This window comes from Diceros bicornis (genome assembly GCF_020826845.1).
Source record: "Diceros bicornis minor isolate mBicDic1 chromosome 3 unlocalized genomic scaffold, mDicBic1.mat.cur SUPER_3_unloc_1, whole genome shotgun sequence".
Classification (NCBI taxonomy): Eukaryota; Metazoa; Chordata; class Mammalia; order Perissodactyla; family Rhinocerotidae; genus Diceros; species Diceros bicornis.
Window position 1 is genome coordinate 87,078 of NW_026690897.1, and position 144,179 is coordinate 231,256.

The window sequence follows — 144,179 nt, forward strand, 5'->3', positions numbered from 1 at the left end:
ATCAATCAATGTAATATACTACATTAATAAAACAAAGAATAAATATCAGACAATCCTCTCAATAGATGCAGAAAAAGCTTTTGACAAAATTCAGCATCCATTTATGATAAAAACTCTCAATGAAGTTGGGAACATACCTCAACATAATAAAGGCCATATATGACAAACCTACAGCTAACATCCTACTCAAGAGTGAGAAGCTGACAGCATTTCCTCTAAGATCAGGAACAATGCAGGGATGCCCACTCTTGTCACTTTTATTCAACACAGTATTGAAAGTCCTAGTCACAGCAATTAGATAAGAAAAAGAAATAAAAGGCATCCACATTGGAAAGGAAGAAGTAAAACTCTAACTGTTTGTAAATGACGTGATACTATATATAGAAAACCCTACAAGACTCCACCAAAAAACTATTAGAACTAAGAAATGAATTCAGTGAAGTTACAGGATACAAAATTAATATACAGAAACCTGTTGCACAGGATTTCTATATACTAATAACAATCTGTCAGAAAGGGAAATTAAAACAATCCCATTTACAATTGCGTTGAAAAGAATAAAATAGCTAAGAATATTTTTATCCAAGGAGGTGAAAGACTTGTACTCTGAAAACTATGAGACGTTGATGAAAGAAATTGAAGACAACACAAATGAAAACACATACCGCGTTCATGGATTGGAAGAATTAATACTGTTGAAATGTCCATACTACCTAAAGCAATCTGAAGAGTCAATGTAATCCCATCAAAATACCAATGGCATTTTTAAAAGAACCAGAACAAATAACCTAAAGCTTATATGGAACCACAAAAGACCTTGAATAGCCAAAGCAATCTTGAGAAAGAAGAATAAAGCTGGAGGTATCACACTCCCCGATTTCAAACTATACTACAAAACTATGGTATCAAAACAGTACGGTACTGGCCCTGAAACAGACACGTGGATCAATGGAACAGAATAGAGAGCCTAGAAATAAAACCATGCTTATATGGTCAATTAATCTATGACAAAGGAGGCAAGAATACACAATGGGAAAAGACAGTCTCTTCAATAAATGATGTTGGGAAAACTGGACAGCTACATGCAAAAGAATGAAACTGGACCACGTTCTTACACCATATATAAAAATAAACTCAAAATGGATTAAAGACTTAAATGTAAGACCTGATACCATAAAACTCCCAGAAGAAAACATAGGCAGTAAACTCTTTGACATTGGTCTATGTAGGCAGTAAACTCTTTGACATTGGTCTATGTAGGCAGTAAACTCTTTGACATTGGTCTATGTAGGCAGTAAACTCTTTGACATTGGTCTATGTAGGCAGTAAACTCTTTGACATTGGTCTATGTAGGCAGTAAACTCTTTGACATTGGTCTATGTAGGCAGTAAACTCTTTGACATTGGTCTATGTTGGCAGTAAACTCTTTGACATTGGTCTATGTTGGCAGTAAACTCTTTGACATCAGTCTTAGCAGCATATTTTTGGATTTGTCTCCTCAGGCAAGGGCAACAAAAGCAAAAATAAACAAATGGGACTACATCAAACTAAAAAGTTTTTGCACATAGAAGGAAACCATCAACAAAATGAAAAGGCAACCTACTGAGTGGGAGAAGATATTTGCAAATGATATATGCGATAATGGGTTAATATCTAAAATATATAAAGAACTCATAGAACTCAATATCAAAACAAAACAAACAATCCAATTAAAAAATGGACAGAGGACCTGAAAAGACATTTTTCCTAAGACATACAGATGGTCAACAGACGCGTGAAAAGACGCTGAATATCACTAATCATCAGGGTGCCTGCCAACTTTGAATTTCCAAGATACACTAAGCATTCCAAAAAAGGTGATTACAGTGTCTCTTTTAGGAAGAAGGTGGAATACTAATTTTTACTTTCTGTATTAGTCAGTGTATTAATGCTAGTGGCTGTAACAAGCAACTCTCATATGTCAGTGGCATAGCACAACAAAGGATTTTCTTTTCTTGCTCATGTCAGACGTGGACAGGGCAAATCTCTACCAGAAGATGACTCATCTTTGTTGACCCTTAGAGGCTACTGGGAGTCCTCCACTGTATCTCTTTCATCTGCCTGGCTAAGAAGCAAAAAAGAGAAAGCATGCAGGATTGTATAGGTAGTTTTACAGCTAGCTTTTGAAGTGGTGCACATCAATTCTGAGCACATTCCATTGGCTGGAACCCAATCATGTAGCCCTGACTAACTGCAAGGGAGGCAGGGGTATGTAGTCTTACCAAGGCCCAGAAAGAGAAAATAGGGTTGACAAGCATCCTATCTCTGCCATAGTGCCTTTCTGTTTACAAATGTTTTATGTTTAAATGGAATATCTTTGGAGAAATTTAGATCTCTCTATTTAAAATTCACTCTGAATTATGAACAGGTGGTAGCTGATATATTAATTAAAATTTATCGTTGTTGCTTTTTCATGAAAGACTTATTCACTTTTTTTCCTTACAATTTAGAGTATTCTGAACATAACCATTAAGTTCTTATTTTTATATTTATTGCTACCTTAGGATCTCACTTTAATTATCAAGCTCTTTGCTTCTGTTGAAGAGAACTCCATAACTTACCAAGTAATAATCATAACAGGACTTTTTGTAATTCCTTAGAGGCCAGATGAACTTCATTTGAAGTAATTTAAAGTAAATTATTTTGTTCTGAAATATCACTTTTAGTTTAATTATCTGGTAATACAAAAAAAAACTGTTCTTAATGATCTCTTTGCTGTTCCTTACATCTGCAGTGAGTGTCTAGCCGTGTGTGGCCAATTAAAGGTGTTCGCAAATTCTTTGACCCTTCTCCATTGAGAAGAGGAGTCCATGGCCTCTCTCCTTAAATCTGGGTGAGCTCTGTGACTACTTTGACAATAGAGTATGGCAGGGTTAGTGCTGTGCCAGTTTTCAGGCCTAGACCTTAAGAGAACAGCAGCTTCTACTTTTGGTCACTTGGACTAGACACTCTTGGAATAAAGCCACCTTACTCCAAAGCTTAAGCCACTATAGACGCCATGTGTAGGAGCTCTGGATAACAGCTCCAGCCGATCTCCCATCCTGCAGCCAGTATCAGTTGTCAGCCATCTTGGATGTCAGTCCAATAGAGCTTTTAGATCAGTTCTGCTTGCTGAAAACAATCAATGAGAGACTCCAAGCAAAAACTATCTGACTGTTCCAGCCAAGTCAGAAAAGTGAGGGGTCATAATAAATTGTTGTTTTATGTGACAATAAAATCCTGGAATATGCTAGTTTTCTGTATTAAGATTTTACTCCTAAAAAGCTTTCAGCACCATTCAAGTTTTCAATAACCTTTGAATATAGTTGAACAGCCTTTGAATTTGGAGAAATGAACATGAATCACTTTTCTATCTATTATGTATCTGTCTGTCTATTATCTGTCTATCTATAATCTATTATCTGTCTATCATCTATCTATCTGTTTATGTTGGTTGCAATCTAGCTGGCAGCTGGGACAAGTGGGTGGAATAATATTTGAGTCTGAGTGACACTGCCAAGGACTGGGTTCACTAAGTTATATTTCTCAAGGTTGGAAGTAGGCAATGTTCTTACAGTTTTCTGGGTCACTGTCATAAACTAGATTTCTAAGAACATAAGAATTTAGTTTAAAGGAACATCAAGCTCACTAGTTTGTCTCTGGTGACAGTGTCAAAGTGTAGTTGGGGGGGAAAGCTTTGTCCTCAGGGGAAAACTGCACACTTGAAGCTGTACAAGACGAAGGGGATGCAAACATTATCGTGTACATGTGAATGCACAACAATGCATGTGAATGCAAGGAGGTCAGACTGTATGTAGCTTATAATGAGCTGATTCCTTATATTGGATGACTTGGAAGAGCTGGTAAGGATCAGAGTACCTTAAGTACTTCCCTCGTATAGGAGTCTAAATCCTGAAATATAGCCATTATAGTTTAGTCATTTGTTTTCTTTTCCTCCAAAACCACCATTAAAATGTCAATATTCTTTGGAGAATATTACTGGAACAAACTATATTCAGATAATAGGGATTTTCAGATATGATCTTTCTGCTATGGGGAGAAGACTCTTCAAAGAGTTGGTGTTCTCCTTGTTTAAAGAGTCTTTCAACAGCTAGTGGTGTTCTTGGGAAGATGCTGAGTATTGAAATAGAGAAAAAGGAGAGGACATATATTGCATACTTCAAAATTGTATCAGAGCTTATGCTAAACGCACTGTGTACTTAGAATTCTATATATGCTGCATTCTGCTGGTCTCCTTTGAAGTCATATGCTCTTTGAGGAAGGTTCATATATTGTACATATTTTATAAAATAGTAAGTCAATAGCATTTATTAAAACCTACTGTTAACTGATAAGCCTTTTATCAGCCTTATTCCAGGGCATATGTAAATTTTTGGAAAATGGCAATGTGAATTCTGAACAGAATATGACAGTGCTTTCTTCAACAGGCACGTGCTTAGAATGATAATTCTTTTGGCAGTTCCTTAATGCGTTATGTATAAATGGAATAATAACCCGAGAGAACAGTTTCTCCGGGTAGTACAGCTAAAGTAATTTCACTGGCAGACTCCCCTTCCTCCTACCATTCCATTTTCTCTTTCTTTGGGAGCACATAGCCACCTAGCTAGAGACTACATTTCCCAGAATTCTTTTCAAGAGTGCCCACATGACTAAGTGATCACTAGTAGAACGGGACTAGAAGAGATGTGGACAACTTCTGCCTCATTTGCTTAAAAATAAAAAAAATATTCTGGATTTCCTCTCTTTTTTCCCCCTTCTTGTGAGTAGGAACATAATGTGTTTGTGATCCAGTTTGCAGATGAAGATAATATTTCAGGGAAGTGGTAGCGCAAGAAGACGAAAGGGATCTATAATCCTGAAGGACTTTGTGTATCAAAGCCGCCCCAGCACCCTTGAATGCTCTCCTCGGGATTGTTATATGAAAGAGAAGCCAATTATATCTTATAGAAGCCACTGTGGTTTTTTCTTCTTTTTGAGGAAGATCAGCCCTGAGCTGACATCACGCCAATCCTCCTCTTTTTGCTGAGGAGGACGGGCCCTGAGCTAACATCTATTGCCAATCCTCCTCCTTTTTCTCCCCAAAGCCCCAATAGATAGTTGTATGTCATAGTTGCACATCCTTCTAGTTGCTGTATGTGGGATGCCGCCTCAGCATGGCCGGAGAAGCGGGGCATCGGTGCATGCCCGGGATCTGAACCTGGGCTGCCAGTAGTGGAGCACGCGCACTTAACCGCTAAGACACAGGGCTGGCTCACCACTGTGTTTTTTCCCTAATCTCTTTGTTAAAGCACCTTACCCTTTACTGTAACTAAAATATCTCACCTTTTATGGTTAAAATAAATATTCTCTTCTCTGAAAGAGTTCAACATATACCCTATGTGGTTGTTAATTGCCTCAGTAACTCAATGATGTTAAAAAAAGTTCTGAAAATGATGTACTTGGTTGAATGCTTTCATAAATGTAGTCATAAAACAGTATGTAAGTGACCCAATGAGCATATCTAATTCAGGGTGTAGATCCCGTGGGAAGGCATCAAATTTCTTCCTGTCAAAATATTCCTTACTTTTGTTGTTCACTTATTTCTTTAAAACTTAGACTTCTATAGCTGCTTAATAAGTATCTCTTTCCTTCCCTTATTGTGTCCTACTTTGTTTTAAGTACTAGAGAAATCAAAGAAGTATTGGCTCTGATGTGAAGGAGAACATGCCCTTGTATGTTTTGATAAACATCATCTCCCAGAACTCAGAACAGTGCCTACCATGTAGGATACTTGACAGAAAAGCTTAGTAATACAAGGCAGGACTGGAATGACAAGTGGCCTTGAAATAAGAGCCATGGAGTTTAGAATAGTGACAGTCGACCATAGAAGTAGAAGTTCTGAAGGATGCATGAATAATGTTGCAAAAAAAGAGTTCTCAGCAATATATGCTTTACTTTCTAACAAAATTATTTGTAATTTGGTATTTCATGAGTCTGCATATAGCCATGGGAGTGTGCTGCACACTAAGAACAACCTCCATCTACTGCTTTTAACTTTGTGCATACTATCTGTTCCCATCCCCAGGAACCAACATGAACACATATTTTATTACTTGTGCTTTTAACTTAGAAATTGTGGATAATTCCAAGCATATGCAAAATAGTGACAGTAGTAAAAGGAACCCTCATGTACACATCATCTAGCTTTCACATATTTCATCTCATGGCCAGTCTAGTTTAATCTGTAAATTCTGTCTACTGCCCCTCTCCCACCCGATTATTTTGAGACATATAATTTCCACGTGTTAGGCTACTGCAATAAATTAAGAGAATCAGCCATTGATCACTTGAGCATTCTTGCCTTAACCCCTGGAGAACAAATAGGGATGCTCTATTAATCTTGGCTTTTTAGTCTGCATTTTTTCCAGCTTTACTGAGATATAATTGACATAATATATGTGTAAGGTTAAGGTGTACAATGAGTTGATTTGATACACTTATATATTGCGAAATGATTACCACCATAGTGTCAGCTAACAGCTCCTTCACATCACACATTTCTTTTTTGTGATGAGAATATTGAAGATTTACTCTCTTAGCAACTTCCAAGTACACAATACAGTATTGTTGACTATAATCAGGATGCTGTGCTGAGATCCCCAGAACTCATTCATCTTCTAACTGGAAGTTTGTACCCCTTGACCAACATCTCCCCATTTCCCCCACCCCCAGCCCCTGGTCACCACCATTCTACTCTCTGTTTCTGAGTTCAGCTATTTTAGATTCCACATGTAAGTGAGGTCACACATGATTTGTCTTTGTCTGACTTATTTCATTAGTATAATGCCCTCAAGGTTCATCCATGTTGTTGCAAATAGCAAGATTTCCTTCCTTTTCATAGCAGAGTAATATTCCATTGCATATATATATATATATATATATATATATATCACATCATCTTTACCCATTCATCCACTGATGGACACTTAGGTTGTTTCTGCACCTTGGCTATCCTGATTTATTCTGTATTTTTGATGCTTTGACTGTGTGCATGTGTATAAGTTTTGTAAGCCTGAAATATTTTGTAATTTCAAATTTTGAAATTAAAAATGTATTTAGAAATAAAATAATGAAACCCTGTAGTTCCAGCTTTATTGTGAGTTTTCCTTTCATCTCCCAGATGAAACAAAACTACAAGGCTACAAGCTTCTCAAAGTGGAGCAACAACAGCATCAGCCTCACCTGGAAGCTTGTTAGAAATGCAGATTCTCAGGCCCCACCCTGGACCTGCTGAACCAGAATCTTTCGGCAGGACCAGAACTCTGTGTTCTAACAAGCCCTCCTGCAGATTCTCGTACACCTTTAAGCAAGAGGACCCGCTGGTCTGAGACAACTGCCTCACAAGCCAGACTCACTGTCCATCTTTCAGACGATAGGGGGAATGAAGAATTTAAGAATTTTGAAGACCCAGATCTGTAGATCTCCAATTGCCGCACATTAAGTTCCTCTGGGAGCTTTTAAAAATCACTGATGCTTGGTCTCCATCTGCAGAGATTCCCATTCAATCGGTCTGGGGTGCAGCCAGGATCTGGGGATTTGTTTAAGTTCCCCTGGTGATTCTAATTTGCAACCAAGGTTGAGAACTCCCGACCAAGAGAACACAGTAGCTGCAGGGGAAGGAAAAGATGCTGGTGGTCTTGGGCGCCCCCTGCCGGCGGGAAGCTGTACATGTCGTCTCCCAGCACCCTCAGGCAGGCGGATAGAGATGCCGGCCCACGTGGGCTTTGGAGGAGTTGGCTGCACATATCTGAAGTCTGGTTGATGTGTGTGCACGAAATGCCCTTTCAATGGAAATGCCTATTTAAATCCATTTAATCCTGCATAATTCCATTTCAAAGCTGTTACTTGGATGTTTCCAGTTGTCATTTGCTCACACACACGCACATACAGACTACATTACCTGTAATTTACCTAACACTCTCATATAGCACTTACTATGCGCCATCCACGGACCTTAACCCTGCACAAATAACTCATCCCTCCCCATACCTGCCCTTTGACGTCAGTACTATTATTACGTACAATTTGCTAATGGGGAAGATGAGGCACAGAGAGAATAGTAGTTTGTCTCAGCCATGAAGGGGAGGAGCTGGCTCCCCAGCAGCTGGCTCCAGATCTGTGGTCTTAACAATATCACGGCATTGCTGCCTCTAATCATGACGGTCTCTGCCCTGTTTGCTGTGGTATCCCAGGATCTAGCATCTGTTATGTGCCAGACACAATATCCCCTCAGAGAGTCCCAACCTCCACTTCCACCGTTTGGGCTGGATCTGAGACCTCACAATTTCCGGGACTCACAGTCAGTCACTGCAGTATCTCAGAGATCTGGGTTCAAATCCTGCTCCTGCCACGCCCCAGCTGTGTGACTTTGGGCAAGTCACTTCACCTCTCTGAGCCTCTATTTCCTGATCAGAAAAAATGGTCATAGTACCCATTTCTAAGTCATCATGATGCCCCCTTCCAAGCTGTCATCTATCACCCCTTTCACTTGCCATGAGGAATCTTTAAAGGGAAAAAATGTTTATTATTGTCTTAAGTGGCTGTAACCTAAATTCGCCACAATACTCTTTCATGGGGTCAAGGGTCCATCCTGCAGATGTGCTGAACAAGGAGGAGAAATGGGAGACACCTCCTCGTCCACACACAGCTGTATCACTATCGGCACTAAAGGCTGGACCCTCAACAGAGTCTGTTCAATTCTTAATGGAATAATCCATCTGAGCTAAATGTGTCCTTTTAACATGCTGATACTCAAAGCTCTATTACAACCTCACACTCATTAGGATAGCTGTAACTTTTTTAAAAACCAGAAACAAGCATTGACGAGGATGTGGAGTAAGTGAAACCCTCTACATGGCTAGTGGGAATGTAAAATGGTGTTGCAGCTATGGAAAACAGTATGATGGTCTCACAAAAAAATAGAAATAGAACTACCATATGATCCAGCAATCCCACTTTTGGGTGTATACCTAAGAGAATTGAAAGCAAGGTCCCAAAGAGATATTTGTACACCCATGTTCACAGCAGCATCATTCACAATAGCCAAGAGGCAGAGGCAACTCTAATTTACATTGACGGATGAATGGATAAACAAAATGTGGTATATACTTATAATGGAATATTAATCAGCCTTAAAAAGGAAGGGAATTCTGACATGTGCTACAATGTGGACGAACCTTGAGGACATTATGCTCAGTGAAATAAGCCAGTCACAAAAAGACAAACACTGTATAATTCCACTTATAGGAGGTCCCTAGAGGAGTCAAAGTCATAGAGACAGAAAGTAGGATGGTGGGGTCAGGGGCTATGAGAAGCTGTGGTTTAATAGGTTTAGAGTTTTGGTTTTATGAGATGAAATGTTTTGAAGATTGGATGCACAACAATGTGAATGTACTTAACACCACTGGACGGCACACTTAAAAATGACTAAGATGGTAAATTTTATGTTATGTTTATTTTACCACAAATGAAGCTTCCTTAAATTTGTTTTGAAAGTGTGATTTCAATAAACTCTCCAAATGATAAAGACAAAACCATCTGATTACATCACCACTATGGCTCTTTGTATAAGCATGAGGACGAAACACTTCTAGCCAAAATGCTTCCTCTTATTCTTTAAACAAAAATATTTGAAAACAGCAAGGCTGTGCACCAAAGCGTTAATCAGGTCACCTCTGAGCAGGGGCATCAGAAGGTCGGAGGCAGAATCCTGACTTCTTAAGCAGTGAGATTATGGGTGACTTCATTTCCTCCTGTTGTTTTTTTCAGCCTTCTGAGAATTAAAAAGTAAAATTGAAAACTAAATTTGAAAATAATGGAGAAGATGCTGTTGTTTAGTATATTTCTGGTCATTGTGAACAGTCCAAAAAAGTGCCTGCATCCAAAATAAGTAAAGAACTCATACAACTCAATAACAAAAACAAACAAACAATGCAATTGAAAAATGAGCAGAGGATGTGAGTAGGTATTTTTCCAAAGAAGACCTATAGATGGCCAACAGGTTTATGAAAATGTGCTCAGCATCACTAATCATCAGGAAATGCAAATCAAATCCACAATGAGATATCCCCTCACACCTGTTAGAATGGCTGTTATCAAAAAGACAAGAAATAACAAGAGTTAGTGAGGATGTGGAGAAAAGGGAACCCCTGTGCATTGCTGGTGGGAATGTAAACTGGTGCAGCCACTGTGGAAAACAGTATGGGAGTTCTTCAAAAACTTAAAAATAGAGGCACCATATGATCCAACTATCCCACTTCTGGGCATATACCCAAAGGAAATGAAAATAGGGTCCTGAAAAGATATCTGTCCTCCTGTATTCATTGAAGCATTTTTCACAACAGCCGAGATATGGAAACAAACTAAGCATCCATCAATGGATGAATGGATAAAGATGTGGTATATATATACAAAGAAATATTATTCAGCCATGGCAAAGAAGGAAAACTTGCCATTTGCAACAACATGGATGAACACATTATGCTAAGTGAGATGTCAGACAGAGGATAAATACCGTGTGATCTCACTTATATACAGAAAATAAAAAAGGCAGACTCATAGAAACAGAGAGTAGAATGGTGGTTACCAGGGGCTGGGGGGTGGAGGAAATGGGGAGATGTCGGTCAAAGGGTATAAATTTCCATTTGGAAGATGAATAAATTATATATACTTGAATGAAATAATAAAACAAATTATATACTTGAAAGATGCTAAGAAAGCAGATATTAAATGTTCTCGCCACAAAAATGGTAACTATGTAATGTGATGGAGGTGTTAGCTAATGCTACAGTGGTAATCATTTTGCAATACATAAGTGTATCAAATCAACATGTTGTACACCGTAAACTTTCAAAATCTTGTATGTCAATTACATCTCAATAAAGCTGGAGGAAATAAAAGCCCCTGGACCCTCAATAAATGGCTGAGTAAATGAACATTTCAAAATGGCCACACACACAAATAATTAATTGATTGATTAATTAATTTAATAAAAACTCAACCCTGTTCTCTGGCCACGGTAATAAATCTAGACACAACTAGGAAATGAAGTCTCTCTCAGCTCGATATCTCCACGGCACATTTAGCACTAGTCATGATGATTTCTAGCACTCCACACAAACACACACACACAAATTTTTAATTTGTTATTTGTTGTAACAGGTGATACCTACCACCACCAAAAACAGGTTTTGAAGCAACTCTCCTGATCCATTGTCCAGCCTGCTCTCCTTAGTCAAGACTATTACTTCCTCTCACATGCAACCACCTTTTATCTGTACTGAAAGCCCCTTTTGGTAGCCCCATGGATGCCCCCTCCCCACCAAGGGGAAGCAGAGAAAATCCCTAGAGAGAAGGAAGACACCCCACACTGCCACCATGTAGTAGAGAGAGGGAGTGGAAATCAGGGAAGGCTTCTAGGAGGAGGTAGTGTCCCACTGAGATTGGAAGAGGCAAACGTCTGCTTTGCAGGAAGGGGGCACAGAGGCTGTTCCAGGCAGTGGGAAGAGCAGAAGAGTCAAAGAACCTAGTACAGGGGTCTCTGTGCCTCTCCTTGCCTCCTCCTGAAGCTGGTTTCTGTTTCCTCTTGGAAACAAGAAAGCCACACTAGCTGATCACCTTCCGATGACTATTATAAGGATTAATATTTTAATATTCTAAGGAGGCCTGTGGCCAGCTCTCTCATACTACAATGTGAATAACTTCAAGATAAGGCCCCAAGAGACAGATTCCTGGGTCTTACTGGGTTCTGGATCAGGGAGCTGGGTCAGACATCCCTCCTCAGGCACCCTCTATCCTCCTCCTCCGAATTTGGCACTTTGACGGGAATGCAGAATAGATGAGTGTCCTGGGAGCTTTCTGGGACAGGGAGGGGCCCTATCCCCACCCCTTCATTGTGATGTCTTCTAAAGGGGGCAGAGGGCAGGGTGATGTCACAGACCACTGGCCGGCCCCTCTCCCTCTCTGCCTGTGCCTGCCACAGGCCCGGCCTCACCTTTTCCCCCCACACCTCTACACCCTAGAGGAAACGGGTCAGCTTTGCCAAGCAGCCCACTCGGCCACCTGCAGCCATGGATGCAAATCACTCCAACCCCTTGGAGTCTCAGTCCTCCCCAGAGGCCCCCAAGCCTGGCCTGACCCCCTGCTCAACCCCGGGAAACAAGACCCTGCAGCAGGACGCTACCAGCACGGTGGGCGACAGGTTGCCACCAAAGACCGGAGCGGTGGTCATCGACATGGGCACAGGCACCTGTAAGGGGGCTTCGCGGGGCAGGTGCGGCCCACCTACACCGTGGCCACCATCGTGGGCTGCCAGCCCCAGAAGCCGGCCCCCACCGGGCAGCAGGCGCTGGAGACGTTCATCGGCGAGGCCGCGCGCGCGCGCGCGCGCCCCGAGGTGACGCTGGTGCAGCCGGTGCGGAGCGGCATCGTGGTGGACTGGAGCGCGGCCCAGCTCATCTGGCGCCACCTGCTGGAGCACGACCTCCGCGTGGCCAGCCAGGACCACCCGCTGCTCTTCTCAGACCCGCCCTTCAGCCCCACCACCAAGCGCGAGAAGCTGGTGGAGGTGGCCTTCGAGTCGCTGCGCTCCCCCGCCATGTACGTGGCTTCCCAGTCCGTGCTGTCCGTCTACGCGCACGGGCGGGTCAGCGGGCTGGTGGTGGACACGGGCCACGGCGTCACCTCCACGGTGCCGGTCTTCCAGGGCTACAGCCTGCCCCACGCCACGGAGCGCCTGGACCTGGCAGGCACCCACCTGACGGCCTTCCTGGCGGAGATGCTGCTCGGCTCCGGCGTGCAGCTGGGCCAGCAGGACCTGGACACGGTGGAGGACATTAAGCATCGCTACTGCTACGTGGCGGCCGACTTGCTCCAGGAGCAGGCCCGGCCCGAGCAGGAAGACCGGCAGAGGCTGGAGCTGCCGGTCGGACGGTCACGCTGGGCAAGGAGCTGTTCCAGTGCCCGGAGCTGCTCTTCAGCCCGCCCGCGATCCCAGGGCTGTCGCCTGTGAGCCTCCCCACCATGGCCACACGGGGTTTTCTCAAGGTGCCCCTGGAGGTGCGGGCGGACGTGGCCCAGAACGTGCTGCTCTGCGGGGACTCCTCGCTCTTCGCGGGGTTTGAGGGCCGCTTCCGCGCGGAGCTGCCGCGCGGTCTGCCCTGCGAGGCCCGCGCGGTGGTGACGGCCCGGCCCAGCAGGAGCTTCTCGGTGTGGATCGCGGGCTCCGTCCTGGCCTCGCTGCGCGCCTTCCAGTCCTGCTGGGTCCTGCGGGAGGAGTACGAGGAGCAGGGCCCCCACATCGTGTACTGAAAGTGCTACTGACCCGGAGCAGGGGTGGGGAGTGTTGTGGGCAGTAAAGCTTCCACTACCCAGCCGGCTCTGTCCTCCCTTCCCTCAGGTCCCTGCCTCGTCCACTCCTGGACCCACCCAGACTCGCCTTGCTCTGACCCCACACACCCAACCCACCAAGATCTGCCTCCAAAGACATCTTTGGTTCTGCCCTGTCCTAATTCACCTCCCATTGTCCATCCCGGGAGAGACCCCAGTTCTGATTCCCTAAACCCACCTCCCCCAGGATCAAGGCCCAACACACCACCATGTCCTCACCCTGTCAAACCCGTCTCCATGATCTGTGTCCCCCAGGGCACTCTCAGGTTGGGGCCCCACCCAAGCCCACCCCCAAGACATCCCCAGATTCTAACCCCTAATCTCCCCTCCATCACCTATTTCTTTTGATATATAGTGCCCCAAGATTCCTCTGGGCTCTAAGCTCCCCAATTCACCCCCTTGCCATGTCCATCAAGGATCCTCAACCCACCCCCATACCCTGTTCCTCTCCAAGGAACTGCACTGGGCGCTCCAAACCCCCTCTCAGAATCTTTCCATGAGTGTTGCAACCCCTAGGTGCACCCTCATAGTCTGCCCCCAATTTCTAATCCCCCCAAACATACCCCCGAGATCCACTTCCCAAGACATCCCTGGTTCTAAGCACCTCAAATCCACCCCCTCATTGGTTTTCTCTTGGCTGTTTATCCAAAGTTCTCCTATACTCTGATAATATGAGCACCCCCAAAATTCTCCCCACAAGTGCTGAAACCCCACATTCACCACAAAAATCCAAGTTCTGACCATCAGGGGTCTCCCCTTTAATGGCCCACTAAAGGATCCCTCGTCCAAATCCCATGCCCCAAGTTGCCCCTCCCCTAAACTCTGCCCTCCCCTCAGTTTGCTCCCCTAGACTCCTTCCATCCAAGTGCTCCCACAACCCATCCCCCATTCGTACCCCCAAAGAACACCACATTCTGAAACCCCAAACCCTCAGGATGACGCCACTGCTCTCAGCCCAGCCCCTTATTCTGCATCCCTCTGAAAATACCCCTGCATGGTCTGTCTCTCAGTGCACCTCCTGACCCCAGTCCTCAGCCCTGGAATCCTCCCAGGAAGGCTTTGGCCCCCAGGACCATCCCATGATGACCCCACTAATGCCCTAGGTCCCTCCCCTGTGTTCTGACCTCCCAACTCCCTCCCCAAATACACTCTCCCAGGGTCACCTCATGATGAACCCCCAGGACACCCCACCCTGGGGTTTTCAGACGCCCAGGAACCCCCCCCCAGGTCCCATCCCATTGGTTGAGACACCAATGGCCAGTGATGTTCCCAAGGGCCACCCACGCCACCATGACCCAGCTGTCCACCCCCATCTCCCTCCATTCTGCTTGTAATTCATTCCAAGTTCATTCCATCTCCCCAGACCTCGCTCAGCCTCTTCCTGGGACACACACCCCAGGAGCTTTCTTTGGGACCTGCGTTGAGGATGCCCTATGAGGCCTCTCCCATCCCATCCTGTCCCTGCGGGGGCCTGGAGAGGGAGTCCAGCCTCTCAGGATAGGGAAGCTGGGCATCCTCCCAACTGTCTCCTCCCTTTGTCCTCATCCTCAGCCACGCTGGGCCCCTGCTGAAGGCAGGATCCTCTGCCTCACACCATCATCCAGCCCCACAGACGTCAGGACCCCTGGCCAGCAGCCTGGACACGTCTCCCAAGACACATCCTCCCAGTTTACCAACAAAACAAGCACGAGCTGCCAGAGCTTATCCACATAGATGCTGAGTCCTCTCTTCTCTCAGTCCAAGGAACCATTCATTCTTCATTCCTTCAACCACTCCCTGTTCACTAAGCATCTCCCACAGGCTCTCTCTGTCTCTGTCTCTCCCTGAGTCTCTGTCTCTGACTCACTTGCCAGCATCATTCTTATGCAGGAATTTTCCAGAGTGGAAACTCGTTTATCTGTGGAGCGCTGAGCCCACCCCACCCATCTGTCACATCTGCCATCAGACAATGGGGGTGGGTGAATGCTCTGGCTATCCCCACCCACCCTGTCCCATGGTGTCCTGGGGAGTGGGCAGTGTCTCCAGCCCCATCCTGGGCCAGATGGTGGTCCTCAGCTGGGGGGACTGCCCCGCAGACAGGCCAAGATCCCCAGTTCAGAAACATGCGAGTTGGACCCCCTGTGCTGTGTTACCCACTCCCGGCCCACACAGGCGGCCTCAACCTGTAGAATCAGCAAGAACCCCCAAGGTTAATCTCCAAAATATATAAAGAACTCATACAGCTCAACAACAAAAAACACTAACAACCGAATTGAAAAATGGGCAAAAGACCTGAACAGGCATTTCTCCAAAGAAGGTATACAGATGGCCAACAGGCACATGAAAAGATGTTCAACTTCATTAACTATCAGAGAAACGCAAATCAAAACTACAATGAGATATCACTTCACGCCCATCAGAATGACTATAATTAACAAGACAGGAAACAAGTGTTGGAGAGGATGTGGGGAGAAAGGAACTCTCATACACTGCTAGTGGGAGTGCAAACTGGTGCAGCCACTATGGAAAACAGTATGGAGATTCCTCAAAAAATTAAGAATAGAACTACCGTACGACCCAGCTATTCCACTGCTGGGTATTTATCCAAAGAACATGAAAACACCAATGTGTAAAGATACATACACCCTTGTTTTCATTGAAGCATTATTCACAATAGCAAGACTTGGAAGCAACCTAAGTGCCCAGCAAGGGATGAATGGATAAAGAAAATGTGGTGTATATACACAATAGAATACTACTCAGCCATAAGAAACAACGAAATCTAGCCATTTGTGACAACATGGATGGACGTAGAGGGTATTATGCTGAGCAAAATGAGTCAGAGGGAGAAGGTCAAATACCGTATGATCTCACTCATAACTAGAAGATAAAAACAACAATGAACAACCACAGAGAGACAGAGATTGGATTGGTGGTTACCAGAGCAGAAGGGGGAAGTGAGTGGGGCGAAAGGGATTAGGCACATGTGTGTGGTGATGGATTGTAATTAGTATTTGGGTTGTGAACATGATGTAATCTATGCAGAAATAGAAGTATAATGATGTATGCCTGAAATTTATACAATGTTATAAACCAATGTCACTGCAATAAAAAATAAATAAATATATATAAAAAAAGATGTCAAGTGAAATAAGTCAGAGGGAGAAGATCAAATACCGTATGATTTCCTTCATTAAGTAGTAAATAATAACAACAATAAACAAACACATAGGGACAGAGATTGGATTGGCGGTTACCAGAGGGGAAGGGGGGAGGGAGGAGGGTGAAAGGGATAATTCGGTACATGTGTGTGGTGATGGGTTGTAATTAGTATTTTGGTGGTGAACATGATGTAATCTATGCAGAAATAGAAGTATAATGATGTACACCTGAAAGTTTTACAATGGTATAAACCAATGTTACTGCAATAAACAAAAGATTTAAAAAAATGGAAAAACAAAAAACAAAAACAAAACAAAAAGATGTCAAGGGGCCAGCGGGGTGGTGCAAGCAGTTAAGTGTGCACGGTCCACTTCGGAGGCCCGGGGTTCGCAGGTTCGGATGCCGGGCGCACACCGACACATTGCTTGTCAAGCTATGCTGTGGCGGCATCCCATATAAAGTAGACGAAAATGGTCACAGATGTTAGCCCAGGGCAAATCTTCCTCAGCAAAAAGAAGAGGATTGGCAAAGGATGTTAGCTCAGGGCAGATCTTCCTCACAAAAAAAAAAAAAAAAAAGGATGTCAGAAGATATATGAAAAACCCAAAACAAGAACCCCCGAAAGGTTACAAAGTGATGAGGAGGAACTGCTTTTTCTTCTCACCAGGGGGCAGCACCTCCAAGCTCAAGGGGCTGAGGGCTGCACCAAATTTAGAACCATGACGACTGCATCCCAGAGCTCAAAGGAGACCCACCCCGCACCACGGGGTCAGGGCGCTGCCAGCCACATGCACACAGAAGGGATGTGGGACAAGCTGAGTCCCATATGCAACTGGAAGTGAGGAGGATGCACAAATCCCCACCACTCTTGGGCTGCTGACAAACCCAAAGGGCTCTCATTTAGACCAGACTAAGGTTCCCCCAGCCCCAAACCTTCCCTGGGACAGAAATTTCCCCTAGAACTCTCCAGAAATGTGCCCCTCCCATTTGCACACTCTCAGGGGTGGCAAGCTCACTACCTCAAGTCTGTTGTTAGAAATCCCACCTCCTTCCAGGAGTTGTAGGTAAACCTCTGTGCTCTCTGCTTGCCACTCCCCTACCCGGGGCACTGAGAGCACCAGAGAGGTCCCCCCCCCCGTATTCACACACACCCCTGGAGTCTACTCTCTCCCAAGCCCACCGTCCCCAATTTCTTCCACTTCTGGTTTTAAGTCATTCACGCATTCATTCTACAAACATGCATTGACCACCCACTATGTGCCCAGCTCTGGGCTGAAATCTAAGAAAACCACAGTGCATCACTTGGGATGTACCATGGAGGACAGGACATGCGAAAGATGTCTAATGTCACTGTCTTACTCTCAGACGACATTTGAGGGACAGCGATTGTGTCTCCTTTATTCACTGAGTTTACTAAGTGGGGAGCAGGTGTCTGGATAGGAATCGGGAAAATCCAGTCTCAGCCAACAGTTACAGTTAAATCAGTAAATCCAAAAAAGAAAAGTGAATGGGGTGGCTTTCCATCCATCAGCTGTATTACTCCCTATAAAAGGTCTCAAAAGCAATCTCTGTGCTTTTTTCCCCCCTCAGCCAAGAAAAGCATCCATGGAGCTCAAGTTTGAGGTGAAACCAGGCTCAGGGTCCACCTGTCCTCGTTGATCCTCGGATTTCTGTGTGAGCAGGTGAGTAACGTGTGGACCTGGTACCGACAGGCTCCATCAGCCTCCGCTGTGCAGAAGACCTGCCAGTGGGCTTTCCCGGGCTTGGGTTGTCACCACAAGGAGTCAGGAAGACTTTCGGGTTAAAAATGAAATTACTCGACTTTTTATAAAATACTCAAATGTTTAAAATCTAATTAGAATTCTTCTTTGCATTTGGTCCAAAACTAAGGTGATATAAAAAGATATACCTTACAAAGTCTTGCCCTCACCTTGTTTTCTTTCCATCCCATTCTCCTTCCTCTAGCCACCTATAGGTAATTACTTTGATTGGTTTATCATGCATTCTTACCGTTCTGGATTTTCTTTAAGTAAATGCAAGCAAATATATTTTCATTTCCCCTTTTACTTATACAAAACATTGTAGTACTCTATGCATTTTTCTCTGCCTTTTTTCCTTTAACATATACTGGAGATTTTTCTATTATTAGTGCATAGAGTACTTTGCTCTTTTTAGTGGTAAATAGTCTTAAAAACGAAGAGCTGGACACTAGGTATGCTCAGTGCCTCTGGAGTATCATTGCTTCTAAGACCTTTCAGTGGATATAGTAGCGTCAACTTAAAAAGCAAATTTGCCTGTTATTTCATCTGAAATTGAATTTATTTGGGAATAGCCAAAAGAATTGCAATTCAGGATATACATGCTATGGCAAACCACAGGCAAATCCAGAAAAGAAAGGAGGGGAGCTGCTTTTATAGAGAAGAGCAGGAGTAAGGAGGGGCTGTTCTAAAGGAAAATCCATTGGGGGAAGTAAAGGTCAAGGCAGCAAAGGCTTCTCACTGGCTGAGCTGCGGCGTTTCTCCATGGCTGAGCTGCCACGTTTCTGGTTAGCTTAGCTGCAGTGTTTCTCGATGGCTGAGCTGCCGCGTTTCTCGATGGCTGAGCTGCCGCGTTTCTCGATGGCTGAGCTGCCACGTTTCTGGTTGGCTGAGCTGCGGCGTTTCTGGTTGGCTGAGCTGCGGTGTTTCTCGATGGCTGAGCTGCAGCGTTTCTCGATGGTTGAACTGCGACGTTTTTCGTTGGTTAAGCTGTGATGTTTCTCATTGGCTAGGATGTTGTCAGGTGGAAAAAGAAATCTTGCTTCAGTAATAAAGCAGTTTTACTTCATGTCCAAGACACAAGTCTCTGTCACTTCCTGTTTGGTGTAATTGACAATACGTGAGAGGGTGTGAGAGCTCCCACTACAGGCCTTCCTGATTCCAATTTAGTTAAGGTTTCTTTTATCAATTTCTGCAGTAGAGAATACGTAATTTTTAAATCATGAGTTTAACATGATATTTCTAATTCGATTTAACTTTACAGTGGTTTTTTGCTTAATTTTGATTTTATATTAATCTCTTATATGTTATACTAAAACTATTGCCTCTGAATAGCATTAATTTATTTACTTAATGATATTCTCCTTCAGTGTATATAAAAAATTACACCCAGAAGAGTCGCTGTCTTTACGTAGCAATCCCGCTTCTGGAAATATACTCTGAATGTAAACCTCCCAAAATACAAGACCACATCTACACACGATGGTTATTCACAGAAGCATTATTTCCAACAGCAAAAGAAGAGAAACAACTCAAATGTCCTTCAGTAGGAAACCAGCTGATTTAGCAATATACTTAGTTTTAAAGTCCCGTGAAAGCATTCTTTTTCAAACTCTGTTGTAGTCCTGTTTCCAATTTATATGCAAATTCGGTTCATTGAGTTATTTGTTTTCCATTTTGAGGATTGTGGTTGTATTTTTAAAATATGGTTCCGAAGTCAAAACTGTATAATGAGCCATATTTAGGCAATTCTAAATTCAATTCCTGTCTCCTCTTCTCAATTATTGTCCTACCCTTCTTGGTTACCGTTTGTATTCATTTGTTTTATCTTTTCAGCGTTTCTTTTGCAAATATAAGAAAATAGGTGTGTGTATATGTAAAAATATACATATGCAAAATATATGTGTGTATATATGTACATATATTTATATATATATGTATTATATAAAATACATTTGTATTTTACATACAATTACATACAATACATATACATATAAAATGCAAATGTATATACGTTTATATGTATACATATACATATGTATATATCCCCGCCTTTCCCTTCTTTTAAAAAGGAATCATTGCATACACTTTTGTACCTTGATGTTTTTCTCCTTATATTTATTGGGGATAATTATCTCTATAACTACCTAGAGATCTTATCACTTTTTAATGGCTGCATGATTCTTCACTAGGTGAATATCCCATAGTTTATTCAACCAGTTCCCTATTGATGGTCATTTGTGTTGTTTCTACTTCTTTGCTGTTATAAATAATGTCACAGTGAACAGTCTTAGAGGAATATTTTAGTATTTCTGTATCTTTGAGATGGATTCCTAGTAGTGGGAATGATGGAGAAAGGATAAATATTTTTGCAGTTTTGCTTGATTATGGTAAATTTTCTTCTGTAGGAGTTGTACCCCAACAGTGTATGAAAGTGCCTTTCCAGACAGACTTTCCAACAAAGGATTTTTATTGATCTGAAAGATAAGAAATAGTATCAGTATTTACCATCTACATCTCTGTTCTGTGACTAAGATCATTGATGATTCTACCAAGAGTGTTGTCCTTGAAATGGAAGTGGTGGAAACCAGAGTGTCCTGTGTTGGGAACATGAGGAAATGAGACACAGAATGCAAACACTTTGGCAGTGATGAGGGAGAGAGACTGAGAAGTAACTGGAAAAAAAACTATGCTCTTAGGATAGGTTTATTTCCCCGCTACAAATACTGCATAGGGTTGAAATGGTGGGAGGAAGAGTCCAGTAGAGTGGGAGAGCTGGAAGGGGAAGGGTAGATAAGAGATCATCGATAGGCTTCAGATCCTAAAAAGGCAGGCGGGATGGAGCAAAGAACAGAGCTGCAGAGCACGGCCTTACAGAGAAGGGGAGACGGCTCCTGGTTTGTAACAGGAGAGGGAGGAAACCGTGGCGTAGGTTGTGATTTTGGTGACAAGACAGGAAAATGGACTCCTTAGGATGATTGCTTTGAGAAGTAAGAGGCAAGACCATCTGCTGAAAGTCAGAGTGTATTCATCGATACCTATTGCTGCATAGCAAATTATCCCAAACCTTAGTGACTTAAAACAATAACCATGTGTCATCTCACAGTTTTTGTGGTTCTGGAATTCAGGAGCAGCTTAGCTGGAAGGTTCTGTCTCAGGGACTTTCATGAGTTCACATCAAGATATCAGCTGGGGCTGCCGTCATCTGAAGGACTGACTTCCAAGGTGGTTCACTCACATGCTGGCACGGTGGTGCTGGCTGTTGGAGGCCTCAGTTCTTCTCCACGTAGGTCTCCCAACCAGGATGCTTGAGTGTCTTTGCAACATGGCAGTTGGCTTCCCTTAGAGCCAGCAGTCCAAGAGAACAAGGCAGAAGCTACAGTGCTTTCTAAGACCTAGCCTCAGAAGTCACCTCCACAATATTCTGTTGGTCACACAGGTCAGCCCTAATTCGATGTGAGTGTGACAACCAGGAGGCTCGAATCATTGAGGGCTATTTAGGAAGCTGGTTACCATAGGGGAAAAGGTGAGCATGTGAGAAATTTAGAGACATTAGACAAGGTATGATGAATAGGAAGCTTCAGAGACTTGTGGGATTGTCCTACAGTGTCAAGAGCTCTTTGCGTGGTGGAGACCATGTTTTTCTGGAGGTGGCAACGTGACATCTCTTGTGCAGGCTGGCCTGCCCAGATGTTGCCACGGAGCAGGCAGATTATTGGAATCATGCTTGGTTGGAGTTCTGCTGTGCCAGAGTGAAGATAGGGGGTAGGGATAAGGAAATATGTTGAAATGAGAGACAGTGAAATACAAGTTGGGTAAGTATGAAGTGAGGAGAGAAGGTAGTAGATGGACAACAATAAAGTAGGAGAGTGGGTAGACTGGAGCCATGTGTGGTAGAACACATGTCCTGAGAGGAGGAAATGAGTCAGCAGGGTAGATGTTTGGGAATTTGGGTTCAGAGAGAGAAGTTTCTGAACTAGTGTTCTAGATGGTAGAGCAGTGTTAGGTGATGACAAAGCCTGGGGTGGTGCCCATGGAAATGTGTGGCCAAGATGGATGGGGACAAACTCCTAATACTGTGAGACTCATCCTCATGGACGCTGACATCATCCAAGTGAGGTGGGACTGGAGGTTGAAATAACAATGGGAGTCAGGTGCCAAAGTCTCCGTGAACAGGGGTTGTAGCTGGGACTGTGATTGAGACAACCACGCGGATGGGAAGAATGTGCCCTGAGACTCAGGGAAGCCAAGGACTTAAAATGGGGGGAGCAGTAATGTATTGGTCATACCATTGGGGCAGAAGAAGACAAGGTTTGCCATCACATGGCCCTGAGTTCATCACCTGCTAAGCAAAATAAAGGCCCAGTATCAAATATATTATGTCTGAAGGAGGACATGACGGACGGGCTAAGACAGATTCGTCCTCAGTAACCTAGAGAGGGAGAGAGGCTGTGAATACTTTGTATTTTCCCATTTATTCCAGGGCCCTGTCCTGAGTGCTCTGTGGGGATAAGAGGAGGAGCATCCTGGTTCTCCACTGCCCTGTTGTTCACGAACATTTACTGAATCACAGGATGGCGGCCATGGTTCTGTCCCCAACTTGTGCTAAGTTCTTGGGTCCTTACAGCCCTCAGAGTCCAGGCGCTAAAGGCCCCTGCACCACAGGGGAGGGGGCTGAGCAGGGGAGGTGGGAGTGGAGCCCCAGGATCCCTGAGGTCACTGATATCTGATTATGTGGTTCTTGGGATTTGGGACTTCAGTGGTTTGAGTGTCTGTGGAGATGTCACCTGTGTGGTGAGTGTGTGGGATTTTATGAATTTTACCTCTAATTCCTTCTATAAACTTGATGAAGTAACAATGATGTCCCTCCGAACCTCAATTTCTTTATCTGTGAAATGGGAATAATCTGTGAACAGAGGGCATCCCTGGATTCTTGTGACTCCTTCCTTCTTCTCCAGCTCAGTCTCCCCTGTACCCAGCCTCTCCTCGGAGAAGATGCACAGAGGAGGAAGGTCTTGTTCATGGCTTCCTGGCAAGCTAGTTACTGGTAAGTCAGATACTCCTTTCTCCAGATAATTATTCTTTTGACCAGAAATTGGACTTATCTTTTGTGGCCTGGAGCCTCACAGGCAAACCAGGTCCTCAGGCATCCCAGGATCTCCGAGCATCTGATGGAGGGTGAGGGGCTGCCCAGAAAATGTCAGCCTATGTCAACATTTTTTACATTTTCAAAGCTTCCTCCGGGGTCACCGTCTATATTGTGTTCTGCTGAGACTTTTAAAGGAAAGACATGACCGTGTCCTGTACTCAAGTAATTTATGACGGCTACTAGTGAGTATTTCTCTGTTTTCTGCAGTGTCCCAGCCTGTCAACCTTGGAGATTGAGAGAAATAAGATTACAGAGCCCACAGTCTTACTGGAAAAAGACAACCGTGTATGTGGTGGACATGCATCTAACCTTGGGAGTGGGTGGAAGTAAGTAGACAGGAGACGAGCATTGAGGGCTGAGCCTGGAAGCAAAGGAGAGCAGAGCTCAGTACCTGCCCGGACATCGTGTGTTTTGGGTTCCTCTTCCCTAGTTCTGTCATCCTCGGCCCTTTTCCTGTCAACATTGGTGAGGGTGGTCCTTGGCTAAGCCATGATGTTTGTGATGGTTTAAGACTTGGTGACCTTCGAGGATGTGGCTGTGGAGTTCACCCTGGAAGAGTGGGCATTGCTGGATGCTTCTCAGAGAACACTGTACAGGGATGTGATGCTGGAAAACTGCAGGAACCTCGCGTCTCTTGGTAAGCCTGACATCATTCCTGCATTTATTTATTGACTCAGGTAACAAGGCTTTTTTTAATTCATGTAACATTCACAAAACAGAAAGACTGACCATTTTAACTATTTTAAATATACAGTTCAGTGGCTTTTAATAATGTCACAGTCTTGTGCAACCATCACCACTCTATAATTCCGGAACTCTTTTATCATACCCATGATCATTAACTAATTACTCCCCAGTCCTGCCTACCCCCAGCCACTGGCTACCACTAATTTACTTTCTGTCTCTGTGGATTTACCTATTCTGGACATTGTATATAAATGAATCATACAATATATGGCCTTTGGTGTCTGGCTTCTTTTGTTCAGCGTAATGTTTTTAAGATTCATCCATGTTGTAGTGTGTATCAGGCTTCGTTCCTTTTTATGGCTGAATGTATACCATTGTGCATATATACCACTTGTTGTGTATCCACTCATCTGTTGATGGACATTTTAGCTATTGTGAATAGTGCTGCTACGAACATTCATGTACAAATTTTTCCTTGAACAGTTGTTTTCAGTTCTTTCAGGTATAAACTTAGGAATGGAATTACTGGGTCATATAGTCATTCTATGTTTTAACTTTTTGAGGAATCTCTAAACTGTTTGGCAGAGTACCTGTGCAGCATTTACATTCCCTCCCACAATATGTGAGGGGTCCAATTTCTCCTCATTCTTAACCACACTTGTTTATTTTCCTTTTTTTTTTTTTTTATGAAAGCCGTCCTTATAGATGTGAAGTGGTATATATCTCAATGTGGCTTTTATTTGCATTTCCCTAAAGAATAATGAGATAAGAATCATCTTCTCTTATGCTTGTTGGCCATTTCTATATCTTCTTTAGTAAAATGTGTATTCAAGTCTTTTGCCCATTTTAGGGGGAACAGGGTTGTTTGTCTTTTTGTTGTTGAGTTGTAAGAGTTCTTTATATCTTCTGGATGCTAGACATTTATCAAACATATGATTTGCAAATATTTCCTCCCATTCTATGGATTTCCTTTTCACTTTCTTGAAGGAGACTTTTGCTGCATATAGAATTCGTGGGTGACAGTTTGTTTTCTTTCAGAACTTTGTTTATTTTTTTGTGTGTAAGGAAGACCAGCCCTGAGCTAACATCTGCTAATCCTCCTCTTTTTTGCTGAGGAAGACTGGCTCTGGGAAAACATGCGTGCCCATCTTCCTCTACTTTATATGGGACGCCGCCACAGCATGGCTTGACAAGCGGTGTGTCGGTGCGCGCCCGGGATCCGAACTTGCGAACCCTGGGCAACCAAAATGGAGCACGCGCACTTAACTGCTACACCACCGGGCAAGCCCCAATAATTTCTATCTTTTTGATGGTCTCTATTTGGTAAGAGTTCCATTTCCTTTAGTTCTTTGTACATGGTTTCCTTTATCTCTTTGAGCATAATTAAAATAGTTGATTTGAAGTCTTTGTCTGGAAAGTCCCTTCTTTGGGGACAATTTCTGTTAATTTCCTTTTCCTGTAATGGGCCAAGCACTTTTGTTTCTTTGCATGACTCATTTTTTTTGTTGTTGAAAACTGGACGTTTGGCATTATAGTCTGGCAATTCTGTAAATCAGATTTCCCCCCATCCCTAAGTTTTGTTGTTGTTGCTTGTTGTAGTTGGTGTTGTTTGTTTGGTGACATTTCTGAACTAATTTTGCAATGTCTGTATTAGTCATGTGTGGCCACTGAAGTCTCTGTTTTCTTAGCTTAATGGCCAGCTAGTGATTTGTCAGAGATTTCCTTAAATACCTAGAACCCAAAAACGCACAGTCTTTGCAGACGGTCTCTGTGTATATTTTGGAGCGTGCTTTCAAAACTCAATCAGGCGATTGCCAACTCTGTCTTAGCCTTCACTTCCTGCTTGTGCAGAGCAGGAAGGTCAATCAAAGGTGAGGGCTTAGTGCCTTCTCAGGTCTTTTCAGAGCATGCACCCAGCCCTGGGTATGTGCATGGTCTTACGTATACCTAGGAACATGTGGGAGCTTTTCGAAGCCTTTTTTTGTCCAAAACATCTTATTCCCTGCTTTCCTCTTAGACTTTTTGGTTAGTCTTTTGTTTGGTTCAATGGTTTTCCCTTGCCCCAGGCAGCAGTGGCTAATACATTTAAATGTGTTTGGCACATGCCCCAGCCCTCCACCCTTCATAGCCACCTCAGCACTCAGAGAGTTTGGAGTTAGACAAAATAAAAGCAAGCCCTTTGAGCCAGTCATTCAGGGAGCCACCAGACAGGTCAAAACAAGCAACCACAGCTCTTTGAGAATAAAATCCGTTCTGCTCCCTCCAGTAGTAGGAACACAGGCTGCTGTCTTCAAGGTGACTGCCATGGTGGGGAACAGGTGATGGGCCAGGGTCAGTTAAATTGTCACAGAGCTCTCTTACCAAATTCACTTTTGTTTTGATTAAGCATTATTCTGGTTGCTGTAAACTTTTTATAACTCTCCAATGTTCCAATCAAGTTGATTCCGACAGTTTTTACCAGTTTATTTGCTGGTGTTTTGTAGAGTGTTGGACGTTGAGAGTTACCTACTCCACCACTGTCACTGACATCACTTCTCACAAGTCTTTCTTAAGCACCTTTATGTTCCTGGGTCTGTGCTAGGAATTAGGAATATGGTGGTGAATGAGGTCTGTGCTAGGAATTAGGAATTAGGGAATTAGGTCCCTACCATCCTGGAGCTTGTGGTCTAATGCCTTCCCTATCAACTGAAGATCTACTCCTTGCCCTGACTTCATGTTCTCCATGGATAAAAGCTTTGGGGCTTTTAAGTCTGTATTTGAAACTGGGCATGAACTTCTGGGACCAGTTATCCCCCGTCACCCTGGATATTGACTGAGGATGCTTGCATTTTTTTTTTCTTGGTGAAAGATAGTTTTACTATATTTGTTAGAATTTAGGGATAATTGTACCTCTGCTCCTAAAGTCACACCTGCTCATCTATAGAAGTGTGGGCCTCAGTTCCCTGGTGAGGCTTCTTGTCTCGTGCAGAGTCCCCTACATCATATGTCTTTTCTCCCTGTATAGGGAATCAAGTTGATAAACCTAGTCTGCTCTCCGAATTGGAGCAAGAAAATAAAGCGAGGACAGAGGAAAGAGGAATTCTCCCAGGCACCTCTCCAGGTGAGCACTAGGTATATATGAGTCTTTGTCAGGAACCTCTCTGGCCTGTGGCTTGACAGTTTGGAGTATTACATTAGGAAATATCCATCAGAGATATTTGTAAAATGCCCTTTTTTTCCGACAAGAAGGCCAAAAACGTTTAGTATGAGCCTCCTCGTGGACCTCCTTTTCTTTTTCTTTAACTTTCTGTTCATTATCTCATACTTTACTTTGGCCTCAGAGGGGGGAAAAAGATCTCTCTCTTCCTTTTTAAATTTAAGTCTCATATGAGCTCTTTGTCTAGTTCCTTCTCACTTTACATTCCTGACAATTCCTTCTTTCCATCAGCATCAGTCTCAATATTTCTAGAGTCTTCTTTAATACAAACCTAAAATTTTCACACTCGTGTCCCTTTCGTTGTAAACCTCCTGAAAATCTCTAACCCCTTCGGGTCTACCTTCACTAATGTGTGCATTTTACCTTTTCTTTCCTTCATCAACTTAAATTTCTTTTCAATTTGTTTCGGATTTGGAGACTCTACTTAAAGTCCAAGGGTTAACTTCTAAGCAGCATGTTTTTAGAGAAGAACAATCTAAAGGTTTAAAAATGGTAAGATTTCTGATTTTCCACAGTAGGAAAATACCATAAATTAGAAAAGCCACAAAGTTACCAAGAGATTCATTTTCCCAAGAAAAAGTTGTCCCTCTGGAGAGATACCCTGAAACTCTTGTGAATTTGGAGAGAAGTATAAGTTATCCCCCAAAGTTTTTCTTCCCTGAGTGTTCACAAAAGTAAATGTTTCCATAAATGTGACTCAGATATTGAGTGTTTCAAACATAAATTTGTCTTAAACTTATCAGAAGATGTTCTGTGAATCTGATAAGGACTTACGGCAAAGCATCCATCTTTTTTAACTTCTGAGAACTCAAACCAGCAGAAATCATATACAGGCACTCAAAGTGGCAAAAACACCAATTATAATGATGCTATACATAGCAGAATTCCTGGAAGAAAAATTCCTATGATAGCATTGAATATTAAAAATATTATAAATTATAGTCAGCATTCATTTCTTAATCAACAGGAGAGAAGTCATCTTGGAGTGAAACTCAATGAGTGTAATCAGTGTTTTAAAGTCTTCAGCACAAAAGCTAATCTTATTCAGCACAAGAGAATTCATACTGGAGAAAAACCCTATGATTGCAATCAATGTGGCAAATCCTTCAGCAGCAGTTCTTACCTCACTGTTCATAAGAGAATACATAATGGGGAGAAACTCTATGAATGCAGTGACTGTGGGAAAGCTTTCAGTAACCCCTCATCCCTTAGACTGCATGTGAGAACTCACACTGCAGAAAAGCCCTATGAATGTAACCAGTGTTTTCACGTCTTCCGCACTAGATGTATCCTCAAAAGGCACAGGAGAGTTCATACTGGGGAGAATCGTTACGAATGTAATCACTGTGGAAATGCTTCAGCACAAGCTCCTCCCTTACTGTCCACAATAGAATGCATACAGGGGAGAAACCTTATGAATGTCATGATTGTTGTAGACCGTTTAGGAAGAGCTCACATCTGACACAGCATGTGAGAACTCATACTGGAGAAAAACTCTGTGAGTCTAATGAGTGTGGGAAATCCTTCAGCAGCAGTTTTTCTCTTACTGTGCACAAGAGAATACATTACGGAGAGAAAGCCTACGATTGCAGTGACTGTGGGAAAGCTTTAAATAATCTCTCATCTGTTAAGAAACATGTGAGAACTCACACTGGAGAAAAACCCTATGAATGCAATCATTTTGGGAAATCTTTCACCACTAACTCTTACCTTTCTGTGCATAAGAGAATTCATAATAGGTAGATATGAATATAATAACTGTGGGAAAGCATTCATTGATCTGCCATCTCTCGGGCATCTTCGGGACTCACATTGGATGTATAAATTATTTGTTGTGTAATAAATTATCCCTAAAATTTAGTGGTTCAAAACAACAAGCATTTATTATCTCACAATTTCTGTAGGTCAAGAGTTCAGGAATGGATTAGCTATGTAGTTCTAGCTCAGGATCTCTCATGAGAAACAAGATGTCAGCCAGAAATGCAGTCATCTAAAGTCTTTGGGACTGAAGGGTCCACTTCCAAGGTAGCTTACTCACATCCCCGGCAAATTAGTGCCAGTTGTTGGCAGGGGTCCTTCAGTTTCTCCTTATGTAGGTCTCTCCATGGTGCTGAGTATTGTCACAATATGGCAGCAGGTTCCCTCCAAAGGAAGTGATCCAAAAGAGCCCATGCAGAAGCCGTAAGTCTTTTATGACCTAGCCTCAGAAGGTCATATTCTCTCTTCATCTGGATTGTGTTGGTCACCCAGACTGATCCTGCCACACAGTGGGAGGGAACTACACAGGATATGAATACCAGGAGACAGAGATCACTGGGAATCCTCTTGGAGTCTGGCCTTCAGTGAAGAAAAGTCTTCAGCACACCCTCATTCTTCTAATCTGACAATATGGAGTAGCATTCAATAACCCACACGTTAACTCACTCTGGAGAGAAGAAGCCTTCTAAGTGCACTGTATGTGGTAAAACCTTCAACACAAACTCTGACCCTACTGTGTGCCAGAAGATGACCTACTGGGGAGAAACCTAAAGAATGCAATGGCTATAGGAAAGCCTTCAGTGATAGCCTTCGGGAGCCACGTCACAATTTACACTAAGGGAAAACGCTATGAATATCATCAAAATGGAAAACCCTTCAGAGGACCCTCATCCCTTAAGACACACATGAGAAACACACTGCAGAGGAACACCCTGTATATAAGGAATGTGGAACGGCAAACACTGGCACTCTCCCCTCTAGTCTACGCTGCTCTGTGCTTGGGGAGGTTGATGGACTATATCAAAGAGCTCATTTGCCTTAGGCTTCTGTTTGGGTTGGTCAGTGGGGAGCCCAGTTAGGAGATCAGAGGGTTGGAGGAGAGTGACTCCATGCCATGACTATATCCCTGCAGGACAACTGGGGTCCGGATGTTACCCTTGAGCTCTTCTCAGCCCCTGTGGTGCAGCTGTCTCCCCTTTGCCCACTATGAGCCCAGACTCACTCCCTCCCCTCACCTTTTCTTCCTTGCTCTTCCAGTGACTGAATATGCAGTATCCCTCTTTGGTTTCCCTACCCCCTAGTCCTGTTAACAGGAATCATTCTGGCCTAGTGACACATCAGTGCATGGAGAGCATAATGAAAAGTCTGTACCATTTCCTACAGGGGCCCCAAATAATCAGGATTCATCACATCGCTGACCTCACTTTCCACCACTCTCCTATTTGCTCCATCCACTGTAGCCATACTGGTCTTGCTGTAGCTCCCTCACCCCAGCACAGTTCAATGTCAGGGTCTCTGTACTGCCTAGACTGATAACCCCCAATGTAGCCACATGGCTCACTCTCAGTTCACTTAGGTCTCTGCTCAAGTGTCCCCTGAACGGAGAGGCTTTCATTCTCACTCCAGATAAATGAGCAAGTCTCCAATTCCCACATTTCTTATCGTTATTGGGAGATATTCATCTCAATAGCACGTATCACCATCCAATCAACTCTATATATACTTACTTATTTGACTAATATTTATTCCATCCCAACCCCCACTAGGTTGTAAGCACCATGATGGCAACGACTGTGTGTCTGATCCATTACTGTAGATCTTGTGCCACAAACCGTACCTGGTACTGAGGCAGTGCTCTGTAGCATAGAGTTTAAGAGTATGGACTCTGGAGAGAGACCATTTGGGTTCAAGTCTAGACTCTACCACTTAATAACCTGCTCACCTCAGGCAAGTAACATGTTTTGTGCCCCAGTTTCTTCATCTGTAAAATGGGAACATGAGAGTGCCTACTTTGTAGACTTGTATTAAGGATTCAATTGGTTGGTATATGTAAAGCACTTATGAAACTTCCTGGTATATAGGAAACACTGTATATATATTTCATCTTCTATTGTCAATTAATTAAAATTTTTTGTAGGAATATGCCAAGCAAAAGAAGCCAGACAGAAAGGAGTAAATACTATATGATTCTATTTATATAGGTTTCTAGAACAGGCAGAAAATAATCTCTGTTGGGGGAAAAAATCAGAACAGTGGTTGCATCAAAGTGTGAGGTGAGGGAGGTGAGGCAGTAGCTGGGATTGACTGGGAAGGGACAAGAAGGAACTTTATGGGGTGAGAAAAAGGTTCTATATCTTGATAGACGAATAGGTTACACAGGTGTATGCATTTATCAAAATGCATTAAACTGTACACTTAAGATCCGTACGTTAAACTGCATGTAAATTATACCTTAATTTGCATCAAACTCATTTTGCTAAGCGAAAGAGACAGAAAGCCATATGTTGCATGATTCCATTGTATGACATTCTGGAAAAGGCAAAACTGTAGGGAAGGACAACAAATCAGTGGTAGCCAGGGGTAAAAGGTGAGGTATGCAAAGGGGCAGCACAAAGGAATTTGGAAGTGATGGAACTGTTCTATGTCGTGGCTGTGATGGTGGATACACATCTCTATGCATCTTTCAAATCCTGTAGAACGGAACACTCCAAAGAATGAATATTACTACAGCTTAAAAAAAAGACTTAATCCACCAGGTGGCAGAGGGATTACAGACTATAACAAATGAACCTGACTGTATTACAAATGAATGACATAAGCACACTGATGTGCATGGAGAAAAGCCAATTTACTTTGGAAAACTGTACTTTGACCAGATACTATAAGGCTGAAAACAAAAAGAACTGTCTAGAAATCTTGTGCTCTGGTTCATAAATTTGTTTCTCAGAAAGGTATGGGTTAGCAATTCTGAAACCAGTTTATGTATATACTAGGGTTGAACTGAAAAAATATACTGTAGATCATGAGAGCCAGTTTCTTGTTGTCAAAGAAAGACGTTACCAACAAGGAAAGAGAGAAGGCTGGAATGAACACTGGGTGTTGGATTGGAATTGGAGGTATGAGTTTGGACATGTGGTTTTTTGATGATTAGATGATGATGATGATTGATAGATAGATAGATAGATAGATAGACAGACAGACAGGCATAGATGTGTGTGTATGCATGAGATGAGGTAATACATATATTTCCAAGCTAGATAGATAGATAGATAGATAGATAGATAGATAGATAGATAGATAGACAGGCATAGATGTGTGTGTATGCATGAGATGAGGTAATACATATATTTCCAAGCTCTGTCAGCAGAAAAGACCTAGAGGCAGGGACATTCCAGTAGCCATGAGTACACGTGGCTCCCAGATGTTGCTTTCTAAATGCCATTCTCTAAAAAAAAAAAAAAAAAATGTGTCGAGGGTACCAGGGTTCCTTGGTGAAGTGATTGATACCAGGGTTAGGACAGAGAAAATACCAGATTGTCCGGGAATATCTGGTGGTGCTGTAAAGTCAGGAAATGCTCAAAAAGTGGCGGGTCCTGGTTGAAAGAACACAGGTGCCAACCCAAAGGATCTTCTACTGGACAAGAAAGAGCCAGAGAGAAGAAGCACCAAAAATCTGCCTAAAAATTCCCGTCAGGTCTTTGAATACTGGATCTAAGCTGTGCACATGCAGACGCTGAGAGGTTTAGCAGAGAATAGCTACTGAAAGCTGAAGATTGTGCAGAAATTTCAGAGGACACACGCGCTGGGAATTGGAGGTTGGTTTGTGGACTCATCGCAATGGAGTGACCTTGGGAAAAAACCCTGGGTATCAACTAAGACCCTAGAAATGCCACACCCCGATAAGTACCATACCCTAAGAATAAGGGATACACCTAAGGAGTAAGTATAAACCTGAAATAGACCTGGCCTTATAAAATTTAAAACCTAGTCTTCCTGGGCTTAAGATGGTCCATTAGTCCCGTAACTGCCTACCATGACAAGCTGGAGCATCCTCATGGCATGGTGAATGGCTTCCCCTAGAGAGGGAGCAATCTAAGAGATGAAGGAGGAAGCTTCAGTGTGTTTTATGACGTAGCCTCAGATGTGACACACTGTCATTTCTGCAGCATTGTTATTCGTCACGAGTCACTGCTGATTAGTCTTCCAGGGACCTGGTGGGACAGAGAGAGCCCAGCAGACCCGGGAGTTTGGCGGGTAGAGGCGCAAAGAGGCGAACTGTGGCTACGAAAGCGGAGAAAGCAGAGGCCAGGCGGAGAGAGCCGAAGGAAACCGCCTGAGCCGAGGAGCGGTGGGGAGAGGCGGAGAGAGCCGAGACCAGGCGGAGGGAGCTGAAGATGGACTGAAAGAGCCAAAGATGGGAGGGCGGGGAACGGGGAGCCGAGACTGGGTGGAGGGAGGCGACATTGGACGGAAAGAGCCGAGGCCTGACAGGGAGAGCCGAGTGAGCCGAAAAGCGGCGAGAATCGGCGAGAGAGCTGAGCCAAGCCCCTCCTGGGGAGGACTGGGGACCCTGGTGACGGAGAGCGAGTCCTGCTGAGGCGGAAGTGAGGATGGCGGAGAACGAGGGCGACCTTCCAGGCTTCTGAGCTGCCCCGAGCGCCCTGCACGAAGGGCCGTGGACGCCGGGACAGCGGCGTGTCCTCCACCCACGACGAGGACGCGCGTGTCCCCGCGGCTGCATCCTCCAGATGTGATGGCTGCGTGGAGTCTGGCGCCGGGGACTAACCCCGGGGGTGCAGCCTCTGATCCGCGCTGAGCCCGCGGACCCAGCCTGTGGGGAAGCCGCTGGGGGCAGTGACCACGCCAGCTGACCAGGGGTCTGGTAAGAGGCCCCCATCCTAGACGGAGGCTGGAATGCGAACTGTGGGCCCCTCCTGACCATCTCCCCACTTCCAACACCAACGCCAGGCTCTCATTCAGGGCTCTTGATTGTGTGCAACAGAGGATTGTTAGAGTGATCGCTCACGGAGCCTCTGGGAGGATGGGGACAACGGGCTGGAGCCCCGCTGAGGGCGCTTCTATTAGCTGTTGTCCAAATCCATCGTCATCAGAGCGTAGGTCCCCCCTCCTAGGTCAGAGTCTGCGTGGGTGCGTCTGATCCACGGAACTGTGCCCTGGCTGCAGTGGGGAGGCTGCAAATGGCCATATCTGGCATTTTCTGCTTTTAAATCGGGAAGCTGGTGTTATCTCCCCCAGGATCATAAAGTGAGGGAAGCCCTCAAACACAGGATAGGGGTTCAGTGGCTGAGAAACCAAGAAGGATGACAGATGTCTAGTAGGAGGCCCTATACTTGAAGTTTTATAAGAGGAAACACTGGAGACCACATGTGTCAGCAACCTTTGGAATTTCAGCTCTAATTGTTTATGTTATTGTTGATGCACCTGGAAAGCATGTGCTGGACTTGGCAGTCTTCAGCGAGGTGGACACCACCCATCACCACCTGCCTTTTAGGGCCCTTGCTAAGGGCTCCACCACTGTTTACATTGAGAAGACCTGGTGCCTAAGCAGAGCGGAGCTGACTGGATGGCAGTGAATAGGAAGGGTGATGGGAGACATTGATGTTGGGCCACTGAAGCTGAGAGTTGGACCAGCAAATGGTGGTCCAGAGCAACCCAAATATCCATCATCTGATGAATGTATAAACACAGTGTGATCCGTATTTCTGTACGTTGTATGTACTTCAGCCAAAAACATATGAAGGACACGTGCTACACCATGGATGCACCTTTAAGACCTTCTGCTAAGTGAAAGCGTCTAGTCAAAGAAGACCACTTATTATATGATTCCTTTTACATGAAATGTCAAATATGGGCAAATCCGTACAGACAAGAAGTCAATTTGTGGTTATTTAAGGTTGGAGGCGGGAGTAGGAAGTGCAACGGTAATACTAAATTATTTCTATTTGGTTCTTTTTACAATTTTTTTCTCCTTATTGATATTCTCTCTGAATTGAGATCATTCTCTTTATTTTCCTTGGTTCTTTGTCCCTACTTTCCATTAGCCCTTTGAGCATATATTAGAGAGTTATTTTGAAGTCCTTGTCTTATGATTCCAGTGCTTGGGCTTCCTCAGAAAAAATTTCTGTCAATTTCCACTCTATTTCATCTGAACCAGCTATACTTTCCTGTAGCTTCATATCGTTTGTAATTTTGTAGTGGTAACTGGACATTTTGCGTATTACAATGTGGTTGTTGTGAGAGTCAGATTCTCCTAGCTCTCCAGATTTTGCTGTTGTGGCTTTTTATGAGCTGCAGTCATCCTTTTGTTTAGTGACTTTTCAAACGATTTTTGCAAAGACTATGTTTTTTGATGTATGTGGTCACTGAAATCTGTTTTCAGTTATCTTAACAATCAGCAAGTGACCTGACAGAGACAGAGATTTCTTTAAATGCAAGGATCCAAAAGAACACATTTTGGGCCAGCCTCGTGGCTTAGGGGTTAAGTGCGCGTGCTCCGCTGCTGGCGGCGCGGGTTCGGATTCCCGGCACGCACCAATGCACAGCTTCTCTGGCCATGCTGAGGCCGTGTCCCACATACAACAACTAGAAGGATGTGCAACTATGACATACAACTATCTACTGGGGCTTTGGGGGAGAAATAAATAAATAAATAAATAAAAGAACACATTTTAAAAAAAGATAAAATTAAAATCTCCAGCCTTTACAGTAGGTACCCCTGCATTTCTTCCTTAGACTTCACTCCCTACCTGCATGGAGCCCACAAATCTGCCAGAGGTGCAATCCCAGGTCTTCTCAGTTCTCTGAGCACCCATCCAATCCTGGGCGTGTACATTACACTCCAGCTTCTCTGGTAGATGCAGTGGCCTTTCTAAGCTTTCATTCCCCAAAAAACTTTCTCCTCAGATGCCTCCTTTCCAGCTATTTATGTCTCTCTCCTGTCCTGGACATCATCCCTTGCGCAGGCATCTACCAGTAGCATAGACCTTTAAATGTTTCATCAGACAATGACACCACCAGGAAAGTCCCTCCAGCCTGAGGGGGAGAAATACGTGTCACCTTCTGCGCTGTTCCCTCAGGGGCCCGAAAGACAGATCACTACCACCCCGTCACATAATCACCCTGTTTTAAGAAGCAGGTTAGTATTTGTCTCCTGGCATGAGGGAGCCATGCAAGGAATCTTTCCTCCCATCCTCACGACCTCTGCTGTACCAGAGATGGCAGCGGGTAGGCATTAACCAAAAACACCACAGTGCTTTCTTACCCAAATTCAGCCATGTTTCCTTCATTAATCACTCTTCTGGATGCTGTAAGTTTTATATTATATTTCCGAGTTCTGAAACACATGATTCTGTCAGTATTGTCCAACTGAACGGTTGCTTCAGTGGAGAGACTTGGTCTATGTGTACGTTAATTTGCCGTTTTTGTTAACAGAACTCGGGAAATGCTTTGATATGTCACCTTTGTCCTTTTTCTCCTTCATGTTTCTTTTGTTTGGTGGTTGCTTCTCAAAAATTATTTCATTTTGTAAATTTTCTCTTCCATATGAATTTAAGAATCACCATCATGATTTCAAAAAACATTATGATTTTTAAGTTTATTACATTGAATCAAGTACTTTTGAGGAAAACAACTCCTCCTTTATTGTTGGTGAAAACAACTCCTCTGATATTGTTACCATTCATATCTGCCTGAGCCAGCTCCCAACCTCAACTTGAGGGTAGAGGATGTAGTCGGTTGAATAACATCTCCCAAAGATTCAAGTTCACCCGGAACCTCAGAATGTGACCTTATTTGGAAACAGGTCTTTGCAGATGTGATTAAAGATCCGCAGATGAACTCATCCTGGATTTAGGGTGGGCCCTCAATTCAATGACTGGTGTCCTTATAAGAGGAGAGGACCCAGAGACAAGGAGGGAAGAAGATCACATGAAAGACGTAGGCAGAGATTGGAGATCTGCTGCCACAAGACAGGGAAGCAGGTACCACCAGGAGCTGGAAGAGGTGAGGGAGGATTCTCTGCTGCTGATAAACTCTGAAGCAATTGTAGGGCTCCCCTTTGTTCTCATTCAAACCATCAAAACCTAATAGTACCTTGTCCTAAAAATTCTGATTATCACCTGGCTTACATCATTTAAATTTGGGTTTAGTCACATTGAATCTGAGGTCAAATAGTAAACTCAAAAGCTTCTCTAGTAAGCAGAGAATCAGATGAGAAATAAGGACTATAGATAGATACAATTCAAAGTCACTAATAGTTTCATAAAACACATGCAATTTGTTATAATATTAACGACATGATAAAAATCTCTAATTCTATCATTTATAATTACAACAAGTAGGCACATGGCTATTTAAATGTTCATTTTAATTAACTGAAATTATATAAAATTAAAATTTCAGTTCCTCAGTCACCTTTGCTTTATTTCAAGTACTCAGTAGCCACATGTGACAGTGCAGATATAAAACTCTTCTATCACTGCAGAAAGTTTGATTGGACAGAGATAAGCTACTGCACACTAGGTCAATCCTTTGGTATAAAATACATGCTAACACTGGAATAAAGAGAAGATTTTGTACATTTTTAGTACTCATGTACAGCTAATTGTAATTCTTATTTTCTTAATTTCCTTTCAGATCAAACTTCTTCCTTTTATTAATGTAATTCAGGATTTAGTCATTTACAACTGGGAATACTGTAGTAGTTGCATCAAATGGCAGTAATCATATTATAATCTACCTCAAGCACTAAAACAAGAATAGTCTTCTCTGAGGGAATTTAGACTGTAACTTCACTCTTCTCCAATGGCCCCATTCCTTTACATAAACTTGTCAGCATAGTATTTATTGCCTTCTAACATCATTTTTCCTGGGTATAAAAATTACTCTTGACTTATTGTCTAACCCTGTCAAAATATCTCACCATCATAAAAGTCACATTACCAGGACTTTAACATACATAAAATTTAAGATTATCAGCATTTTGAATGATCTCAAAAAAGAAAAATTCATTCTGGGGGCCAGCCCCGTGGGGTAGCAGTTAAGTGCTCACGCTCCGCTGCTGGCGGCCCGGGTTCGGATCCCGGGCGCACACCGACACACTGCTTATCAGGCCATGCTGTGGTGGCGTCCCACATAAAGTGGAGGAAGATCGGCATGGATGTTGCCTCAGGGCCAGCCTTCCTCAGCAAAAAGAGGAAGACTGGCATGGATGTTAGCTCAGGGCTGATCTTTCTCACCAAAAAAAAAAAAAAATTGATTCTGATATTGAGCTTGATGTAGAAATCAACCATTTGTCTTATGATCAAACTTCTCTGTCTCCTACCTTTGAAGTGGTGCAGACTGTATCTCTCTGTATTTACCGTATCCACCTGATGCTACAAATATTTAAGGCTAAGGTCTCTTTCTTGATTATAAGCTTCAGAGAAGAATCTCAAATTTTAGTATGTGATGGTATCTACCACACAGTACTTGCTCAATCATCTAAATTTAATAACTATCTGAGGACACAGAACTGTAGTTCTGAAAGCAGCAACAACAGAGATGTGAAATAGCTAACAGAAGGTTTTCATTAAGAAAAGAGCCCCCTACTATTTTTGTGCCTTATGCCTCAGCTCTGAGAGATACTGTAGACATTAGATCCCAAAAGCCAGTAGCGCGTAATTACCCAGAACTTTTCACGTCTGTGTATTTTAATCCCAAAGATAACTTAGATCTCACTTAATCTATCCACACCAAGGAAGCTTTTGAACGCAGTTTAACATTTACTTAAAGCTGACTTTTGACTAAGCAGTCACCTCATATCACAGGGACAGATAATATACTCTTAATTATGAAAAGCAATTTTCTCAGTCATTCATACATAAGAACTTGATTCTGGTACAAGAGATTCCTAGAGTACCTCCTTAAAATCTGTGGTTCTGACCAGTCCATTCACATGGACTGTATTACACTCCCAGGGGTATCCCTCAATACAGGTAGCATTTATTCAGCTATGCTTCCTTTTTTCTCCTTCCTCCACCTGGGACTAAACCACACAACAACTTCAGCAGAACACTGAATAAACCTCAGGGTAAAGAACTGCAAAGCTAGGATGTCCAACACATTCTCTTTATTAGGGAACTTGCACATCTTTGTTGGGGACTATGACCTCTGTAAAAAACCTTCCTCTCCATCATGCCTCTGGATACCATTTGTTCTTCCTTCTTTCCAAACTACATCATTGCTCATCATTATCAAGAGGACAAAACTTAAAGAGCTCTGTGAAAACCTGCCATACAGCCCACTACTTTAGTCCAATAATTTGCCCAATTCTATTTTCTTTCACCTCACTTGCATACCTACATGCCCCATGAATTTGAATATACTCACTTCCTTGACTGTGTATTTAAACCTGGCCATTCCATTATCATCTCTAGGTCATAATATCTTTCTCCAAGTTAATTTATAATTTTAAAACATGGCAAGATACTGAATGACTCCAGGTGAATAGCTTCATATATATGCATATGAATTTCATATGCATACAAATCTCCTGGGAATATTGTTAAAATGAAAATTTTGATTCCATAAATCTGGGACACACAGGGGAACTTTTAGATGACGGAATCGTTCTGACAGTACTGTGGCGGAGAATAAATGATTCTATGCATTTGTGAAAGCCCACAAAACCGTGTAGCACAGAGTATATGTAACACGGGCAAGTTTAAAAAAAATCAACCCATGTGACTGAGTATCCCAGGATGGAATGCAAACTGTGACAAATGACTCTAACATTATTATAAATTTATGATATCACCATACTGAAGGGGGTTGGGGGGCAGAAGCTAACTTGAGTAACTTTGGAAAACGGATGTTTTGACTAGAAACTGTAAGGCTAAATATAATAGGAACTGTACACTGTATGCAAACACTGTATTCTAGTTGGTAAATTTGTTTCTTCTGTGAGAATAGCCTAGAAATTCTGCAACTGCTTTACCCATATGCTGAGGGTGAAGAGTATGGATGGTAGGTAGAGGATGGTGGGAACCAGGTTTCTCTGTTGGAGATAGAAATTATAAAGGAGCAAGAAAGGAAGGTTAGGATGAATCCTGTAGTTCAGGATTATAGCTGGAGACATCAGTACAAACTCAAGTTTACCTTAATATGTATACAGATGGACAGATACAGAAAGAACTATAGATATGCCGATATACGTGGTTTACTATATATACATATGTTACTAGCTCTGTCTGCTTTGTCTGCTGAGAGGGCCTAGAAGTAGTGACACCTGAGTAGCAATGAGCATACCCAGCACCCCAATCTGCTTTCTAATACCCTTTTCTCCAATAAAAGGAACCAGAGCTCTTTGGAGAAATGAGTGACTCTAGGGCAAAAGAATGGGAATGTGTAAAAAGGACACAGAAGCCAACTCGACAGAAAGCTCACAATGGGCAAGGCTAGAACAATTTGAGCAACAAAATAAATTCATTGGATTATAGCCCAAAGTATAAAATACATATACATAAGTCCATGCTTATATAAATGAATGAGTGACTAAACGGGGGAGAAACGACTTCTCTACAGAAGAATTCCATTATAATATATGTAGACACTCCCTCCCAGCAGGAGATGGAACTTAATTCCCACTCCCTCCACCCCCTTGAGAGTGAGCCAGACACAGTCACTTGCTTCCAAAGAATACAGCACGGAAAGGGAAAAACAAACAGTAACTTTACAGTGGAGAAACCTGGCAAATACTACCTTGGCCAAGTGATGGACGTTATCATCAACAGTAATGTCACGTGGATATTATGCTCCCCATACGATGTGACTGGAAGAACCCTTCATCTCTGTGATATTCGTGCTAAAAACTGATAACCCTAGTTTATCCTAACAAAAATATCAGACTAATCCAAACTGGGGGACATTCTACAGGACACCTAGCCAGTACTGCTGATGACTGTTAAGGAAATCAAACAAAGGCTAAGAAACTCTCACAGAACAGAGGACACTGGAGAGAGCTGACAATTAAACATAACATGGTACCCTGGGTTGAATCCTGGAATAGAAAGAGAGCATTAATGGGAAAGTCAATGAAATCCAAGTGAAGTTTGAAATTTATTTTTTTTTTTGGTGAGAAAGATTAGCCCTGAGCTAACATCTGCTGCCAATCCTCCTCTTTTTGCTGAGGAAGACTGGCCCTGGGCTAACATCTGTGCCCATCTTCCTCCATTTTCTGTGGGACACTTGCCACAGCACGGCTTGATAAGTGGTGCATACATCTGCGCCCAGGATCCGAACCTGCGAACCCTGGGCCGCGGAAGGACAGCACGTGAACTTAACCACTACACCACCAGGCTGGCCCCAATAGCTTTTTTTTTTTAATTTTTTTTAATGGTTATAAATCTGGTTTCTCCTTCTAGAGAATGGGACTCATAATACTGTGAACATCACAGGAGTTTTGTGAGGATGAACTGTGATAAATTCACATAATGCACCATGTACTGTGCACCATGCCTGGCTCAGTCAGAGTTGAGAGCTCAATGATTATTGGTTGCATTATTGTTTCTAGAGCAATGAAATGTACCCAGCCTCTTGATGGCAGGGCCTATGACACCGTTCTTTGGGAGTTCCCAGAAAATAAAAACGATGTATAACAACATCAGTAACAAAAAAAGCGGCAAGGTGCTGAATGAACCGCTTCATATATATGCGTATGAATTTAATATGAATACGAATTACTGGAGAATCTTGTTAAAATGAAGATTCTGATTCAGAAGGTCTGGGCTAGGGGCCAAGGTTTTACATTTTGAACAAGCTCCCAAGTGACGCCAATGCTGCTGGTCCAAGGACCAAAATTGGGGCTGCAACTTTTCTATTTCTGCATGTTTTTAAATTTTCCTTAAAAAATACAAAAAAGTTTTCTCCATCTATTCTTTATCTCTTCACCACAAAAAATACTCTTATTTTTAAACCCAACTATATCATATGTAACCCACCAGTCGTCAAGATCTTAAATAAGCAACTATTTCAACAGTACAGTCTTCCCCGCTTATACGCAGTTTTGCCTTCCACAGTTTCAGGTACCTGCAGTCAACTGTGGTCTGAAAATATTAAATAGAAAATTCCCAACTTCGTAAGTTTTAAATTTCGTGCTGTTCTGAGTAGCATGATGAAATCTCGCTCCACCCCACCTGGGACGTGAATCATCCCTTTGTCCAGCGTATCCACGCTGCATAAGCTACCTGCCCATTAGTCACTTAGTAGCTATCTCAGTTATCAGATTGACTATCGCAGTATCACAGTGCTTGTGTTCTAACAACCATGGACATCATCTGCTTATGACATCCAACCATCAACATCATCACGGCTCAATGATCCTCTTCATGTATTGTCAGAAGGTCAATATTAACCTAGCGCTACATCACAATGCCTAGATCATTCACCTCACTTCATCTCAACATGTAGGCATTGTATCATCTCACATCCTCACAAGAGGAAGGGCGAGTACAGTACAATAAGGTATCTTGAGAGAGAGAGAGCACATTCACAGAACTATTTTTACAGTATATGGTTATAACTGGTCTATTTTATTATTGTTGTTGTTAATCTCTTACTGTGCCTAATTTATAAATTAGACTGTATCACAGGTATGAATGCATAGGAAAGATAATAGTATACACAGGGCTCTGTATTATCCGCAGTTTCAGGCATCCACTTGGGGTCTTGTAACACATCCCCCGTGGATAAGGGGAGGCTACTGTATAAAAAAGGGGTAACTACACATTAATGTTTGCCCCCACATGATCTCATACCTATGTAGATAAAACTAATGTCTTGCAAAGTCAAGTCATATACAATTCTTTTAGCCTTATCAGTTAAAAAAGCCTAAATACTTTACAGTAACCTAGATTAACCACAATCCTAGGAAATTGTGTGAAAATTTTAATTTGGTAAATTCTATTTGGAAACAGAGTATCCTATTACTAAGGCTCCTGCTTAACGATTTATTGAGTTTTCAAAGGATAAGAAGCGATCTTAGATTTAGTAGCATATACAGGATATTTGAGAGAAAAAAGAGGAAAAGATGAAGAAAGCACATGCTGAACTGAGAAATAGGGAATAACAAAAAATGAGATCTAAGAGAGTCATACTTTCCTGCAATTAATGACATCACAGAAAATTTTAAAAACCAGTTTCCTTAACTCAATGATTTCTAGCCATTCTGGCTTTGTGATTTCACACTTTCCCATCCTCCTTAAAATGTTTCTTAAACAAACTTTGGAAATTTAAAAAATGACATTTTTTAAAAAACTCTGAGATAACTGCAAAATAAGCTCAGCAAACACCATTTTAACTGGTATTGACTTTAAAAATTGTTCAAATTTATTTAGTGAAAGAAACTAACTGATTTTGATGGCAAGAAATCTTTCTGGTATGTGTATACATAAACACAATGTTTCCAAACACAGTATACCATAGTAGAATTCAACAGGACACTAACAGATCCATGGTGCAAACTGCGCCCTGTGTTCAAATTAACTCTGAATCGGTTTTCCTTAAATGTCACAGGTCATTGAGGCTCCAGGGCTTCTCAAAGCCTCTAAAAAGCCTTTTAAACTCCGAATTTCTAAAAAGGAGGTTTTCATTGAGAACATTTCCAGTGATCATATTCCCTATTCACTGCCTACCCACAACACTTTACAAGCTGAGATCCAAAGATTCTTGAACCATAAAATGATAATTAAAATATTTTCTATAAGCCAAGGAAATTGCAGTGTTACAGTCAACAAAGCTCCATTGCCAGCTAGAGATTAATTCTAAATGGTTGAGACCATTACAGCACATCACTAACCACCTGCCTCACCCTGTAAGAATTTTTCAAGAGCATAATATACAGAGACTAATTAAAGTGATTCAAATAAATTCTCAAATTTACATGGACAAACATTTTATTAAAAATTTAATCTACAGGCAAGCAGAGAAATTCTTCTGAGTATTAAGCATGTATCAATCATCCAAAAATGAGCAAAATATGATAATATATTTCTGGTCTTTACCCATAAATCTAGTCCTGGAGTAAATCATCATTCAAGATAATTTTAAAATAAAAAATATCTACCCAGGATTTGAAAAATTTGGTTGCAAATAACAACACATCCACACAGTGAGGAATTGATGCTCTGAAATCTTCCAATGGTATCTTCAGAAAGCTTAACTTCAGTTACATAATAAACTTTGTGCTGAGTTGAAACTGATGTACAGGTGCATCCTGACCCAGATTTCTTAGTAAATAAGTTTCAAAACTGTCCGTTATAGCACAGCCCAAGAGACATTTTCCTATGTATTCTTCTTCCCTTCAGTCAATGGTTATAGAGAGCTTTCTACACGGAAAAAATCAAAAAACCATTTTTTTAGTAGAAAGCTAATTATACCAACCAAAAATGCTAAATGACTTCTTAAGTCTATTTCATTTCATAAACTTCATTTTCATAAAGGAAAAAAGAAACGCTAAAGCAAAAATACATTTAAAAATTCTAGCCAATAAAAATCAAATTTTACTTTAAAAACGATTTACAGTGTATATTAATTTTAAAAGGAGAGCATATTTCTCCTCTCATCACTCTATATTAACATTCATAGTTACTGAAACTTTTGTTGTTTGCAAGAAAATCCCTATGTCTGTAAAGTTCACCTCCTCACTCTTTTAACTAACCAGGCACAATCTCCCTTCTCTGTACTGCCTTGTTATAAAAGCTTTGGGGAGGGGGTCTGAGGGTTAGTAACAATGACAGTAGAGCAAAGAAAAAGGATAGCATAACAGCAGTAAGGAAGAAAATGAAAGCAAAACAGAAGCAGGTCTTCCTCCTCCTGATAAACAAACACCAAGGCAGTTGAAAGAATTAGATAACTCGACAATCATACTTCTCAGAAGCACATACCTTGTATGGTAGAAATGGTGACTCAGAATAATTACAGAATATGCTTTGCAATTATTTTAAATGAGTATGCATTATAAAAGACTCCTGTAAGTAAATCCGCTTTCACAGGGTTTAACTTTTTTCAACTATACCATCTAATTTGACTTACTACTCACCTTTGCTTTAGATACGGCAGTAAAATACATAAAAGATTACTCGAACAGGTAAGCGGTCAGAATATAACAGCACGCGATCTCTCCGCATACTCAACAAGAGGATTTACTCTCAAGAGGCTTACTTCCTATTTTCCAGGTAGTTTTGTTCCTGTGTCTCCTCTAGGTATTTCTACCTATCAACCATTTCATTGCTCACTAATGAATAAGACAATGCGGGACAATGTGACTCTCCTATTCACTTACTATAGTCAATATACCTGTAGAGATCTGAATCAAAACTGAGATTCAAAAGTCTTCTAATTTACCTCTGAGCTCTGGTGATTCATAGTTTTAGATGACAGAGTTTGACTAGAATCACCAGAAACTCTGTTATCTAAAATTTTATTACACATTGTAAAAGTGATAGGATGAAACTTCAAAATCATTTAGTTCAACTCTTAATTACTTTACAGTTGAGAAATCATTCAGAGAACTAGTTAGATGGTGTCAACTCAGGTTTTGTAACTCCAGACCAACACTTGTTCTGCTAAATCATGCTGCTTTCTGTAACTACTCCTTCTTCTCTATGATGTTCTTGTTATCTAAACAGTGCACCTGTGAAAGCTGATAAACTCAAGTATTCCTAGAATGACCAGAAAATCCCAAGTCTCAGGTCAAATACATATACCACTGCTTCATTTTCTACCCCAACATTTTTTCTGAAACCCTCCTAACTGCCAAAACTTTCCTGTTTCTTGTCCATCACATTTCTCTATCACTATAATCAATGTTTTAATTATCTAGTACCCTATGTTACATAAAACATAATGCCAATCATAATAAGCAAATATTGAGTGCTCATTATATCAGGAACTACATTAAGACCTTTAGATGTAGCATCTCACTTAATCCTCAACTTCAAATAAGATAAATAATACCGTAATCCCCATTTCAAAACTGCAAAAATCAAAGCCTCAGAAGTTAATTTTTTCTTTCTCTCTCTCTTTTTTTTTTTTTTTTTTGCTGAGGAAGATTGGCCCTGAGCTAAGATGTGTTGCCAATCTTCCTCTTTTGGCTTGAGGAAGATTCACCCTGAGCTAACATCTGTGCCAGTCTTCCTCTATTTTGTACGTGGGTCGCCGCCACAGCATGGCCACCACCGAGTGATGTAGGTTGGTGCCCAGGAACTGAACCCGGGCCACTGAAGCAGAGCACACCAAACTTAACCACTAGGCCATGGGGCTGGCCCCAGAGGTTAAATAATTTGTCCTAATTCACAGAGCTAACCAGATGTAGAACCGGGATAAGTAACCAGGCAGTCTCACTCCAATGTCCATATTCCTGATCTCTACATACGATAAGTATATATAACTACATGGACTTTATTATTAATACGCAGATAACTCAAAATTTGGGGGCTACAGAAGAATTTAAAGAGTCTTTGTATTTGAAGAGGCTTCTTTCATATTAAAATAGCTTAATATGGCTTATTCCCATAAACTATATCTTCCTTAAAAAGACATGGCCCAAGTAAGAACTCTTAACTCACTCATATATAATTAAAACTCAAATTAAAGAAAATAGGAGGAAAAAAGAGTTGCAACAATACTTTAACAAATATCCAGATCAGCATTGTCCAAAAGAACTTTTTGTAGTGACAATAATGTTTTCTATCTACACCGTCCATCATGGTAGCCACTAGCCACATGGGACTATTCAGCATTTGAAATGTGTCTAGTGTGACTGAGTAACTGATTTTTGAATATTGTGTAATTTTAATTAATTTAAACAGCCACATGTGGCTAGTGGCTACTATATTGGACAGCACAGGTAGAAGATAAAATGCCAGAAAAAGATGAGGAAAGAAATTCTTATTGCCTTTATTTAGAGAGTGCACTAACAGTCAAATCAATTTAAATCTCTTTTCCTACTTGTTCTAGCTTCAGTTATTAACCCAAACAATATATACCTCCAAGGAGATTTAAGTAACCCAAACTTCTATGCTTAAATTCTTCTTTGTGTATCTCAAAGGAAAAAAATAATTAAAACCTGTATTATCAACAAAGCTCCTTATAGTAGAAACTTTTTACTGTTTGGATACCTAAGAGGAAGAATTTGAACCTGAAAACTGCCATCTACTAAGAAAACTAAAAAGAGTCACACAAGTTTTCCATTCTCTTCATAATAAATACTTGATAATAAAGTGCTTACCTTGATTCTCCACTACTGTTTCTAACACTTTCTTCATCACTGTGTCCATTCATTGTAAATATCAAGAAGTTTTAAAATAAAATATAAATCTTCCCAGTTTAAAAGATGAATATAAATACTGACTCCTCCTTGAATACCAAAAATTCACAGACGAATTTTCTTCAACATTCACAGGTTTCCTGGGACCCTTTTTGATTCACCTAAAGAAAACATATTAAGAAAATAAGAAAACTTCCTGTAGAGAAAAAGATAAGCCTATTTAGAACTTATACAAATCTACCTAGGCCAATCAGAAATACCTAGGCTTCCATTAACTACATTCCTGACTACTTACTAGAATTTATAGCACACCAGTGCTTATTTTTGACAGAAGAAATCAGAATATCTGCTGAGTGATAAAACTTTTAGACTAACTGCAGCTGTGTAGCGATACATATATACACATTATGGATAACTAGCTAACTAAAGAAAAACGGTAATATAAAACATATACATACATTCCAAGAATAGAAAACAGAGTCTTATTAGATACTTTGTCAAACCAAGTAAGGGGGGAAAAGGTTACCTTTAATCAAACACTAATTCATATCACCAAGAACTTCATACACTTGAATGAGGCAAAGTTTTGAAAATGCTCACATAAGAACAGAAGAATAAAAGGGTATCATAGAATCTTCGCAAAAACTGTACAGGTCAAAATAAATGTGTGCTTTCACAGGTAAGCCGACAGTGGAATGATACAATTTAAATAATATTTATCCAGGTTGGACTTGCGGAGATTCCATTAAAAAAAAAAAAAAGGTAACGGAATATACACTATGATTTTTTAAGTAACGGGTTTGGGGCAGAAATCACGGACCAAGACACAGCATTCCCACCTTTCAAGATTTCAGCACAACACTGGAGAGTCACCTACAAGCCATCCACGAATAAACAAAGGAGATCTCTGGCAGGGGAGGGAGAGGAAGAAGCGGGGGAAGGAGACGTCAGATCCCTCCCCAGCCAGAAAGGACCGAGATAGCCGACTGAGAGCAGAGCTGTCCTCCGACCTCAGCAAAGAGAATTCAGTCCTACGATGATTTCCATTCCACAAAACAAGAGGAGGAAAACAGGCTGTTGCCAACTTAATCATAGCAAACTCTACATCTAGATCGAGATTTTAATTCTCCAGAGACTAAGGTCCAGTAGACTCTTTGCAAGAACTGGTTATCCAAAAAGTAACTCTTCCACGCAACATTTATTCCTCATGTTAAAGATTAATTCCAACCCGTCAAAGAGCTTTACTGTTCAACAAGTCTTAAAAATCTAGGGACTCTAACAAACCGCCTCTTTCCCGAAAGTCTCTCTGCGTTGAGAAAGTTCACTCCTCTTTTCGTTCTTTCCTTTCCACCTTCCTTTCGCTCCTCAAAACGGCTTTCTCTGGACATTCTAACTTCCTTTTTCCCCCTCATCTGCCTTCCCCGAGTCAGTCCTCTTTCTGAGGCCCTGCTCACAGCCCTGAGTTCTGCAGCTCCAGGCGCACGCAGCTCTCTCCAGCCTTTCCCGCGTCTCAACAATGAAGTCAAACCTCCCCAACCCTCCTCCCCTGTGCCCGGTCCTCGAACAGCTGCTCTGCTCCTGCTGAGTTTCCGAAGCGGGGCTCGAAAGGAGGCTGGAAGCCTTCCTCCTCCCGCCTCCGTCCATCGCAGCTTCGCTCCAGTCAGTCTCCCGGCCGGACGCACACTCCCACCCCCGTCCCTCCCAGGGCCCCCCTCCCGGTCCCCGAGTCTCTCTTCCCGCCTCACACTTCCCGCCGCCCCGCTCCGCGCCCTCCCGGGCTCGCCTGGGCCGCCGCCCCTCCCCCTCGCCGCCGCCCCCCACGTGCCGGGAGGCCGGGTCGCGGCGGGGGCGACGCGCCGGCCAAGCGCTCGCCGCTCGTGCTCCGCGGCTCTGCCCTCGCGGCCCCGCCGCGCCCACGCCGAGGAGGCCCGGGCTCCGCCGCCCGCCGGCGCTAGGACGCGCTCCGCGGAGCCCCCCGCGCGCCACTCACGCGCCCCCCGCGCGCCCAGCCCGGCCGCCGCCGCCGCCGCCGCCGCCGCCGGCCCTCACAGAGCCGCCCCGGCCTTCGCCCGGCGCCCCCGCCCCCGCCCTCCGCCCGGCCGGCTCCCGGCCTCCCCGCCACATCCTGACCCGCCCGCCGCCCCCTTTCTTACCGGCGGCCGTGCAGGCTTCGCGGGGGCGGAGGGAGCCCACTCAGGTCTCCGCCGCCGGGTGAGTCCTCGGGCTCCGGGCGTCTCGGGGGAAGCAGGAGTCCGTGAGGGGGAGGGGGGAAGGGAAGCCCCGGCCAGCGGCTCCCACGCGCGGTCCCCTGAGAGCGGATCCAACGATCCATTCATGATGGAAGCACCAACGGCAAGGGCAGCCAGAACGAGAAGTAACGAGCCGAGCCGTCGTCGTCGTCGCCGCCGCAGCCACGCGCGCGCTCCCGCTCCCGCCGCTTATCGGCTCTCGGCAGCCGCCGGAACGCCGGGAGAGCAAGCGCAGCCGTCTCCGCCGCCGCCGAGGTCGCCGTCGCCTCCGCCTCCCGCGCGACGTAAGCCCCCTGCTCGCTCCTCTTCCCCACTGGGCGCGAGGAGGGCGGACTAGGGCGCAGGCGCGAGCACGCCGAACCGCTCCTGCCGGCGCGTGGGCAGTGGGAGGGGCTACGTTGTGGAGTCGTGGGGCGTAGGAAGAAAGCGATTGGTGCTGAGGTGGGGCGGAGAGCGAGTGCGCGCACGCGCGCCGATGGGAGCCGTACGCCGGCCGCGCGGAGGCCGCCGGACTCTGGCCACAGCCGCGGGCCGGTGATGCTTGCTCTGGTGCCCTTCCTCACCCGCCGCGAGTTGAATTCCGGGAAGTGGCAGCTAGAGGCTCGCTGCGTGCGGGTGTGGACGCTGCTGTCGCTCGGGACAGTTGCGCAAGGACTTTGCGGGGGAGAGACCGAGAGGAACCGGGGAAGCAGAGGCATGGCGAGATGCTGAAGACTGTGTTGGGGCTCGGGGAGCCGCAGAAGCGCCGCGCTGGATAAGCCCAGGGTACCGGGTCGTGCGTGGGGTCCGGTCGCCCGGCTTCGGCCCGCATCTCTCTCCGGCCCCCGGCCCCGTCGGAGCGCCTGTGGGGAGGGGTGGAGAGGGGCCCGCTGCGTCACACCAGGCAGCCTGGGACCCCAACTGTTGGGCAGCTGTGGTCACCTCCGGCCGCCTCCTACGCCTAGGCGACCTGCGACAGAGGCTGCCTCGGGGGCCCGATGGCCCGTGCGGGCGGGGCACCTGAGGAGACGGAGGGAAAACAGAGACGGAGTTGCTGACATCCTGTGACACTTCTTGATTCCTTTGTGGGTTCAGGAGAAAACTCTTACAACCTTTCTAGGTCCCTCCCTGGAGGACGGGAGGAGGGTGCGCTGCCGAATGGCGACAAAAAAGCTGCTCGAAGGACGTTGATAACTGGCTTAGCGTAGCGTGCTGCCACTTAGTGGACGGTTTCTTCCTGAACTGTGACTGCGGGCCTCAGTTACAACCCTGGAGATGTGGCGATGGAAACACTATCTTTTCAAGCCTGGGGATGTCCCGCTTCATTCTTTTTGAAAGCGTTTTTTTAATCATTTCTTTTACACTTCATTTTTTTTTCCCCTCGTCCACAGATCAGTCTTGAATCGCTGGAGGTTAATGATACTTTTTGAAACTTTCTAACCCCATTCCTCAGTTATTTGATTTGGTGTAAAGGCCAACCTTCCAAGTCAAATGACTTTGAACGGGGTAGCTGCATTCCCAAAATAGTTCTTTTCGCGTGTGGGGATTTCAAGTTTTAGTCTACCAGCTGTTTAAACAGTTTGGGTCAAAGCCTTCAAAAAGATCTCAAAACATGACTCCAGGTATGTGTTCGTTTTGTGGAAGAGTATATTCACCCTTGGGAAGGAGGTGGCGGCAAACAGGTACACTTGGTCTACTCCAAAAAAAGTCTGTCTGTGACCAATGAAGAGTGAAACAAAATGGAACACTACCACAGTTTGCAAAATGGTCTGTGCTCCACCTCTTTTTTTCTTTCCTTTTTTCCTAGTTATTAAATAGCTGTAACGCTGGGTTGTGAGGAATAACAAGATCATACAAATCTCCATCTCTGAAGGCCCTAAAAGTAGGAACCAAGTGCTAATTTTTAATATTAAAAATATGATAAAAGTGCCTTAATGATAGGAACTTCCCGTGCCTCTGATTTCTTTCTTGGATTACTGGAGTGGTAAGTGAAAAATAAAAGCCCCTGGAAAACAGTAGCCACGCCAGATAAAGAATTTTGTGATCAGAAATATAATTCAGATAATAAAGTCCTCAATTATACTACACTTTATAATTGTCTTACAAAAAAGAATTACCGTTATGTTCTTAATCTATTTTGTATGTTTTCTGAAAGCCCACGTCAAACCTTTTTTAACTACTGACTTGCCATTTGGATGTGATATGCTACATATAAACTCTAGATCCTTTTTTTGCGGGAAAAAAATCTTGCCAAAATTGTAATAAAATATTGCATCTTGGAGATTTATATTTCTTGTTGAATCTTGGAGGTTTATGTTTCCTGTTGAATCTTGGAGATTTATATTTCTTGTAAAATCATTGTACACTTTAAGACTCCACAAAATTTTAGAATGACTGTTGACAATGTCGAGAAATACAAGTAAGTAGAAAATTGGAACAATCTTGCCAGTTCAGCTTTTAAAAAGTCACTTGATAAATAAGGCAAAAGTATTTGTTTGACCATTTGTTATCTGCATAGTTAAATTCTCAGTTTCACTTTGTTTGAATAAACTCGGTCTTTGTCTCTACCTATGGGTACTAAAAACAATAGACAAACAGTTGATAATCTCAACACATGACTAGCAAAAATCCCTGAAAAATAACATCAACCAGAAGTTTTTATTCCTATCTAATTTCCCATTTGGGACATTTCATATTCTTTGGAAACAATATTACTTTTACAAAATCTAGGACAGCTCTTTGTGAGTCCTTACTTCTGATATGCTCTTCTAGGGCTGGAAACCCATGAGTTTCCTTAGGTGGGGATAGATTGAGAACCACTTATCCAGAATTGTGAGATGTGTACCATAAAAACAATGATAACTCTTGCTTTCTGTTAATGTTTTGGATGCCAAGTTGGGGTTTTAATTTCATAATTATGTTCTTGTTAATTAGAGGATTTGCATATTAGAAGCTGCTAAAACAATCAGGACAGTATTAAAATACCCTAGAATCTCAACCTATGACGTCATCCCCCAGGTCCTTGCCAAACAGGAAGAGCTTTCCAAATATACTTAAATTTACAAAGTCCTCTATAAATAGAACACATGAAATCCTAAGTAACCTACACTGAAAATTTATTGTACATTTTCTGTTTTCTTAATCATAAAAATTCTAAGAGAGGAGCTGTGGTTCCCAGTGTTGGGCAGGGAGCAGGAGTCAGTCACCTAGGAAATTTTTTCCTAATTACACATGCCTGACATTCTCATTCCTCCCCTCTTCTGATATGCAGAATTTCTACGTTCTAGGTAGTGCTTGGAAAAATATCCTAGATTGTTCTGATATCTACCAATAGCTCATCCAGCTTGTTTATGGCCACTGTATTTGGAGATTTTTACTGATAAATGCTTGAATCATAATAAATTTTAAATGGAAAGTTCTTAAAGATCTTGCTAAGAGGCAACTATGTATAAAATCTAATAGGCATTGAAGTGGATACAAAGATTTTACTTCCTCTACTGACAAAATTAAGTGTGCACACAGTGTAAGAAAAAAGTTAAGTAGCTAACCTCAAAATATGAAATTGGGGGCCGGCCCCGTGGCTTGGCGGTTGGGTGCGTGCGCTCCGCTACTGGTGGCCCGGGTTCGGATCCCTGGCGGGCACCGACGCACAGCTTCTCCAGCCATGCTGAGGCCGCATCCCACATGCAGCGGCTAGAGGGATGTGCGGCTATGATGTACGGCTATCTGCTGGGGCTTTGGGGAAAAAAAACAAAAGGAGGAGGATTGGCAATAGATGTTAGCTCAGAGCTGGTCTTCCTCAGCAAAAAGAGGAGGATTAGCATGGATGTTAGCTCAGGGCTGGTCTTCCTCAAAAAAGAAAAAAAAGAAATTGGTGTGTTGATGCTATGTCACTCTTTCCTCTCCCCCAAGTCCTTTATTTACTGTCCATTTTACCTCATATCTGTTGTCTTCAGCCCTTCTTCTTAATCCTCACTACTTTGTTTACTTAGGCCCTATTTCCTCTATATCTTTCCCTCCAGCTCACCCTGTAGGCTCCTTTCAGACCTGAAATCTAATGAAATCACTCCCTTGCTCTAAATATGTATATTTAAATATACTACATATATTTGCATACATGCATAATATTTTAATTACTTAGTCTGTTCACAATCTGACCCCAGCATCGCCTCCCATCATTCCTAGCAGACACTTGACACTCTAGCCACGTATTTCTTCAGGTCATTGGAAAGGTATCTTTCTCACTGTTAGTGGATATAGTCCATCTCTCCTATGAACAAACCTTGTAGGTTTGTTTAAGTCAGTCATCAAGAACTGACACAATTGTACTGACACCATGTGAGATACATCAGGCAGCTCTCTTACCTCCCTTTTTGGATATCAAATTGTGTATTCTGTAAGTGCAGCATGTCATTGTAATAAGCCATTTGTTTCCATACTACATTGTGAGCTCCTTGAATACAGACTCTCTGTGTTCCTTATTTATTATATTGACATTCATTCAATAAATTGCATACAGACACTCTGCTGGGGTGGGGGAGGGGAATTAGAGCAAAAACATACTTTCAAGAGTTCAAGTCTAGTGCAGAAAACAATCACACTGCAAAATCATAACTGAGAAAAATGGTATGAAGAAGCATATAGTGCTGTGAGGATTCACAATGGAGAACCGTAGTCAGAAAAGTCCTGGAAGGAAGTGACTTGGTCAGAGAACTGAAGAATTATATAGGCAAAAGGGACATGGAGAGCTCCTTTCCCAGTAAAAGACACAACATGAGCAAAAATTCTAGGGCCAGAAAGATGGTGTCAACTTAACATCCCAGTTTGCCAAGGATAGACTTTTTGCACTTTCAGAAGTGGTTTGGGGGGCCGGCCCGGTGGCACAGGCGGTGAATGAAGTGCACATGCTCCGCTGTGGCGGCCCGGGGTTCACCAGCTGGGATCCTGGGCACGCACTGGCGCACCACTTGGCAAGCCATGCTGTGGCGGCATCTCATATAAAGTGGAGGAAGATGGGCACGGATATTAGCCCAGGGCCAGTCTTCCTCAGCAGAAAAAGAGAAGGATTGGCAGATGTTAGCACAGGGCTGATCTTCCTCACACACACACACACACACACACAAAAAGAAGTGGTTTGGGTGATAAATTACATTGCCATCCTACCTATAAGGGACTGCAAGAAGCTCAGTGCTGCTGGAGCAGACAGAACTGAGGAAGATGAACCTGCATAGGGGCCAGGCCATTCAGGGCCCAAAGGCCAGGAAAAGAAGCAGGTTCTTCCCTTGGAGCAATGGGAAACCTTTGAAGGATTTTGAACTGGATGGTAATGATGAGATTTGCAAATTGAAAAATTTACCTTAGCTGTAAATTCCAAAAAAGGATTAGAGGCAGGTCAAAGTAGATGCAATATTCTTAGATGAATTAGGCAGGTACAACAGGTAAAAGATTAGAAATAACTTGATGAACCAGGGTAGTGTTATGGAGGAGGAGAGAGTAGCTGTGGAAGGAAAAGCCCACAGGATTTGTTGATGCAATTGGATTCAAGGTTAGGAGGAGGAGGGAAGCTGTACATACAATGGAATGGAATGGAGCTGATTGATGACATCCATTTGAAAGGTAATATGTTTGGAGATGAGTAGGTGTGGAGATCATTGGTGTAGGACTTACTGAGTTTCTGATGCCTTTGAGTCATCCAAGAGGCTTTTGGATAGAAGTCTAGAGCTGAGAAGTAAGATCTAGACTGAAAACTAACTGTTAAGTATGTAGGGAGAAATTAAAGTCTTGAGTATACATGAAATAGACTTAGCAGACAACCTAGGAGTGTGCAATGAAGAATTTAAATTAATTTTTGGCTAGGTAGAGGAAGATGAGCTGGCTAAGGAGTTGCAGATATCAGATGGGTGTTGTGCAATGGAAGACAAAGGCATAAATAATTCAAGGAAGGAGTGGTGAGTAGTGTCCAATGCTGTTGAGAAGTCATGTGAAATAAGGCCTGAATAATATCCATTAGATTTAGTAACATAAGGGTCATTTACCTTAGCAAGAACTATTTTGTTGGAATAATAGGACCAGAAGCCAGATTGGAGTGGGATGTGATAAATGAAGAAATGGAATCAGTGAGTCTAAATTTCTCTCTCAGACAGTTGGACTTTGACTTGAGGGTGAATATGAATTTTTCTGTTTGTTTTTTTGGGGGGGCTTGTGGATTTTTGTTTGTTTAGGTGAAAGATTTAAGGTGTTTCAAAGACAATGGGAAATATCCCTTTGAAAGAGAGGTTGAATGTATTAGAGTTAGCTGTAAGAATTAACACATATACCTTTGTTTTTTTCCAATCGGGAACAGAACACTAGATATCACTGTTTATAGTTATGGGCTATACACACTTAATTGGTGTAATTTGAGAATTTCTGTGAGTCTTTTACTCCCCAGATACATGCCTCATGCTCTACTAATGTTTGAGAAGTCCTTGGTAGAAATCTATTTGAAAGCATATATTCCTGGGAAGAGTAATATGTTAAGAAGGTAGTTCTCAGCTGTGCCGAAGTTTAGAATTACCTAAGGAGCTTTAAAATAAAAATGCTCAAGGGGCCGGCCTGGTGGTGTAATGGTTAAGTTCGCGAGTCTGCCTTGGCGGCCTGGGGTACGCAGGTTCAGGTCCTGGCTGCGGACCTATGCACTGCTCATCAAGTCATGCTGTGGTGGCAAACCATGTACAAAAATAGGGGAAGATGGGCGCAGCTGTTAGCTCAGGGCTAATCTTCCTTAGCAAAAAGAGGAAGATTGGCAGCAGATGTTAGCTCAGAGCTAATCTTCTTCACCAAAAAAAAAAGAAAAAGAAAAATGCTCAAGACTTACCTTAAGAGATTTCATTCCATTGTTCTAAGGTGGGGCCTTGGCATATGCGTTCTTTCAAAGCTCCCCTTTTAAAAAGATGATTCTAATGTGCCATTAGTATTGAAAAACTATGGACATCATTGTATTAACACTGCATTCACTCACGACGTTTGGTTTAGATGAAGTGTGGAGAGGCCAGAATATTTACTTAGAAAATAGTGGTTATTAACAGGGCAGTGGTGGGTGGAGATTTTGCACCTCAGGGGATATTTGGCAAGAATCTGGAAACATTTGTGGTTGTCACAATGAATCGGGTGGGGGCTGCTACTGACATATATTGGGCAGAGGCCAGGGATACTGCTAAAGATCCTACAATGCACTGGCCAGCCCCCCACAACAGAGAATTATCTGGCCCAAAATGACAATAATGCCATTGTTGAGAAACCCGGCTATAAAGGATGGCAAACTAGGTAGTATCTTTTAGTGAAATCTCAGTGGGTGGGGGTTGTGGTTTGGTAAGGGTGCTAATGAAGGAGGAGGATCTATTCTACATAACAACTTAGCCTAAAACTAAGCCTTGCTTGTAACCAGCAACAAAAGAGCCTCAAATAAAATACGTTTGCAGAACTAAGAAACGTGACTAGCACAATAGACTGATTATATTATTTTCCTTGGTTAAAAAAAGATTATAGTGCAACTGAAAGTATTATTGCTGGTGGGGGTGTAAATTGATTACAGCCACTTTGGAAAATTCACAGGCAGTCTACATTGTAGCTAAACTAATGCCTATCCTATAACTCAGCAGTTTCACTCTTGAGTGTATATCCAAGAGAAATGAATGCAGGTGTCTCCTAAAAGCATTGTATAAGAATCTTCCTAGCAGTTTGATTCATTTTGGCCTCAAACTGGAACAAAGTGAAGTATATTCATACAACGGAATATTACCCAGCAATAAAAAAGAATAAATTGCTACAAACAATAATTTATGTTGAGTGAAATAGACACAAAAGAATTCATATTATATAATTCCATTTATATGAAATCAAGAACAAACAAAACTAATTTATAATGATAGAAGTCAGGATAGTAGTTACCTTTCTGGGCATGGGTATTGACTTGGAAGGGGCATAAGGAAGCCTTATAAAATGATGGGAATGTTCCATATCTTGATCTCGGTGGATATGAGTGTATATGTATGAGAAAGCTCATCAAGTCGAACATTTTAATTTTGTGAACTTTACTGTGCATATGCTATACCCCAATTTTTTAAAATTAAAAATTAGGAAAAAAACCCAGGAAACCTAATTTTGAATTACTCGAAGTCTTGCATCTCAAAAGTTTGGTTAAATACAGGGTCAGCTACGTAGTATGGTCTCAATAAATATAAACAACTCTAATGCATTGTTTAGTGAAAATAAATTTGGGATTTGGAGTCAGACCTAGTTTTGAACCACAGCTTCATTATTAGCTATATGATACTGAGCAAGTTACTCATATCAGGACTTTTTGTGACTATGGAAGAACAGGATAGCAGTGAGTTGAGAGAAGTACTGAAAAATCCTTTTCTTTCTCTTTTGGAGGGGGGGATTTTAGCTTTGATTTGTGATCCCCCACCACTGAGAAATATCCACAGACGTTTAGGGGTGGGCCTCAGTAGGTGTATAAGTGTTAGGTGACTTAACGCCTCTGGCTTTAGCAAGGATGAAACCCGGAACCCTATCTGGACCAATCAGATTGTCCTAAGAATTTAAACTTGATTGAGAAAGTTTATCAGACAGCTGATCTGTTCTAAGAAACCTATAAATTTAGGCTAGGGCTGCCATGTTTGGTAGCAGCATGTGGAGATTTAGAGGTGTGTTTTAGAACAAGAATACTCTCAGATCACTTACCACGTCACTCCGTGTTCTAAGTGTTGTAACTCTGTGAGGTTGGTACTGTTATCCTTACTTTATAGGTAAGGAAACTGAGAAGCTTGACTAAATTAAGTAAGGGCTAAAGCTAAAATAAAACTCAGGCAGTGTGACTCCAGAGTCTGTGCTTTCATGGAGCAGTGCTGACATATCAGACACGGATCTGATAGCTGCCTTCGTTCCTGATAGTTTTACCGTTCCTGATCTCAGTCCTTTGAGAAGGTCGAGTCTGCTCCCTATCTTTGAATTATTTATCATAATTTATCCTTATAATACAATGTCATGTCTTTGCTTAAACTGGTTTAAGTGAATTTCAGCCAATTACAACTGGAAGAGTCCTGCTCCAGTTTGACTGTGAATGGGGTTGGAAATAACAAACCTCAGAGAAAGTGCAACTGGCTGAATCAAGGTGGGGTAGCAGGCAATAAAGACTTTCCTGCCCTAAAATGGGAACTTGTTTGTGTGTGTGTTATGCAATAGTAAATCATTTACACAGGCTTTCTCCAATAGTGTCTTAGAACTCCAACTATATAGTCACTGAGGTAGGGCTTTAGAGAACTTGGTAGGGAAATATAAAAAATGTCAAGTGTGGCAGTTACTGTACATGGAGTTTTGGAAACTACATTAGAAAAGAGAGGAATTCTAAACAAAGTTCTCAGATGAAAGTAGATTGGAGCAAATTTGACAATTATTGGAAGCCAATTTGCCTTTGGTCTGAGAATATATAACCAGATCAGGAAGTTACTGAAGAAGCCCATTGCATTGCAACATAATTTTGTTTTGCCACCTTGTGTCTAACACCAGAGTTTTTACATTGAATGCCAGAAAGTGAAATTTTAGTCATAAGAATGGGACTCACAAGGAGGAGCAAATGATATTAAGGAACTCTAATTCCTCAGCTCCCTCCAAAAAATTTTCCACTGCCCATCCCCTTCCATGCCTCACAAAAGTGTGACGATCCTTCACGTTGTCTGTCAATATCCACTAGGATTCAGCATCTTGTTACTCCACGTGTCCTGCAACACAAACGGCGGCCTATTGCTCTGAAGAAAAAGTGTACTAAGAAAAACAAGGAAGAGGCTGCAGAATATGCTGAACTTTTGGCCAAGAGAGTGAAGGAGGCCAAAGAAAAACACCAGGAACAGATTGCCAAGAGACGGGGGCTGTCCTGAGAGCTTCTACCTCTAAGTCTGAGTCCAGTCAAATATGAAATTTTCTAAGAGTAACAAATAAGATCAGATATCCAAAAAAAAAAAAAAAGAAGAAGAAAGAAAATCTTCATTAGACAAACACCGTAGTAATAATTATCAGAGGGAAAATATATTGAAGGATGCTAAAATTAGTGGGTAAAAGTTTGAGGAGAAGCAGGATATTTGCATAGTCTCAGTATTTCCCCTAAGATATTTATTAATGACAAGGGAAGGGGAATAATTACATGGAGAAACTTGGCAGAGACCACCATGTCTCCTGACTTTATGCTCTGAGAAGGGCACAATGCCATTTCTGTGGTGTTCTTGCCAAAAATGCATAACCTTCATCTAAACATGAGAAAGCATCAGACAAACCCAAATCGAGGGATATGCGACAAAATAACTCCACCAGTATCTCTGCCAAAGTGTCAAGGTCACGAAAGAGAGAGAAAGACCAAGGAACTATCTCAGATTGAAGGAGACTAAGGAGACTTGACAACTAAATGCAATGTGGGATCCTGGATTAGATCCTGCATCAGAAAATGGACCTTAGTGGAAAAATGTTTAAAGTCTGTAGTTTAGTCACTAGTATTGTACCAATATTAATTTTGATAACTGTACTGTGGTATGTAAAATGTTAACATTAGAGGAAGCTGGATGAAAGGTATATGGAAACTACTATTTTTGCAACTTTTCTGTAATTCTGAAATTATTTCAAATTTGAAAAGTCAAGAGGGCATTTATAGCAGTTCCCTAAATAACTCTGCATAGGTGGTGGGAAAAGAAGATTTCGATGGCCTTGAAATATCTGGATAATATATCTTTCCAACTCAGTCCAATAACTCTTTACCTGGGCATATACAGTTTGAGAACTTTACCTCTTTTAAACGCATAGAAGATCATAGCCTTTTTCTATATGAAATACTCTATTTTTTCCACATATGACATAGGCACTCAAAAAATATTTGTATAAAATGGAAATAATGATTGCTGTCCTGCTTTTCCCTGCTGAACTTACAGTGTGGTTATAAAGTGTAAAAAAGATAAAGGAAGTGGAAAGTATTTTCCAAGTTGTAAGCATTGTACCGGTGTAAGGTGTTATTTTGATTATTGATGGAAAATTGTCTAAGGTATTTTTGTAATTTATATATACATCGAATCAGTTTCTCCTCTTACTTTCTCTTTACTCTAATCATATTTCCACATGTTTACCAGGCTTAAAATTTCAAAATTGCCCTTGAAAATAAGGACTGAAGGAGAGGGGATGGGTGTCAGTTACCAAAACTCTGGCTAGTCATCTTAAAACATGCCCTTCACCTTTGTCCTTCACTTTTATTCTCTTCTATGCCATAAGAAATTATAGACAAAAAAAAGGAAAAAATTTAGAGCAGCGTAGGGCCCTAGAGTAATCTAACTCAGTTCTCTTAAACATACCTGATTATAAGAATCGCATAGTGAGGTCATTTCGAATATGAATTCCTGGAACCCTGCAATCATAATCTATGGGAGGGAGCCTCAAATCTATATTTCAAAAATGAGTTTCGGCTGGTTATTATTGACAAGCAAATTTAAAAGCACTGTCATTGTATAGATAAAGAAATCGAGACAAAATGACCAAATTTATTTAAAAAATAGCATACACTATCTGGTAGATATTAATTTCTGGGATATAGTCTAGAACAGGAAACAATTTTGTAAACAACTCTAATACGTACTTCACTAGGGGACCAAACAAAGCTGAATGCAACTAATCCTTCCTTGGGAGGAAGAGGATCAGGAAAGCCACCAGAGACTTTTGTAATACTGCACCTGCTGGGTAGACAGCAGAGGGTGAATATTCCAAGAAGAAAGGACAATATGCAGAGACACATACATGTGCATGGCATTCTCAGGGACTGGGAGTGGTCCAGTGGCCTGGACTGTGGTGTGCAGTGGTGTGGTGGTGAAGCTCAAAGAAGAAAGGCAGGCTGGGGTCAGAATTTGAAAGCCGGGAATACCTTGCTAAAAGGTTTGTTCTTACATATCACCAGAAGCACAGGCAACAAAAGCAAAAATAGATAAGTGAGACTGCATCAAACTGAAAAGTTTCTGTGCAGCAAAGGAAACCATCAACAGAATGAAGAGGCAACCTACAGAATGGGAGAAAATATTTGCAAACCAGTTATCCAATAAAGGGTTAATATCTAAAATATATAAGAAACTCATAAAACTCAATAGCCGAAAAACTAACAACCAATTAAAAAGTGGGCTAAAAACTTGAATAGACATTTCTTCAAAGAAGACATACAGGGGTCTGCCCGGTGGCGCAGCGGTTAAGTGTGCGTGCTCCGCTTCGGCGGCCCGAGGGTTTGCAGGTTTGGATCCTGGTAGCGCACCGACGCACAGCTTGTCAAGCCATGCTGTGGTGGTGTCCCATACAAAGTAGAGGAAGATGGACACAGATGTTATCCCAGGGCCAATCTTCCTCGGCAAAAAGAGGAGGATTGGCATCCGATGTTAGGGTGCCATCCGATCAGGGCTGATCTTCCTCACAAAAAAAAAAGACATACAAATGGCCAACAGCTATACGAAAAATGCTCAACATCACTAATTATCAGGGAGATGCAAATCAAAACCACAATGAGATATGACCTCACACCTGTTAGGATGTCCATTGTCAAAAAAACAGAAAATAACAAGTGTTGGTAAGGATGTTGAAAAATTGGAACACTTGTGCACTGTTGATGGTAATTAAAATGGTGCAGCCACTACGGAAAACAGTATGAGGTTCCTCAAAAAATTGAAAATAGAACTACCATATGATCCAACCATCCTACTTTTGGATATTTATTTAAAAGAATTGAAAACAGAATCTCAAAGATATTTTGCGTTCCCATGTTCATTGCAGCATTATTTACAATAGGCAAGAGGTGGAAACAACTTAGATGTTCATTAACAGATGAATGAATAAAGAAAATGTGGTACATACATACAATGGAATATTATTCAGCCTTAAAAAAGAAGGGAATGCTATCATATGCTACAATATGGATGAACCTTGAGGACATTATGCTAAGTGAAATAAGTCAGTCACAGAAGGACAAATACTGCATGATTCCACTTATATAAGGTATCTAAAGTAGTCAAACTCATAGAAACAGAAAGTAAAATGGTGGTTGCCAAGGGCTGATGGGGGGTGGGCTGGAAGTGGGGAGTTGCTGTTCAATCCTGTATTTTCTATTTCCATTTAAATCATAACAATTAGCTAGTTTCTTGAAGTTGAATTCTCAGAATAATCTTTGACCTCTCCTTCAAGATTTTCCTTTTCTTCCTTTGTACCTGCCTTCTTTCTCTCCTTGTTTCCTTCCTTTCCATAGTTATTTGCCAGGCGCTGTATTAGTCATTGATAGTACTAGTGAAAAAGCAGATGCAGCCCCCATTCCTCATGGAGCTTATAATGTAGTGGGGAATACAGATAATAAACATAATAAATGAATAAAATAATTACAGTTTGTGAGAGGTGCCATAAAGAAAATGTATAGGGTAATATGATAGAAATTTGCTAACATAAAGGAGCTGGAGGAGCCTAATTCAGGTAGGCCTCCTGAAACTGAGTCTTGAAGGATGAGAAAGCCAATGTCAAATGCTGCCAAAACGTGAGCAATTATAAACATTAAAACTTTTTGTTCTGAAACAATCACTGTTAAGAGAAGGAAAAGATAAACCTACAGACTGAGAGAAAATATTTAGAAGTCTCATTTCTGACAAAAGACTTCATATTCATTGCATGTTCATTGCAGCATTATTTGCAGTGGCCAAGACATGGAAACAACCTAAGTGTCCACTGATGGATGAATGGATAAAGAAAATGTGGTGTATATATACACTGAAATATTATTCAGCCATAAAAAGGAATGAAATCTTGCCATTTATGACAACATGGACGGACCTTGAGGGCATTATGCTAAGTGAAATAAGTCAGACAGAGAAAGACAAATACTGTAGGATTTCACTTACACGTGGGATCTAAAACAAACAAACAAAAAAACAAGCTCATGCCTACAGAGAACAGATGGCTGGTTGCCAAAGTTGAGGGGTTGGGGGTGGGCAAAGTGAGTGAAGGAGATCAAAAGGTACAAATTTCCAGTTATAAAATCAATAAGTAGTGGGGATGTAATGTACAGCATAATAACTATAGTTAATACTGTACCGCATAGTTGAAAGTTGCTAAGAGAGTAAATCTTCAAAGTTCTCATCACAAGAAAAAATTTTGTAACTATGCATGGTGACAGATGTTAACTAGACTTATTGTGGTGATCATTTCCCAATATATACAAATAGCAAATCATTATTTTATACACCTGAAACTAATATAATGTTATATATCAATTATACCTCAATAAAATAAGACTTTTATTCAGAATATAAAGAATTCACAAAATTCAACAAGAAATAACTCAAAAAACATAAACATAAGTTTTGAACTGACACTTTACTCAAAAAGACATATTGATGGTAAATAAGCATATGAAAAGATGCCAATACTCATGATGGAAACACAAAGTAAAATCACAATGAAACACCACTATACGTCTCTTAGAAGGTAAAAAAAAAAAATCCTGACACTACCAAGTGTTGACAAAGATGTGGAACAACTGGAATCCTCATGCTTTGCTGATAAGACTATAAAACAGTATGGCCACTTTGAAAAACTGTTTAATAGTTTTTTTAACAAACAAATTTAAACATATACAGTGCTTATATGTTTACTTATTCTTATATGGGAGTAGCAGTCTTACTCCCAAATATTTACCCAAGAGAACTAAAAACTTATGTGCACACAAAAATCTGTACACGCATGTTTATTTCAGCTTTATTTTTAATTGTTAAAACTTGGAAACAACTCAGATGTGAATAAATGAATAAACGGTTTGTGGTATATCTATACACTGGAATACTACTTAGCAACACAAGGGAGAAAGTAACCCTGATGGATTCATGCAACAACATGTGTGAATCTCAAAGGTATTTTGTTAAGTGAAAGAAGCTAGAACCCAAAGGCATCATATTGTATGACTCCATTTATATGACATTCTGGGAAAGGCTAAACTATTGAGATAGAAGACAAATCTGAGGTTGCCAGGAGTGGGGTGTGGGGAGGGGTTGATCACAAAGAGGCAGCAAGCAGAAATTTTTGGGGTGATGAAACTTTTTGGATCATGACTGTGATGGTATACACAGTTCTATGCATTTGTCAAAATCCATAGAAATATACATCACAAAGAGTGAATTATGTAAATTTAAAACATGTAAAGTGTTATTATTGATTTCTAGTTTAATTCCATTGTGGTCTGAAAGCAGGCATTGTATGATTTCTATTTTTTTAAATTTGTTAAGGTGTTTTATGTCTCAGGATGTGGTCTATCTTGGTGAATGCTCCATGCAAGCTTGAGAAGAAAGTGTAATCTGCTATCATTGGACGAAGTGCTCTGTAGATGTCAATTATATCTAGTTGATTGATGATGCTGTTGAGTTCAACTATGTCCTTACTGATTTTCTGCCTGCTAGATCTGTCTATTTCTGAGAGAGGGGTGTTGAAGTCGCCAACTGTTATCGTGGATTTGTCTATTTCTGCTTATAGTTCTATCAGTTTTTGCCTCACATAGTTTGACACTCTGTTGTTAGGCACATGCACGTTCAGAATTGTTATGTTTTCTTTGAGAATTGACCCCTTTATCATTATATAATGCTTTTATTTATCTCTGATAACTTTCCTTACTTTAAAGTCTGCTCTGTCTGAGATTACTATAGCTACTGTTGCTTTGTTTTGATTATTGTTAGCATGGTATATTTCTCTCTACCCATTTACTTTTAATCTATATGTGTCTTTGTATTGAAAGTGGGTTTCTGGTAGACAACATATAGTTAGGTCATGTTTTTTGATCCCTTCTGACGTTCTCTGTTTTTTAATTGGTACATTTAGATCATTGACATTTAAAGTGTTTTTTGATATAGCTGACATATATTTGCTATATTCATTACTGTTTTCTATTTGTTTCTCTTGTGTGTTGTTTTTTTTTGTTTGTGAGGAGGACTAGCCCTGAGCTAACATCCGATGCCAATCCTCCTTTTTTTTCTTGAGGAAGACTGGCCCTGGGCTAACACCCGTGCCCATCCTCTTCTACTTTATATGGGACGCCGCCACAGCATGGCTTAGCAAGCGGTGCGTTGGTGCGCGCCCGGGATCCGAACCTGCGAACCCCAAGCTGCCGCAGCAGAGCACGCACAATTAACCACTGCACCACTGGGCCGGCCCCTGTTTCTTTTGTTTTTTGTTCCTGTTTTTGTCTTCCACTCTTTTTCTGCCTTTTATGGTTTTAATTGAGCATTTTGTATGATGATTCCATTTTCTCTCCTTTCTTAGCATATCAGTTACAGTTTTTTAAAACTTTTTTAGTGGTTACCCTAGAGTGCAATATATATTTACAACTAATCCAAGTCCATTTTCAAATAACACTATACTACTTCCTGGGTAGCATAAGTATTTTATAATAACAAAATAATCCTAATTCCTTACTCCCATCCCTTGTATCATTGCTGTTATTCATTTCACTTATATGTAAGCACACATAAGCATACATATTCGTAAGCGTACGTAATCAAATACATTGTTATTTTAAACAAACTGTTATCTGTTAGATAGATTAAGAATAAGAAAAATAAGAGTTTTTGGTTTACTTTCAGTTATTCCTTCTTCAACTCTCATCCTTTCTTTATGTAGATCTGAATTTCTGACCTATATTATTTTCCTTCTCTCTAAAGAACCTCTTTTAACATTTCTTGCAGAGCAGGTCTATTGGCAACATAGTCCCTCAATTTTTGTTTGCCTGAGAAAGTCTTTATTTCTCCTTCACTTTTGAAGAATAATTTCATAGAGTATAGAATTCTAGGTTGGTGGGGTTTTTTCTCTGAACACTTTAAATATTTTACTCAACTTTCTACTTGCTTGCATGGTTTCTGAGAAGTTAGATGTAATTCTCATCTTTGTTCCTCTATAGGTAAGATGTTTTTATACTCTGGCTACTTTCAGGATTTTTTCTTTATTTTTGGTTATAATTTGAAGATATACCTAAGTGTAATTTTTGGGGGCATTTATCTTGCTCAGTAGTCTTTGAGATTCCTAGATCTGTGGTTTGGTGTCTGACATTAATTTGGGAAAATTCTTGATCATTATTTTTCCAAATATTTCTTCTGTTCCTTTCTCTCTTTTTTCTCCTTCTGGTAATCCCATTACACGTATGTTACATCTTTTGTAGTTGTCCCACAGTCCTTGGATAGTCTGTTTTTTTTTTTTTTTTTCAGTCTTTGTTCTTTTTGCTCTACAGTTTTCAAGGATTCTATTGATATATCCTCTAGCTCAGAGATTCTTTCCTCAGCCATGTCTGGCCTACTAATAAGCTCCTCAAAGCCATTCTTCGTTTCTGTTACAGTGATTTTTATTGCTAGCATTTCTTTCTGAATCTTTCTTTGGGTTTCCATCTCTCTGCTTACATTACCCATCTGTTCTTGCATGCTGTTTACTTTATCCATTAGAGCTCTTAGCATATTAATCACAGTTGTTTTAAATTCCCAGTCTGATGATTCCAACATCCTTGCCATGTTTGATTTTGATACTTACTCTGTCTCTTCAAATTATGTTTTTTGTGTTTTGGTATATGCCTGGTAAATTTTCTTGATAGCTGTATATGATGCACTGGGTAAAAGGAACTGCTGTAAATAGGCCTTTAGTGATGTGGCAGTGAGGTGTTGGGGAGGGGAAGCATTCTATAGTCCTAAGATTAGGTCTCAGTTTTTCAGTGAGCCTATGCCTCTGCACTGTGAACTTCATGACTGTTTCTCAGTTTTTTTTTTTTGCCCCCTTAGGTGAGACAGGATGGCTAGAGTGGGCTGGAGTTGGGCATTCCCCTCCCCTAGGTCAGTTAGGCTCTGATAATACTCCAGTAGGTTAAGCTCTTGTTAGGCAGTTTTCCCTGAGGGTGGGCCTTGTTAAGAACAACAGAGTGCTCTGGAGTATTTCAGAATGGTTCCTTTTCCCCTCCTCCTGCCAGGAGCACAAGGGGATTTTTCTCGGATACTTACTGTGGGAACCTAGTCAAACTCCTGGAGGTAATCTCACAATGTTCTGGGGGCCCCTCTATGACTGGATCACCCCAGAGTTCTTCACTTTCAGAGTTGTCCACACTGAGCCTTCACCAATCTGTCCATTACAGTTCAGGTTTTCCTACCCTGGCGCTGGTTCTGGAGGTGGTTTCTGCGCGAGTCTCTGCTCTGGTGAGCTGCGGCTCTCTGTGTTTGCCTGTCCATCTCTCCACTATTGGGGGCAGCAGTTTACCCTGTGTCCTCCTCTGTCTTATGGATCCAAGAATAGTTGTTTGTTGATTTTTCAGTCTGTTCAGCTTTTTACTTGTTATCAGGATGGAGCGGTAACTTCCAAGCTCCTTACGAGCAGAACTGGAAACTGAAAGTGAAAACATATAAATTTTTTAAAAATCAAGCAAGATAAGGGTCAGGAAAAAATTTGTGGATTTTTAAAGTTGTGTGTGTCATCAGTGACTGAGCAGTTTTGATGAAGTGGAGCTCATTGAATCCAAATTGCTTTATGTTTAAGAGGAAGTGAGATGAGTAAATGGAAACATGTAGTGTAGACAACTCTTTCAAGATGTTTGGCTATAAAGTGGAAAGGGAAATAGCTGGATGAGAATGTGAGTCCATAAAAGTTTTAATTTTTTTATGTGAGACCGATTAGGACTAAAACTAACAAAAATGTACAAGACTTCTACTGAGAAAATTATAGAATTTAATAAAAGATATAAAATGGCCAAATAAGTAGATATATCATGTTCACTGACAGGATAACTTAATGTTATGAAAAATTTCTGTGTTCCCTGAATTAATTTATAAATCCAAACAATCTCAATAAAAATGCTAATAGAATTTTTGTGTGTGTAGATTTTGCCAAATGGATTCCAAAATTCATTAGGACAAGAAAATATATAAGAATGCCAAAATATGGGGCTGGCCCAGTGGCATAGTGGTTAAGTTCTTGCACTCTGCTTCAACGACCTGGGGTTCGAGGATTCGGATCCTGGGCGCGGACCTACACACTGCTCATCGAGCCATGCCGTGGCAGCATCCCATACACAAAATAGAGGAACGTTGGCACAGATGTTAGCTCAGGGACAATCTTCCTCAAGAAAAAAGAGGAAGATTGGCAATAGATGTTAGCTCAGGGCCAATCTTCCAAAAAAAAAAAAAAGAATGCCAAAACAATCTTTGAATGTATTAGGAATTGCCTTATCAATTTTCAAGACACATTATAAGGCTGTATTAATAGAAACAGTTTGGTACTGGTGCAGGAATAGATATTCGAAATTGAGATATGAGTGGGGTCCCTTTGAGGAAGAATGCTATAACCCTGCCAACATAGTATACTGTAAATCTTCCTCTTTGCCCTTCTGAAAGTGACCTGGGACCCTTTACCAAGGTATCTGTGCATGGGAAGAGGGAAACAGCCAGATTTTTTTGGAATGACTAAGATAGAATCGGAGTTGATGCTAATTCCTGGGGATCCCAAATGCTTTTTGGTCAAATAGAGTGGAGATTGAGAGATTTTAGATGATAAATAGTTCTTTGGTCCGATTCCTTCTCACAGTGGGCCCAGTGGGTCCACACATACAACCCAATAGGAATTCTCTTTGTATCTAAATTTTACCTGAATTTATAGTTCTCAAGAACACATTTGCAAACTAGCAGACTCTTCACACTGGCTCCCTGCCTGTAGAACAATGGCTTATATAATAGGAAAGACCAACTGGAAACCACTGGAATTTCCCTGTTCAACCAAAATAATAAATCAAAAGCAATATTGCATCCCTGAGGAAGTCTGTGGAGAGTAATGCCACCATGCAAGTCTTGAGAGATGCAAGTGTGTTGACTTGGCCTGTATGCATGGTAGTGGGGTTTTGGAGAGTGGTAGCAGATTTTCCTACACTTAGTCAGGTGGTGATCCTAAATGCTGCTGCTTTTACAGATGTAGTCTCCTTACTGGAGCAAAACAGCACAGTCTCTAAAAACTGGTGTGCAACTATTGTTCTGGCAAATGCTTTATTCTCTCTACATCAACCAAGAAGTAATTTGCTTCCACATGATCGGGTCAACAAAACATTCACTGTTGCTTTCAGCTCTAGCCCTCTCTGTCATAATCGAGGCTAAATAATCCATGAAATCATGCTAATAGATTTGTTGGGCAGGAAGTAGCAAATACCCTGGAAGCTTTAGTAAGATATATAAGTGGGAGATAAACCCCATGAAGACTTGGTGGGTTTGTAGGGCTCTAGGGTTCTGGGGCATACTGAGATCCCTCCTTCAATGTGAAAGTTAAGTTGATGTATCTTCCACCTATTAACATTAAATAAGATCCAATGCTTTGTGGGCCTCTTTGGGTTCTGGAGCCAATATGTGTCTCATTTGAGTGATTTACTTTGCATATTTACTGAGTTTCAAATGGGACTCAGAGCAAAAGGAGTCTCTGAAGCTGGTCCAGGGTACAGTAAAAGCTATTCTACCATTTAGGCCATATGAATCAGCAGGTCTTGGGCATTTAGGGCTGTTTTCGGGATCTTCTGGCAGCCCTCCACAAGAGAATGACAATGCATGCACCTAGGATTTTAAAGCAAAACCATGAAGATATCCATTTTCCTTTTGAGAAATGGCACCTTTCTTGCTACTTGGTGCTGGTTGGGACTAAATACCTAATTATGGGACAGTCTTAGATGACTGTTATGAACTGGGTATTATCTGATCCACAAAGCTCTAGAGTTGGGCGTGAACAGCAGCACTTCATCATAAAGTGACATGAAACAAGTGGGAAAAGGACTTCCAAGGGCATGGGCCAGGATCCCAGGAGGATTCCAGTCTAGGCGAAGGGTGAACAGGGAGCCCTAGAGGCGGCCTGATGGGGATGTCCTGTCGGCCCTTAGTCCATCTGCACATGGTCTTCCTCTGTCCTTGTCTGTTCCACATGCAAACTTTTATCTTTTTACATTTTTTCCTCATTTAGTGTTGATGCGAATCCAGACACTGATTAGAAAACGGCAAGTTCCAATATCTGATCCAAGAAACCTCAACAAGAGAAGCAAAAAATATTCCTTCTTCCTGGAAAGCTGTAGAAAGACAGCCACTGTCCTGGGGAAGGACATGGTCCTGGTAAGTGCTATTTGAAAGACACCCACATTTCAGTGGTTACTGCTTTGCCTGGGAAAGTCCCTCCAACCTCTACATCCAGGGAGATCTGAGGGGCTGTCTCTGCTCCTGGCCCAGGTGAACCACACTGAAATGCACCTGTCCTCTGAGGAAGGGGGACTTGAGGGTTTCATTCAGTAGCCAGGGAGGAGGCTGGCCCTCCTCCCTTCTCCCACATACAATAAGCTGTGACCATACACAAGTTCTTAATTCAAGGAGGAAAGTGAGATTCTGTGTCTCATTTACATGAGCATAAGAAGTGAAAGAACCACACCACAACACCCAGGTTGTGACAGAAACAGGATATAACATAAGAGTCAAATCTACCATTTACTATTAAAGAAATAATATCACTCCTCCCCAATGGGTTAACAGTGGCTGGCATGGAGATGTCAGGGAATTGGAGGGGGTGGTGCCCTCCCTCTGGGGCTTTAGGGGAAACCAGGGAAAGTCTTAGGATGTCCTCGTTCACTCAGGTTGGGAAGACCTGGCCCGGTGCACCCCGAGGGTCCCAGTGTCCCTGCTGGTCAGGAGGAGCTGCACTTGTGGTCTCCAGAGTGTGACGGCTCATCACCAAGGGCATGGTGGCTGAAGAGAAGAAACAGACTATTTTGGAGAACCTTCCTGAGATTCATGGCAAGAAGCAGGAGCGGGACTGAATTCAACTCTGTGTCCTCAAAGCTGGGGCCCTGGTTGCGTCCAGACCTCCCCAGAGGCTGTGGGGTGGACTGTGTCGGTGTGACTGTGTCTGGACAGGGTATGGAGATGGAGAGTGAGCAGTCAGCAGCCCGGGGGGCCCTTAGGATGGTCTTGTGTGAGGAGGAAGCTTAGGTAAGGGGATCCCAGGAAGTGACCTCACAGAGCCCAATAGAACTTGGAACCCTGGTAACTAGGCACCCACATCCTAAACACAGCCCCCAAGCGAGCTCACTTCTCTAGCACTTGTCTAGAAGGAGCAACATGTTTAGTTGCTGCTTCCCAATGACCAGGGGCCGGAGCCCCAGGAAAGCCCCCAAAGACCGATGCAGATGCTGGTGCCCCTCTCACGGCCGACGGCTCTGGTCGTTTACCCGGAGGGACGGAAAGGTAACACCAGGAGGCCCAGGGAAGGCCATTCCAAACCAGGCTACCACTGTGGTCCCATCTGGGCAGCCCTACATCCCCTCCCCATGTGTGCCTGGAAGGGCGGGTTCATGTGGGTAGACCACCGTGAGCAGGAGCAGTCGGTGAGGTGTTAGAAGCCTTGGGGGGTCGGTCAGGTTCAAAGCCCAGGTCAAGGCCGGCTGGGTGGGATGTGGAGTGCGGGGTGGTGCCCTTCTGCCTGAGGTTTATCCCAAGCCCCTGAGGTGTAGGTCTTTCCTCAGGGGTGGAATAATGTGCAGACACAGGTGTGTGCCTGATCTGGGAGAATTAGGTCCAGAGGGCAGAAGCAGCAGTAAGGACAGCTGGGTAGGGCTCTGATGCCTCTGGGACGGAGCCAGTCACTGTCTTTGCAGAGCTCCACGAAGAAGATCAGCGTGGAGCTGGCGGAAGGGGATATTCCATCCATCTCCCCGATGGAGGCGCCGGTGTCCCACAGGCCTGGACCAGCAGCTACCGGGAGACGGTCTGCAGTGACAGTGATAAAACCCTCAGAGCCACCAGAAGACCCAGCTTCAGTCCTGGGAGAACCATCATACCCACCATGTCCTGCAGCAGCGCAGGAGGCAGCTGAGGCCCCAGCATCCGTGCAGGGAGCGCCATCCCCTGCACAGTCTCCTGTAGCAGACCAGGAGGCAGAAGAGGCCCAAACCTCTGTGCAGGGAGGGCCATCCCCTGCACAGCCTCTTGCAGGAGACGAGGAGGCAGCTGAGATCCCTACCTCCGTGCTGGGACAGACATCTCCTGCACAGACTCCCGCAGGACTCCAAGAGGCAGCTGAGGCCTCAGCCTCCGTGCAGGGAGAGCCATCCCCTGCACAGGCTCCTGCAGGAGAACAGGAGGCAGCTGAGGCCCCAGCCTCTGTGCAGGGAGAGCCATCCCCTGCACAGGCTCCTGTAGGAGAACAGGAGGCAGCTGAGGCCCCAACCTCCGTGCAGGGAGAGCCATCCCTTGCACAGTCTCCTGCAGGAGAACAGGAGGCAGCTGAGGGCCCAGCCTCTGTGCAGGGAGAGCCAAGCCCTGCACAGGCTCAGGGAGGAGAACGAGAGGCAGCTGAGTCCCCAGCCTCTGTGCAGGGAGAGCTATCCCTTGCACAGGCACCTGCAGGACACAGGGAGGCAGCTGAGGCCAATCTCTGCGGCCTGGGAGAGCTGGCTCGGGAACCTCCCTCATTAGCACCTCCAGTCCCACCTGTTCCACCTACTCCCTTACCACAAATATCCTTCCCCATCCTCCTAATTGTGTTTCTCTATTTCTTGGTTTCTTTCATTGATTTTTTTTTATTGTTTATATCTTGATTATTTAAAATAAATTTCACTTTCATCTTTTAACAGTTTAATGTTTTTCATTTTAAATTGTACACTTCATGAGCATTAAGTACATTCACAATGCTGTGCAGCCATCACCACTGTATGGGTTTAGAATATTTCATTCTCCAAAAGAACACCCTGTTCTAAAAGCACTCACTCCCACTTTCTCCCTCAGGCCCTGGCAACCCCTAATCTGTTTTCTGTCACTGTTTTGTTTTTTTTTTAATCTGTTCTGCATGTTTCTTATAAGTGAAATCATGCCGTAGGTGGCCATGTGTGTCTGCCCATTTCTTTTCGCACGGCCTGATAGGTTTTCCTTTTCTGTTTTTATTTGAAATAGAATTTCTCTAATTTGATAGGAAAATCCCAGATGGAGTCTAGATTTGATGTATCAAAGAAAGCCCTTCTGGTAAATATGTGCATAATCTTGGGGTACAGACTGCTGTTCTACGTGGGACACCAGAGCCAGAAGCCACACAGGAAACGCGTTGCTCTTCCTGCGGCCTAAACAAAAACAAGAAAGGGTAGAAAGCTGGAAAGACAAACCACAAACCGGAATGTATTCCTCATGACACAAGGCCAGGGAAAGGTTACGCATCCTTGTGGTCCAAAAAAACACTCGAAAGTCAGAGTTTTAAAAAGAGATAAAGAGCAAACACATTCAACGCCAACGAGAGGTGATACACAGGGGCAGCGTGTGTCAGAGATGCGCGAGCTCCCCGAGGAGGAGACGCGCACATGGAGACACTGTGGAGAGGGCACCGGGCCCCATCAGACGGGCTGGGTTCCAGTGTGGTGACGACCAGCCCTAGTGACAATGTGAGGAAGCAGAGGCCCCAGTAGACCCCTAGAGACAAGTGTGAAAGGACACTCCTCTCTGGAGACCAACCTGCAGGACCCATCGCAGTCCCCAGGGGCACGCCTGTGCTGGCGGTACTGATCCCGGGACTTCATCCCACAGAAATTCCTGCCCAACTTTTCAAAGATGTATTTTCCAGACTATTCATCACAGCACTGGTTGCAATAGCAAGCAATTGGAAGGAACACTACTGTCCATGGCGAGGCGATGGGATCCATCCGTCCCATCTGTAAGACCACTAATATGTGATATCAGCCGGGAGACATGCATCTAGGAACATGAATCTGTGTGTGAGAGAGAGACAGAGACAGACAGAGAAAGAGAGAGACAGAGCCAGAGAGATACGTACCAAATCATCCATGGGGTTCACCTCTGGGGATGGGAATTGTCACTCGCTTCTCTTCTCCTTTAGAGGCCTGCGTGATGTTTCAACTTGATAGAATGTGCCTCTATTCCTCTTATAATTCTAACAAGATTAAAATCACATGTTAATGTTATCCATTTATCACTCATCTTTGGACTGAAGTACATTATTTAGTTTTTCTTTTAAAGGTTTTTATTACAAAGACAATGTACGTTAATTACTGTAAAAGAATGAATTCTAAGGGTATTAAGAATTAAGTGGAAACTGAGGAGTGCCCTTAACAGGCAGTGTTCACCGTTTCAGTCCTTTGCCTTTGTATGCACGTGTGTGTGCACGTGTGTGCATCTGTATGCACATGGGTATGTCTATGTGCAAGTGTGTGTGGGTGTGCACTTGCGGCTATCGTGTGGGAAGGACTTCAGGGAGTGTGCTCTTCTGGAACCTGATTTCCCCAGGGCTGGACCCTGGCCAGTCAATCCTCTTCCTCCTCTGCGTCGGCCTCAGAATTGCCTAAGAGCCTCTGCTGGGCAACACGGATCATTTCTGATTTCATCGTGCTGAAAGGAACACCTGCATCCATAAATCTCTACTTCTTTAGGACCGATCCCTAGAGGCGGAGATTCTGGCTCATAATGTAAACGTGATGTTAAGGTGTTGGTCACAGTCTCTGACACTCAAGGTCTCCTTCTACCCTGTGATCTTGTTTGGGAACAGGGAGTCCAGAGACCCTGTAGCAGAGACATGAGGGAGGGAGGGAGAAGGAGGAGCAGCTAGGATGCAGGGGATGAAGGTACCTGGGGTGACCTGCCCAGCTGGAAGGCCTCGCTCCTGTTGCTTCTGTCCCTCCCACTCCCCTCACCCCTGGCCCCGCCCCGAACACACCTGACCCCGCTTTGGCCTTGCCCATGCCCCTCCTGCTCCCTAACTCACCTGAGCTGAGCAGCCTGGCCTGCCATCCAGGACAGATGATGATGAGGGTCTGGACACTCCTGCCTGCTGCCTCTCCCTCCAAGCAGAGAGCCCCATCCTCAGTCAGGAAAGTACATCTAGGTCAGTGCAGTGAGTCACAGGGACCTCCTTGAACATGCTCCCTCCAGGGGGAGTTCTCAGTTGCAACAGCAGGACCCAATTGAGCTTGTGTGAGCAGAAGTGACTCTTACAAGACAGAGTGGAGGTGTCATAGAAGGTGCCAGAAGGTCAGAGCACGGGGCTAGAGGCTTTGGAGAAGGTCATCGTGCCCAAAGCACACCTCAGTGTTTTCCAGGAGTGATGGCTGCCTCAGGCACTGTGCCAGCACCAGCCCACATATCCAGCACATTCAGCCTCTGCGATGGAGGGGCCCTGCTCAGTGGGGATGAGGGAGAGAGCCCTGGTGACCTCGGAGAGGCACGGCCATTGGAGCCTTGGTTTCCTCCCCTGTGAAGTGGGGTGGCAGCCAACCTTTCATGGTGGTGTCAGACAAGTTCGCTGAGGCTGCACCTGGAGTGCCCTGCACCTTCTCAGAGCTCAACAGCTGCTAGCTCTAATGAAGAGGAATCAAGAGAGGAGAGATGGGGCTGGGTCCTGGATCCCCACCTGGCTGGCTGACTGCCATGGGACGAGATGGGCTGGAGAAAGGCATTCCAGAGGAACAGCGGAGTCGGAGCGAGTAGGGCATGCCTGGTGGGAGATCAGAGTGGGCAGAGGCGAAGGGCCCCAGGGGGCTCTGAGTGGGGTGACATCAGCAGGAACAGCTCATGGTGATGAGCACTTACCGGGGCCTCTGTTCTCCTCTTGAGCTATCTCCTTGAATCCTCCCCACAACTCCTTGGAGGAGGAGCAATTATTGTCTTCATTTCACTGATGAGGAAACTGAGGCTCAAAGAGACTTGCCCCCTCTGTGCCCTGCAGAGTGGCAGAGCCGGGATTTGAACCCAATGCCTCTTAGACCCCTTGGGCCTGCCTGAGAAGGGCTCCCCCATGCTGAGAGAGGGACCTCTTTTCCCTAAAGTTCTGAGAACTTTTGGTCCTGATGCCCAGAGAGACCTCACTCTGCGGGGGGATAGGCTGGTCCTTGGTACTGGGAGAGCCCACAGCGCCCACAGCTGGCCATTCCCCGGCCACCATACCCAGCCCCAGGCAGACGGAGTGGCCCTGTCCCTTTAGTTCAGTGATGGCTGGAGGCCAGAAGGGTGCAGGCCCCAGGGAGGCCAGGACCCCTGAGCCCGAGGAGGCCACAGTGCAGGACAGTGGTTTGGAATGATCCAAAGTCAGAGAAACAGGGGTCCTAGTCCCTGCTCAGCCTCTTTCTAGCTGGTGATGCAGGTGAGGCTCTCAGCCTCGGTTTCCCCATCTGTACAATGAGGAAATAACTTGGCCTCCTGATGCGCTGTTGGGAGACTTCCCTGAGGAATTGCTTGAGCATCTCTAGCCTGGTGCCCGGAGCGTGTTAAGAGCCCCCTGCCAGGCTGTCACAGTGGTCCTCCAGGGCGCAGGGTCTGGGAAGTCCCTCCTCAGGTTCCCTTCCTGCTGCCCTGCTCCCGGGAACATTCAGCATTGTTTGAGGAGGAGCTGAAGAAGATCCAGGACCACACTGTGCTGCAGGTGACGGAGGCTCAGCGCTGGGAGGACAGCTGGACATGCTCCATGCCACCGTCCATTGTTCTGGCCTGGATTATCGCTGTATCCTTCTAACTGGTTTCTCTGCCTCTATATTTGACCCGCAATCTATCCTCAATGCACCAACTGGAGTGACCCTTTAAAACCAGATGTCACACCCTGACATTGTGAAATCTCTCAAGGGGCTCTCCATTTCTCTCAGGGGGAAAGTTCAAGTCCTTATGATGGACCTCAAGCCCAATACAGTTGGTCCCACACTCTCTCTGACATCATCTTTGGCCAGTCATCCCCTGTACCATTTGCTCCAGTCCCTCTGCCCTCCATTATGCTGCTGGTACATGTCAGGCACTCTCCCACCTGTAGACTTGTACTCTATGTTCCTTCCACTTGGAATCCTCTTCCACATGATGATTTCATGCCTCATCTTCTTCACTATCTTTAATTCTGTGTTCAAATGTCATCTTGGTGAGGCTGTATTGACCATGTCATTTAAAATATAAACTATCCTCTTGTCCTGACACTCCCTATACAACTTGTTCCCCTTTCATTTTTCCCCTTAGCACTAACACCCTATAAAATAATATATAATGATAAGAATCAGTGTTCATTCAGGACATGGAAACCAACCAATAGATTGAGCAGGGACAGTTTATATAATGAACAATTAACCATAAACCTTTAAAGGGAACTATAGAGAATAGCCCAGAATTACAGTAGAGTAGTTAAGAAAGAAACAAATTTGGGAGAGGACCCCCTCGCCAAGGCTGCCTTCAGGTCTTGTTGGAGAAGGAATGATTGCAGCACAGGGATGGTGGAGAAGATTGTCATGTTTCCCAAGGCCAGTACCAGTCCCTGGTCAGGGCAGAGCTCAGCAGGTAGGGAACAGCAGGCTGAGACTGGCAAACAGGAAAGCCCTGCCCCCTCCCAGGGGCAGGTAGGCTGAGGCTGGGATGCCTACTGGATTCACTGGGATTCCACTTGCAGCGGTGCCACTCATTCTCCTTATTAAGCCATCCAAGGGGATCCACTGAATCCACTGTGGATCACCCACTGTGGGTGAGTCCATGTAGACACCCCTGAATTGTGCCACTGCTGGTTGTACTGCAGGAGAAAGAAAAAGAAAAGAATGGAAGCACCCTGGAATTAGGATGGAAGGCCCTTTGTCCTAAACCTTCTCTGACAAAAGCTTAACCCCTGCCAGGTGCAAAAGAGAAATGTCTACTGGGTGCAGCTCCATTATTGCAGAACAGACAATAGAGGCCAACACTCTGATGTTGTTACACAGGGGCAATCCATTGATAACTGGCACCATAATTCCCTTATTATTTTGTTTATGTATTCCATGCTTTTACTTCCAACTTGCCTCTATTGCTTTATTTGAAGTAAGATTTTGAAGACAGCATATGCTTGTATCAAGGTTTCTAAAAAAAGGTATTTTGACCCCCCAAAATGCCATTATTAGATCAAAACAACAGAAGAATTAAAAGTACAAAGTAGCTGTACTATCAGTATATGCCTTAAGTAAATAGTTTACTGTCAAATTCCTCTTATATAAGAAAGCACCATGCAGTTTCATTTTAATGATGTTAGCCTCAATAATCTAGTATAATAATAAACTCCTTTGTAATGAGTAACTATATAAAATGAAGTTACAATAATTTACAATTTACGTCTGTGACATGACCCAACTACTCTCTACAAGCACCACTGAAATCTTGATTGATGCTTGGCTACCTTGTTCTACTAGAACTAACGGGAATATTTCACTGCCAACAAATTCTGTTTACCTACTGTGTAGTTTATAAGGGTTGAATTCTTCTCTACTTGAAAATCACCATTTTCATCTCTCCATATGGACACCTGTTTATTGGCAGATAGCTTTGCAGCCAGTATAGTTTTTTTCAGGAGAGTCTTATATAAGAAGCCATAAAATATGAGTATAAATAAGTTACACTAGGCAATTTTTCTTTTTCTTTTTTTTTTCCCTGCTTGGAAAGATTTGCCCTGAGCTAACATCTGTTGCCAATCTGCCTCTCTTCTTTCTCCCTTCCCAAAGCCCCACTACATAGTTCTATATTCTACGTGTAAATCCTTCTAGTTCTTCTACATGAGCCACTGCCACAGCATAGTCAATGAGAGACGAGTGGTGTGGTTCGCGCCTGGGAACTGAACCTGGGACTCCGAAGCGGAGCGTGCCAAACTTTAACCGCTAGGCCATCAGGGGTTGCTCCAGGAAATTTTTCTAGAAAAATATTGGAATCAAGATGTATGATTTATTTCTAAAAATTTCATAACATACTTTAAAACATGAAATGCTCAACATGTTTAAAAGCACTTTACCGCTCAGTTTACCTTAACAAAGATATAGCAAACATTTTGAGAAATATGCTTTCAACAGGAAAGTCCAATTGTAGCTTTATGCTTTTGTAGACCACTCCCAATAACGTGGCTTAAAAAATATAACTGTAAGATTCTCTCAAGAAAATGTATTTCATTTCTATAAAAATCGTTCTTTACAGTGTCTCAATGTTTGTTTCCTACTAAGCTTCTCAATGTTCTTTAGGCTTAACAATATAGTAGAATCAAGCTCCTATAATCTAGCTTTTAATCCCACAATCCGGAAAGCTCTATCTCAAGGTCATCAACGACGTCTTAAATCACCGAATAATATTATTCCCATTTTATAAGTGCGAATACTAGGTTTTAAAGAAGTCAAGTTCATGCCCAATATTGTTTAGCTAGTAAGAGGCAGAGCCTAGATATGACTGACTCCTGCTGTCTGATTCTAAAATCCATAAGCATAACCTCTAGGTATACAGCCAAACATAACACTCTGTATTCTTGCAACAGAATAAATGCATTTGCTTTTTCTTTAATATCTGTAACACGGTTCTTAACTGTTCCAATACATTGGTTTCTCCCTTTCTGTAAATGAGAGTGTTCTTCAAAGTACCTTCCTTCTTCTCTGCTCTTCTCTATACATTCCCTCCACTCCCAGTTCTTGAATTCATTTAACAAGTATTTATTTTATTGAGCCCATACAATTCCAGACCCCATGGAAAAACAATGAAAAAAAAACAGTCCCTGGCCTTGAAGGATTTACAGACTACTAGGGGAGAAAGCCCTATAAGCAAGTCCAATACTATTTTCAAAAAAAAAAAACAAGTTTGAGTCTGCACAAACACAGAAGGCTATCTATGCCACACAGCATGGGTTTTCAAGCCTTTTCTGAGGAGGACTACAGTTTTTTAAGAAATAGCGTTTAAAATTTCCAAAAGAGCACGCAAGACCTAGAACTTCCCTGATCCACTGTCCCCTTCCCACTACAAGCCATGTTTTTTCTAAGACTCTTAAGAACATCGTTTGAAAACCACTACATTCTAACATCTTAATAGTTTTGCCTTTCATGCCTAGGTCTTTAATCTACCTGGAATGCATTTTTGTGTACGGAGTAAAGTAGGGTTCCAATTTGAATTTTTTCCATACTGATATCTAATAGTCCCAGGACCACTTAAAGAAACGCCCCTCCTTTGCTCTCTGCTCTGTAAGAGCACTTCTATTAAAAGAAACCAAGTTTCTGGATACACGTGGAACTGGATTTGGGTTCTCTACTGTTTTCCACTGGTCTAACACTGTGCTAATACCAAAGTGCTTTAGTTACTATAGCTTTATATATAATAAATCAGGATATCTCATAGATCAAGTCTTCTCACCTTGACCTGCTGCTTAAAAAATATCTTGGCTATTCTTAGTCCTTTGTATTTCCATATGTATTTTAGAAATCACACGTAATTTTGAGCTCTGTAATTTCCTGGTAAACTGGTAAAATACCCACAAAACAAATCTAGATCAGTGTTTCTCGACCAGGGCAATTTTAACACCCCCACCTCCCACCCCAGGGACATTCAGCAACGTCTGGAAACATTTTTGGTTGTCACAAAGTGGGGGGTAGGTACTACTGGCCTCTAGTGGGTTGAGGCCTGGGAGATGCTGCTAAGCATCCCACAGTGCACAGGACAGCTGCCACAACAAAGAATTATCCCATTCAAATTTTAATAGTGCCACTTTTGAGAAACCCTGTCCCAAATAAATCAAGGGGCAAATTTGCATGGGCCCATTAAAGGCCAGGGAACGTCTACCAAAAACAATAATTTAGTTTTAGAAAAACTGAACTGCCATGTGCCAAATGAGATTTACCCCAATTCATTAAAAAAAAAATCATATTATTTGCATAGACCAAAAGGCTATCTTCCTCTTCTCTATAGCAGGGACATTTACAGGAAGCTTATTGGAGGGGTTAAGTCTTTAAAATACAAAGTTATAAAGAAACAAGACGTATCCAGAAGATATTTAAAAAAAAAAAAGAAACTCATAGAAATCAGTAAGAAACAACCCAATAGAAATATGGGCAATCTAAATAGGCAATTCACTAAAAGGAATATTCAAATGACCAATAAACATATAAAAAGATGCTCAACCTCATTAGTCACCAGAGAAATACCAATTCAAACTCACGAGAACACCATCCACGCACCAGAATGGCTAAAATTTTAGAAGACTGGACATAGCAAGTGTTAACAAGAATGCTGAACAACGTAATTCCCATATACTACTGGATGTAGGGAAGGGGTTGCATAAACTGGTTCAACCACTTTGGAAACTGTTGGCAGTCTCTACTATAGCTGAACATATCCATACACTATGACCAGCAATGCCATTCCTAGGTATATATCCAACAGAAAATACTTACCTATTTGCAAAAGAATGAACAAGAATGTTCATAAAAGCATTAAAAGCCTAATGTAGAAACCTTCCAAATGTCTAATAACTGCAGAACGGATTAATAAACTGTGATATGTTCATAGAAGTAAATAATATACCACAACAAGAACTACTACTATATGCAACAACACAAATGAATCCCCAAAATACAATGTTAAGCAAAAGTACGCAGACTCAAGAGTACAGATATCACTCCATTTCTATAAAGAGGCAAAACTCATCAATGGTGACAGAAGGGAGGATAGCCAATACCTGTGGAGAGAAAGGATAGTGACTAGAAAAGAGCATAAGAAGGGGCTGTAGGGTGTTGGTAATGTCCTATTTTTATCTAGGTGGTAGATACACGAGTGTGTTTACTTTGTGAAAATTCATCAAGCTATACACTTAGGATTTGTATGCTTTTCTGTATTTAGCTTATATCTTACTAAAGAATTTGCTTAAAAATAGAAAGAATCCAACCCTGATTTATCGCATCTGATGCTTCAAGAGACTATTCTAAACAGCCCAAACTCACAATGATGCTAAAATGCAAGTTGTGTATATATTGACAACGGATTTTTTACCAAGGAACAAAGGCAATGCAGTGGATAAAGGATAGCCTTTTCAATAAATGGTGCTGAACAATGAGATATCCATAGGCAAAATAAATGAACTTGGATCCATACCTCACACCATATACCAAAAATAACTCGAAATGGATTTTAGACCTAACAGTAAAACCTAAAACTATATTTGATAGAAAAACACTTGTATTCAAAATATATAAAGAACTCTCAAAACTTAACAATAAGAAAAAAAAAACAGGCAAAAGTTTCAGAAAGATATTTTATCAGAGAAGATATACAGATGGCTCATAAGCACATGAAAAGACGCTCAACATCATAAGTCATCAGGGAAATGCAAATTAAAACCACAATGAGATACCACACTACATGCCTATTAGAATGGCAGACAAGACTGACCATACCAAGTGTAAGCAAAGATGTAGAGAAATGGGAACTCTCCGACACTGCTGGTGGGAATGTAAAGTGGTATAATGTATAAACACTTTGGGTAACAGTTTGGAAGTTTCTTAAAGAGTTAAACATAAGTGATCCACTCATTCTACTCTTATGTATTTGCCCATAAAAAAGAAAGCACATGTCCATAACAAAGACTTACATACAAATGTTCATAGCAGCTTACTTGTAATAGCCCCAAACTAGAAACAACTCACATATACATCAACACGTGACTGGATAAACAATTTGTAGTATATCCATAGAACAGAACCTTACTCAGCAACACAAAGGAACAAACTGTTGACACACACAACATGGATGAATTTCAAAAGAATTATGTTAAGTGACAGAAGCTAGACAAAATTGGTGTACAAATTGTCTGATTCCATTTATACAAACTCTAGAAAATGCAAACTAATCTATAGTGATAGAAAGCAAATCAGTGGTTGTTTGGGGAGAGAAAGTCACAGAGGGGTGGGAAGGAGGGATAACAAAGCTGCATGAGAAAACTTTTGAAGGTAGTGGATATGTTCACTATCTTGACGCTGACTGCGAGTTTCATGGAGGTACACCCTATGGTGGAGGCCATAACTTATCAAAGCGTACCATTTATTTTATTTTATATTTTTTCATTTATATATTTTTATTTGGAAATGTTTATATCAGTACAGTGAAACTAAATTTTAGAGACACGGGATGTCATTAGTTTGGATATCATTAGTTTATTATAAAAGAGAGACATGGAAATTATTTACATGATGAAAGATTTCAGTACTTCAGTGGAATGGGCAGCTTCACGTGATGCCATTTCAATAGTGATTCATTTCAGTCTACATACTTTCCAAGAATGTCACCATCTCTAAATAAGAAATAATCCTCGTCCTCTAGAGCTACTTTGGTGCCTCCCTACTCTAGGAGAAGAACTTTATCTCCCACTTTCACACTAACTGGTTGAATCTCTCCACTCTTTCCTTTAGAGCCCGATCCAACAGCTACTGCTGTTGCTTGCAATGCTTTTCCTTGAGATTTTTCTGGAAGCATAATGCCTCCTTTGGTTACAGTTTCGGTTGCACTCCTTTCAACCAAAACTCGGTCAAAGAGGGGAAGAGACTCTCTAAATGCCTGTGCTGCCATGACTCCGGCCGCCGCAGCCCACGCTCCAATCTAGCGCCGCCATTGCAGAGACCCGCACTCTCACCCTCGAGACACGTGAACTTGGGGCAAGGCACCCTGCGCGCAGGCGCGCTCGCCCCCGGCCCCGCCCCTCCCCGCGCGAGGGGGCGGCGAGGCAGCGGGCGCCGCGATTCGCCAGGAGGGCCCTGCGCAGGCCCTGACGCGAGGACCCCAAAGCGTACCATTTAAATAAATGCAGTTTGTTTTGTCAAGTATGTTTCAATAAAGCTTTTCTAAAAAAAATACAGGTTGTATATAAATATTATAAACCAGAGTTTCTATAATTAGCTCAAAATCAACTCCATTCATTCACACAACAAATAGTTATCTAGCACCTACTATACGCCAAGCACTCTGCTAGGTTCCAGGGTTACAATGGTAAGCAAACTGACATGGCTCCTGACCTCATGGAGAACACAGTCTGCTAGGGGAAGCAGAGATCAATAAAAGATGCACACAGACACATGGATAATAAAAACTTCACAAACAAGTGCTGTGAAGGAGACAAACACAGTGAGATGACACAAAATAACAGGGAAACCAAATCTGATCTAACAGAAAGGTCAGCATGGCTCCCTCAAGGAAGTGAAATTTAAGCGATACCTAATGGAAGAGGAGGATAACAAGTTGAAGATGTAACTTTCCTCAGAAGAGACACTAACACAAGCAAAGGCTCTGAGGCAGAAGAAAGCATGACCCTTTGAAGGAATGGAAAGAAAGTCAAAAGGGCCAAAACAGTGTAGACAACACTATTGGTCACGTCTCCAGTAACTATTCCATCTCCTCTTCCTCACTCCTAACAGAATCACACTTGGGTTCCAGCAGCCACCCTCCTCCACACATAGTCATGTGCTTTAGAGGAAGACGACTCCATTCTTGATTTTAGGAAGTGGATACGTTGAGACTTAAGTCAGTCATGGCCACCTCTTTTCTCCCTGCCAGTGATTAGTTAAAGAACGGCATGAGTGAAAGCAGGAAAAGAAGTTATTGCATGCTCTAAACAAGAGATGGTAGTTTGGACCAGGGAGTTGTCAATGGAGATAGAGATTTGCACGGAGAAATAAGGTAGAGCAACGTGTACAGGATGTCTCCTAGGTTTCTGGCTTAGGCAAATAACGACCAATCTTTTCCATATAGTCAAAGCCAGAGAAATATTTTTTAAAAATTAAGAGTCTTATGTTATTCTTAATATATTTCACTTAAATAAATCTAATTAGAACTATTCAAGGATCATACCTAAAACATATCTCATCCTCATGCAGGATACTGGCTTCAGAAGTTCATGCAAACTTATCAAGAATGAATGAGGCTAACTAGATTTTGTCTTACAATACAAATCAATGTTTTCTAAAATTCTAACTTATAATTAACAATCCTGCCTACAAATAACATCAATTTCTGAATATCATTTATTTTGCCTTGCCTGCTTCAAAAAATGATTTAAGCTAGCAAAATGTCCAAATCAATTAAAAGCCAAGCCAAGAATAAAGTAGTCCAAGGATTTCTGACCACTCTTGTGTTATCTAAAAAATAATTCCAGAGAAATTAGATGGAGGTACCTAATGAATTATGCTCATCAAATTTATCAAATTAGGTCTCATAACAACAGTAATGAAGGTTCCTATTACACATACCAACAGACCCAGGCAAAAATATAACCTACCTTGACAAGTTGATGAAGTGCCATTTCTTTCAGAAGGTGGTGTACTTGGACTGTTGAAATGACGTGAAGCTCCTCGGTCCTCGCCATCGTTTGTCACACTCTTTGAGCGGCACGTACAACGACGTGACAACGGCACTTCAGCTTTTTCGCTTAAGCTTTCATCTGCTGGCTTCCCTCAAAGTGAAAGAACCTCTATTCATAATATTTCTAATTAAACAAACATTCATCATCCTCTGCAGCTAGAGTGAGCAACCACTCGAATTTGCCCAGGATTGGGAGGTCCCCCAGGCTGTAAGATTTTCAGGGCTAACCCTGGGAAAGTACCTGGCAAATCTGGACAAGTTGGTCACCCTATCTGTAGCATCAAATTAGGACAGGAGAGAAACACTTATGCTGTCAGAGACATTTATAGAGAAATTATCATCAATTTACATAACTTACAAAAAGATAATAGTCAAAGATTAATAATGTAATAAAGGCATAACCACTTGAGTATTCTTTTATATTGAGATTCATTAAAATATCAAGCAGGGAGGATTAAAAGAAAGACCAAAAGTATATTCCTAGTTACTGCTATTTCCTTAAATGAATCATTCTGGATAAAAAGTACTTTATTATATTTTTTTCAAGTCCCAATAATCAAGCTGAATATATCAACCAAATACTCACCACGAAGAAGAGCCTGTCGCCACGCTAAAGCAGCACAAAGTAAGACTAAGCTTTTCCCACTTCCTGTAGGGCTCTCCAACAAACAATGCTGCTTACTTTTCAATCCTCGGACAATCTATTGACACAAAAACAATAAAAAAAAATCAGTAAACAATTTACTTCATTAGGGTCTGTCTGCATCACAAGTACAAACACAACAAGCAGTTGTGTTTTCTCGTTGATGCAAGGCCCAGCATGAAGTAGCACGGCCCTTCCTCACCTCGGGGACAGGCTGTCCCACTGCTGCTTCGTGCTCCTCTACCAGGACCCCTTGGCTACTTTATCCCTGCTTGTGGGCCCACGTGACCTCTGGATCCTTTTCTGCCGTGAGGAATCATTCCAGTCCTTGTCCCTTGGCTGGCTGTTTATGCGGCTTGTTTCTCCTCTTGTCTGTGTGTCTCTTCTACAGACATGTGGTTCGGTTTGTTTCTGGGTAAAATGGCCTTGAGCAAATGAACTAAGGGGAGACCAGAGGGGAGAATTTGGGGTTGTTATTATCTGTGATGGGCAGATAGTTAAGTTTGGTAGTGGGTCATTACGCGTTCTCAGGTCGTTGTATCGCTATACTGACACTTAAGAGAGGCGGCACTGGGCCGGCCCCGTGGCTTAGCGGTTAAGTGCGCGCGCTCCGCTACTGGCGGCCCCGGTTCGGATCCAGGCGCGCACCAACTCACTGCTTCTCCGGCCATGCTGAGGCCGCGTCCCACATACAGCAACTAGAAGGCTGTGCAACTATGACATACAACTATCTACTCGGGCTTTGGGGAAGAAAACAAAAAGGAGGAGGATTGGCAATAGATGTTAGCTCAGAGCCAGTCTTCCTCAGCAAAAAGAGGAGGATTAGCATGGATGTTAGCTCAGGGCTGATCTCCCTCACACACACACACAAAAAAGAGTGGTGGCACCTTGTAGTAAGCTGAGCATAAGCTGTGGGGTTGAGAGGGAAACGGGTGAGAATTGCAGCTCTCCTGTTTATTGGCTGTAACCAACTTACTTAGCTTCTCTTAGCTCAGTTTCCTCATATGTTAAATAGGAATAGTGATGCCTACGTGGCAGAGTTAAGATTAAATGAGATAATATACGTGCTTATCAAGATAACTCAATGTGCTATTGGAACGTAGTTAAGTTTTTAAGACATAATTGTTATTTTTGTTATGATGCTTAGTGATTGTACATGTAAATGTAACAGAGAGGATTTTTATCCAGTTTGAAACTCTAACTGGTTTAAGTTCCTTTGTACAAAGACGTAAGAGATATATAAAACTGTCATTATGATAAGTATGTAAGATCCTCCCCAAAATTGTAATCAACTGTTACATAGAGATAGTTACTATGAAAAACAGAACCAGAAGGAGGGAGGACACAGGAGGATAAAAATGTATATATATGTGATTCGTACATCATAACCCTTGGCATGTCAGATAAATGGGCTCAAAAGTAATGGGAAATTGGGAGAAAGCAGTGTCTGAGATTTCTGCAGCCAGTTCCAACCAGTCCGATTGTGCTAAGTGAAAACTGTCCTTCATGACTTGAGCTCTAAGTTGTACATATTATCTTAGGAGGCTCAGGGGTGGCGGGTGGCGTGTATCTTTAAGATTAAGCATGACTTTGGTAGGAATAGAACTTTAGTCCTAACCTGCACGTAAGGGGGTTGATGATACCAAATACATTTGATGTGTATTTTTAATGTGCTGTCTGCCCTGTCTTCAGCAGAGATTCTGCCTTGCTCTAAATTAACAGGCGTCTCTCTGGGGTCCACCCTCCGTGTGGGATCCTCTTAGAAGGAGGCCCATCTTGGAAGTACGCCGGAAGCCCCCAGACTTGAGTTCTAGGCTCCGTGGTCCTCGTCCACGAGGCTGTGACTGCCTGGCCTCACTGTGATGGAAATGGAAGATGAATTATCTTCAGCCCCGCATTGTGTTTTGAAGTTCAAACCAGGATTAGCCGACCCTGGAGGCGATTTTAAGCAAGCGTCTTCATGTGTTCCTTTTATCTTGATGTTTGTCACTAAAGTGTTGGGAAAACTCTGTTCCTATCTGTCATTCATATAAAAGATCTGATAGCCCCACTTCTGATCATTGAAACCCCTCAAGACCTCATTAAATTAGAACTCCATCTGTCCAGATCGGAGTGAAGAAATTCCCTCGCTGCTTCTCCATCACTCCCTCCACCTCCCTCTTTCTTCCTTGGCTCATCTTACATAGATGGCACCCCTAAAGCTTTGGATTTTTTTCAGTGCAACTAGTTTCTAACTTGCACATTTGGATTTCAGCCTGCCTTTTCAAAGCAAATGATGGCCACAGACCCCTCGAGCAGCTGCCACAGGGGCTGTGTTCCCCTCTCTCCCCTTTCCAGATAGCTTTCTACTTTCTTTCTGCCCCATCAGCTCGAGGATGGCTGAGAATAACAGTGACTTAATATCTATGGGTTATAACCGGTGATAGGTCCCAGAGCACTTGACGTCTTTCATCTCCTTTAGTCCTCACAGCTCCCATTTTGCTCATGAGAAAGCAGGAGACTTCCAAGGGTTACATCATAGTTCCCAGGTCACATAGCTCATGACCCCAAATCCAGTGATGGTTTGACTCTAAAATGCTCCCTGTCGGGACAAAAGGGAAGAGCCGTCTGGTCTGCCTCCTTACCACCTCCCCAAGCCATGGGAATACCTACCACCAGTTACTTGGGGTTCCAGATAGCAGAGCTTCAGTAAGGAATATGCAGTACAGTCCCCCAGGCTGATTGCATCTCCTGGGAGAAACGTCATAAGAGCTAAGTTAGGTTTTATGGCACCAAATTAAATGAGATAATACGTGTAAAAGAACTTTGTAAAACTTTTCCAGTGCTTTGTGCTGTGGCCTGGGGATCTAACTGCTTTTCAATGGAAATACTGAATTTTTGTAGTATGGTATTTAACATCCTCTCTTGTGCTTTTTAAAACCAATATCCTCAAGAACTATCAGGTCACTTGAATTGGCTTGACACAAGTGTGCATGATCTTTGCTTACAAGAGCGACAGCTTAAGCGTAGTCTCCCTTCACTTCTTGGCAGCGCCCCATCATCTCCATCTGCTGGGGACACCGGGACTCGTGGCTGCTGATGGCATCAGGACCAGCCCTGTACGTGGTCCGTGTGGAGCACCGCGTGTCCGGCCTGCAGCTGCTGTGCCAGCAGGCCATTGCCAGCGCCCTGCGAGAGGACAAAGACGTCAGCAAGCTGACCCCGCCCCCCCCGCCTCTGCTCCCACCTCCCCACTGCCTTCATCCCCACCATCAAGGTGAAGCCCTTCCACTCACCTTCTCCTCCTTCCTCACTCGTGCTGGCTGCCTGTTCCCGAAGGCTCGCCAAGAGGAGGGCCGAGACAAGGAACACAGGCGAGAGTCCCAGAGCAGGAGCACAGAAGTCACGTCTGCTCCTCTGCAAGATGAAGGTGTGCGGCTCCGCAAAGTCCCACCTCGGTCTCCCACGCGCGCAGTCTGTCCCTAGCATCACCCTTAGTGTCCACAAGAGAGTCACCTTGTGTGATAGGCATTAGCTTTCTCATGGCAGAGGCAGTATCCCGAGCGTGGCTGCCGTTGTCGTCCTGATGATCAGTCTGCCTTGTTCAGTCCTGACTCCCTGGCAGATGCTGCCGTTATCCCCTCTTGAGAAAGCAGGAAACGCGTTCTTAGAAGTGAGGGACTTGCTCTGTGGCTCGTTAGGGGAACGGTCAGGATGGGACCCTGTCAATCCCGGGGCCTGCTCTCCTCATCACTGTGCGGAGGGGCGGCCCTCACCCAGCCCTCGCTGTCAGCGTCCTCTGTGCTGACTGGAGCTTGAGAACTGGTCTGTCGCTATGGTGGTATGTGGACTGGACCTGCCTGTGGCTGTTCCAGTGTGGGTTCCCTGTTCCCTCTGGCCCTCCGCACGTAGGTTGCTTCCTGTGTTCTCTTTTTTGTTTTCTGTCTCTGCTTCTAAGTATCAGATTGACTTCTTGGTTAATTTTTTCCTAAAACATCCGAGTTTTAGAATCTGTTGTGATACTTTCTTCAAGTTGCTTTACACTCTTGGTTCCACACCAGTGATTCTGGACCCTGGGCTGCTCGTTAAAATCGCCTGGGGAGTTTTTAGAACACACACGTGCCCAGGCTCACCCCCACAAGATTCCAGTTCCATCGTCTGTGGTGGGATCCGGGCTGAGGTCTCTGAAAGCTGCCAGGAGGTTGTGACGTGCGCCCAGAGTTGGGAGTCATTGTTCCGCACCGCACAGTTAACCCTCCCCGAGCTGCCAGCCAGAGCTCCGCCAGGGTAATCAGTGATGTGCACGCTCTTTTCTCTCCACGTCCTGCCTCCAGCCCCCGATTCCGGACCCCGACAACATGCGCGACTTTGTCAGCTGCCCCTCGGCCGGCAACGAGCGTCTGCACTGCACCGTGAAGCGCACAGAGCGCGGCCCGGAGGTGGGCGGCCCGTGCCACACGCTCTGCCTGGAGCACCTGGGCGGGCTCGTGCGCGTCCTCAAGGGGCGGCGCGTCAGCCAGCTGCGGCCGGAGCTCGTCATCACGGACCCGCCGTCACACAGCAACGCAGGGGGGCGCCTCGCCAGGGACTGCAGACCCCTCTCGGGGGGTGCGGACTGGTATTCCTGACTGCCCACGCAAAGGTAACGCCTATCTGTGAACGTTTGGCTAGCGCGGAACATCCCTGAAGCTACTCCGTTTCCAAAATCCTGCTGAAGTTACCGATTCCCTAAGTGGACTTTCCCACGGGTTTTTAAGAGCGCTCCTGAGGCTCCGTGTGGCTGGGGCTGTGGGGGGAGGAGACATCGGCTGTCATCAAGGGGAGGCTGGCACGGGCCTTTTGGGAATGGCAGCCTCCTCTTTCAGTTATTTGTCAGGTATCCACTGAGGGCCCGAATGTTCTGTTGAGACCGTCAAAACAGTAGTGAGTTGCCGTCACTGCCCCCCAGAGCGAGTGACAGGATTAAACGCTTCAGACCTTCAGCCTGCTCCTCAGCCTCCTGCTGGGATCCTGCTTCTGCTCTCGCTAAGCCACCCTTAGCTGCTTTTTAGCTGATGACCGAGGAGACTTTCTTGCTGGTTCATAAAGATTTCGCATGACAGTCACTCCCTCCTTCTAAAGACTCTCCTATGCCAATCTTCATGACTCCGTTGCCGTATTCAGGGGGCTCACTGCGCACCTCTCTCTGGGACCCTAGAGTGTGAGCCTCCAGGGAAGGGACTTTGCTCTTTTTGTTTGTAGTCACTGTGGAGGCCTGTGGCCTCTGTCAGCAGTACCTGCCGGCTCAAACGTTCCCCCGCCTCCCTGTGAAATCTTGCCGGTCACCTAGAGCAGAGTGAGCAGCTCTCCCCTCTGTGCCCATCGCCCGTCAGTCAGTTGAGCTGCTGGTATCCCTGGGGGCACACAGTCCCTGAATCCTGAGGGCCCGGAGGGAGGGAACTGAGTCATCTTTGTACCCCCAGTGCCTGGTAAGCGCCTGACCGTGGGACAATGTGGGTTGAATTAGATTTGTTTTCATTAGTTCATACTTGTTCTCTCCACTTCCCATCTCCTGTTCCCTCTCCCGCCCGTTAGACTGGCCTCTGCCCCCATTCTGTCCCTGAAGCCGCTGCGCCGTGTAGCATCACCAGTTAGCCGAGTGTCACGTGCAATGGGCTTTTTCAACCTTGGCCTCAATTGCCCACCTCAGTATTTTACAGTCGATCCACTTGCTGTCTGCTTTTCTTTATTGGAATGCTCCGCATCTGTAGCAACATTCTGCTGTCAGTGTTACCGTGTAAAATTGAAAGCAGTGAAACTATACTTTAAAAATTGGATATTAGTCAGTTATTTCGTCTTTTGAGTCATGTGATGACCTGGGACAAAGAGCAGGGAGAGCGAGAAGAATTGGAGGCTGGTAGGGAGGCAGGTGGAAAGGAGGGAGAGGGAAGATTCAGAAGGAAGGAAGGCAAAGTGAGAGAAGCCAGAGAGCAGTGCACGTGAACTTAGAAGGAAGTTGCAGTTTCAGGGGAAGAGAGAAGACAGGAGCCATGGCGGTTAGAGATGACTGATGGGGGGACTTGGGAAAGGTCCTGAACCTGAGGGCGCATCGCCGGTTCTCAGCGGGGTCGTTGTCTCTAAGGTTCCTCCCGTGTATGCAGTTTTATAAAACCTATGCTCGGATTCAGTGTTGACGGGAAGTTATGTGAAGAGCTTGCTTCTGTTCCCCCGCTCCTGTGCGTCAATTTCCCACTGAAGAACAGGACAGAAGCAGCGGGGGCTGTGCTGTAGGGACAAGGCTGCAGCCTCCTAAGACCTTGCTTGCGTGGACCTGACCTGAGCGTCCCAGCCTGCTTCTCCGTAGTGGTCACATTTGTCAGCTCCTCCCAACACAGGCTGGCCCGGTTGCTAACAGGCCTGTGGGGAAGGAGGTGTTGTGTTTTTATAATGAAAAGGCTGTAAAGCAAAGCAGATAGGCGGGACGTATTGAGTGCCTGCCTTGTACACGGTCCTCGGGTCTCCTGTGGTTGTGAAGCAGTGCCGGGGCATCTCTGCTTTCAGGGAGTTCATGATCCCTTTTGGGTGAAAGACAACTTAACACTTGAAAATTTCAATAAAAAAGTCAAGATTTAAATACCTCGAGACAAAAATAGACGATGTGTCACAAGGCAGAACATGACTAATTTCCAACCGAGTGGTAGACGTAACCTGGTTCAGAGAGGAGAGGGTTCCTGACTTTGAGAAGCCAGGACTTGCTCATCGTGAGAAGCTGATGAACTCTCTCAGTCCTCCATGTCGTCGTTTCTCAGATGTGGTCCATGGGCCACCTTCCCGCAGATCGCCTGGGATACTTACTTGAATCCAGGTTCCTAGGCCTGCCCCTTAGATTGGTTCAGCACGTTGGAGACGACGCCTAGAAATCTGCAACTTAGTGGAGGCCCCAGGGGATTGCTATGCTCTGAAGTTTTTGATCCCCTGTTGTAAATGTCCCCCAAGTAACTTAACAAATGTGTTTCTCAGAATTACCAGTGTGCGTTTTATAATACATAGCATGAATCCCAATAATTTTTGTTTAGCAAAAGTTCACAAATTTTCCAAAGGAAATCTTTAGTCAGAGCTTGCTATGGACTGAATTGTGTCCCCCCCCCCCAAATTCACATGTTAAAACGCCAATCCACAATGTGACTGTATTTGGAGATAGAGCTTTTAAGGAAGGTAGGGTCCCAATGGGATAGGATTGATGGCCTTATAAGAAAAGGAAGAGGGAGAGCTCTCTCTCGACACGCACGCGTACACTGGGGAAAGGCCACGTGAGCACACAGCAAGGTGTGCATCCACAAGCCGAGACCCCAGCCAGGCTGGCACTCTGACCTTGGGGCCTGTCAGCCTCTATTATCGCGTGAGCCAACTCCTTATGATCTCTTTCTCTTTTTCTGTATGTGTGTGTATATGTATTTGCCTCCTATTGGTTCTGTTTCTCTGGAGAACCCTGACTAACACAGATTTTAGTACTAAGAAGTGGGGAACTGCTGTAACAAATACCTATAATGTGGAAGCAGCTTTGAAACTGGGTCATGGGTTGAGGCTGGAAGGGTTTTGAGGTACACATTAGAAATATGGATATTAGGGCCATGTCTGGTGAGGTCTCAGACAGAAATGAGGAACATGTTATTGGAAACTGGAGGAAGGCGATCCTTGTCGTAAAGTGGCACAGAACTTGGCTGAACTGTGTTCTAGTGTTTTGTGGAAGGTAAAACTTGCAAGCAAATGAAATTGGATATTTGAGAGATTTCTAAGTAGTTTTGGAGGATTGGCTTGGTTCCTCCTAACTGCTTATAGTAAAATGAGAGAGGAGAGAGACACACTGAAGAAGGAATTGTTAAGCAAAAAGGAACCAGAACTTGGAGATTTGGAAAGTTCTCAGCCTGTCCATACGGGCTGAGACGAAGGAAGGCTGTTGACTTCCTGGATTTGACAGGACGGGATGATGGAGCTGGTCGGATAGGAACATGCACTATTCTTCAAGAGGGAAAAATGACCCCAAAAGCGATTCAGAGGTCATCAGGGCCACTGCCTCAATTTTAGCAGGCCAGACAGCCTCCACCCGGAGACTTGAGGACAAGACCCCAGCCCCGCAGAGCCGTGGGGACCCTCACCTCGAGCTGTGTGGTGACACTGCCACCCCAGTGGGCCTGGAGGGCAGAGTATTGAACCAAAGAGGGTTATTCTCAAGCCTTAAGGTCTAGAAATTCGCCTTACTAGGCTTTGGACTTGCCTGGGGCCCTTCCTTCTCTCCTGTGTCTCCCTTTGGGATGAGAATGTCACCCTGTGCCTGACCCGCTGCCGTCTTGTGTGTTTTGGAAGCACGTAACTTGTCTGGTTTCACAGGTTCATGGCTGGAAGGGAGTTTTGCCTCAGTGTGAGTCGTATCTTGGCTCTCACCCATTTCTGATTCAGGTGATATTTAGATGAGACTCTGGATTTTAGACATTAGTGTTAATGCTGGAGTGAGTTAAGACTTTTGGGAGTGTTGGGATGGAATGAATGTATTTTGCGTGGGAGAAGGATATGAATAAGGGGGCAACCAGGGGCGGAATGTATGGACTGAATTGTGTCCATCCCACAAGTTCATATGGTGAAGCTCTAACCCCCATGTGACTGTATTTGGAGACAGGGCTTTTAGGGGGTGATTATGGTTAAATGAAGCTGTAAGGGTGGGATCCTAATCCAGTAGGATTGGTGGCTTTGTAAGAGGAGGAAGAGAGATCTCCCTGCACACACACACACACACACACACACACACACACACACACACACACACGCTGAGGAAAGCCCACGTGAGGACACAGTGAGAGGGTGGCCGTCTGCAGGCCAGGAGGACAGCCCTCACCAGAATCTGGCATGCTGGCACCCTGATCTCGGAGTTCCAGCCTCCCAAACTGTGAGAAATAAATTTCTCTTGTTTAAGCCACCTGGTCTGTGGTATTTTGTTATGGTAGCCCAAGCAGACTAAGACAGAACTTTTATTTAAAAGCTTTGAAACTGTGCTTAAAGATTTTTTTAAAATTCTAAAAAGATACCTGATTTGGGCTGTGTGTTTTGAAAAGGCCTCAACCCAGATGAAATAAGCATATTCTTGCAAACTGACAAAACTGGGATGTGAAGCCCCAAACAGTACAGTTCAGCCTTCTGTTCTCAAAGAGGAATATCAACTTACATTTATCTACAACTTGTATGTTTCTTCCAGAATTTTCATGATAAATTAATGACAGAATCTCTAGAAATAAGAGGTACAGATGTCCATCACCCCCAGGCTCCCTGGGTCTTACTCTGACGTGCTGCACTGAATTTCTAGTTGTTGACGACAGGGAGCAGAGTGATGAGCCTCCAAGTGTGTAACTGTAACACTGAACAAGCAGGACTTGGGGCTTGTCTCAGAAAGCAACTCCCTTCTTCTCACGCCGCCCCCTTTAAGTCCGTTCTATGGGGAAGTCCTTCTGCTCCTGGGCAAGTGGTTCTCAGCCCTGGCTGCTCATGGGAATCACCGGGGAGCCTTAAAAATCGACAGTGCCCGCGTCCACTCCCAGGATCCTGCTGCAGTTAGTCTGGGGTGCAGCCAGGCAGCAGGGAGAGACCTCGTTTTTCTTTCAGGAAGTATTTATCCAGTCTCTGCGTTGTTCTGGTCTCTAGAGTTACAGCAGGAGGCGAGACAGGCAACTCTCCTTCCACTAGTTGGGGAGACAGACAATAAAATAAAAGTGGTTATGAATGCTTATGCCCCCCTAAATTCGTATGTTGTAATCCTGATGCCCAGTGTGATGGAATTAGGAGGTGGGGCCTTTGGAGGTGATTAGGTTATGAGGACGGAGCCTTTATAATCATGAGATTATTGCCTTATAAAAGTGGCTCCAGAAAGTAGCCCCTTCTGCCATGCGAGGACACAGCAAGAAGTCAGCCGTCTGCAACCCCAAAGAGGGCCGTGACCAGAACCCCACCATACGGGCACCCTGATCCCGGAATTCCAGCCTCCCCACTGTGAGACGTAAATTTCTATTGTTTATAAGCCATCCAGTCTGTGGTATTTTGGTATAGCAGCCCACACAGACTAAGACGTGAGTAAAGGAAAAAAGCAAAGGGTATGACATCCAGCAATTACAAAACCCCGGCATCAGCAAGTCAATCAGGTGTTGAGTGGACAATACATTACTGAATTTCCTCAGGTCGGTGAACTGGCTCTGTGCTCGTGAACACAGAGGAAGCGTTCTGTGGGCTTATATGCATTTTGGAATCGTGGCCAAACTTCCTTTGATCTAGGGCTCCTAAGTTAAATAATGTAAAGCACTGCTTGGGCCGTGTGAATTAAGCCTTTTTATTTGATGGAACTCAGATGCACACCACTCCAGCTTGCTGGATTCACGAGTCGTGCCTTCTGATTCAGGAAGTAGTTGATGAAGAGGCCGATGTAGTAACACTGATCGGGCGTCAGCTAGTCTCCTTCCAAGTAGCACGCCAAGTTGTTCTGCTCTGCCTCCAGGGCCCTCAGAGAGGCCCTGTTCACAGATGTCACCTCCACACGGATGTCACCTCCACGTGTTCAGAAACAGAGATTAGTTTGGATTACAAACTCATTCTTTCAAATGTAAACAGCCCTTTTGAATGGTAAAATCGCTCATAGTCTATAAATTATTTCATTGTGATTGAATGATGCAGCTTTTTTATTGCCTGGCAAGGCTCTTGGAGCCTTGAGGGAATGAGGCTTTTGTCAGCAAAACAAAGTGATTTTGAAGAATGAGGTACTTCCAGTGAGGGCAGACCTGGGGTGGGGCAGAGCAGGGTTTGGGTGGTGAAGGGATGTGAGGGGATGTGAGGCCGTGTGAGGAAGGCAGCAAAGGAGAAGGGGTTTTGAGGAGGATGTTAAACATGGACTTCATCTACTCTGCAGTTTTGTGATCGCCCCGTTGCTGTGTCTGTCGTCTTCTGCCTTGGGGCCTCTAATCTTCTACCTAATGGCCAATTGACAAGGTTGTTTTGAGTGGCTTCCACGCAGGCACCCTCAGGAGAACCCAAAGCTCCCACTGAAAGTCCTGCCACACAGGTCTTCTTCCAGCCGTTGCTCAAAGCAGGCAGGCACCTCTAGCAGGTGGGATAGCCACCCCCCCCCCCGGCAAGCATACTTGTGGCGGTTCCAGGAGACGGTTCTGACACGCCAGACATAAATTTCTCGGAGTCCCTGAAATGGACCCAACTCTGCCAGGTCTTGAGTCCAGAGCAGGCCCAGAACCAACAAGGGCCTTCCCCGGTCCCAGGGCAGAAGCAGGTTCTGGGGGAGTCAGTGAGTCAGCAAGCCCCTTGCCCGGCCTGGGTTCCCAGGCTGCCCGTGTGAACCCAGATGGAGCCTGGTGTGTGGTGAGGCACAATAGCGCGGCCATTTTGTTGCCAGGTTTGGCACAGTAAGCAGTGCCAGACTGTTGTACATTCCAGAGGCATTAAAATTCCACGCCCATTTGCTAACCGCAGAAGTAATGGACTACTTTTGCTTAGAAAATATAATGGCATAAAAATGTAAAAGGAAGACAATGCTCTGCTCCTTTCTGTTTCAACCTGTAGACTTCAAACGGCTGCCTATAGGGTCAGGCTGTCCTTAGTTCCTAGTAATGATCGTCGTGAGGGTCTAACTGATGTCACTTCCCTAAAATCTACTGCTTGGTATCTTACCCGATGAAATCTATGGAAACAGCTTGATTTCTACCATGATCGACAGCTGCAACTGCTCAGACTCCAGTGACATCGAACTGAGTGACGACTGGGCTGCCAAGAAATCTCCCAAAATCTCCCGAGCTAGCAAATCACCCAAACTCCCAAGGTAATCTTGGTCTGTAGGGGCGTCCTCCCTTTTTGAGCCTCTGGAGGTGTGTCTGTGTTGTGTCTGCAGCAGAATCCCATTAACGCACACCAGAGGAGCATAGCAAGAGGCAATCCAAGTCTGTCGTCTGGAAGATCTGCCTGTGATAATTATAGCTTTCCTTTACTCTTCCCTTCAGGACAGCAAAAGATCCCCAGGAAGAAGTTTGCTGAACCCTCAGAACTTCTAGGGGTCAGCACTGGTGGTGGGTGGCAGGGGCGGCCGTAGCTTTCTGGCTTACTTGTTTTTATTTCTGGTCTGAGAACAGTAAGACAGAGGTTTTACAGTGTATGTAATGTGTTGAAAGGAATGCCGAATCAAATGCCTTTGATGCTGTAATTGGAAAAAATAGTATTCTAAAAAAAATGTTTGGGGGGCCGGCCCAGTGGCATAGCGGTTAAGTTCATGTGCTCTGCTTTGGCAGCCCGGGGTTCGCAGGTTCGGATCCCGGGTGCAGACCAATGTGCCACTTGTCAAGCTATGCTGTGGTGGCGTCCCATATAAAGTAGAGGAAGATGGGCACAGATGTTAGCCCAGGGTATCTTCCTCAGCAAAAAAATAAAGAAGAGGATTGGCATCAGATGTTAGCTCAGGGCTGATCTTCTTCACAAACACAAAAAAATTTCTATCCTAAGGGTTTGGCCTAAAGAGTGGCAAAAAGCTAAAAGCAGATGGAAGGGCCTGCAGTGTCATAGATAAAAAACCCTGCCTTGCTGGTCCTGACCCTGCCACCGAGGGCTCTGTAACCTCAGAATGTAACGTTGATCCATGACCTGGAGACCAGTTTCCTTGTCTATGAAGTTAAAGGGTGGAGCAGATCTTCACTAAGATCCTTCTAGCTCTAAAATTCTTGATGCTGTGTGAAATGATGGTCTAATGTACGTGCAGATACGTACCTGCCCAGATTGTAAACACATAATGCATTGTGCAGTTGGTAAACCAGTGTATTCACCACCCAGTTGAAGATAAAGAATATTTCCATCATCCCGGAAAGTTCCCTTGTACTTTTTCCCATTCGATACCCACTCCCTAGAGTAACCACTGCTCTAACTTCTGTCAGCATAGATGAGTTTTGCTTCCTCTTGAGCTTCATATAAATGGTGTCAAACCACATGTCCTATTTTCTTATTTGGCTTTTTTTAATCAACATAATGATTGTGAGACTCATTCATGTTGTTGCGTGTATCAACAGTTTTTCTTTTTTGCTCTGTGGAATTCCATTGTAATGAATATACTACAATTTGTTTATTCCGTTTACCAATTGAATGTTTGGTAGTTTCCAGTTTGGGGCTATCATGAATAAAACCATTGTAGACATTCTTCTACAAGACTTTCTATGGACGTATGCACTCGTTTATCTCAGGTATATGCTTAGGAGTGCGTTGTAGGGCCACGGGGTAGACGTATGTTCAACTTTATTGGAAACTGCCAAACAGTATTCCAAGGTGCCTGTCGTACCATTTTAAATTCCCACCAGCAGTATATGAGAGTTCTAGCTGCTTCCATCTTCACCTACAGAGTATTGTCATTTTTTAAAAATAATTTTATCCATTCTGGTAGGTGTATAGTGGTATCTCATGGTAGTTTAATCCTAATATCTTCAATGATTGATGATGCTAAGCAGCTTTTTATGTTTATTGGCCATTTGGCTATCTTCTTTTGTGAAGTGTCTGTTCAAGTCTTTTGCACCTTTTTTTTTTTTGTGAGGAAGACCAGCCCTGAGCTAACATCCGATGCCAATCTTCCTCTTTTTGCTGAGGAAGATTGGGCCTGGGCTAACATCCATGCCCATCTTCCTCTACTTCATATGGGACACCGCCACAGCATGGCTTGATAAGCAATGGGTCGGTCCACACCTGGGATCCAAACCTTTGAACCCCGGGCCACCAAAGCGGAGCACGTGAACTTAACCACTACACCACTGGGCCAGCCCCTTGCCCATTTTTTATTGAGTTGTTTTTCTCTTATTTAGAGTTGTAGGAGTTTTCATGTATTCTGGCTATGAGTCCTTTAGCAGATATATGGATTGCTGTATAGTCTAATGTGAATTTCTTCTTTTATGATTAGCACTTTTCGTGTGCTGTTTAGGAAATTCTTTTGTCCTGTTTTGTCTACCCTAAGATCATGAGACATTCTTCTGTTCTCTTCTACAAGCTTTATAGTTTTAGCCTTCACACTTAAATCTCAGATTAATTTACACCTCAGATTAATTTTTGTGTATAGTCTGAGTTAGGGGTAAACGTTCATTTTTTTCCCATATAGATATCCAGATATCCAGCAATCTGTTCGATTTATTTTTTTCATCTTTATTCTAGGCTTGTTAAAATTACAAATAAAATTATGAACTTTTCTACACTTCTACAGTGTTTTGGCTTTTCCCATTGCTTAAGGAGAAGAGGACATTTAATACATAAGCAACCAAATCTTTCACCTGTAAATGTCCCTGGAAAGCTCCCGGATGTTGCGGTCTCTGGAGCTGGTCCTCTTTCCTTCCGTCTTTCTCAGTGTTGAGTGCCCCTACGCAGCAGCCAGGCCAGTTGTCCTCGCTCAGAGCTTTAACCAGCTCGGTCCCCCTGTCCTTCCACACTTTGGGAGCCCTAGGTGTCTTATCAAGCTCTCAAGCAGTATCTGTGAGGCTTAATGCTTTTCTTTCAGGGAATGTCATCAACCTTACCATATTCACTTTTATAACACTCTCTTTGGGGTAGACTGCCATTAAACACGTGTGTCCCCATGTTATAAACAAAGGAACTGAGGAACAGAGATATAACATAGGATCAAAAGGCAGCAGAAAAACTTAGATCCACTGATCTGATGTCAATATTGCAGGGGGGAGATGCTAGGTAAGTCTGTTGAAATCCCAGCACTGTGTTAGGAACTGTAACGCCATTGTGGACTTAGGTGAGAAACGCCTCTTCCACCCGCCACTTTCCTCAGGACGAATTTTGCAGACCCCTGGCAGAAGACATGTGGACGATTCCAAACTTACTATTAGTCAGTAGAAAGTTTTCAGTAGAAAGTTAATTCTCTGAGGTTCTTTACAAATGAATCACTCGATTGAACCTCACTATATTGTTGAATATATATTATTCGATATGCAGTTCTGTCCTTCTTTCCTTGTGTTCATAAGGCAGAAGCAGGCGGGCGGGGCCTGGGTAAATTAAGGGACCTGGCCCCTGGGAGTGGCACATCCACGGTGACTGGTGGACAGTGAAGGGAGTGCCAGGAGTGCAGGCGCCGTCCCCACCGGGGCGCCTGACCCTCGGGGCCTTGCCTCCGCAGGATCAACATTGAGGCTCGGAAGTCCCCCAAGCTGTCCCGGGAGGCACAGGAGATCTCCAGGTCTCCACCGTTGCCGATGCGCAAGCCCTCCATTGGCTCGCCCAACCTGACGCGAAGAGAGTTTCCCTTTGAAGACATCACTCAGGTAGTGTCGGCTTTCGGGTGGTCCCCCAATCCAACGCTCCGCTCCCCTCCTCAGTGTGTGCCTGATGGCCGCTGAACCCTCGGTCCCCCCTCTCCGTGCCTGTCACTGCAGTTGCAGACACGGGCGTAGAGAACCAGAGCCTGTCTGCCCTCCTCCATGCCCCATCACCTCCACATCCCGAGGGGCCTTCTTCCCACCTCGGGCATCCCCCTGTTGCCACAGGAATCTCCTCACAGGTAGCTCTGGTTGAGACACAGCCACACTTCTCACCTCTGCTCCCTCAAGCCGCTTCTGACCCTTCAGTGACTCCAGTGTCGGCAGGAGCCAATCCCTGGTCACAGCCCCACTGCCTGGCCTGGCCTGTCTTTCCCTCCTGTCCTCCTCGACGCCCCCTCCTCTCCAGGTGCCAGAGCCACACTGTTGACTCACCTCTTCCCGCCTTTGTGCCTTTGCCCTGCCTGGGTAACCCGCTCCATCTCCTCACCCTCCTTTCTGCCCACATGCTTCCAGATAGAACTTCCCCTCTGTCGTGAAGGCTTCCTCCCCTGGCTCAGCCACAGTAATCCCAGAGCATCTTGTTTGTAACTCCCTTAGGACATTTCTCAGTCACTTCCTTGTATATAAATAATTACAGGCCTTCTCTCCTCCATTAGGTTCTAAGCTCTTTGAGGAGCTGTATTTTATTCATCTTTATTATTGCCCTTCCACACACACACACACACTCATGCATGATTTGGGCATAGTGATAACTTCTTAAATTTTTAAAAATTTGATTGAATAAGAAACAGATAATTGGGTAGTTTTGGGATATACTGGTATCAGTGCAGCTGATGTTTCCAGGAGAAATATCAAGGATGAAAATGGGTTCAGAGCCAGGTGCTCTCTCTGGTTCAGTGACTGGGAGGAAGGAGAGGTAAAGAAAAAAGTGCCCAAATCACTTTTGTGCCTTTTTAACCTACACACATGTGGACACACCGGGACACACCCGCCCCCACTCCCAACCTGAGAATGACAGCTCGCTGAGCCACCACTTGCAAATGGGTGCCTGACATGCTGTAGGCAGCTACTGGTCTTAAAAACAGTGGAATGACAGAGAGTGAATATTTCTGGCAGTGCCCACGTGTGGCTTTTTAAGCAAAAAGTGTTAACGTCCTTACTTCTTGAGTGATCAATAGAAAATATGGAAATAGATTGTGATTTTTCTCCTTTTTTTTCCCACAGCACAACTATCTTGCTCAGGTCATGTCTAATATCTGGGGAACCAAATTTAAGATTGTGGGCTTGGCTGCTTTCCTGCCAACCAACCTCGGTGCAGGTAAAAACTGCGTCCTGTTCTCTTCCCACTGTCCCGGTTGGAACTCAGGCTGAATAAGCAATTTCAACCTTTGGTGGCCTAATGTAGAAAATGTGCTCTTATGACACCAAAAGATGAGCATGTATTTTACCTCCAAAGTTTGACTCTAGCCACTCTGATTTCACAAAAATTAGAATTATCACTCAAATTCTTTTTTTGCCACTGGTGTTTTCGTTTTTTTATACAAGCCCTGACTTACAAAAATGACAAAATAGCCGAAATCTCTATCAAAGCTCTTATAGGCTTCTGGTTACTTTGATTTCTGGTCTTTTACTGTGCACAGATTTTGGTACCAGTGTCTTTAGGTTCTTGAGTCAGAAGAAACTCCTGAAGAAAGTCAAGAAGAAAGTGTTCAAGACCTTAAGAAGAAGTTGGCTGACTGTTAGTACAGTTCTTAGTGGTAAATCTTTTTGGATTTCATTTCTAAGTACCAGATAAATATCCTCTCCATGAGAAGTTTGAGACATCGAGGAAAATGGAACCCAGGGAGAACCAGGCTGGGCAGAACCCAGAATTTGCCTTCTCTTTTGTATCTGCTTGAATGACTGACGTGTCATATTTACTAGGGGACCGTGAAGGAGTGAAATGACAGAAGGTCCTTTTCAAAGCAGCTTCATCCTAATGGCCACATCTCTGTGTGGGCTAAGGGCCTGTGTTGTCCCCCACCTTGCTACATTGCCTGATCATCTAACACGCACACGTCTCTCTAGAAGGCCAGCTTAGCCAGTGGGGTTCACCGATGGCTGGTGGCCCCATCTTGAATGTGGTCTGTGTAACCTACCAAAAATAGTTTTTGAAAAATTCTGGATCTGCCCATTAGAGTTGTTTCAGACACAGTTAGATCTTTTAAAACAAATAGTTCTTGCAAAGCAGATGTTAAAAAGACCTGTTGCTGTGTATGCATCTTCAGAGACATTAAATGGTGCTGCATTTGGATTTTTCATTTTGAGGTTTCTCAGCTCAAAGGAAAAAAAGAATAAAAGTAAAACATAAAACTGACTTAGAAAATAACAATAGACAATCCATTCACATAATGGAAAGAAATCTCTCATGTTTTCAACAGCCGGGAAACCCTCTCATGACCACAAAAGCCTGCTCTTCAGTAATTCAGCAGCACCCTCATGATATGTATGGTGATTCTAATAACCACTGTGTGAGAGGCATGGTTACCCCACACCTGTAATCTGAGAATTTAGCCATCTGCCTACAGCAAATGTTGACAAAAGGAATGGACGTGCACCTATGCTCAACGGGTCTTCTCATTCTGCCCTTAGTTCTTGGATGTTGAGTGGATCCATAAAGAAGTCAAGGAGGACCTTAAGATGGGAGGGCCTGTATTAGGAATCTCAGTGCCCAAGACAAAAGCTTGGTGTGTGACTGCGGTGAAATCATTGTCCTAATCGTTGACCTTTTTAAAAAGAGCGTTTTCATTTGTCAAGCTAAAAGAATTTTCCACATGATTCTGCTAGAGAGAAGAAATTAACTCTGGGATTCTAGAGGGTTTGTTACATATGGCGCCCTATTAAATAATCTTTGACACTCTGTTAGATTCAAAAAGTGAGTGCTGTTGGATATTTTATATTGAATAATTGGATAATTACATTGAATAATTTGTTTCCTTCAATTAGAATGATCAGGCTCATTAAATTTTTGTGTTTTTAATTTTTTGCATTTCTTAATTTTAAAAATGTGGAATAAATTCAAAATTCAAAAGATTTAAAAGAATATACAGTAAAAATCTTTCTTATCCTCACCCCCAACCACCTAGTTTTTTTCCCTGGAGGCAACTGATATTATTTTTTAAATCCCTCCTGAGATTTTTAATTTTACATCCTTTTGTCGATCTGAACGACAAAGAATAGCACTTTAATGCATTAATTCTTAAGCTATATGGAACCATCCAGAATTTTTGAGACAAAATTCAAACTCTCTTTTGTGGGCAAGAGAGAGGAAAACATGAATAAGACCTGTAACGACCCCTGGCGTGGAAAAGGCGTCTCAGCCCACTCAAGCCCAAGGAGCAGCCTTACGACGGTGCTTCAGAGCAGAAGGCCTGGAGCTGTGGGAGTGCTGGCCAGTCAGCCACCAGGCTGTGAGGTGACAGCCTCGCAGGTAGAACTTGGCTCATCTTAATAAAAAATAAGAATAGGAATAATTAAAGAACCTCTACATATCTCACAGCAAAGAGTATTAAACATAAGAGAAAGTTGACGGGACAGTTTCATCCTGATTTTAACCTATTGTGAAACTTAAATTCAGATTCATTATTTTTCAACTTGTTTTGTCTTCTCTAAATATTTTAGTTGCAGTCTAGGCCTTCTCTTAAAGGTCCCTGTTAATGAAATTAAATCTTAGCATTTAAAGAAACTGTGTGGAAGTTCTCCGCGATTCTCTATCCTGAGCATGAAACTGGAAGCCAGGAAGCCCAGAATCCAGTCCCGAATACAGCCCGAGTGTCATTGCTGCTCCCCGCGTAGCTGCCCTCCAGTAGCTGCTTGACTGCCCCCTGAGCTTGGCTCTCTGGTTATCACAACTGTTTCCACCAAGTTATCCTGGTGATTGCAAATGGGATTTTTAAAAAATACATTTGTCATAACCCAGCTCATTCTAAAAAGAATTTGTCTAAGATAGGTTTTTAATTCTGGGCTAGACTGAGAATTTGTTGTTCCCGAATCCAGTCCGTGGTCGGGGTGGCCAGTCGTGCGCCAGAGGAGGTGGAGGGCTGCTCTCAGAGTCTCCGGCCTTGCCCACGCAGGTCACCCCACGTCTCTTCCCATGACTGTTGATGCCTTGGCTCTCCTCTGGCTTGTCTCTATTAACCGTGCTTTCCTCCTCCCACCAGTAATCTATAAAACCAGCCTCCTGCATCTCCAGCCGCGGCAGATGACCATCTATCTCCCAGAGGTCCGGAAGATTTCCATGGAGTATGTTAATTTACCTGTCTTCAACCCGAATGTTGTCAGTGAAGATGAGGATGATTTACCAGGTGTGTTCACACATCAACTGGTTTGTCACGAGCCCTCTGTTAGTGGGTCGCGACGGGGACAGAGTGGTAAGTAGTCAAGAATGCCAACATGTCAGTCCGTGCCTGCTGCCTCGGTTTGGAAAAGGTACAACTTCCTCAGTAAGGTTGGTGGGTGTGGTGGCGTGTCACTGGAGAAAGGTCACCTACTGTCACTGGTTTGGGGAGGAGGGGAGCTACCAGAGCAAGGACGATGAGGTGGCCGTGATGGCTCATGATCACAGAGCACTTCTACCATCTCACTTTATCCTCTCGGTAGTCCTCTTAGTCATATGCCCAGATAGGGAAGTTAACAGGACTCATCAGGACTCAGTCAAGTCAGGACTGAAACCCAGTCTCACTGACCCCAGGCTAGCCCTCATCCTCTCAATCCCTGCTTAGAGAATGGCATCTCCCTGTGGTGCCACAGAGCCCAGTTTCTCAAACCTGCCTCACCTCCGGGGCGGAACGTCTCTCTCCTAATGTGCAGAGTGTGTCTCAGTGCATAGAGGCCAGGTCTGAGTTCAAGGTCAAAGCTGGTATAAGTTTTTAAAATCTCAACTTACAAACGTTCAGATCCATAGCATCTTAATTTAAGTCTTTTCTACTGGGGGGGATCCTACTTTGATTATTAGAATGATTTCTAAGTAGTCCACCAATTATTTATATGTAACTATTCTCAAAAAAGTCCACCTGCAATTTTATAAATATAGAGGCTCCTCTACTCAGAACCAAGCAAGGTTCTGAAAGCCTCTGGCTTCTGAGCCAGAGGAACCGTACACGGCCACTGACTCCTCCTGTATCTTGTCATTCTCAAACGAGGGGCTCTGGACCTCACCGTGGGATGGGGAGGGACACGCGTCCCAACTCGGGCTCTGAACTTGGGGGCGTTGTTGACCTTCCTTCAGCCAGATTTCTGTGTGTAAAATTATTCTACTGCACTTTCTGACAGTAGCCGTCTTTGGTTCTCTGATAGGTATACTTTCTCCTCATGGGTGGAGCAGATGTTCTGGACTAATGGGCGAGGTTTTGCAACCCCATAAACCTGCAGTTTGGTGAAACCTCACACATGAGCTTTATAGCAGCTCTCCTGCTATTTCAGAACCTTGGATTTAGAAGTGGCTTTCACACTTTCCCCTTAGCGCCCTCCGTTCTCCCGGAATGTGGCTAATCTAGCTCTCTCGTGCTCAGCTGTTGCTGCTGTTGTCGTCACTGTTTGTGCTTCCCAGAGAAAGGAGGAATGATTTGTCTCAGGGCTTACACGTACTGCTGGTGACGCAACAGAGAGACTCTCCTTCGGCGGGGAAGACGCCTGCCCTCAGTACTCCATACAGAGGAGAGAGCATCTGGAAGAGGGATCTGAACAGGAATCATAGAAAACTTGAGACAGGACCTAGATTCTTGCAGCTAGGGGACAGTCACATTTCAGTGGAGGACCCCAGGGAAGGGGGATGAGTCTGTCACAGGCACGAAGGGTGGGCTTAGCTTTTGATGGACTACTGGCTTCCCTCTGTAGTTCTGGTGAAAGGTCAGCCAGCCTGTGCAATTTCCTGTTAATGCCTGTTTCCTGCACACGTGCTCATAGTCACGTGGCACTTAGGCCCAGATGAGCAGACCTCCAGTGCTCTGTGGGCTCTTTAGAAAGGGCAGTACTGAACAGTGGCGCTGAGGCCCTGCGTGTGGTCTGCAGATGATTGCTCAAACGCACACTCCATTAAACTCCTCCTGTGTGCAAATAGGGTGGATTTACAGGGTTTTAATCAGTGTGGCTCTAACTTATATACTGTTTGAAATGCTAAAAAGCAGTAAAGTTAGGAAATGATCCTTCCCCTCATATGCAGATCTGCCAGAGGATTCTTATCATTGGTTTCTCTACTGCATTTTACATGGTTCTATTTACAGAAAATTAATTTACATACAAATTTCAGATACGCATCTGCCCCACGACACTTCCCACACTAACCAATCCAAAACCCTGGATAAACCTACTCAGAAGCCTAGGCATTGAGTCCTCAGTGGAGTTTCATACTGTACCACTGCCCTCCTCTTGCATAAGAATGGGCCGTTTTATGACCATCATGAGTAAAAAGTGTCCTTAAACATTTATTTGCCATAGTACCATTCAGACACGTGGCACCACACTCAGAAGGTTCAGAAGTATTCATTGAAATGCTCTGACAATGCCCTTAGCTCCAGAGCCCACCGATTGCCAGTGTCCTTCCAGAAACATCAGAGAAGCTTTGTGTAACTTGAAGGAAGGGTCCAGCTTTCCCCACGCAAAGGCATCTGTCTGTAGGAATTACAGTTTATACGTAAAAGGCCTAGATGAGTTGCTTATTCTGACCCAGTTTCATGGCACTGTTTTGTAAGCAGTTGGTTTTTCTAATCTTCCAGTGACTGGAGCATCTGGTGTGCCTGAGAACAACCCACCGTGTCCCGTGAACATCCCCATCCCGCCCATCCACAGCTCAGCTCAAGCTATGTCCCCCACGCAGAGCATAGGACTGGTACAGTCCCTGCTGGCCAATCAGAACGTGCAGCTGGACGTCCTGACCAATCAGACCATGGCCGTGGGGGCAGCTGAGCATGCAAGTGACAGTGCCAACCCATATGCAATCTCGGACCGCTACTCCAACCCTGGACAGGTGATCTTCGGAGGCGTGGAGATGGGCCGCATCATTCCGAAGCCCCCTCAGCTGTCCCTGCCGCCGCCAGCACAGGGGGCCATCCAGCTGTCGGTGGTGGACCACGGAGACCAAGACCACGAGCACCTGCAGAAGCCAGCCAAGGCCCTGCGGCCGGTGCCGCAGCTGGCCGCCGAGGGGGACGCCGTGGTGTTCAGTGCCCTCCAGGAGGTCCAGGTGGCGAAGATGAGCCCCCCACCGCCCTACCCAGGAACCATCCCCGCCGCCCCCACCACGGCAGCGCCGCCGCCCCCGCTGCCGCCCCCACAGCCCCCGGTGGACGTGTGCTTGAAGAAGGGCGACTTCTCGCTGTACCCCACGGCGGCGCACCATCAGCCGCCCCTGGGCTACGAGAGGATCACCACCTTCGACAGCAGCGGCAGCGTGGAGGAGGTGTGCCGGCCCGGACGCCAATGCTCTGCGCCGGGAACACCTACACCCTCCCCGGCCCAGGCAGCTCGGCCACCCTGAGGCTCACGGCCACCGAGAAGAAGGTCCCCCAGCCCTGCACCAGCGCGACCCTGCACCGCCTGACGGTGCCGCGCTACTCCATTCCACCGGGGGCCCCGCCCCCGTATCCTGCCCTCGCCAGGACGCGGGGCCCGGCCCGGCCGCGGCGCAGAGGCCGGACAGCAGCCTCATCCACGCCACGCTGCGCAGGAACAACCGCGAGGCGGCGCTGCGGACGGCGCAGCTGGCCGAGCCCCCGCGCGCCCCGCCGCAGCCGCCGGCCAAGCCCAAGGGCGCAGCGCCTTTCCCCGCGCGGCCGCCGCCCGCCCTCTACACCTGCAGCCAGTGCAGCGGGGGCCCGGCCGGGCGCGCCGAGCAGGGCGCGGGGGCGGGGGCGCATGCGGCCGGCACGTCCCCGCTGTCCCCGCAGTCCTCCTACAGCCTCCTGAGCCCGCCCGACGGCGCCCGCGAGCGCGCCCACTATGTCAACTCGGCCTTCCCCGAGGACGAGGCGCTGGGCCAGCACTGTCCGTCGAGAAGCCCCTGCGGCACCCCGCGCTGCCCGAGGCTGCGGTGGCCGGGAAGCGGCCGCCCCCTCACCAGTGGGACCCCGTGCTGGGGGAGGACATCTGGGTTCCCCAGGACAGGACAGCACAGACTGCAGTGCCCAACCCCCTGAAACTGTCCCCTCTGATGGCAGGTCAGAGCCAGCACCTGGACGTGTCCCGAGTGCCCTTCGTCTCCCCCAAGTTGCCCGCCAGCCCGACTGCCACTTTCCAGACGGGCTATGGGATGGGAGTGCCCTACCCAGGAAGCTATAACACCCTCCCTTTGCCGGGAGTGCAGGCTCCCTGCTCCCCGAAAGACACCCTGTCCCAGACACAGTTTGCACAACAGGAGCCCACCGTGGTCCTGCAGCCCGCCTACCCGCCCCCCCTCTCCTACTGCCCCCTGCCCCCCATGTATCCAGGAAGCAGCACGTGCTGGAGTTTACAGCCGCCACCTGTCGCCTTGCACCCCTGGAGTTCCTACAGCGCGTGCCCGCCCGTGCAGAACCCCCAGGGCACGCTCCCCCAAGGCACACTTGGTGGTGGAGAAGCCCCCGTGTCCCCACCGCCCACCGACCTCCAGAGCCACCTGGGCACAGAGGTGATGGTAGAGACCGCTGACAACTTCCAGGAAGTCCTCTCCCTGACGGAAAGTCCGGTCCCCCAGCGGACAGAGACATTCGGGAAGAAGAGCCGGAAGCGCATGGACAGCCGAGCGAGGAGGGAAACGTTCAGGCCACCACAGAGGGCGAGATGAAGAAGGAGGCTCGGACTCGGAGCGACTTGAATTCCCTGATCTCCAGCCCCCGTCTGGGGAGGGAGAAGAAGAAAGAGAAGAGTCAGAAAGACCAGCTGAAGTGGAAGAAGTTGAACAAGACGAACGGGTTCCGGGACAGCTGGGAGAGCGAGCCCGGGCTGGGCGTCAGCGGGGACGAGCTGGTGACCCGGAGCCAGGGCGGCCAGACGGGCTGGAAGGGCAAGCGCAGCCTGCGCGCGGCCGGCGAGCCGGAGGAGGCCAAGGGCCGCAGGGCCAGCGAGCGGGAGGACGGCCGGCCGCGCAGCCAGGGCTTCGTGCACGTCATGGCCAACAAGCAGCGGCTGTGGACGAGGCCACGCAGGGGTACTTGCTGTCTTGTCTTTATTTCTCATCAGAGTAACACATGCACTGATTTTTTAAAGTCAAATGCTTCTACAAGACCCGAGAGGACCCCTAAGAGGCCCCTGCGTGCTCCCAAACCTCAGCCTCCCCCAGAGGGCGTGCTTCCACCTCTGTTGGCTTTTTTCTGGTATTTGCCACCATATTTGTAAAGAGCAGGGTGTCTACTATTTGGTGATTTTTCAGTTTTCAGCATCGTGTATTGACTTCTTCCTGAGGAACCTGAGGGTTTGTTTTCTTCACCCCCCACCCTCTGACTACACACACGTGAACTTTCCCTGCCCCCCTTCCCAGTTGAATCAGTAGTCACTGGTCACCTCCTTATGCCAGTAAGTACCGTTCAGAGCTGAGCCATGTGATATGGTTTAATCACATTTCTTTTTTTATTGGAGAGTGGTTTTTTCCCCCCAGACATAATAATTACCCAGTTTTTGTTTGCTTGCTTATTTGCTAATTTCTCTGTGTATTTATTATTAAGTCATTTGCTGATTCCCTGGCGGAATGCAAATCCCCTCTTGGTGCAAACACATTGGGTAATTTGTCGGTTCTTCCTGCTCCAACCTGGACGGGTAGCCCCAGCCCTGCTGTGTAGCTACTGTTCTGGAACTACCCTCCTCCACCATCCTGGAATTCCCTTCACTTCTCCTATTTAAATCTCATTTTCATTAATTCACTCAACAAATGTTGATTGAGCACCTGCTGTGTGCCTGGCAATCCTCTGAGCCAGGAGTGTGGCCCACAGGCCAGTCCATCTGCTCTTGCTTTTTATAAATAAAGTTTCATTGGGACACAGCCACGCCCATCCACTTAAGTATAATTTACCGCTGCTTTTGCCCTACAGCAGCAGAGTTAAGCAGTTGTGACAAAGACCGTATGACCTACAAAGGCTAAAATATTATTGGCCCTTTACAGAGAGTTTGCCAGCCCTTACTCTAAGTGCTGAAATTAGATCGATGAGGAAAACAGAAAATCCCTATCCTGATGGAGTTTACAAAAATGGAAAAAAGACAATAAATAAGTGTACATAACATGTTGCATAATAATACATGTCACGTGGTCCCCATGAATACTGAAATGACAAGGGCAAGCAGGCTTGGGAAAGAGGCGGTGGCGTTCTGTCCCTCTCTGAGTAGTGACATTGACAGTTGCAGTTGATATTTCTCGTCAGCCCCTTTTAGCCTGTAGATTCTTTTTCCTACTTGTTCTTCCTTTTTCCATTTCCTGGATGAGGAAGCCCCTTCATTTGACCTGTGGAGCTTTCCATGCCCTGAAGTCTGCTCATTGTCTCCCCACTGCGTTGTTTAACATGTTCCTCCGCTCCTTTATTTCCACCAAACTCATAGTTAGATCGAGAAGCTTGATCAGAGTCACTTTTGTTGGCATCTCGCAGGCTGTGCTATCTGCTTCCAGCAGGTGCTGCCCAGACCCGGCTGCCCTGTGTCCCGCCTTGTTTGTGCTTTAATGTCTTTGCTTCCCTCCCTCGCCCCCCAGGTGATGCAGTTTGGAAGGATCGACGGCAATGCGTACATCCTGGACTTCCAGTACCCCTTCTCCGCTGTGCAGGCCTTCGCCGTCGCCCTGGCCAACGTGACTCAGCGCCTGAAATGAAGAGACTGCTGTGCGGAGGAGGAGAGGGAGAGGAGCCTTTCCAGAGGGGCCTGATGGAGATGCTCGAGGAGCCCGCCCGGGCCCCAGGGGCTGGGGACCAGAAGACAGGAGCAGAACTGGAAACATCTGTCAGGCCCGGGGCAGGCACTGACCTTCAGTTGCCGTCGTTTGTTTGGGCTTTTATTCTCCTTTATTGTCTTTCTTTCTTCTTTCTTTTTAAACAAAAACAAAACACAGGAGAGTGGTATTTGGAAGCAAAGGGTGCGAGGCACCTGGTGTTCTTTCAGGAAACGTGGTTGCTGTGGGAATGTCCTCCTGGTGTGCCTGTGTGAGCTGCGGGACGAGGGGCCCTTCAGCAGAAACATGGACTGCCTTCTGGCCTGCTATTCTTTTAGACTAAGGAGTATGCGTGCTTTTCATTCTCCACAATGTCTAGCTTTTATTTCTCCTCCAACATCACCACTAGTGTAAAAACAAAAAACTTTTTTAAAAGACACAACCAAAAATCCTGAAGGTACAGGTTCTCTTGGGGGAACAACATTTAGTTCACACATATTCTGTTACTCCCCCAGAGGTGACTTGATTAATGAAGGTTGTTTTGGCAAATGCACTGTGTTTGACTAATAAAAGTAGGCTTTGTATGGGGGTGCTATTACCCGGTATAAATAGGTGTCGCTCATGAGGATGTAGGGGAAGGGATGGCAGGTGAGGAGGAAACTCCTGCACATGTACGCACGGGCGGTTCACGCAGCGTGACTTGAAATCGTACAAGGGCTACGCTCCTCTTCGGAGGATGTTTACATTGAAGACTCCACTAGTTTCATAATATGTCACAATTCCGTAGGCTCAGTGACTCAGTGTGATTGACTTCGGGAGAAGGTAGGAGACAGAAGTGGAGAGATCCCGGCGTGCGGTGGGGTAACGATTTTCTCAGCTACCGCGGTGGCTAGTCTCTGGATGCCCACCAGCTGAGAAGCAGCCTTTATTCCCCCACCCCTTTTATTGTTTAATCTGGAAAATGCAGCAGTGGACATTTTCTCTCCCGTGAGATGACACCGTTCTACCCTTTCTAAAAAGGCTGACGATACCAATTGAAAGCCCTCCTTTCCTCTTCTTGGCTACATTCAAATACAATTGACCAGAAATGGTTTCCACTAGATTAGAAATGTAACAAAAAAATTTTAAGCATTTGCCAGGGTATTAAGAGAGAGGGTTATAGTCAGCTCTTTGACAAAAGTCTCACAATCTTCTCTAGGGAAAAAAAAAAGTTGTTTAGTAACTGTACACACCATTTACTGAGGAAATAAACCACTGGGAGAACGTGGTTAAATTATGGGACTTTAGGTAGTTGGTTGACTACTCATTGTTAATTGCGCCAAAAAAAAAAAGTCCACTGAGATGATCTTCTGCCACCTCCCCCTCCTCGGGGGACGCCTTGGGCGGCATTCAGCTCTGAGAACAAGCCCCAGTTCCTCTTTTTCAGTTATTCACATCTGTAATGTTGTTTAGGTAGGGCAGGAGCACAAGAACTGTCTACTAGCTTAGGGTCCTAAATTTGGATTTTGTTTGGAAACAGACAAGTGGAAGATACTGCAGAAAAGTATTTTCAAAATAATTTTTTTTTAATTCCCTGTTTGGGTTTAAAAGACACTGGCCCGTTCCTTTCCCAGAGCAAGATGGTATCGCTCACCGTTCTCTCCAGACTGCGAAGAAACAGATGAGGTTTTAAATGCGGTGAAGACCATCTTCCAGCTAATACCAGAGTTTCCCATTTTATATTTTAAAATATTGAACCTGATTCTTTGGTGGGTAAATTCTGCCAGAAAGAATTTAGCAGTGTATTCAGAATTATATAATTATTTTATGAGTTTCTGTAGCTTGTTACGATGTTTCATTGCTTATTATTAGTTGTGCAATAATGGTTATAGCCTATTTCTAAAATAATTTAAATGCAATTCCCCTGTTTTATTGTCCAAAAGATAATTATTTATCTTGCTTTAATAGTGTTCTCAGGAATTATTTTGTTACTATGTACTGGTGAGTTATGCCCATTTTATTATTTATTTAGAAAAAGAGTATGTTTATAATGACTTATTTGGTAGCAGTATATTTTGCTGCAAGAAATAAAGAGGATATGGTAAAAGGTTTTTTTGCTGGACAATTTATAACTTTTTCTAATTGGGAAAAAAATACTATTAATCCTTTAAAAGTAACTCTCTTTTTGCATTTTGTGGTATTGATCATATACAAAGGAGAAGACTTCTTTGAGATAACAGAGCCTAAAATAATATTTCCCCTTCTCTTGGAAATTTTATTTTTAATTAAAAATAAAAGGTGATATGAAATGAGAGGAGACATTAGGAAGAGAGTAGCAGAGGAAGGAATTATTAGGAATAAGTTTCCGTTTTTAAAGTTCTGCCTGGTCTTTAAGATGTAAAGACCACGAAAGGGTACATTTTAGAACTTTTCTTCATCAGAGCAAATATGGGGGAAATCCTTGGAATAAAAACTACAAATACATGTTTGAAGAGCAAGTGAGCATGTGTAGCAAATAATTAACTAAACTTACTAAATTCTTAGATCGCTCCCCAAAAGGCCTTTTCCCCTGGTAGAGACAGAGACCTCGGGCTGGGATGTTTTGCGTACATGCGCGTCCGCCTGTGGATGAGCAACTGCCCAGCTCCCCTTGCTCCGGCCAAAGGAGCAGAGACTCTCGAAGGCCACGGCAGACGGCCCAGGTGTCTGCAGCAGCTGCTGTGTGGTGTCTTTTAAGTTCATGGTGATGCTGTTCCTTGTTTTAAAAATTGTTTTCATTCAGTCAGTCCCAATGTATTAAATACTACTAAAGTCAGTACTTTAAACAGCAGAATTGTACATCCTTCATGTTTATTAATAGCAATTTATGACTGTTAAAATACCTCATTGGATTCCTAAATTTAAAAACATTAGCCCAGTCAATAGTCAACTACATAAAGAATCCATGCCTTTTTGAGGGAAGCGATAAATTAACAAACATAAAAAACAATTTTAAATGAGTTTTAACTCTAACCTCACCAAACCAAAGGCACAGATGTGTGTACGGTGTACCCGTTGAATGTATATCCCAAGAAAAATTGGCACCAAGGAGCAGGAAAATGTCAAAGCTCTCATGGCAGCATAAGTCAGGATTTTGTAGGTTAGTGTTTTTCATCCATGGCCACTGCTCCCTTGTCGAGTGTCCCACAAGGACACGCAGGAACGTGCACGTTCCTCTTGTTAGCATAGCAGAACGTCAGGAGACCCCAGGGTCTCTGTGCCGAAAGTTGGAGGGTGACCGTGGGCCTCCATTCGTCCATCTGTAAAATGAAAGGACGACCAGGACCGTGTTCTGAACTGCCCTCCACTCTAACAGCCCAAAGGCGCAAAACATGGCGCCTCATCCTTCCGCTGTACAAACTCGGAAGCTGTGTTCCCAAACATTGCCTTTTTGTAGAGATTTCTCCTGTATTAGTGAGCTATCTACTGATGTAAACCAGTGCATTTAAAATACTGTCTCGAGCAGGCTCACCTCTAGAAACAAATGCATTTGGAATTGCGATTGTTTTCAAAAATTACACAAAAACACCAATTCGAGCTGAGACAGAGGAGCCTCCCCATGAGTGTGCCCTGCTTGGTGGACGCCCTTGAGAACAGCCCTAAAAGAAGTCATCGCTTGCCCCAAAGACCAGAGAGTGGGTTGAAAAAAGAGCAAAGGAGTGTATGCCCCGGCTGGCTTGAATTCGAGTGTCCTCTGCAGTGTTGCGCTATCTTCAGGTTCAAAGGTCTCTTGAAAAGGAACCCATTGTGTCCCTGTGTGGGCCGTCCATCACTTGGCCAAGTCAATGGTTGTGAACCAAGTTAGTTGAGACAAAATGTGTCAAAAATGTTGTTTAAGATCCTGGGATTTTGTAATAGCACACAACTCAAAACTCTTCACCATTCTTTTATTTCCTTCTCCCCAGCTGATAAAACTCTGAGGGGTTGTGGCTTATTTTGTTTTCGTTTCTTTGGCTTCGTGCAATTTTCTTGTAACTTTACTTGTACCTATATTTTCTGTTTACAAGTTCTTTTAAAGGGGAGGGATAGGGTTCTAAGATCTCGTTGTTTACTGTAGATCAAAAAATTTCTTTTCATGTTGTAGAAAAGCATAGGTTATGCGTTTGATGAAAAAGGCACTGTGTTATTTACCAAAGGGGTATTGTTTTCTCGTTTGTTTATAAATGTATTATTTTGGTACTGTAAATTTGGACATAATTTCTGAGTTTATTACTACTGGCATTTTCTTTTCCCTTTTTTTTTTTTTAAACTGTAAGTGCGCGATGCAGGTGCACAGGTCCCAGACCAAACCAGACCACCAGCATGCTCTCGTCCAAACTTCGGGGATGGCGCACGCTGCTGTGGGCACCTCAGTTCCTCCACCATTGATTTGTTTGTTTTCAATTCCACCATCCTGCTTTGTTTTGCTTTCCAAGCAAGATCTGTTGAGATTCCCAGTTGCATTCTAACGAGCTTACCCTCGTTTGCCTCTCTTATGTATTTGGTGTATCAGATTGTGCAGGAGGTATTCTAGAAGGCATTAATGGTTTGCATTCAAAATGGTGTGGTTTGTCCAAATTATTTTGTCTTTATTATTGAGATGGATTAATCTCCTTATTTTTTTTTCTTGATGATTTGAAGTTGTAAGAGTTGTCCAGCTATTGCTTAATAAAATTTTGCAAATCAAAAAAAATCAATTACTGGTGTGCAAAATTCAGATGTGGGTCTTGAGTCCTGTGAGAAGAAATGACCTCGCTCTGTTGGCATGGCCCATCCTCCACTTGCCCCTCCAATCCCTGGGTTACTGCCAGCTCCATGAGTTACTGCTGACGGTTACTGGACACCCTGAGATCCTTATCATCATTGCTCTTTTCGAGAGGTCAGAGGCTGTGCTGTTGTCTTGACAAGTTGGTTTGAGTTTGTGTTTGTTTTTTCGTGTTTTATTAAAGGGGACCCATTCGGGATGCATCTATCACAGTACCTACAAGACCAGAGGTGCTAAACACATTGACACCTTCTTTGTTACTTTGTAGGAAAGTTAATAAAACCAGGTTTTGAGCAATTCCACTATAAGTGCTAATAGAACTGTTCATTGTTGTTATTACTAATGAGTCTTAGGGCACCTCCTTGCCCTGCCCTAGAGTTCCCTCTGACCATGGGAGGGGGGCAGGGACAGGGGTCATAGGAGGCTCATCTGTAAACACGGTAGTTCACATGCACATGTGCAGAACTGCCCTTTTGGTTTTTTCAGAGATAAAAATAAACATGTGATCACTCAGGCTTTAGAGACAGAAGAACCAAAAACCACTGTTGGCTCTACCAAATTCTAATTGCGCATTGTTTTAAAATAACCATAGGACTATAAATCTGTGCTTTAAATAGTAGTAGCCATACAAAGCTAACTGACCTGAATTTTGTATAAGAATCAAAATATGTCTTATTTTGTTATGAAAGTTTGTGAACTTCAAGTTAACATTCATTGTATCTTCATCATTTAAACCAGGTAGCAAGGAGACGTGGTCGAACAAAAATGCCTTCTCTCCCTCCCCCCAAAAATACAAGAGACCCCAACCGGAGCAGCCAGGCCGTACCTGGGTCTGTGCCGCGGAAGAGTGTGTAGGAGTGCCGTCTCCACCAGCCCCACAGTCAGATTCGGGGCCTTTCGGTGTGAGCTGGCGTCTCCAGAAGTGATTGATTGATTGATTGATTGATTGATTGATTATTTTGTGAGGAAGATCAGCCCTGAGCTAACATCTGTGCTAATCCTCCTCTTTTTGCTGAGGAAGACCAGCTCTGAGCTAACATCTATTGCCAATCCTCCTCCTTTTTTTCTTCCCCAAAGCCCCAGTAGATAGTTGTATGTCATAGTTGCACATCCTTCCAGTTGCTGTATGTGGGACGTGGCCTCAGCATGGCCGGAGAAGCGGTGCGTCGGTGCGCGCCTGGGATCCGAACCTGGGCCGTCAGTAGCGGAGCGCACACCCAACCGCTAAGCCACGGGGCCGGCCCAGAAGTGATTTATTTTTAAAGCCCTGCTAAGAAAACTTAGCAAATCCCTTTCCTTCTACAAACTTATTTTGAAAAGGAAGCTTTCTATTTTTATTCTAGCGTTGAGTATTCTTTTCCTGGTGGTGGTAAGAGAATCTGGAATCCGTTTAGCTCTCATACGTTAGCCCCAAAACTCATTGTAGAAGAGAAATGACTGCCCCATGGAGATTGCATTACCATGCTCCAGGAATGCACAGCTGAACCTGCAAACCTCATTATCAAGTGGATACCTTTTGCCTTTCCTTTCAGAAGAAAATTGAAGCACTGAGAGGTTGAAATGGTTTCTGGATTCCACAGCAGACGCCGATGCTGAAATAGAACCCAAGATTTCTGGGTCCCATTAATGAATAGACCTTGTTTATCCCCAGCCTCTCACTCTGCTGCTTTGTAATGATTTGCCTGCAGTGAGCTCTGAGCTACTTACACTTAGTCATCTCTCGAAAAAAGAGGCGTTACAGGAGGGCCCCCCGGGCGGGCAGCAGGTGAGCTCACCCGAGACAGCTGAGAGGGAGTGCTCCTTCTCGACTTGTCGGAAGACGGCATATGCGGCTCACAGGCTACATTGCTCACCGGGCGCCACAAGGGAGCAGGTGTGGTGTGGACTCGCGTCTCTGCGTATCTTAGAAGCAGTTGGTCCGTGTGCCAAAGGATGTGAAGCCATCCATCTGAAGCACAGGCTCATTTCTTCAATCTGCTTCAAGTTCTTGTTAGAATGATAGCTCCAGATAACAGAAGGTGCACCAGCATGGCCCCCAGTGGGAAGCTGGGTGTCAGGTGTGCAAAATTGTCATACCTCATCCCTTCTGCTCTCCTTTTGCTCTCCACGTCACCTCTCTCTACAGGGAATGGGTTCCCCGTGCTTCAGATGACGTTAAAGCCACCTCTCTTGACGCTTCTCTCGAACGGGGATGGGAGCCTTCAATGCAGTTTCAAGACTTGATCCTTGAAACCTTGTATTGAGGCAAAGTAAACGTTCTTTGGGAAACTATAAAACTATAGGAGTGAAATTATGAGTTTATCTTAAGGAGAAATTGGTCTGAGGGATTTATGACACTTCGGCCACCTCTCAGCACTGTCCAAATACCTTGCAAAGCATTTTCCTCTCTGCCGGTTGAAACGTCTGTCCTTTTCCCAAGTTGGTGTCATCAGAAATCCAGAGCTCCAGTTTGCCGTGGAGCGCTTGCCCTCTTCCAGACACTTTCTGAGCCCAGTGATGAGGCAGCATTTGCACTGCATCCACAGTCATGGCTCCCTCACGCCCTCCCCAAAGATGGCGAGCTTGGCGGATAGAGGCTGGCCACGTGGCAGCGTCTCAAACTGCTGATCCGGTTGCCTTCTCAGTCACAACAGCCGGTCTCCCATCGTCAGCTGCAGGGTCTGGAGAACCCGAGCTTACTCTTCCCACTCTTCAAAGTGGAAAAAATGGCCAGCTCTGACACCGTTCCCCGGGTGTGCAGGAGAAATCTCTTTTCCGTTTGGCCTGCAGCTCATGCAAATAGTCTGTGGTTTCTCATTTCTCATGAACGAACTCCCCAGGTGTGGCCTTGTGGGCCTTCTCTGATCTACCTATCAAAATGCTGCACTTTCACGCAGTGCTGGGTGCAATCCCTGTTACTAAAGGGAGGAATCCTTGAATCCTTAAATCCCTGTTCTTCTGATGTCTGGTGTCATGGAAACCTGGGCTTTGCCAGTGTTACATTTTCTTTCTCTCCCTGGAAAAAGGCGAGCAGCCCAGACCCCACAGTACTTGAGAAGCAAACATGTAGTGGACTCCTGCTGTAAGGAGAAGGATCGTCCTCCAGTAATTCCCTTCTTTCTGTGCTTGAGCCCCACGGATCCTCTGCGGCCCGCTTCTTGCTGTCCTCAGTACCTGTGCTGACTGCAGGAGGCCCTTATGTCCTGGGGTTATGGTTTCTCACCAGGGCTCCAGTCTGACTCCTTTGTTTTAAATCCTGAGAAGAGACATTCCTCTGACAGGAAGAGGCTGTCTCGATTCATTCCGTTGGAATACCTGCCCCAGCCGAGGCTTCGTGTCCAGCAGTGGAAGGAAGTCTCTTCAGCACCAGACAGTTCATCTGATGACCCTGGATCCCAGGCCAGTTGGGACGGGAAGTTGCTCTAAAAGGCGCAGAGCATTCCATCTGCTGAACTCTCAGGATCTCTGTCCCTTCTTGGCCAGGTGGAGTTAGCCTCCCTCTCCAGCCTTTCTGTTCCCATTGGCTACACACCAGTGGGTCTCACCTTCACTTCCAGGGCCTCCCTCCCATGGGGTCAGCCGATCAACATTCTCTTTTCCAGCACCCACACTTCCTGGCAGGTGCTGAACTCCTGGGAGGCTGAGAGAGAGTGGGTGTGACAAACTTTTGAGGGGATCAGCCAGTTTCTCCACAAACAGCTCCCAGAAAGAGCGATGTCCCCAGGAAACCCTCAGACTAGACCATACCAGCCTCTGGAGAACGTCACGTTCCAAAGACCTACTCGGTTCCTGGCGTGTAACTCACTGGGTGGGTTCCGCCCACTGGGAGCCAGATGCGGTGAACGTGGACCTCCTCCTCTGTTCCCGGTGAGATCCCTGTGGCAGCTCTGCCCTCCACGCAGATTCTGACAGTGGCACAGGGCGCTGGCTCTGCTAACCCAGCCTGTCTCGCTTCTTAATGTTGTGTTTTCATGATGTGCATCTCTCGAGATTGTGCTTGGAAAACCTGATATCTCTTTCTGCAATAAAGAACTGGTACACTTGTATTTGAAAACATAACATTTTCAAAAACCAGCCAGATCTGAGTGCATCTGTACCAGAGACTCTTATATGGAGACTGGTGCCTTTTTCCCCCTCAGTACACCACAGCAACATAGCTAAAAATAATTTAATTCGCTAAGGTCTTGTCCCCTCTAAATGGCACCACACAAGAATGTATGGCTTATGTGTAGTGTTCAAAATAAAGCAAAGGTGGAAATGACACCAACAACCCAGCCCCATAATAACAGCAAGTTCTGCAAACCCCAGTGGGAAGGTATGCCCTCGTGCTGTCATAAATCCCTCTTCACAAACCCTCTGTGGGCAGGATTGGTCCCAGTTTAGAGAAGGGAAAATCTAACGTAGAAAATCTTCAGGGGTTTGCTCAAAGCCAGGAAGTGCTGGAACAAATCTCGGAGCAGCCCAACCACAGCTCCTCTTTGACAAGGGCTCCTGGAAACTTCCTAAATGACAGAACAAGCAGCGAGTCCCTGGTGAGTGGAAACCTGCCCTGCCCAGACCAGAGCCCAGGGCGAGGCCACAAGCTGTCCTGGACGTTGGCTTTCAGCCTCCTGTGAGGGACATGCGGCTGCAAAGACACGAGTTCATCTCATCCAGACCCCTGACCTGGACATCTCAGAAGTGAAAAGAAACTCAGTGAGTCAAGAATTAAGAGAAGAGAGGCCACTCTCCAGGGCAGCTGACTTTTTATCTGAGAGCCTGAGCTGCCCACAAGAAAGACCTGCCTGGACAAGGGGGCCGGGGAGATGGGGCAGGGAGATCAGACAGAGTGGTTGAAAAGGGCTCTGGTCAAAGAGAAGAACTGGAGAGGACAGTATCCCCAGAATTTTCCACACCAGCCACCCTCCTCAGGGAAGGAAAGAGTGGGTCTTCAAGCCTCCCACATGCGCAAAGAGCTGCATGAGACAGAAAAGACTGAGGCCTGACCCAAACTTGCCTGCACAGAGCTCTCCTTTACGCTGCGTTATGCTGTGAAATGTTCCAGACTCCCTCCCCTCTTCTCACAGAAGCACTCAAGTGCTCTGCCAGGGGCCTGGGCTCCTAAATGCTTCGGCCTCCATCTGCCGTGTGCCTGGCCGTCCCCACGGGAGGCGCTTGTGCTGTGCATCTTTGGAGCTCCAAGGTCACAGGTAAGGGATGGGGGCAAATCAGCAGGATTTGGGCATTCATACCAGGCGTTTTTCTTGGAAGCAGTGTAGATTTTATAAAAAACCTCTGAAGTATGTGTCTCCTTGAGAAGCATAATGCTATACACACTTAATCTACCTATAAGCACCATTGGAAGACAGAGTTATAATTGAGACCAGACTGAATGGAAAACCATTGGGAGGCTGGGTGGGTCACAGGCATTCTCTTTCCACGAGTAATGACAAAACCAATAACTGTGTGGAGAGGACTCTAGATCCTCTCCACCTGGTTGGGCAAGTCACTGGCCAGGGGATCATGGAGAGGCAGCCTGGTGCAGTATGAAGGGTGCTACTCTGAAAGCCAGAAGGGCAGGGAGCGTATCCTGGATCTCTCACCAAAACTGTAACTGGTAGGCCACTCAACCCTGGGCTTCATTTTGCTCAACTGAAAAATGAGGAGATTGGCCTAAATCAGTATTTCCCAAGGCATATTCCATGCTTCCTCTGTAATTGTGCACACTGATTAGAGTAAAACAGGCTTCCTTTACTGTAGAATTTTCCAGAAACTTCAATATGCTAATTTGTTGTGCATGGTGACCAGCAAGGGGAAGAAACTCGGTAGAGTGTTACCCAAACTTTTTTGCCCTCAGAATCCTACTTTAAAGGAGCGTCTTGTAGGACCAGTGGCCCAAGGCATAAATAGGCTTTGGGAGATAGGACTGGGTGCTCTAATTCTGTGCCTCTCTGCATTTTATTGAAAACCTAAAGCAGGTTTCTTTCCTCCCTCTTCTGCTAGAATAAAAGATCTACTTTGCTTCCGCTCAAACAGGCAAGAGACCTTTGCTGGAGTGTGAAGTAGTTTGCCGAGCTGTGAAGTTGTTTTGCTTCTACAGTGTACTTTCTCACAAAGTCGAGCTGATTGAAGCAGAAATGAGCTCTTGTCCGTTACAACCTACCAAGATGCAAATATTTAGCTTGTTCCATTTGCAATTCTAACTCATGCAAATACTGTCTTTCCTAAGACAACTGAGATCGAGGACGCCAGACTCATTCTGACCTAGGTCATCTTCTGTTCCTAATTAATACTTTGAGACTTCTGCCTCCCACTTAATTGAGGGCCCTGGACATCATCTTTCACTCAGTTTAGAGAAGAGAACCACTTAGGGTCAACCAAGCATTCATCTGGGTCGAAGCCAGTGGATTAAACCGGGTGTCATGCTGAGGTCTGTGCTCTCCAGGGGCTGGGAGTTCATATCCAGAAATGGGGTCATAAATAGAACTCCAGCTGGCTGGGTAGGTGATTTACAAAAGTGAGTGTCTCTTCTGAACTCTTGCAGAAGTCTTCCTGTTACTTCACTTGCCAAAAGTAAAGAGCCAAGGACTGAGAATATTCATCGGACCTGCAAGTCAGCAAATAATGTCCCCTGGGAGCCCCTACAGGCTGGCAGCCACCTCGGGACTGGCTAAAGGGAAGGGGAACAGCTGGTGTCCACCTGGGGACTGCCTAAAGGGAAGGGGGACGGGGCCTCACTGTGTGTTCCTGGGAGGTCCCCAAGCCCCTGGTGACGACCTCCCTGGGAGAGGCCGGGTGCTGAGGGCCCTGAAGGCGCCACTAGAAAGATGCTGAATTGTGCCCATTGGTTCTGGGGAGACAGCCTAGGGTTCAGGGTTGCCTCAAGATGATCTGGAGGGATTTTTTCTTTTACTTTTGTGGAAAAATAAAGACCAACCAAATGAGGATAAGCAAAGGCTGTTTATTCAGAGCTTGCTAAGGGAGTCAGCCACCGTCACTTGTGTTCGGCAGAGACTCAAGGCAGAGAGAAGAGTGGGAAGGCTTCATAGTGGAGAAGAGGGACGGCTTCAGGCGTGTGCTGATGGAGGCTGTGGGCACGGAGATGCGGGAGGCAGCTAACTAGAAGCAGGGCATCCGTGTGATCGCTTAGGGGTGCATGTTTTACTTTCTCTGGTTGGCCCTAAGTTGGAAGCAGGGACAAAAACAAGGGAAGCAGTCAGTCATTAACCAAGTCCTCGCCATTTGGGGCCAACTGTTACAGAGGTCATTATTTGGCTTCCTGGATTGTTGCCAGAGATGGCAGTCTGGCTTCCTGGGATGGTCACTGTAGATTGTAGGTCAGAGTTTTCATATATGGTCTGGCCACTGTCCATTTGTATATGCAATCTCTCAGTTTAAATAAGCAAATTTCCAGTTTTCCTGAATTTTATCATCATAAGAATGAACCCCAATGAACAATAGATTAATTGACATTAATAAGAATATCTTACAATTGCATAATTATATTCTTAAATACACAAGAAGTTATAAATGCCCTCCAGACAACATGCATCTTGCCCCAGTGTCTAATTAGACCTTGCAAAAATAGGAAGGGTGTGCTGAACCGTAGGCCCATGCAGAAACAATTGTAAGGGAAAAACAGTGTAGGAGCCACTAGAAGTAACGTGAGAAAGATAGTTACGAAATACCCTGTAGATCATATTCTAGGTACAATAACATTTTATCACAAACCTCATTTTCATTTTATTGCCTTAGTTTGCCCCCAAGGAACACGGAAACAGTCCCTGCAGTGCTCGTGGTGAGTTCTCAAAAGCTTCAAATTTTCCAGGGCAGAGTTGGAACGATGCTTCTCTTCACTAATAGTGATTAATTCAGGGAAATCTTGCTCACCCTGTCACAGGACTGTGCCGTTAGTTACCAAGTTGCTTGCTTTGGAAATGTTTAAATAAGAATGCAAAGTGAAATAAGTCAGAGGGAGAAGGTCAAATACCGTATGATTTCCCTCATTAAGTAGTAGATAATAACAACAATAAACAAACACATAGGGACAGAGATTGGATTGGTGGTTAGCAGAGGGGAAGAGGGGAGGGAGGAGGGTGAAAGGGATAATTTGGTACATGTGTGTGGTGATGGGTTGTAATTAGTATTTTGGTGGTGAACATGATGTAATCTATGCAGAAATAGAAGTACAATGATGTACACCTGAAATTTTTACAATGTTATAAACCAATGTTACTGCAATAAACAAAAAATTAAAAAAAAAAAAGTGAATGTTGAAAAAAAAAAAAAGAATTCTCCCACCTCTAAATAGTAATACCATCCTGAAGAGGAAAATGGATTCTGAGTCCCACCGCGGGGGGCGGGGGAGGTGGTGTAGCAATTTTGAGAGAGCTTAGCAGCAAATGAATATTGAAGCCAGCATGTTCTCAGAAATTCACAGAGCATCTAATTCCCTACCGATCCAGTCGCCGTACCTGCAAGTCTCTCAGTAGAAGGGGTGGTAAGTAGGAAATGTAAATGTCTACTTTATCAGAGCTCTGACTTCTCGGTACTCTCATTTCAGTAATTCAGCCTGCCCGTGTCCCGCTGCTGGATAAACATGATCCTCTCCACCTCTGCCCATGCGTGTTCTCTGTTGTTTGGCATTGTCCCCTTCATGCTACCCTCTTTATAAGAAGAATTCTTGCAGCAAGGGTTGAATGCAGTGGCCTGCTGGTAAATGCTTAACAACTGGCTCTCCAAAAAAAAAAAACAAAACCCTGAATGCGTAAATATACCTATAAGCATTATAAATTGTAACGATATAAAGGATGTGAAGCACACCATTACAAATAATAAAATATGCAATACTCTTCATTATGAGTCCAGAGAGCCAATTGATTCTCACAGAATGCCTTTGTTGATTTTCGCCAAATGCTTGTGTCCATAGCCAATCTATAGTTGCAACTGACAAACAAATGTAATTCCAACACGAATGTTGATTGATATTTTCATTTACATTTACGAGCGAGACAGTAGTGAAACAACCAAGATGTATGTTCAGTGAAATGTCAGAACTTTACTTGTACATTAATGATATAAGTAATTTCATATATTTTTTTTTCTTTGCTAAATTGGATAATGGTTTTCGAATACTGGAAGAAAATTTCCTCGATTTTTTATGCTATTCACGATATAATGGCTATGGACATGATACACTTTTCTATTTAAATTGCATTATTAACATCGTTTCCAGCACTTTCTTAAGTCTAGAGCCTGGACTCAAAACAATAAACAAAACCAAATCAACCCCTGATTTTTGGCTTTGACTGATTTCCATGGTGTAAATATTCCCAGCAGAGTCAGTTTCAAGCAATCAACATAATGCCACCGAATGAGGAGTTGGAAAGAGATGCGCAGTAAGTAGCAATTTAATGTTTAATAATGACTGTGTTTAACAATCAGCCCTCAAGATTCTTGAAAATTTAACCATCAGCTGTCATGAGGCAGTACCAGCCGACTCCAGGACATCACAGGCTGTGTGTGCTGTTTTCAGAACGCAGAACAAGCCTGGCCTCAGACTGGACGGCAGTGCAGGGATTGTTTCATCTACAGAGGCGAAGTGCTTCACTGTTACTTAGCTGGTGGGTTCAGGACACAGATTTTTTGTTGTTCTTCCATTAATTCAGCCAATATTTATGGAACACCTGCTACATACTAATCAGTAGGATGCCTGTTGAGACAGTAAACCCATGGTGAATAAAACAGACACAGCCCTGCCTCACGGCGCGTATGTTCCCCACTAGCTCTCTGTCTACCAGACTCTGCAGAATCCCTTCCCTCCCAGGTCGGCTCATGCTCTCTGCTCAGCACCTCGTGTTCTGGAGCCCGGTGGAAGGGCTCACAGTTGTGCCAGACAGCCAGGAGCCAGCCTTGACCACTCCCTCGCCTTCCTTTTCCAAGCAATTCACCAATCCTGGCCATTTCCCTTCCTGCCGGAGCTGCCAAGCCCTCCCACTACTCTCCACCTCTGCTGCCACGACCCTGGCACAAGCCCTCATCATCTCTCGCCTTGACTTCTTCAGAAGCCTCCTAACTTCCTGCTCTGTCTTCCCTTAGTCCGCTCTCCACTCAGCAACCAGGAAATTTTTTTAAAAAATAAAAAATCCTGTTTTTCATTTTTTGTTTTTTTGGTGAGGAAGACAGGCCCTGAGCTATCATCTGCTGCCAATCTTCCTCTTTTTTCTTGAGGAAGATTGCTGCTGAGCTAACATTTGTGGTAATCTGCCTCTATTTTTTGTATATGGAATGCTGCCACGGCATGGCTTGATGAGTAGTGCGTGGGTCCACACCCGAGATCTGACCCCATGAACCCTGGGCCACTGAAGTGGAGGCGCGAACTTAACCACTAAGCCACCGGGCCAGCCCCCAAAACCTGTTTTTGTGTCATTCTTCGGCTTAAAACCCTGTAAAGACAGTCCAGCATGGTGGTGCAAGGCCTCACCTCTGGACCCAGCCCACGTGGGTGTGTGGCTCACCAGCTGGGTGACCTGGGGCACGATTATATAGCAGCTCTGTATCTGTTTCCCCACCTGCAGAAGGAGGATGATATAACATCCACTGAACAGGGTAGCTTTGAGGATTAAATGAGTTAGCATATGTGAAGTGCTCAGAACAGTGCATCGTCCTTATCATCGTCATCGTCGTTAGGATAAAGACCAAACCCCTGACCCCAATCTTCCAGTCTCGGCTGTCAACACTCGCCCTGCTGCTCTGTGTTCCAGAACCCAGTCCCTCTCTGCAAGGTCCTCACCACACTTGCCCTTGCCCGAGCTCATCTCGCCATTGCCATGACTGCCAGCTTTGCCTTTAACTCAACTCGTCCCTCAGAGCTCCTTCAAGACCATGTCTGCAGTGAAGCCTTCCCTCACCCCAGTCTAGATCAAGTCTTGTTATGTTCCTTCAGAGCATGTGTCCCATTGAACTCAATTAGGATGCGTATATAACAGTCATGCCCCGTCTACACTGTGGGCTCCATGAGCATTCCCAGTGCCATGTACAGTGCCTGTAACATGCTAGGTGCTCCATATATATAAAACCTTTGTAGTAAATAGGGCTTATCTAAGACCCATCTGAGAGAACACTTGTTGTAAGCCATGTCTCATTCAGCAAAATTCCAGTATGAATTAGAAGGTTTGGCTGTATGCATGGATTTGATTAATGGTGGTATTTGACATCAACTCTTCACCCTGTTACTCCCATTTCCCAAAACTTCCAAGGGCCCTGCTTAGCCTCTACCAAGTGCTCGGCATGGCAGGAAAAGAACAAGGATAATATCAAGACTTTGGGGCCTTGCCAAAGTATTTCACCCTATAGAGTTGCTAGCTGTGAGCAATCTCCACTTCCCAAGGCCATTCCTAGAGATTCCAGTGAGTAAGTAGTTGTCACAAACACTTATTGAGCACTCACTGGATACAAGACATCATAGCAGCTGTTTCCTACATGCGACTAAACTGGAGAGGGGGTCAGCTTTTCAAAGGAGAGCCTGAAAACCATGGAGGTTCACCTCACTAGGATCGAGCGATTCTTCCCTTGTGGGCACCTGACACAGTGGCTCCAACATATTTTATTATGTGTTTTAAGTCTTATCTATTAGGGAAACATACTAAATTATTGGAGTGAAATGTCATATCTGGGATTTGCTTTAAACTATCCCAACAACAAAAATGGTAAGGAGAACAGATGAGACAAGAATGGCAAAATGTTGGTAACTAAAGCTGGGTGAGGGATGATGGATACATGGACAGAGAGTGGGTGAAGGGATTCATTAGACTAGATTCTATTTTGGATTGTGTGTGAAAATTTCCATAACAAAGTTTTTAAATAGCCTCAAAATAGCAAAATAGCTAAAATTGATAGAACTGTAGGAATTCATTGACAAATCCACCATTGTGGTGGGAACTTACAACATACTTCTTTCAATTACACGTGGATCTAACAATCAAAGCTTAATTTCATGGGCACAAAACTTAGCACCCAACAACTAGAGCATACAAAATCTTTAGAAACACACATGGATGGAACATTTATAGAAATTGATCATATACTAAGCCATAAAACAAGTATCAACAAAATTCAAAGAATCCATACCATATAGACTATGTTCTTGGAACACAATGCAATTATGATATAAATCAATAATAAAAAGACAAATAAAACTGTCTAAATATTTGAAAGTTTGAAATGCATTCTAAGTAACCCATAGGTCCAAGAAGAACTGTCTGATAATGAATCAAAACTTGTGAAATGCCGTGAAAACAGTACTTGGAGATATATTTATAGCTTTAGCTTTATTTTATTTATTTATTTGTGTGTGTGTGTGTGTGTGTGTGTGTGTGTGTGTGTGAGGAAGATCAGCCCTGAGCTAACATCCATGCTAATCCTCCTCTTTTTGCTGAGGAAGACTGGCTCTGAGCTAACATCTATTGCCAATCCTCCTCCTCTTTTTTTTTCTCCCAAAGCCCCAGTAGATAGTTGTATGTCATAGTTGCACATCCTTCTAGTTGCTGTATGTGGGACGTGGCCTCAGCTTGGCCAGAGAAGCGGTGTGTCGGTGCGTGCCCGGGATCCAAACCCGGGCCGCCAGTAGCAGAGCGCGCGCACTTAACCACTAAGCCACGGGGCCGGCACAATAGCTTTAGCTTTAAATGTTTATTTTTACCTGAAAATTAGTGAGCAAAGTACACATCTTCAGACATTGGAAAAAGAACAGCAGAAAAACTTTTTAAAAAATGAAGGAAACAGATAAAGAAAAAGAACAGAATTTTATGAACATGAAAACCAAAAATACGTTCAAGAAGACTTATGATGTCAAAATTAATTCTTGGAAAAGGTAGATGAATTTGACAAAATATCTGGCATGATATATGAAGAAAAAATAGAAAGGACAAATCGATGGTATTAAGAATGAAAATGGGACGTAACTTCAGATAGAGTTTTTTTGTTGTTGTTGAGGAAGACTTGCCCTGAACTAGTATATGTTGTCAATCTTCCTCTACTTTGTATGTGAGCTGCCGTCACAGCATGGCCACTCATAGACAAGTGGTGTGGGTCTGTGCCCAGGAACTGAACCCGGGCTGCCGAAGCAGAGCCCACCGAACTTAACCACTAGGTCACTGGGGATAGCCCCAGATAGAGGTTTTTAAAAGTTAAGAGAGCAAGAATACTATGAACAATTGTATGACGTTAGATTTGAAAACTTAGAAATATAATCATTAGTAGAAAATCTTCCTACAAAAAAATACCCAGCCAAATGGTTGCCGTGGTAAGTGCCATCAACTCTCAAGTAACTTATCCCTCCACTCTTATACAAACAGTTCTAGAAATTTTTTTTAAAAACAAGAGGAAACACTTCTCCCCCACCCCCACCATGAGGCTAATACATTGATACCCAAACAAGACAAGGACCAAATCAAAAAGGAAAATTCCAGGCCACCTCACTTAAGAAATGCCTGGCACATTTGCATTTCATTTTTATTTCTCCTTCCCTCTAGAAATTGGTATTTCAATAGACAAATATCATATTAGCCAACATTTAATCACTTAAGTGCAAATTTCCTTTTTTGAGTTAACTCAGAAAAACTTGGGCAGACCAGTCTAATGTTTAGAATTGCTCTCAAGGTCCCATTTATTTCACCTACTTAAAGAAATTATTCTTGGTTCGACATTTTTCACACTGTTCTTAGTTTCAAGCAAAAAGAGAAACAAGTTAAATTAACCTAAGTTTTTTTTTTTGTGTGTGTGTGTGTGTGTGTGTGTGTGTGTGTGTGAGGAAGATCAGCCCTGAGCTAACATCCAATGCCAATCCTCCTCTTTTTTGCTGAGGAAGATCAGCCCTGGGCTAACATCCGTGCCCATCTTCCTCTACTTTATATGGGACACCGCCACAGCATGGTTTGACAAGCGGTGAGTTGGTGCGTGCCTGGGATCCGAACCTGCGAACCCCGGGCCGCCGAAGCTGAGGGCGTGAACTTGACTGCTACGCCACCGGGCCAGCCCCTAAATTAACCTAAGGTTTTATGGAGATAGAAACAAGTTACCAATTTTGGTTGTCAATTATCCTCTTCAATCCTGCCTGGGCTGTCAGGATGGGCTAGGATCCCTTCCGGGAGGGGGAGTGGCTTGGAGGGGCCTGGGCTCAACCCAAGTTGAGTGCCTCTGAATTAAGTAAAAAGGGCATAGCTGCTTTCAAAGCCCAAATACCAACTCCCAGAACAGTTCCCTACGATTAGGAAGTGCCAGGCCCATAAGTCTCCATAAATATTTGTTAAATAAATGCAATACAAGGCAGATTTATTTCTTATTTATTCTCTCCTCTGGGGAAAATGGAGTCACAGGTAAAGTTTATATTTCTGTAAAATAATTAGATAATATACATTTCTAGGGAAAAATGCTGAGCTACATTATATAATAAGATACCTTGATAAACTCATAACTTAATAAAAGCCAAAAAAGAGAGGGAGAAGGGAAATTTAAGCCTGCTAAATGATAATGCTTCTTATTATTTTCTAGGTATAATCTAGGAATCCATTTTCTATTACATCAGAAACAAAAGCCACAGGATAGTAAGCATTCTTGCTTAAAAGACCAGTGTCCAATAACATCAAATTAAACAGCTATACATTGACTACTCTAAATTAAATGAATGGTCAGTGTTGAGTTGCATAGGTAGAATTTTATATGAATGAAAAAGTATCAAGGAGGTAGGTAAGCCCCCAGTACAAATGCTATGGATGACATTTATGAACTGACTCTCCATCCATAATATCAAGATAAGTGGGTGGGAATGAGCAGCTAAGATAAAATGTATATCTGGAATTCAATTTTGATGTGTCAATGCCAGCAGAGATATAACACAAAGTAATCAGTGAGCTAGAATATGTATGACTACGAGAAAGGAAAAGAACATTTTCTCCTGAGTCTTGTTTCCTGTGATGAAATAATTGGCCCCTCGTGAGTGAGTGTGCAGTACAGATTGGGTGTAGAGCTAATCATTGGAAACGAACTCGTTCTATTAGGTTGATGTCAATGAAAGTCATTACTGAGGGTCAAAATGATTGACTATGGGCAATTCTGTCTGGTTCAACATAATACATCCCTGAGCTATTGACCTGAATTTGATCCATGTGGCATTGTGTGTGGCTTATCTGAAAGTGGCATTTAGCTATCTTCATGTCTAGAAGACCACTGAGCTGTGGGCGAGGAGGCAGCAGCAGAAAGCAGCCGAAGAACCAGACAACACAGAGCAGGATGTGACTTAATGACCACAAAGACGTAGTTAGGAATGGCTAGAAAGACCAAGCACACTGGTTCAAAAGCCAAGATGTACAAGATAATTAGAAGAGAAAGAAGTGAAAAGAGATAAAGAGAGTAGGGAAAAAGATGATTGTTTTTTTAATGAACGGGAAGGAAGGGCAGATGGAGGCATGCCATGGAGGATGGAGAGCAGCAGACCCACTACAGGGATGAGAAGAAATAGCTGAGGTGGACGCGAGAGGCCAACTCCAACAACACTGGGGGCCAGGGCAAGTGGTCGACGACATATCCCCTTAGGGTCTCATAGGTGCTTATAGGTCTGTGGGGACATTGGGTTGATAGACAAGCTAAGCCTGTCCCTTCAGTGGCCTCTGGGGGCAGGATGTGTTTCACAATACCCCATTGTAACAACTAGGGGCTAAAATGAGGCTGAGATGACCCAGACCTGGCAGAGGGCAGAGCTCTAGGTGGCCAGGCATAGCTTCCACTCCCACTTCGGGGAAAGCAAAGGGGAGAAGCAGAAGAACGTTGCCAACCCTACAGGAGAAAGTGGACCTCTCTCCAGTCCTTGAAAATGATGAGAACAGGAACACATCTCTCAATACATCATCTACTCAATCATATTATGTATCACAAAGAAAAATATCAAGTCGTCTTTAGATTGAGTCTACCAAAGGCATAGATCCCTGCCTCCCCATGACAGCGGATGGGACTAGATCCTGACAGGGAGTCTCCTAAGAGGATCAGAAACACGGTTCTCTCTCTATGGTGCAGCCCATGGGTGCTGCCCACCTGGGGTGTCCGAAGCGAAATCACCATCATCCCCAACAATCAGCACTGCACCTTCAGTCACCAGAGCCAGATAACTGAATCACCCGAGATATCTCCTCCTTTCCCACCCAGTGCCAGGCTTGTAAATTCCACATTCTAAATGTTCTCCATACCACTATCCCTTGCGTTCCATCAAGACTTTTTGCCTGGACAACTCTAACAGCCTCCTAACTCACCTCCTTGCCTCTGTTCTGCCCTCCTATTCCCCAGGAACCTTCCTTCTAAAACTCATTTAATCCAGCCACTCTCTGCCCAAAGTCCTTAAATGGCTCCCATTGCATTCAGGACAAAGCCCAAACTCCTTATCATGGTTCAGGTCCCCCATGGGTCCTCTGCCGACTTGACTACACTCACCCCTTGCCACGCTGAAGCAGACCCTGTGTCCACCCGTGCTGAATTATTACTGATTTCTCAACACACCACTCTCACATGAGCTGTGTTTGTACATACTGTTCTCCCACTTGGAATTTCTCCTCCCCTTATCCACTCAGGGAACACTTCATTCCTGGTTTCTCAACACAGGCATCACCTCCTCTATGAAGTCTTTCTAGATTCACGTACCCTGGACTTACCTCCACTATAGACTCAATCACATCGTCTGGCTCCGTTTACACGAGTCTCCCCCACCAGACTGTGAATCCCTAGTGGGCTGGAACTGATTCTTACTCGAATTTGAATTTCTAGTACCTCATATTGTCTGGGACAAATGGGTATTTAATGTTTATTAAGATTAAAATGAAATTAAAGTGCTCAATTCTGCCCCAATGTTCAATTGAAAAATCAAGATCTATCTATTATCCAGTGTCATTGGCCCAGCCGCCTGTGGATTCTGATGAGTGGCATGGGCATTTCAGTGTGAGAGATGGCATTTGTGATGATGGTTGATGAGAAATGGCCAGCAAACCGTGAAGCCAGGAAGCTTCATGTATACTGTGTGACTCAGCTCTGAGCCCAGAATCTCACTTGATGAAAGTGGTGAAGTCGGAGTGTCTGGTCCTGCTGACCGACATCTCAGCTGCTGGTGCCCGTAAATCAATCTCTTTTGAGTCTCAGCTTAAAGGACAGGTTGGCTAGACAGCACTTAAATTAAACTCCGGTGGAAGGACATTTTTATTGCTCTAGATCTTTCACAATTGTTACTTACGAACGACCAGTCAAAGCATAGATAGACAAAGGCTATTTTCTGTCATCTTTGCATGCTGTCAGTGACAGGTCATCTCAGGACTACACACTTCCCTCAGAACGCTGCCCTTTCCTGCAACAAGGCAACCACAGAGCTGCCCTGAGAGCTGAGCAGGTGATGATAAGTCCCTCGCCACCCCCTTGCCCACCAGTGTCCCTCAGTGATTGCATCCACAAACCAGAGAGCTGGTCCTTCTATCGAACACGATTAGATAAAATTTCCCTGACGAGTTTAAGTCATCACAAAGCACCACTGTTAATTTCATTAAAAGACACGTGGTGCCATTTTTGTGTTGCATGTGGCTGAAACCATGCTAAAATTAAATGTGATGGAAAGTTTAGGAAAAACTGTGGCTTTGTGTGAGATTTCCAGAAGCATCTGGTGATGGTGAAGAAGAAAGTGAAGGCTTACAGGGACTAGATATGCCCTGAGCCCTCTTTAGAAAAAGATGGAGCATTAGTAATATGTTAAAGACCCTGCACCAGGGGTCAGGAAGACGGGGTCTAGTCCCTGCTCTGCCACCAACTGTACTGTATTGTATTAGCCACTTAATCCTGTTGGGCCTCAACTTCCTCATCCTGCACAGTGTTGATCTCATATTCTGTTCGATGGCTTGTAAGCCTTTTCTTCAAATGCTCTAGTGCGGATCCATGAAAGGGGACAATAGCTCTCCTCGTGGCCCCAGTGTTGTCCTAGCTCAGCTAGCACCCTTCCCTCTGAGCCGAAGCTACTCCTGGGGCTGAGAAAGGGGCCAGGATTTTATTCTCTTAAGTCTTATTTACTCTCTACCATCAAGCAGCAAACCTCATGTGTTCAGAGGTTCATTCTGTGAGCAGGGTGTGCTGAATATTCTCTTTGGTCCCCTTCCCAGATCTACGTGCCTCCCTTCTCCGTCTAGTTCTGTGTCTCAGAAGCCTGGCATCTATGAATTGCATCACACGGCCCCCTTGATCCCTGGGTTCCCTTCAGGTTTGGTCAATGGGAGGCATTGGCATGAGATTGGCAGGACAGAGGACATGAATACTGCTGTTCATGAATATATATGCATGAATATCACTATCTATTACAACTGTAGCTAGATTCTAGAATTTTTGGCCTTACTTGTCCTTAGAGATAGGGTGTATCTTCAATGGGTTGTGTGATGCTACATGAAATCAGGGAAATAGAGCTGTTTCTTAATGGAGCTACAATACCTCAATCTCCAAACACCATTGTTCTTTGATGGGGCGCCTCCGTAGAGGCTGTACCCTCTGCTGGGTGAAAGTGAATTCTCTGAAGTCAGACACGTCTGGGATAAAATATCACTCCTGTTACTTGCTGTGGAATTATGAGCAGATACTCAACCCCTCTAAGCTTCAATTATATCAAAATGGCAATAAGAATAGTAGCCACCTGTGATGGTTAATTTTATGTGTCAACTTGACTGCCACGGGGTGCCCAGATTAAACATTATTTCTGGGTGTCTCTGTGAGGGTGTTTCTGGATGAGATTATTTAAATCGGTGGACTCAGTAAAGTAGATCACCCTCCCCAGTGTGGGTGGGCATCATTTCATCTGTTGAAGGCCCAAAGAGAACAAAAGTTGGAGGAAGAAGGAGTTCGCCCCTTTTTTCTGCCTCACTGATTGAGCTGGCACATCTTATCTTCTCTGGACCTCAGTCTAGAACTTACACGGTTGGCCTTCCTGGTTCTTAACCTTCAGACTCAGAGTGGAACTATGCCACCAGCTTTCTTGGGTCTCCAGTTTGCAGAAGACAGATCGTGGGACTTCTCAGTCTCCTTAATCATGTGAGCCAATTCCTCGTAATAAATCTCTTTATATATTTATATATCCTATTGGTTCCTATTAGTTCTGTTTCTCTGGAGAACCTGACTATTATACCACCTCATAAAACTGTTGAGATTACTGAGCAAAACACTACCATGAGGTGCTTATCACAGTGCCTGGCACACAGTATGTGCTCAATAAAATAGGTCTATTATTGTAGTTATTGGTAATAAAACTACCGTTAGTAATATATCCAGGGAGTATCTCAGTTAAGAACCAGAAAACTTATTGTGTGATTTCTTTGAAGAGCAGAGAAAGAAGTGCACATTTGGCTGTTTGTAATTCAGCAATAGTAAATTATACCAACCATATTCATTGCCCTTCCCATCTCATCTTCTAGTTAGATTTCCTCATGACTTTATTTTATCCCTCTCAGAGGATGAAAATGATCTGAAGAGTATTTTTGATTTGATGATTCTTTGCAAAATCCCTTATGTTCTCAGAAGAAGCAATGCCCTTTAAAATCTAATCAACAAATAAACAAGCCAGTGACCACAGGGAAGCCTGCACAGAATGGAAATGTGTGTCACTTGGAGGTCTCTTATGATTTCATATTTTAAAAAGACAGAGATGCAAAGGTTTATTTTTAAGGGTTATTTATTTATTTATTTATTGCTACCAACATCTTTTAAAGATGCATCAAAAATATAAAGATTTACAAACTATGTATTCAGTTCATTTTCATTTAGACAATGTATAAAGGTTGCTGGTCTCGAATATTTTTGAAAACCCCATTAACTTGATCTTGATTTTTAATTGAACATTGAGGTAGAAGTGGGGCACTTGAAATTTATTTTAATCTTTAGAAACATGAAATATCTGTTATGTCCCAGACCATATTAGATATGGAAAATTCAAAACTGAGTAAGAATCAGTTCCTGCCTTAGGAGTTTATAGTCTAGTGGGAAAGACACATGTGTAAACAGATCCCAAGGATGTGATTAATTCTGGAAGTCTACCCTATCAGTATACTAGGATATTTTCACCAGGTTTAACCAAATCAGAAAAGGAGCCCACTAACTTTCTAAGAGTCTTCAAGGCAGCATTTATGGTTTTATTGATGGCAGGTTGATGGTATTAGGTTAACTTTTTAGTCTGGGTGAGACCTATTGTTTGAGTTCCCCATCCCAAACATGAGGCTTGAGTGTTGTCCAGGTGGAAAGGAAGCATGGACATACCCTTACATGCCTCTGTGTTCCCTCAGCTTCCTGGAGCGGCCTCGAGCTCACTGTAATTATCTTAAAAGGTAGATATTAATAAAATGCTTATCCATTTGATTTTATACCTACAGACTAATTTTCATTGGTGTTTGCGTAATCCCTTTTAGTATCTCTTATTCCTGGCTGGATGTCTGTTTGCAGGTAAAGTTCACGGAGTGTTAATGTTATTCAGTCAATCGACAGTGTTTATTGAAGACCTGTTTTGGGGCCCAAGGAGGAAGAGGCAGCCTTGTTGGTAGAACAAGTGGTTACCTGCTTTGTGTGACCTGAGAGGCATTAACAGGAAGGTCCCTCTGCCACAAACAAGAGCCTCCTTTCCAACACATATTAAACTAGCAGCTGTTGCCCTACATTCCACCACTAGAGACTCATTATTTTGATTTAGCAGGCATCCTCCTTTAAATGTCAATTCCAGGTTAAATCTGGTTGATAAGCACATGGGGTTCATTAACTCTCCTCTCTATATGTTTGAAATTTTCCACGATAAACTTTTTTTTCATGTTTACACTCTTTTTGACCTAGCAATTTCATTTCTGATCCTAAGGGTATAATCTGAAATTCAGAGATTTGTGCATGAAGATATGCGTTGCAGCATTATTCATAGCAAAAGCATCAAAACAACTAAGTGGCCAAGAATAGGGGAATGATTAAGTCAATTATAGTCCACCCCTGAGCTAGAACACTGTGCAACATTAAAAGTGGTATTTAAGAAGGGTTTGTGTAATGATGTGTCACTTATATTCATAAGTGAAAAAGCAGGATCCCAAATAGTTGATATGATACAGTTCCAGCTGTGTAAAAAATGTTAAGGATTGAGGAAAACGGAGTTCTAGGAGACAACAGAAAGCCCTGGGTGTGACATGTGGAAAGTAATATGTGTGCTGTTTCTGTGCTCGACTGCAACGAAAGATGTACAAGGACCAGGCACAGAGTGAATGAGGACATTTATGCACACACACTGCCCTAGAGTTTTTTTTGTTTTGTCTTATTCTTTTTTTTTTTTTTGTGAGGAAGACTGTCCCTGAGCTAACATCTGTTGCCAATCTTACTCTTTTTGCTTGAGGAAAACAGTCCCTGAGCTAACATCTGTGCCAATCTTCCTCTATTTTGTATGTGGGATACCGCCACGGTGTGGCTTGAGGAGCAGTGTGTCGGTCCACGCCTGGGATTTGAACCCATGAGCCCCAGGCCGCTGAAGCAGAGTGTGTGAACTTAACCATTGTGCAGCCCGGCTGCCCCTGTGCTGTCTCATCCCTAAATGGGAAGTTGGATAAGCAGTGTGGCAAGTGCGAGTGGGCCAGCCTGGTGACGGCTGCGTCAATTACAAGGAGACTGGATGGGGCGGGACTAATGAACTATCTGAATGGACATGACCAATCCTGTAGAGAAATGGTTTCTGCTGTCACATTAGCAGTGAGCGGCTGGGTATTAATGTTGGCAGGGAGAGTGTCTCGGATAAACCAGTGAGTGTGGTTTGAGTTTGTGCCTTTCCAACTATTGTCTAAGATATGGAGAGAACCCAGCCAGTCACTAGAGGGACTTGGGCAGTAATTTAATGGAGTACACATGTGATAAGAAAAATGTTTCTAAATGTTAGCAGTGATTCTCTCTCAATGATGGATGTATGGATGATTTTCATTCTCTTGCCTAAGCTCTTGTGTGTTATATAAGTTTCTATAATGAGAAAACATGGATATCAGTAATCTTGTGGGGAGGAAATATGTAAATGTCCTGGGGGAGTCAACCCATTAGTGAGCACTTACTATGGACCAGGCATTGTATTAAGTGCTCTACAGAATCCTCTCTGCAAACTCATGAGGTAGCCAGCATTATCATTCTCATTTTACACATGAAAGGAGCCAAAATTTAGAGATATTAAGTATTCAGCATTAGCTCACATTTCTAACAAAGCGGTAGAGACAAATCTTTCTGATTAGAACCTGTGCTCTTAGTCACGACTGAACAAACATGCTCTCTTTCTCTTGGTTTTGTAAGAGCATCCCCATAAGATAGTGGTCCTTTCGATGGGTGAAAAAGTACAAAGGGTAATTTGAGGGCGTTCAACCAACGTGTATTAAGTACCATAGGACACGGCCAAAATGAAGGTGGAGGGTTGAACACACATTACTTTTGCTGAAACCCCAGTAAAACCCCAGTAAAGGGAATTTTTTTAAGCACAATAAGGACAGAGAGAATGGAGAAAGAGACAACAACAACCAATTTTCGCAAATCATAAAGCAAATGAACAAATATGTGAAACTTAGACCCTCAGCCGGCAGCCAGAAAAACCAAAACCAGCCCAATCTGCACCATGGATTTCTCAAACATTTCAGGAAGCAGCAGCAGCAGCATCCTCTTTGGAAGCGAGAGTGAAGATGCTGCAAAAATCAGGAGGCTGGACCACTACAGACCACCAGAAAGGCTACAGGTGAGAGACTGATGAGATCAAGGTTAGTCAGCACAGCAGCAACTGGAACTCTCACGCATTGCCGGGGGGAGTGTAAAATGGGACAACCTAGAATGGGACAACTTTGGAAAATAGTTTGGCCATAGTTATTAAAGCCAAATATATGCCTAATGTATAACCCAGCGATTCCTCTACTAAGTATAAACCCAAGTAAAATGAATGCATATGCCCCCCCAAAAAACATGTACAAGATTGTTCATATTCATAATAACCCAAAATTGGCAAGAGTAGAACACACAAACTGTACTATGTCCATACAGTGGCATGCTATATAGCAAAACACCCCAAAAACTACTGCTCCATGAAACAACATAAAAAATTTTACAGACATAATATTCAGCAAACAAAGCCAAACAGAAAAATGCATACTGCATGATTCTATTTATGTAAGATTCAAAAACAGGCAAAATATATTTACAGTGATAGAAGCCAGAATAGTGGTTACCACTGAGAGGAGGGTGACTGGGAAAGGAAAAGACAGAGCCTTCTGGGGTGTAGGAAATGACCTATATTTTCATGTTGGTGGTGGTTACATGGATGAATATATATATATAATTTGGATAATCTATACATTTAAAATTGTTCACTTTGTGTATGTTATACCTCAATCTTCAAAAAAAAAAATAAGAGGATTGATTAAAAGTTTGAGAAGCAGTTACATTTCCAAATCTTTTCCCACTTTGCAACCAGGCAACTTCCATTCCCTAACGCTGGCAGGAAACTAGAGGTTGATCCTGTAGAGACCATAAAATAGAGGGAATCTGGACTGGGACATACTGGCCACAATTTTGGGCAGGGAAGCTGTGCTGAAAACAGGGGTATAGAAGACCATCTCTGAAAATAACCCCAAACAATTGCACTCCTCCCTATACGGGCATGCTGCTGCTCCCATCAAGAAGTCGAGTAATGTTGACTCCATTGAATCTGCACTGGGCCTATCTTCAACCTATAGGATGCAGATAGTGACATCCTGGGACTTCCAAGCACTGGCATTGAGAAGCCCTGTCAGCCTTCACTATCTCCTTCTGAGAACTTATTGCCATGCTGTGAGGAAGCCCAAGTAGCCACATGGAGAGGCCAACATGGAACAGAGTCAGGCCCTTTGCCCAACAGCCCAGCTGAGCTCCCAGCATCCAATCGCCAGCCATGTGAGTGAGCCATCATGGAACTGGATCCTCCAGCTGGGTGGGCCTCCCCAGCTGATGTCATATAGAACAAACACAAGCTGTCTTTCTAAGCCTAGCTCAAACTGCAACATTGTGAGTAAATACATGATTGTTATTTTAAGCCACTAAGTTTTGCAGCACAACAACAGATAGCCAAAACAAAGGGGAAGTGACTATGAATACTAAATGCATAAGGACCCCTCCCATCCTTCTTCCTCCATTCTGCTTCCAGAATGCTGGCAGTCAGTCTTTCACCTTCTAGTAAGAAATGAAAGAGTCCTTCTCTATACAATTGGACTAGTTGTATCAGTTTTCTAATTGTGGCAAAACAAACCATCTCAGAACTTACTAGCTTAAAACATCAACATATCATGATTCTGTCTGTATGTTGGGCTGAGGTGGGCATTTCTTCCTCCGTATGTTCTTCCTTAGTGTTACTCACGTGGCTTCCTTCAGTTGAGAGCTGGGCTGGGGCTGGAACATTAAGATCCCCTTGCTCACATGTTTGGCAGTTGGTGCTGGCTGTTTACAGGGGCACCTCAGTTCTTCTCACACAGCCTCTCATCCTCTAGGGCACACTATCTCTCCAGCAGCAAAGCCCAGACTTCCTTACGCAAAGACTGGCTTTCAAGAGGCTGAAAACAGAAGGTGCAACTCCTCTTAAGCCTGGACCAGAAGACGTACAGTGTAACTCCAAAACCAGTCTGGATTCAAGTTAAGGAGAAATGGATTGCACTCCTTGATGGCAGCAGTGGCGCAGTCACGTTACAGCAGGGTGCCCTTTGGACACCAATCTAAGAGGAAAGAGCTAACGATATTGACATCGGGAGTTCCTCGAGAAGTAGGTCAGCCATATGATGGACAACAGAGGCCCCTTCCTCTGGGGCCTGTTGTTCCAAGTGCAGGAAGAAAGGGCAAACCCCAATGTGCAAGCACTTTTCAAATCTCTGTTCACATCCTGTTGGCTGTTGTTTCACTGGCCAAAGCCAGCCACTTGGCCAAATTTAAAGTCAGCATGGAGGACTACATGCGAAAATGGGGGAATTCTTGCATGTGTTTGTGCAAATAATCTGTCACATGCAGAATTAGGCTGTGAGCACACGAAATGCTCAGAATTTCAGGGACTTCTCTTGCAGTTAAGCATTTCAATTTAATATTCAGACCATTTTCACTTTAGCCCAGCTGACAATTATAGGCATAAACCCTCTTTCATTTGTCATTCAAAAGAAACATTTTGAGTATAACATAAAGCAAATATTTTGTGTCTCACATGGAGAAGCTGACTGCCAGCCCACCTAGACAACCAGATCTAGGTGATTAGTTGAATATTTTATTGCATTAGCTCTAATTTACTTCTAAAAATAAATGGGAAAATGAAAAAGGAAGATGTTAATGTTAGGGATAATAAGGCCACATTTCATAAATATAATAAAACCAAGACAGGAGTAAATCACTAGGTGTGTATTTTGACTTGTCAAACTAGGGGATATTTGCCATATTTGTGCTGGATCGGAAAACGTTCTTCTAATACAAAGGAGAAGAAAATTTCACGACACCATGGAAATGGGAATTTTGCCAGCCATGCGGATGAGTGTTATTATGTTGGATGACCTTATCTCAAAGACCAGGAATATGGTACATCATTTTCCCAAGGTGGTAAAATGAGAAGTGATACCGTGAGAGGGACTGGGTTATACATAGATACAGTGACTCTCCTCCACATCCTGGCCTTCAACTCTCTCACTAAGAAGTTCACCATATTAAAGGAGCCTCAACAAAGTTGGATCCATTTTCTTGGTGTACATGGAAGTTGACATCACTCTTCATTATGGGTTTTCCCTGTTGGACACCATCACCATTTCCAAGTTCGTTTTCTGAGGCACCTTAGTAGGGTCCACCCTAGTAATGTACTATTTAAATTACTTGAATGAAAAGAGAACTAAAAGACCCTGCATTATGCAAACTCCCCACCCAACACTCCCAGCCCTCTCTGCCACTCACAAGACTCCTTGAAGAACTGGACCTCAAGATGAGAAGCGACATATTTCCTCTTTTGTTAGCTCTGAGAAGCTGCCAGACTGGATGAGAAGCCAGAACTTTTCATCTTGTGGGTAAGGAAGAAGTGGTTTAGCGTCTTGCCACAGAAAATAGATAATGTTTCACTTGCGATCTTGGGTCTAGAAAAATGTTCTGCCTTTGGAAAAATTTTCAAGGAGACCTCGTTACATGTCCTCTTGCTTTATTTATTGAAAGTTGTTATAGGGGCATCTATCTTACTTTCATTTTCGCACTTCTGCTTGGGCAAGGACTGTGTGTTTTAAGTGGTAGTATGGAACTCACTGAAATGCTTTAGCATACTCAAAAGATATGGTGAATTGTGTATTAAGGGGGTTAAGGTGAATTAAAATAAGAAAGTTTTAAGAAACAGAGTCTGAAGCAAATGTGATGTATAAGCAATTTGTCATTAAAAATGAATAAAACAAAATCTAAAAAGATCGTGAGTTTACTGAAGTTGCATAGCGAATTAACAACCTTTTTCACAAGCCACACACCTCATCTCCAAAATAAACACATCAGGGAAGTTAAATGCCAGGCTCACAGTGAAAGAATTGTTTGTTTTATTCACAAACTATCTAAAGGTCAGTATTTTTCAACCAGCGGCTTATGACCCACTGGTGGGGGGGCGGGGTCATGAAACCAACTTAGTAGGTAACAACCAGCATTTTAAAAGAAATGAAAAGGACTATAATTATAAAGTATCAGATGCTGCATGTAGTGAATATTGATTTC

General features: G+C 44.0%; 1 protein-coding gene, 3 long non-coding RNA genes and 1 pseudogene across 5 annotated transcripts; 3 read left to right on the forward strand and 2 right to left on the reverse strand.

The window, feature by feature from the left end:
* The first annotated feature begins 12,126 nt into the window (after positions 1 to 12,126).
* LOC131401970 (actin-like protein 9) lies at positions 12,127 to 13,398 on the forward strand (annotated as a pseudogene).
* A 5,958-nt stretch (positions 13,399 to 19,356) lies between these two features.
* LOC131401972 (uncharacterized) lies at positions 19,357 to 49,773 on the reverse strand. Its single transcript, XR_009218157.1, has 3 exons — positions 49,631 to 49,773; positions 47,439 to 47,638; positions 19,357 to 19,554 (listed from the first exon to the last, which is right to left on the reverse strand). It is a non-coding gene; the product is annotated as an uncharacterized LOC131401972 (long non-coding RNA).
* Positions 49,774 to 55,037: 5,264 nt separating this feature from the next.
* Positions 55,038 to 71,552, forward strand: LOC131401974 (uncharacterized). Its single transcript, XR_009218160.1, has 3 exons — positions 55,038 to 55,321; positions 70,739 to 70,884; positions 71,397 to 71,552. It is a non-coding gene; the product is annotated as an uncharacterized LOC131401974 (long non-coding RNA).
* A 6,643-nt stretch (positions 71,553 to 78,195) lies between these two features.
* LOC131401973 (uncharacterized) lies at positions 78,196 to 86,582 on the reverse strand. Of its 2 annotated transcripts, none has more exons than XR_009218158.1 (3): positions 86,480 to 86,582; positions 85,811 to 85,979; positions 78,196 to 78,292 (listed from the first exon to the last, which is right to left on the reverse strand). It is a non-coding gene; the product is annotated as an uncharacterized LOC131401973 (long non-coding RNA). The 2 variants fall into 2 exon arrangements; XR_009218159.1 differs by having other exon boundaries at positions 85,811 to 85,984.
* Positions 86,583 to 89,396: 2,814 nt separating this feature from the next.
* Positions 89,397 to 112,624, forward strand: LOC131402039 (tubby-related protein 4-like). Its single transcript, XM_058537021.1, is given in 14 exon segments — positions 89,397 to 89,423; positions 89,567 to 89,737; positions 89,739 to 89,792; positions 90,850 to 91,079; positions 98,208 to 98,357; positions 101,679 to 101,823; positions 103,045 to 103,138; positions 106,020 to 106,163; positions 108,573 to 109,265; positions 109,268 to 109,450; positions 109,453 to 109,839; positions 109,842 to 110,573; positions 110,576 to 110,980; positions 112,407 to 112,624. Coding segments are annotated over 14 exon segments (3,633 nt in total).
* The last annotated feature ends 31,555 nt before the right edge of the window (positions 112,625 to 144,179 follow it).